The 139436-nt window shown below is 46.7% G+C and overlaps 10 protein-coding genes across 10 annotated transcripts; 4 read left to right on the top strand and 6 right to left on the bottom strand.

Moving 5' to 3' along the window:
• The first annotated feature begins 34 nt into the window (after positions 1-34).
• On the top strand, positions 35-5009 carry LOC135804796 (uncharacterized). Its single transcript, XM_065318753.1, has 5 exons — positions 35-1530; positions 1740-2276; positions 2437-2739; positions 2935-3582; positions 4034-5009. The coding sequence occupies exons 1-5, from the start codon at positions 997-999 to the stop codon at positions 4820-4822; spliced, it is 2811 nt and encodes a 936-aa protein (XP_065174825.1). The 5' UTR covers positions 35-996; the 3' UTR covers positions 4823-5009.
• A 15796-nt stretch (positions 5010-20805) lies between these two features.
• On the bottom strand, positions 20806-27051 carry LOC135806189 (uncharacterized). Its single transcript, XM_065320346.1, has one exon. The coding sequence runs from the start codon at positions 27049-27051 to the stop codon at positions 20806-20808; it is 6246 nt and encodes a 2081-aa protein (XP_065176418.1).
• A 10663-nt stretch (positions 27052-37714) lies between these two features.
• Positions 37715-50313, top strand: LOC135804795 (uncharacterized). The gene is made up of 7 exons (XM_065318752.1): positions 37715-38292; positions 42119-42549; positions 43418-43632; positions 44237-44559; positions 45787-45813; positions 47040-47578; positions 49023-50313. The coding sequence occupies exons 1-6, from the start codon at positions 38133-38135 to the stop codon at positions 47567-47569; spliced, it is 1686 nt and encodes a 561-aa protein (XP_065174824.1). The 5' UTR covers positions 37715-38132; the 3' UTR covers positions 47570-47578; positions 49023-50313.
• A 5697-nt stretch (positions 50314-56010) lies between these two features.
• On the bottom strand, positions 56011-64279 carry LOC135804794 (UDP-galactose transporter senju-like). Its single transcript, XM_065318751.1, has 7 exons — positions 64015-64279; positions 62581-62698; positions 61265-61311; positions 60952-61091; positions 59874-60071; positions 57129-57326; positions 56011-56739 (listed from the first exon to the last, which is right to left on the bottom strand). The coding sequence occupies exons 1-7, from the start codon at positions 64091-64093 to the stop codon at positions 56467-56469; spliced, it is 1053 nt and encodes a 350-aa protein (XP_065174823.1). The 5' UTR covers positions 64094-64279; the 3' UTR covers positions 56011-56466.
• Positions 64280-73029: 8750 nt separating this feature from the next.
• On the top strand, positions 73030-89922 carry LOC135804792 (unc-112-related protein-like). Its single transcript, XM_065318749.1, has 15 exons — positions 73030-73625; positions 77593-77807; positions 78209-78501; positions 79445-79478; positions 79804-79872; positions 81117-81224; positions 81651-81782; positions 82479-82531; positions 82837-82886; positions 83182-83250; positions 87216-87322; positions 87622-87762; positions 88262-88324; positions 88549-88701; positions 88942-89922. The coding sequence occupies exons 1-15, from the start codon at positions 73508-73510 to the stop codon at positions 89230-89232; spliced, it is 1896 nt and encodes a 631-aa protein (XP_065174821.1). The 5' UTR covers positions 73030-73507; the 3' UTR covers positions 89233-89922.
• Positions 89923-90765: 843 nt separating this feature from the next.
• On the bottom strand, positions 90766-98611 carry LOC135804793 (peptidyl-tRNA hydrolase-like). The gene is made up of 5 exons (XM_065318750.1): positions 98335-98611; positions 96123-96342; positions 95096-95195; positions 92875-92920; positions 90766-92359 (listed from the first exon to the last, which is right to left on the bottom strand). Exons 1-5 carry the CDS (start codon positions 98500-98502, stop codon positions 92162-92164), a joined length of 732 nt encoding a protein of 243 aa, XP_065174822.1. The 5' UTR covers positions 98503-98611; the 3' UTR covers positions 90766-92161.
• An 862-nt stretch (positions 98612-99473) lies between these two features.
• LOC135806179 (uncharacterized) lies at positions 99474-102479 on the top strand. Its single transcript, XM_065320335.1, has one exon. The coding sequence runs from the start codon at positions 99474-99476 to the stop codon at positions 102477-102479; it is 3006 nt and encodes a 1001-aa protein (XP_065176407.1).
• A 1335-nt stretch (positions 102480-103814) lies between these two features.
• On the bottom strand, positions 103815-114672 carry LOC135804791 (ubiquitin carboxyl-terminal hydrolase 12-like). Its single transcript, XM_065318748.1, has 11 exons — positions 114302-114672; positions 114140-114214; positions 113664-113874; positions 112908-112988; positions 111075-111196; positions 109640-109716; positions 108649-108732; positions 107322-107454; positions 107058-107122; positions 105243-105324; positions 103815-105026 (listed from the first exon to the last, which is right to left on the bottom strand). The coding sequence occupies exons 1-11, from the start codon at positions 114302-114304 to the stop codon at positions 104925-104927; spliced, it is 1035 nt and encodes a 344-aa protein (XP_065174820.1). The 5' UTR covers positions 114305-114672; the 3' UTR covers positions 103815-104924.
• A 1384-nt stretch (positions 114673-116056) lies between these two features.
• Positions 116057-118946, bottom strand: LOC135804790 (eukaryotic translation initiation factor 3 subunit D-like). Its single transcript, XM_065318747.1, has 2 exons — positions 117276-118946; positions 116057-116807 (listed from the first exon to the last, which is right to left on the bottom strand). Exons 1-2 carry the CDS (start codon positions 118788-118790, stop codon positions 116664-116666), a joined length of 1659 nt encoding a protein of 552 aa, XP_065174819.1. The 5' UTR covers positions 118791-118946; the 3' UTR covers positions 116057-116663.
• Positions 118947-120643: 1697 nt separating this feature from the next.
• On the bottom strand, positions 120644-122839 carry LOC135804789 (uncharacterized). Its single transcript, XM_065318746.1, has one exon. The coding sequence runs from the start codon at positions 122603-122605 to the stop codon at positions 121469-121471; it is 1137 nt and encodes a 378-aa protein (XP_065174818.1). The 5' UTR covers positions 122606-122839; the 3' UTR covers positions 120644-121468.
• Positions 122840-139436: the final 16597 nt, after the last annotated feature.

The raw sequence follows: 139436 nt of genomic DNA, 5'->3' as shown, positions 1-139436 counted from the left end.
TGAGGTGTAGAATTTTTCTAGCTTTCCTCTCGTATAATTCTTTTCGACATACAACAATTCTTTCTCGAACTTTTAGCTGCTGGAATACCGGATTCATCTTGACCTCAGATGCACAGATCATGCATCCATGCATTGACGTCACAGTACATCATTGCAGCACTGATTTCACTGTGAAGTGTGGAACATGGGTCAATGCGCGATAAAAGGATGAATGTGATTTCAGCGGGAAGTGCGCTAATTGGTCACATGTTTTCAGCGGGAAGTGCGGTAAGTGGTTAATTGTTTCCAGCGGGAGATGAGTGGATTGGTTAATTGAAAAACAACCAGTTATTCCGAATTCAACTATTACGAAAACCCTATAAAAATAGATCCTCGGTACCTTGTCAAGCCATTGTGTGGTTGTCCGCCACCACCCCTGCTCAGGATGGAACCCATTCGGAAGAAACCTCGTCAGTCTTTTGATGTAGTGAGATCATCTGATCTGTTGCAATTCTTTAGTTATTGTCCTGATCAAGAGTTTGCAGATGTACTAAAGTTTTTCTCTCATGTTCTACCGTCGCTGGAGCTGCTTCTTGAAGAGAATATTGAGCAATGGGGTCAGTACAAGTGTTCTTTGATAGTTCAGGTGGTGATGCAGAAGCTGAATCCTGCTACAGGACAAATGGTTTCCAACACATTCTTCTTCCGATCGAGTACAACGCTGGTGCTCAACACCATGGAGCTGAGGGACCTTCTCAGTAGGATGATTGCTCAGATCAACGCTCGTCTTGATGATTTCGTTCGTCATGGATCAGGTTGGGTAGTTGAACGGATTTCCTGTTTACACATCGAAATGTCACGCTACTGTGTACTTGGAGGAAGTTCGTACATCCCCTTGCCACCGGAGTTGAAGTCGAAGAAGGCCATTGTTAACGTGCAGAACACTGACAACAAGTGTTTACTGTAAGTATAGCAGTGGGGTTTCAGTGTGGTGATACGGTGTATGGATTGAACTGTATGACGCCTGTCCATGTCTTATGTCATCCGTACTTTAGATGGTCAATACTGGCTGCTAAATTTTCGGCAGACAAGTCTCATCCATGTCGTCAATCGTCGTACGCAGAACATGCGGATACTGTGGATGTGAGCGGCATCGAGTTTCCAGCAAAACTGGAAGACATACCAGTCATCGAAAGACTGAACGACGGTCTTTACATCAACGTCTTCGGATATGAAGAGAAAGTCATATATCCGTTAAGAATTTCTCAGCATCCGCAGTCCGCCATCAATGTATTGCTCATCCAAGACGAACGCAATGACGTGGAGGTGCAGCACTGGGTGTGGATAAAATCATTCAGTCGTCTTGTTGCTACTGGAGCACGTCGAGCACATTTCGTCTGCTTCAGATGTCTCTCAACACACGTCACGGAGAAGGCATTGAATAATCATATGATGTACTGCAGTGAACATCCTGAAGCCACGGTGAAGATGCCAAAGGCTGGCGATAGAGTGATGTTCAGGAATGTGAACAAGCAGCTTCAAGCCCCATTTGTAAGTAGAACATTTAATCAAGGTGAACACATTTCTTTTCTTTCCTGCACATGTTTCTTGACTCTGATTGTTCACCTTTCTGCTGTTTTACTCGGTGTTGTCTCTGCAGCTATTCCTAATTCTCTATCTGTCTTTTCCGCTGTTTTACTCGATGTTGTCCCTGCTGCTATTCCTACTTCTCTCTCTCTCTCTCTCTCTCTCAAATGCAGGTGATCTATGCCGATTGTGAGGCCTTCATAGAACCTCTGTCCGCTGACAAGAAAATCGGTCATTCGACATTCCAAAAGAACAAGCATGTAGCCTGTTCCTGTTCGTACATTGTAGTACGATCTGATGGCGTCGTCACGAACCGTTTCTTCTACCGTGGAGAAGATTCTATGTTCTGTTTTCTGCTGTCACTTGAGCAAGAGGAGGAGACTATCCGTGATGAGCTTCTAGCATGTAATGCTGGTCAAATGATCATTTCAGAAAGTCAGCAACGTGAATTTGAAACGGTAGTCTCCTGTTGGATCTGTGGTGAAGCGTTGGGTAGCGATCGTGTACGTGACCACTGTCACATCACCGGTGCTTACCGTGGTGCAGCACACAACCATTGTAACCTGAACATGCGGATTGAGCCGTTCAAGATCAAGATTCCTGTGATCTTTCATAACTTGAAGGGATACGATTCTCATCACATCATATCTGCCATTGGGAGAACGTCCATTGATGAGATTACGTATGTGAACGAGAAAGGACAAGAACGGGTACGTTACATATGCGTGGTGTGTGTGTGCGTGGATCATGATGTTTTTCTAAGAAGGAAGATCATTACTATGTTGGTACTCATATTCATGTTTATATGATTGATATTCATCTTTACAGATGCACCTTAAAACTGTGTCTCCTCTTTTTCTTTCTTCTCAGACCAAGCGTCTCGGTGCTATCAAAGTGATTCCCATCAACAGTGAAAAATATGTCACATTCGGATGGAGACAGTTCCAGTTCATCGACAGCCTGGCATTCTTGAACACCTCCCTAGACCGGTTGGTTTCGGCCACACCACCAGATGCATTCACCCTTCTATCCGCACGATTTCCAGACGAGGATGAACGCAAACTGTTGACACGAAAGGGTGTCTACCCGTATGAATATATGGGGTCGTACGACCAATTCGAAGAAACGCGTCTACCACCCAAGGATGCATTCCACTCAACGCTAACGAACACGGTGAGTAGTGTGATAGATATAGTAGATCTTTCTCTCTTTCTTTTTTCACCATCTTACTTCGAAGTACTAAAATAAGCCAAAATGTGTTTGAACGCTTCCTGCAGCTTCATACTAAATAATTGATTGTGTGGGCGAACTACTAAAATAAGTTCGTTGATTTGTTTTTCTTTTTGGTGTACATTTTCTATTCCCTAGGGTATCAGTGATGAAGACTATGCCTATGCACAAACAGTATGGACTGCGTTTGACTGTGAAGATCTAGGAGACTATCACGACCTCTACCTGGAGACTGATGTGCTGCTGTTGGCTGACGTTTTCGAAAACTTCAGAAGAACTGCTCACGCAACCTATGGATTGGATCCCGCTAATTACCTCACCTTACCGGGATTTGCCTGGGATTCGCTGCTGAAAATGACGAAGGTGTCCCTTCATCTCATTTCCGACATTGACATGTTCAACTTCATTGAGCATGGCAAAAGAGGTGGCATAAGCATGGTGTCCGCTAGACACGCCACCGCCAACAACAGATATCTATCGGAATACAATCCAGACGAGCCGTCAAGCTTCATCCAATATTTAGATGCGAACAATCTATATGGATGGGCCATGTCTCAACCCTTGCCCGTGTCGGACTTCTGCTTTGAAGCAGTGACGGATGATCTTCTGGAGACGGTACTCGATCATCCAATGGACTCTTCGACGGGATACATGGTGGAGTGCGATTTAAGGATTCCAGATGGTGTGCATGACATGATGAATGACTATCCGTTGGCTCCTGAGCAGATGAAGGTGACACGAGATATGCTTTCTCCATATCAGACCCACATGGCAGAGAAACTAATGGTAAGTCATGGTCTATCTGGTGGATATGCTTGTATTAATCTTCTAAGGTTTGTGTATATCTATACTGTACTCTTGTAGGTGAGCGGTTTGGAAGCGAAGAAACTGGTGTCAAATCTACTACCGAAAGAGCACTATGTTCTGCACTACAGAAACTTGCAGCAGTATGTGTCCTTGGGTGTGGAGATTACAGATGTGCATCGTGTGCTCTCCTTCACACAACATCCATGGATGAAGCCATACATCGACACTAATACTGACCTGAGAAAGCTATCAACTTCTGATTTCGAGAAAGACTTCTATAAGGTGGGTACTCCACATCATGTGTGTGTGTGTGTGTGTATTTAGCGATAGTGTGGGATCTAGTATGTACTGGAAGTGTGAATGACCTGAAGATAACAGTTTTCTTATTGTTGTTTTTCTTGTCTTTTCTTTGTATGCCTGTTTATCGTAGTTGATGAACAATGCTGTATATGGCAAGACCATGGAAAACGTTCGAAACAGAGTAAACATCAAGCTCATTCGTGAACAGGATGAAAAACCACGTCTCCAGAAAAGCATCAACAAACCTTCGTACATCCGCAGTGTAGCCTTTGAGAACGATCTGATAGCAATCGAGTTTGCCAGGACAAAGGTGACTCTCAATAAACCCATTTATGTGGGTACAGCCATCCTCGATCTGTCGAAGCACTTGATGTATTCCTTTTACTATGAAGTTCTCCTACCCCGCTATGGACAAAATGTACGTTTGCTCTACACTGATACTGATAGTCTGATCGTACATATTCAAACGGATGATCTGTACACCGATATGTCAAACAACATAACAGCCTATGACACATCCAACTATTCACCATCCCACCACCTGTACAGCACGGTCAACAAGAAGGTGGTAGGGAAGTTCAAGGACGAACTAGGTGGCAAACCCATCAAGGAGTTCATTGGTTTGCGGAGCAAGATGTACGCATACCGCTGTGAAGACAACGACGACAATGGCAAGCGTGCCAAAGGTGTGCAGAGAAGCGTGTTGAAAAACACCATAACCGTCGATGATTATCGAACATGTCTCGTCGAGGAGTCTCAGCTGAAGAGAACAATGAATGTTCTTCGAAGTCGACGACATTGCATTCACGGAGAGGAGCTACGCAAGATTGCCCTCAGTGGATTCGACAGTAAGCGTTACATTCTGGAGGATGGTATCAACACCCTGGCATTCGGACACAAGGATATTCCAAAGCACTGAGGGATTTCCACACATACTAGAGCATATGTCATATCTTCTCATGAAATACATTGTAAATACTATGCGATTCATAATATTCACGTTAATCCAAAGCATGAGCTACATTGTACATATGAAATGCTAATACTTTTTGAGATCATTCACATCCTTCTTTGTTAACCAGGTATGGAATTTTTCGTCTTGATAACCCTTCCATTTGACGAGCCGACTGTTCTTGTTGTATTTCAACACCTTATCGAATCTCAATCCTGTGTGTCTGGCATGTTGTAGCTCAGCTCCATAGAACTGTCCTTGAATGACTTCTCCCATCAGGTCTTGAACACGATAGGTGTGGGGTACAGTGGGTAGGACATCGTTTACCACGAACACTTCCTCTGTCCAGTTGGGCGTGTACCCTTTCTCGAAATGACGTTTAGCTACAGCCAAACGCACATCATCACCCACTTTGAATTTTGCTGGTGATTGCTTCGAGTGTGCGTCTGCATCTTTTGGTTTTCCATCAAGAGAAGCTTTCGTGGGACTCATGCCGATACTGCGATGTTTCGAGCTGTTGTACTTGACCATAAGCTGAGGAAGGACGTCAAGATACTGTGTCGTAGCTTTCTCCGTGAAATGGCGCCACATTCTGCCTTTCAGTGTTCTATTGAAGCGTTCCACCACCACGGCTTTTCCTTCGTTGTGGGTGCTGTACATGATGATGTTGTGATCCTTGACCCATTGCTTCATTGTTGCATTGTAGAACTCCTTGCCTTCGTCTACCCATAGTTTTTGTGGTACCCTGTTCGATGTTTTCAGGATCAGGTCGAATGCATCCCTGACAGCAGAGCCAGTTTTGGTTTTCAGGGGTACTGCCCAGGCATAGCGACTGTACAGATCGATGACGGTCAGCAGGAATTTGTAGTTCTTGTTGCTTCGGGCAAACCGTTGCATATCCACTAGATCGGCACTCCAGATGTGATCCACAGACCTGCTCTTCACCTTGCGTCTTTTGAAATGCACTCGTCTGGGTTTGTGCAATTCGTTAGCCAGTTGCGTGTGGAATGGTGTGGACTGCGACTTCTTCTTCTGTCTTCCATCATGAAGTGCTTTTTGCACTTTCGTATCCCACAAGGCTCCACCACCTCGCAAGACACCTAAACTGAGAACCAGTTGATCGTTTTCCAGCTTTTCATCCTCATCGAAGACTCTTCGGAAAGTTCGAAGTGCTTCATCCAGACCATATTTGGAAAATAGCTTTCCCATCAATATGGCATACCATCCACATACTGCTGTGCTTCTGTCTTGAACGGCTTGGGTGTTGGTGATGATCTTACAGTCTGCATAGGCTTCTTTAAAGAAATCGCACAGTGCAGGTTCAGTGTAATCTTGCTCCATAGTGTATAGACTGCGTCCGAAACTGTCAAAAACCAGGATCACGTTTTGCTCGCGACACACGGTCAACCAATGATGTCCACCTTCCGGTGCATCGTACACCGGTAGAACGTTGTCGGTGTTGACGATACAAAAGTCTCCATTGTTCAAGGGTGGCAAGAGGTCGTAACTCGTGCAGCCCACGAACCCTCCAACACCATTCAATCTTCCTTTGATGTCGGCACTGCTGAGAGGGTAGTCCATTCTTGATCATAGCCTGAAAATTTTCGCGCACATGATCACATTGAACGTCCACTCAGGATATCCTTGATGATACGAGTGATCCTGCTTTTATCCTTCAGAACCTCTTGAATGAATGATGCATCGTCCACCATCACCTTTTGTGCTCTGATCATGAAATGCTCGGGATGGATCAATTTTGCTTCAGTTGTTCTACCATACGTAGAAGTCATATCGTTGAGATCTTGAAACTTGAGCTGCGATCCTGGTACAGCTAGCACTAGGGTGGCTAGTTCATGAATCTTTCGTTCTGATCGAAGGAATCCATCGACATGTTTGTGGATTCCCACCGCACCCGCTATGGTTGCAAATGGGTACCTGGACATGTAGATGCGATTCGTCTCGTTGACCAGAGTAGTGTAGTCGTTCATCGTCTGCGTCTTCAGGGCATCCGCAGCCGCTTCCACCCGACTCCTGAACCTCAGTCGATCTTCATCGTAGAGTTGCAGCAGTTGTGATCGGCTTGTGAAATAGTTGCTCTTCAAAAAGGTTGCCGGTATATTTGTATGTCGGAGGAAACTGTCCAGGATTTGTAGGATCCATCGGTCAAATTCGTGGTCTTGTAATAGATTGAAAGGCACTGATGTTAAAGGTGCCTTTCTCTTCTTCCTGACATCTGCAACGGAATCGCGAACTTGATCGGTAGTGGAATCATAGTTGAGTATGTTGGATGCAATCACATTTCTCACAGACGGGTAACTGATGTGATCGGGATTGTTTTTGAAGTGGGTGTCATATAGACGCTTTACTCGCGGATCAGCTTGCAGTTCCAACAGGGTGGAGGTGCTCAAACTGTGATCTGGCACTTGGGAAAGAACTTTCTTGACGCTTTTCAAGTAGGTATTGTAGTTATTACCTCCTTTTTGCCGCATGAGTGGTGGTATACCGAGAACTTCCCACGAATTTACTCTCTTCTTGAGGATGTGTTGAGGATGTTTCGACATAAACTGCAAGGTTTGCAACCTTTTACGCTTGGGTATCGAGAAGGATCCCTTTCTGGACCCCACCCTCTGTATACTGCTCGGTAGCCCATTTGAGAATTTCACCGTAAGATGCTCCATTCTTATTCATTATTGGAATTTTTTTTCAATGTTTCGGCTAACTTTTCGGCTAACTTTTCGGCTAACTTTTCGGCTAACTTTTCGGCTAACTTTTCGGCTAACTTTTCGGCTAACTTTTCGGCTAAACACGCACATCAACGAGGTTTTTATTCAAAAGTCACCTTTAATGCAGTGTCTTCGCAATACGTGTAGTACTGATTAGAAGAGCAATCAATGGTTAGGATAGGTCTGCGACACACCGCCAATAACTTCTCATACAATCTAAAGATAATGGATGACTTCGTGCACAGACCACCAAACAGAGTATTGAGATAACGCTTGATATTGCTTTTATCAGTGAAGCGAAATAGATACATAAAGTTTGCATTGATCTTCATGTCCTTAATGTTATCAAAGCTCTGAGAGAGAAAGAACACGTTCAACTTATGATGATGACTGTACATGGTGAAGAACTTGTAGAGACACTCTCTTTGACTGCCGTGCTTCAAACCCATCACTCTGATGTCATCAATGATCACATAGGTGTTAGGCTGGAGATCCATGTCTTCGATACACTCGGGCATGGTGCTGTAATGCTTGAAGGATTTGAGGCTTGGGAGACGATACTGATCGGCCGGCGTGTTGGAGATGACAACTATACGCTCAGGTTGCACACGTTTCAGGAGCTTGATGAGAAAGTAGGATTTACCCATGTTGCTCTGTCCCAGAAACAATACGTTTTGACCCCAGGATTTCAGAGCAGGAATGATTTCCGTGAACCAATCCTTAGACTCGAACTGAAGACCAGGAATGTGCAGCCCGTGTCGAGCAGTGGCCGTGGTCGGAACATCGTTGTTCCTTACGGGACTAGTCTTTTTCTTCCTCCCGATTTCCTGTCCAAGGAGCGAGATAAAGTCCATGATCAGATGTTGTAGGATGGACCGATGTGAGCGGAACTCATAGAAGACGGTCCTGCACTGTTAATGTTCTGTCGAATTTTTTGAGCAAATGGAGTTTCAGGACGGGTTAGGGATCTACGAGGTGCAGACAGGAACGATGAAGCTTCGTCGAGGGCACGATGTCCTAGTTTTTTGAACAATACCCTTCCTTGTTTCTTTATTCCTCGTGCCCTGCGGCCTTTGGAGCGAACTTGACGAGCTGGTTTCTTGGTTTTTCGAGATGCTCGTTGACGAATCTTCTTCGGTGCATGCCGACGACGACGACTTTTAGTGCGCTTCATGGCACCTGCTGAGCTTCCCTTCCTTACTCCTCTGCCGAATATTTTATCCATTACGTTGTCACCCAGTGATGCCATGGTACCCATGGCCAAGGGAGCAGCCAGGTTCGTCAGGAGTGGTATGGCCTTGGCGGCTAATCCTGGTGGAATGGCTAGACCTCCTCGGTGCATGGCAGGGTTGTAAGCTGTTTTCATTTGCGTTTCCACAATGTCTCCGGACTCTCCTCTCCCCAAAAGCATGGGAAGAAGTGTCATTCCTGCCATGGCAGCCAGGGGTCCAAGTCCACCGCGTTGCATTGCATCTTGTTTTGTCGTGGGTTCCGCCATCTGCTTTTCCATCTCATCCGGTCCAGCACCGATTAGGTTTTTCCAGAAGCTCTTTTTCCAGAAGAATCCACCGTGTTGTCGACTCGATGTTTTCAAATCACCACCGTAGACACGATGTCTGGTCTCCAGGTCACCACCTTCCATGATGCCCTTTTACTACTAGGTCGGAATTAATTCATACAACTTCGGCTTTGATACCTTCATCTTTGCTCATGGTGTACAAGTACTTGTCCATGCAGAGAAGGTTGACTTTGATCGAGGCGCCATTTTCGCTAGGTCTCCTCACGGGGGCGTTTGTCACGTCGCTAAATTGATAGTCGATGGACAGATTTCCTCTCGATCTTGGATTGTCTGTGGTCCGATCCAGATTCAAGTTGATAGGCACCATAAAGTAGTGATTGCAGTAATCTGCAGCGGTGATGGGGATTTGCGTTCCATACGTCTTGCCGAAAAAGTCTTGAACCAGATTGTAGCCACGCAGGTAGGAGGATTTGTTGTAATCGTAGAAGTATTGCCCTTCAGTATTACGACTCACATCCCACTGGAACTTGAGCGGGTTGTCAAAGAGCGTCTGGTCGTTGACAGTGACACGAAGTTGACTGAGATTTGCATGAATCATGGCCAGTCTGTTCGAAGAATGCGATGCTTGACCTCCAGCCAATGCTGGCTGTGTACCATGAGTCAAATCTGTGAAGAACAGGATCATCCTGCGTGGAATGTCCGCATTGTGAAGCAGTTCCAGTGTACCAGCATCATCTGAAATGCTCTTTTGTATGAGACGAGGGCACCACGTGTGGAAATAGAGTTGTTTGGGAAGGCGTACACGATCGGTGAGATTGGGTTCCATGCGATAGGTAGTGTACACAAAGTCCAATTGGAGTAGATCGATTTCAATATCACCGACGCTCAGAGCACTGTTGGCACCACCGCCTTGATCGCTAAGCATGATGTATCTGGAAAGCTCGGATTGTGGCAGATCAAAGCGAAGCTTCACCTGTGTACCCGGGGGTAACCAAGCATCGTCCTGATTGAAAAACGGTAGGAAGGGTCTCAGCTTGTACTGAAACCGTCCAACAGCTGCACGAAGTGCATTTTCCTGAACCGTGTTGGAGAAGCCTTCGTTGGTGACAAGCTCGACGGTGGGTGCACGCCTGAGTGTGAAATCATCGACGAAATCCGGTGCTTGTGCTGCATTAGCGTTTGCAGCGTTTGTTTCGAAGGCATAGCCATGCTTACGCTTCACACCAAGTTGATAGGGCGATAAATCCACACCTCTCAATGCTCTTTGCGGATCCAGTTTCTGTAGACCGTAGAGATCCGAGTCCACGTACTGAAGGCGTTCGCTGCTGCTTTCCATTAGACTGAGGATATGCTGAACCATTTGCATGTCGGCAACTTTACTCGATTGCGTGACCTCTGTTCCGTTGATCTCCACTCGAATGTTCTTGAACCACGAAAAGGCTGGTGACGTGGTGCACACCCATCGCGTGTAGTCTCCAGGCTGGTTATTGAGATTGTTTTTGACACTATAGCGCATTTTCACGATGAAATAGCTCTCCCCCAGAGCAATGAAATTCGGCGACGAGATGTCTAGTTCATTGTTCAGGGATGGTGGTGATCGATCTGCTGTGGAAAAGAGTCGTACTCCGCGTCTACCCTCAAGCAACGAGAGTTTCTTCTCCGTCCTGTCGAGGATGTTCTTCTGAACGATCTTCGTGTTGGTCAGGAGTCCCGTGAAGGACTCCGGAGCTTGTGGTGAGTATATCTCCTGTGCCATTCTTGCGAGTCACATTATAATAGGGGTGAATTTTTTTCAAAGATCCGATATCCAGTGTCTTGCGAAAGTCGTTCATCATCGATATCAATCGTTGATGCTCCTCGTTAGTGAGCTTCCCATCTTCAAGAGTAATGCCCAATTCCAACATGAACGAGTCTTCAGCTCTCTCCATCTGCTGCAGTTGTTCAATACACTTGACAAGCTGACGTTTGGTGTCGAGAACGTGTTTACCAACGCATGCCATGATCACACCGATAATCGTGCTACTGATGGCGATGATTCGAATGCGATGTTCTCCAGATACAACACCACTCCCTTGAAGGATATTGAGAATGGTTTGAATGAGTATGAGAAAGGACAAGATTGCAGTGTTGTAAATCACGTACTTCTCCCGGCAACGCACCTTTTCGCTCTCCAATTTCTTTCGTTTTGCTATATCCTCCACCATGTCACGCACGTGACGGACACGAACATCTGGAAGATCCATCTAAGTCGTGTTGGTGATCCGAAGATCAAGGTAGACGGGATATCCGGAAGTAATGTGTTCACCGGTGTTGAATTTCAACCAGAACGAAATGCTAGTCACGTTTTCGTGTGGAAGCAGCAGTCGTTTGTCTTCTTTCCCGAACACGTAGTTATTCAAACCGTTGAGGGTTTGAATAAGAAAAGTCTTCAGCACCCTCGAATCAGTATTGTCTTCGTACTCCACAGCAGGTCCAATGAGGTCGGTGTAGAGCAGGACAAGTCTTCTGCCTTTCGTCAGATCCACAGCGAACGGGAACGTGTGAGATCCCTCGATCGTGTATGGCTTGAGAATAGTGCCCACACCCAGCACCAATGCGGGTGAGTCCTTCTTCAACAAGCACCGTTTATTCCTGGGTACCGAGACACTTATACGGCTGGTGTGACGAGAGTAGGAAAACACAATGTCTCCGTGTCCTGCTCGTTTCAGAGTGGCATTGATAATAGACACCAAATCGTCTACATCGCTGTATGTTCCCGTCTTGATGGAAAGTCTATCCTCTTCTTCTTCTTCTTCTACACCATGTACCACATAGAGTTTGTTCGTTGCCTCGTCTATGTTCTCAAAGTGTACTTCAAACTGAGCCGATTCAACATGCAGGACTTTATCACGCGTATCGAGCTCCTTCACATTTAGAGTAAAGTTCGGTTTGTGCAATCCCCTGCTCACGCCCGACGTGTTGTTCGCCACTGTCAATATCACAGACATTCTGGTGTTGTGATGACACTCACTATAGATAGGTTTTATTTTTCATTTTCATCTCAAGAATGTAGTGTAGCATGTGTGCTATATATTATGTACAATCAAAGTAGCACTTTCATATATCGTAGTGTGCCATGAGTTCTGTGTGGATGCGCTGGATTGTGTGAGAAGATAAACTCTCTGCAAAGTGCAAATGACAGAACAACTTTGATGAAGTGCCGTTGAAGAATTGAGTACCACCAATGCTATAATTGCAATCTTCGATTCCATTGGTTCTGGAAAATGGGACAGTGTCTAAGTTGGAATGTATCAAAATGGAGTTTACGTATAGAGTGAATAGGCCTTCTGAATTCCGAGCGTAACTTATGACACACTTTGTACCCAAGAGATCCGTCATACTCGACACAGGTTTATCCAAAGCCGCCGATAATTGGCTGACTACAGACGAAACGGGTATGTTGAATGATGAATGGCCGGGACGCGTGAAGTAGTTGCCGCTTATGTGGGTGGCAGTGAACAACACGTACAAACTATCCAAGCTGAAATTTCCGACAGTATCGATATCGAATGCCTTCAATGCCATGTTTCTAGGGTCAGGTGCGTCCACTTGAATTACTTGGAACATTGCAAAAGACATGTTGTCGTGAAACAGATTGACGAATCGTTCTCTAATGGAAACTTCGCTGGGTTGTGTAATGTTGAGGTAGAAGTGATCGTCTCGGAACATGTCGATGCTGTTCACGTTGATTCTCTTGTCCTTCATGTCAACGAGATTTATCCCTCTGTATCTGTTTCTGCTCACCCTGGTGACGGATTCAAATCTGCTAGGATGAGAGTATATGTAGAGGTAGGCGTTTCTTCGAATGAGAGGTAGTAGATGAAACGGATCGGATAGGTTCTGATTTGATTGCGGACCCATGGGGCCTCTGGTTCCTTGAGGACCTATGGGGCCGATGATTCCTTGGAGACCCACGGGACCTCTGTTTCCTGGAGGACCGGTTGGACCGATGGTTCCTTGGGGACCCATGGGACCTGTGGTTCCTTGATCACCTTGCACACCACGTTCACCTTGTGGGCCGTCTTGTCCATCTTCTCCTCTAGGTCCAATCTCACCTTCAGGCCCGACCAATCCACGTTCTCCACGTGGTCCAACTTCACCTCTGGGACCTTCTGGACCAGGTATTCCTTGATCACCTTTTTGACCGCGTTCACCGCCTTGCCCATCAGCTCCTCTAGGTCCAGTCTCACCTTCAGGACCGATCAATCCACGTTCTCCACGTGGACCAGCTTCACCTCTTGATCCATGAAGCCGACCAAACGCCTTCCATTTCGAGCTGAATTTCTTGTACACGATGAGCGTGGTTGCATCGAGATAGAAGTCACCATTTCTCCCTACAGAGTTCAGTGGCATGCCACCTCCGCTAAGCCATCCCAATCCCCGATCACCACGAGGTCCTTTCATCTTGCGCACAGTGTCCATACCAGTTTGCAATCTCGATGATGCTTGTTGGATTTCATTCTTGACCCAACCGGCAGGGACAGCACATGTCAAAGAACTATCATCGTACGCCAAATTACAGATGGAATGCTCGTTCATGTTGAGGTTAGCATCCATGGACACGGATCCATCTGTTTTCACGTGCAGCTCATCAGCTGCTATGGCTTGATCTGTGTAGCGCGTAGATCTGTTTTCCACATCTTCCACTTTGCTCTCATCGGCTTTCACCTCTTTCAGTTTCTCCACATCATGAACCAAGGTGTTTTCGGTGTCATCGTTCCCCACAACTGATTGTATTTCGGTAATATCATTCCGCATGCTTTGCATGTGCTTGAGGGAAGTCTCCTCCCCATCACTCCTATGGAAATGCGTAGCCCAGTACGCCATCTTCACACACACACACACACACACACACACACACACTGTTCTAATTATGATAGGAAATATTTTCTTTCTCAAATAAATCATTATGATACTCATGTGTGCTAGTGGTAATCTAATGAAGCGATGATATGTTAGCAAGAGAGAGAGAGAGAGAGAGAGAGAGAGAGAGAGTGAGAGAGCATGAAAAAAAAAAAAAAAAAAGGGTTAGGATATAAAGTCTTTCTGATCAATCAATGTGGTAAGATAGACTAAGCATTTAGCAGATTCAAGTCCAGTGAATTGTCCGGTAGGGTGTCAGGGAGAGACGCTGCCGCCGCCACCGTTGTGTCAAACGCAATGTCAGCAGTCACGTTGTCAGCAGTGCTCCACTTCTTGAGGAATGCAATCACCAGTCGAGTCAATTCAGCCTCGGGAAGGTCTTGCACGGTGTCGTGATCCCTTTCACAAAGCCGTGAGTCTACAAACATCAGGGGGATTGCCGAAAGCCATGCCTTGAATTCGCACTTCTCCCTGTTGAAAGATATAGTGGAAGGATGCAGATAGAGCTGACACTCTTCGTTCATCGGGAAGTTGGGCACACCCTTGGTTGGCTTGAGATACAAAGCAGTCACACTCTTCCCTTGGTACATTGCAGGGAAGATGTTACTCCGTATCCTGTTGATATGTGGAGATCTCACGGCACGTCTCAAAGGTGTTGAGGTCTTCAGGAAGAATTGAATGAGATCGTCTTGTGAAGCCTGGACGTACAGCTTAAGTTGACCAAAGCGTCCTTCACATACCGTGCCATTGACAAGCATGCCCGGTAAATCACCGCGCGTATAGTAGAAATCGGTGCCAGGAGCAACATGATAGTCGTGGGCGGTCTTGCTGTACATTGCTTGAACACACTCTGCTGCCCCATCCGTAATAATGGTGGCGACACCTGGTAGTATGGTAGGACGAGGAGATGGCATCTTGATCTTAGGCAGAGGCTCCAGATTCGGATTACGGCTAGCACGTCGCTTGTAGAGACCGGGTTTCTTTATCGTCTTGATAGCGAACGGGTCAATACCCAAACAGTCCACAACATCTTCACCAGCAACAACAGCATCAGTGGCCATCATGATATCAGTCACGAGAGATCCAGTGAGATCCAGAGGGAGAGAGAGAGAGAGAGAAGGCTTGAGCAACGAAACAACAAAGGCAGTTGTGAGTGAATGGAGGACTGTGCTTGCACATATATACCCTTTTGACCGCCGCCGAGTTTGAAATAACATCCTATGGGAGGTGACGACCTTGGAGAACACGGTGAAATTGTTCAAGAATCAACCAATCAGAGGACACGGTGAGCAGATGATAAGATTTAACCAATCACAGCACGACTTGCACTTGACCTGTCGGAACATGTCTCGGTCATGACTGAACGTGTCTCGACCATGTCTCAGAACAGGTTCCCGAGAGTGTAAATCTCCAACGCATTGCTAACATCGATGACGTACTGCAGTCTTGGTAAATTGATAGAGTATGTTGGCAAGATCAGGTGGGAGAGAGGTCACGTGATCTACTAAATAATCCAGACTGTAGTCATGCCAACAATAGGCATCTATTAGAAGATGCATCATGGACAGGTCTGCAGGTGACATCAAGGACAAATTAACTTTCAGAGTGTTCAGCTGTCTAGCGGACAGAGGACCCTTGATGTGTTCCATGAGATGTAGAAGAAACATCAGTGGAAAACATGATGGAAGAGGTTGTGTAATGCGGCTGCTTCTCAACCATGATACATTACTGCGCGGTAAAGAAGATCGCAGTGTGCGCACTGCATCATGATCCTCATGAAGTATACACGATAATGCTATTGCATAGTTCATGCTTTTATAGCTGCTGGACTTCTTCATTGCTTGCAGTGCCTCTTGAACAGGGTGAAACTGTGCATGCGGTAAAGTGAAGTCGATCTTGTTGAGAAAATGTACAAGATGACGATTCACACCTTGAATGCGATCGGAATCCGTGTAGGTCTTTATGCTAGTACAACGCTCTCTCCACTTTACCTCGGGCATGTAAATGTCAGCCATTACCAATCCACACTGAGAACAAACTCTATGACCAGCATGCTCAACTTGTTCTTCACGATGATAACACACTTCTTCACTTTCCTCTATCTCCTTCTTCTTCTTCTTCTTCTTTTCCTCCAGCACACATTGCTTCTTTGAACGTACATAAGCATACAGGATCTCAAATTCAGAATCCATTTTCACTGCACCACAACAACTTGAAACTGACTGGATCATCATTCAAGAACACACCTTTTATACTTACATAATGATGACACCATATTACTTTATTGTTTAGGGTAGAGCATAACACCCCAATACATATTTTCAATAATACCCCCTTTTTTTTGAGGTAGGGGCACCCCCTGGCACATATTTTTATCCGCAAAAAAACCGGGCCAAAAATAATTTTCACCGCAAAAATGGGGTACTATTAGTACCCCATTTTTCAATAATACCCCATTTTTTGGGACCCGGGCGCCCCCTGGCCCAGAACCCGCTCGTACATTGCTACTTCTTCGGGGTGCTGAGTCGAATGGTCTTGGTCCGAGAAAGCTGAGACGCTCCCTTCCTACTTGAATCCCAATCGAACTCGCGCACTTCCACCGAAACTGGGTGACTGCGCCCTACTAGATGGGGATTTGTATGCAAAATGTCACTAAAAGCGCCATTTCGTTCTTATAAAAGCACGGATGACCGCGATTGGCCAATATGTTGTAGTCTTTTGGACGCTGAGTCGACTGGTTTTGGTCCGAAAAGGCTGCGATGCAGCGTTCCTCCTTTATTCCCAATCGAACATGGTTGAACAAGCGGTCACGTGCTCCTGGGTGCCCAAATCACCTGGTCACAACGCCAGCAGGCGACAACTTTCACACCAAGGTTCAACTCGAGTGACAGGACTGCACCCAAAAAAGGTCAAAACAGGCTGTAAGTTGTACCCTGCAGGCACGGTGACCAGCTGACTGGTGTACGCAGGAGCACGTGACCGCTTGTTCAACCATGTTCGATTGGGAATTAGGGGCGAACGCTGTATCGCAGCCTTTTCGGACCAAAACCAGTCGACTCAGCGTCCAAAAGACTACAACATATGGGCCAATCGCGGTCATCTGTGCTTTTATAAGAACGAAATGGCGCTTTTAGTGACATTTTGCATACAAATCCCCATCTAGTAGGGCGCAGTCACCCAGTTTCGGTGGAAGTGCGCGAGTTCGATTGGGATTCAAGTAGGAAGGGAGCGTCTCAGCTTTCTCGGACCAAGACCATTCGACTCAGCACCCCGAAGACTACAACTGGTGAAATTTTAATTTTTGCCTTAACTTCCCCTTTAACAAATGTGTAAAATGGCATCACAAACTGAGATATTCGGTCATCAATGTTCTGAAGTTGATAGATATCACTTCAAGGATTACTAAATGCTAGTGGATGAAAATTAATCTGTCAACTGCATTGTATGCTGCGAAAGCTGTGTTTTTGAATTTGTAACTAGTGCGTAGTGGCTGTGTCATACGGTAGAATTGGATAGGTAGCATAGCATCTCAGCCATGTTTTCGTTCTCACAGAGTGTATTCCGTGACCTACTGTTCTTCATTATTGTCTTTAGTGATGGCAAGACGGCCTGACCTCGTCCAAAGGCCCTGCGGAAGCAATTCACTGCCCCCCTCGTCCATTCAGGGGCTTATTTTACACAAAATGGCAAAGCACCCACCACTGCACTATTTACATGTACATGTATACCGACGTGGCAGGGATAACGAGAGAGCTTGGAAGCTCGGGGCCCTACGCTATGCTTTGTTGCCTAGCTCATCGTGCATGTTGTTAGAACTGTTTGATTAGCTACATCATTGTATTGCAAAAACGTTTCAATGAGTTACTGAAGTAACGTCTTCTGCATAGCTACGGGACCGGCGCTGACTCTGCCGATCATGGGCGTTCTGGAGTCGACAGGATGTCTGTTCTGACGTTTCCTGGGACCGGCGCTGACTCTGCCGATCACGGGCGTTCTGGAGTCGACGGGATGTCTGTCCTGACGTTTCCTGGGACCGGCGCTGACTCTGCCGATCACGGGCGTTCTAGAGTCGACGGGATCTCTCTTCCGACGTTTCCTGTGACCGGCGCTAACTCGCCCGTTCACGCTTATTTTTCTGGAGTCGACGGGATCTCTCTTCCGACGTTTCCTGTGACCGGCGCTGACTCGCCCGTTCACGCTTATTTTGGAGACGACGGGATCTCTCTTCCAAAGTATGTTTTTGCTGACGCATCCTATCACCTATTCGGCAACTAACGTCCATTCTAATTGCATTTCCTCCTCGTCTCCCTATTTCTTTCCAGAAAATCTCCCTATCTCTTTGTCTGTCAAATCCTATACAGTAAAACCTGTAACTAAAGACCACCGTGACTAGCGACCAGCCTGGTACTACAGACCATTTTGCCAGGCATGGACGGTCTCACATTCATACATGGTTGGGCGGTGCAAACCTCTAACTAAGGACCACCTGCCACTAAAGACTGCTTTCTCTGGCCCCAAGGGGTGGTCGTTAGTCACAGGTTTTACTGTATATAGGATTTTTCCCAATTTTGGGAAAGAGTAGATCATACCTTACAAAGTAAAGTTCTTTCTTCAAAAACCTGTTGGAGTCTGCATTCCGTGTTTATCAGAGATGATGCCTGCCAAGTTTCACCAGCACAAGGGCTTTACTTTTTCTGTAACAGGCCTTCCCGTGCAAGAGTGTCCAGAATTTTCAAAATCCTATAATATTATATAGGATTTGGCCTCTTCAAAAATTGGTTTTGTTCTTCCCAGTTTCCCCTGCCAATAAAAACCATAGTTGGCAATATCCAAGCCTAGATATAGCCCATATGGAGCTAACAAAAACATTCTGTGCATCTATGGCTAAAGAAGAAGCACCTCCTAGGCTAGTACCAAAAGAGTATTCCACTATTAATATGTGTACATACTTGAACACAACTGATTTAGTAAATGCCCCAAACATGTAGTGTCTTTAGTTCATATTGATCTGCGAGCACTTTACAACACTACTTCAATGCTAGGATGGTGCTAATATTCATCTATTCCACTCCTTGTCTATTTCTACCACTTGTAATTGCAATTCATCAGCAATAATTGCACACAGATACCTTTCCTGGGGGTCTTAGCCAGTGAGTAACCTCTATTCGTTCATTTTAAATAAGGAGAGGCATTGTGGAAAAATCAAAATGCATCTTCAATAACATTGCTTCACACATCGACCATTTTCGAGGCTGCAAATTATTATTATGGGGGTGGCTTTATTGGTTTTGTGTTTGTATTATGCAGCATCCCGGGTCATTTAAGACCATGGGGAGTACTGCTGTTGTATGTGAAGAAAATATAATAAGGAAGACTGAGAAAAAAGAAAGAAAAAAGAGAGAAATACTGTGAACAGCAAATCTACAATGATGCATGTACAATCTATTATACAACTAATCTGCGAGAATGAGACTTAACACAAGCAGGTACAGTAATAGCAAGAGAGCTAAATCAGAAAACAAAATCCGTTGAAAAGTAACCGTCATCAAATCTGAAATCGAGCCCTTCAGCGACACAATAGCACTGAAGGCAGCAATATAATTCTTCTCATTCAACTTCAGTGAAGCACCGTCAAAACCGGTGAATGGGGGCTGATGGTATTATTGTTGTCTTTGTTATTGGCAAGTGATTAATATTACGATCATAATATTATTATTTTCTGCAAATACGTGCTTCAACTAATAGCAGCAACCATAACCATGGGCATTCGCAAACCAATGTAACTTATTAGAGTGTAATTATTATTTCATCTGAGTTATTGACCTGATGATGTCAACTGTGCCAAGGAGCGCCTCCTTTTGCAAGATCGATACACTGGCTCCGGCATCCAGTTCCCTCACAAAGTCAGCAGTCGAGGGGGTTAATCCACCTAATGCCCCCACAATTACTGGCACGATCTTGGCCCGCACCTGCCACATCTGCTCCACCTCACGCTTCAGGCCTTGATATTTCTGTATCTTTTCCACAGATTTTCGGCGGATGTTCCTATCCAGAGGGACACTTACGTCCACAAGGAACGCTTCATCTTTGCCCTTGATAATAATGTCGGGTCTGTTTGCTCCAACGGGCGCTGCTGTTGGAATTGGCACTTCCCAGTAGATTGACACATCCTATTCCGTTTCTCCCCGGAACCGGGATTATCCACACACAAAGATCTCCAGGACACAATGTTTACACTGACTCATGATCTGAAAACAGTCACAACTCTCCAAGAACTAAAACCTGAACATCTCCACAACTAGGCTAAAACCAACTCTGGCCTAACAAAAGATAGCAATAGCTAATAACAGTGCACGCACATACATGGTATAGAAAGACCCTATGGCAACACTCGACCATGTAATGTGATACAACAATAGAATGCAGACGTCTAGACACCAGAGTACTGAATAGACCTGACACATGGCCTTCTTGATGGGAATGCATGAATAGAAGCACACATGGATCATAGCTCTAACACATCCGCCTATCCATATCACGCATGAATGATTGTACTCTAACAGCCAGCATGCTGCACCAGTCTAACTGCAACATTCTCCCCCTCTCACACGAGGAGTTCCGAGGGTGAAACAAAACAAGAAACCAAAAAGGCAACCCCCTCAGAGCCTAAAAGAACAAAAGATGAACGATGGGCTCTACAAACATACGTGTAGCTAAATATGCAAAGACTAAACATATGAAAGTGACCAATCACACCACATTACACTGAGTATTCCGACCGAGTCAATAATGAATATGTCTCTTTCTCATTCGCCGTCTGCAGTCAATGGCACTAATCGCTGAATGGCACGTCGCTTCACCTTCTTGTTGCTCAGCCGTACGTCCACAACTCTCACCAGGCCATCCTGACCCGGATGTACTCCCACCACTCTTCCAAGCGGCCAATGACCACGAGATATGCCATCTTCCATAACCAGCACCAGATCGTCTGCCTTCAGATTCGGCTTCTGTTGGAGCCACTTCTTCCGCATGTTGTAGGTCACGACAAGCTCTTTCTGCCAACGCCTCCACACATGGTCCACTTGCAATTGAAGAGCCATCCAGCGTCTACGAGGGTGAACATTCTTCTCTCGGCAGGCGGCCTCCTCCAGAGCTAAGGGAAGATCCAAGCGTCCAACAATGAAGTGATTAGGAGTCAGTGGAGTCATGTCACTGGGGTCGTCTGAAATGGCTGTTAATGGCCGGCTATTCAACAAGCTCTCAGCCTCCACAATTGCCGTCATCAGTTCCTCGTCCCGTAGATTGGCCCGAGACAAGACTAAGACAAGTGCTTTCTTGGCGCACTTGACCATACTCTCAAAGACGCCTCCATGGTGCGGCGCTCTCGGGGGATTGAACCTCCACTGAATACCCCGATGGACTCCATCGCGACAAATCTTCGCCCGGTCGAGTGCCTCCACCGCTTCACGCAGCTCCCGTTCAGCGGCGACAAAGTTGGTGCCGTTATCGGACAGCATCAACGATGGAACTCCTCTGCGCTTGGTGAACCGGGAAAACGACATCAAGAAGGACTCTGTGTCCAGCCCGAATGACATTTCGAGATGGCAGGCCCGAGTTTCAAGACACGTGAACACACAGAGGTAACGTTTCTGCTGCGCTCTCCCTCGTCCTTGACTGGTATAGAACGGTCCGGCGTAATCGACTCCGCACTGCGAGAATGGCTGCTTGGTTCCAAGTGTTCGGTAACTCGGCAGTGGTCCCATGAGTTGTTGCGCTGGTTTTGCCACTATTCTCTGGCACTTCAGACACGCTCTCTTCATAGCCTTCACGACTGACAGTCCGTGGACAATCCAGAATCGCTCTCTCAGGATAGAAAGTAGCTGATGCGACCCGGCGACATGTCCGCACTTCTCATCCTGGTGGCGAACAATAAGCTGCGTGACAGGATGTTTGCTAGGCAGAACCATAGGTCTCCGCATACTGGCCGGTAGGTGTTCCGCATACTTCAGTCGTCCACAAAGTACCAGGACCGGTGGTTTTGCTGATGTATCTACACCGGGGCTTAACTTGTAGAGTGGGTCAGATGGAGGTAGCTCTCTTCCGGCCATCAATATCCTGCAAGACTCTGGGTATGCCTCTTGTTGTCCCTGAGCGATCCAGAACCGCTCAGCATGCTCGATCTCAGCTGCGATCAACTCTGGCACCTTGACGATCTTATGTCTGCGGGCACTAGGGTTAGCCTTCGCTCCTGGGGCGTTAGCACAGACGACCTCCGTGGGAGCCGAACTAGCATCCTGAGAATGCCCCCTCATGACTCTTGCATCTGCTGTCAGCTTAGCGTTGCTCACAAAACGCCAGCACCATGATGTGACGCGAATCAGACGTGTCCAACGCGAGTACCTCTCAACATCAAGACGACCCTTGTCCGGCTCTACCGCTGTGAATGCCAGCTCGATCGTCTTCTTCACCTGGCCCGGAAGCTGCGGTTTGTTGGTCAACTCAGTCTGCGGCCAGGACTCCTTGGTGTTGCGGAGAAATGCAGGCCCTTGCCACCAGCACTCGTTACCGGGTAGATCCTCGGCCTTCACCCCCCGAGTTGGCAAGTCTGCTGGGTTGATCTTTCCAGGCACGTGCCTCCACTGCGTCGGCTTTGTCGACTCCTGTATTGCCGCTATTCGATTAGCGACGTCTGAAGTAAAGTTCTTAGCCGGACTCCTCACCCAGTGTACGACGTTCATCGAATCAGTCCAGAAGTTGTGTTCGGACATGGGGATGTGGAGGGCCTCACTGATGGCGGCACTTACTTGCACACCCAGCACTGCACCGCGGAGCTCCAGCTTCGGAATCGTGACTTTCTTCAGTGGTGTGGCTCTGGCTCTAGCAAGCGCAATGCTGATGCGCACATGTCCATCGGGGTACTCCGCTCGGACATAACCCACTGCCGCTGTTGCATGGGCCGAAGCGTCGGTGAACACATGTACCGACAGTGATGCCTCATGGGCTGGGCGATCCGTTTCCTTGAGACATCTCTGTATCTTGATCTTGCTGAGGTGCTCCAGCTCGGCAAACCACCTGTACCACTTCTCGTTCAGCTCGGCCGGAATCTGGTCGTCCCACCCGATCCCAGCTGCACAAAGCTCCTGAAACATCAGCCGCGCCCGCATGGTAAAGGGCACAATGTGGCCTCTAGGGTCGAAGATGCTCGCCATCTTCGACAGCACTTGACGCTTGGTCCACTGTTGTTCTTCAGGAGCACGGTGCGTATAGCTGAAGGTGTCTGTCTTGGCGTCCCACACCACACCGAGAGTCTTCACCACCGCTGGTATTTGCTGACTGTCGTTGCTGATGCATAGCAGTGCCTCTTTGGCCAAGTCCTCGTCCGGTATAGACTCTAGCACGGCTTGACTGTTGCTCCTCCATTTGCGGACGTGGAAAGACGCCTTTCCGAGCAGACTCTGGACTTCCTGTCGAGTGTTGATGGCGGACTCCACAGTCGGTAGTGAGTCGAGCAGGTCATCAACGTAAAACGCTTCATCGACTGCTTCCCGAGCCAACTTGCTGAAGGATGCGCCGTGCTCTGCTGACGTTGCCTTCAGAGCCCGACATGCCAGGTATGGCGATGCCTTCAGCCCAAATACCAACCGAGAGAACTCATACATGGCGGCTGGCTCATCCGGTGTGTCGCGCCACAGGAAGCGCAAATACTTGCGATCTTCTGGAGCGATTTCCACCTGCAGAAACATCTCTGCAATATCGCCGACTAGCGCTATAGGCTCTAGGCAAAACTTCATCAGCACGTGTACCAGATCTCTCTGCAACTTCGGTCCAGAGTGCATCTCGTCGTTGAGTGACTTGCCCTGGCATCGGGCAGCGGCATCGAATACCACTCGTACTTTCGTCGTAGTTTTATCTGCTCGTACCACCGCCAGATGAGGAAGCAACCACTGTTGGTCTGTCTCCTGGCACGGATGGATGTAGCCCTTGGCTATATGGGACTTGATGACGTCGGAATACTGCTGGTAGACTTCCGGTCGTTTCCTCAGAGTCCTCTCCAGGTTTCTCAGTCGCTGTTCAGCCATTTCACGATTCGGTGGGAGATCTGGCTTCTTATCGGTGCTGACCCACGGTATGGCCGTCGACACTCTGCCATCCATCAATTTCATGCTTCCTTCAACCATACGTTGTGCTTCCTCCTCCGCGACCGTTTTCGTAGCCTTAGGAACCAAACCAACGCTCTCTACCTCCCAGAACTTTGCGACGAGGTCGTCGAGAACTGCGTTGCTCCTGTCGCTGACATTCGCATGCAGGGACGTCTCTGTGAACTCTGCCGCTTGCGACTTGACGGGACCGAAACATACCCATCCGAGGGGAAGTTTTCGAGCAACTGGCTCGCCCGGCTGTCCTGCCAGCTCTTCCAGTACTCTGTGCGCTTCTGGCACGTTGAGTCCTATCAGCAGGTCGACTTGGTCCCCAGTCACCTGCGGGAAGGTAACCTCTTGGAGGTGCTTGTGCATGTGTCTCCTCGAGTTCCACTCGATCATCTCCATCGGTGCTGTAACTATTGGCTGCGTCCATGCTTCCAGCTGGGTTTCATATGAGCCGTCTTCCGACGCCATTGTCACTTTTACGCGACGGTGCTTTCCTGAGACTGTCTTTCCCCCCAGAACCGACGCCGTAAATGCCGTTGGTGTTCCCTGCAGCCCGAGGTCGTTTGCCACACTGTCTTTCAGGTATGTTGTTGAAGAACCGCTGTCCATCATGGCTGTGGCCCGCACCGTCTTGTCCTGATGGCATAACACGACAGGGACTACCATAAAAGCGGTCTTCTGCGTGGTTGCCACCGACGTATTCGTGCTGTGTTGCGGAACCACATTCTCTCGTGGCTTTGTGCTCCTGCTCGTTGAGCCTTGGTTGGCCGGAGGTGCGCGCTCTTGGTGGAGGTCAGGGTGGTGTCTGCCTCGGCACTTGTTGCAACCACTGCCTCTGCATTCGGACTTCCAGTGGCCTGTCTTGAAGCAGCACACACATAGCGATGTTCCAAGCACGAAGTCCCACCGCTGCTTCACTGACAGTTGGCGGAAGACATCACAGCTGGTGAGGGAGTGCGCTTTACCACACTTGGCGCACTGCAACACTGGCTTAGTTGTGCTGGCTGGACCACCTGTGGTGTGCATAGCTGTTGCATTACTTGCTCGAGGGGCCGCTTTGGCAAACGGCCCGGCCACATTCAGCGCAGCCTCTGCTCGATTTTCTAGCCAGTCTGCGAAGACCTCCAGGTCGAGGGAATCCATCTGGATCCTTTTCTCCGCCAAGTATTCGCCCCACTGCATCTTCAGTGCAACTGGCAGCTTATTCACTAGCTCCTGTCGGAGGGTAGGGTTGGACATATGTCCACAGCTACCAAGCAGCTTCATACATAACACTACATTCTTAACCGAGGTGCTGTACGACACCAAGGTCTCTACATCGTCACTGCGTACCGGCTTAGCTGATTTCGCCTTCGATACGAGCTCCGTGACTACTAGTTCTGGCCGCCCGAACCTCCTTTCCAGCGTTGAGAGAACTTTCGGCAGGTTCTCTGGCACGATGAGGAGCATTCTTACTGCCTCTTTTGCAGGACCTTTTAGGCAGACCCGCAATCTCTGAATGTTTTCAGCCTCCGTGAAGCCACATTGCTTGGTCGTAGACTGAAACATGTGGTGGAATGCTGGCCACTCTTCTGCTGCACCCGAGAACGCTGGCAAGTCGGTGTTGATCTTGGCTTGTCGCGCGGTGAGCCTTGATAGCTGGCTTTGCAGACCCTCATCTGCTTGCCCACGTCCATCCTGCTGAAGGCCTTTGACCGTGGAACCAGCTGCTTGCCAAGCTTGGTGCGTCTTCACTATCTCCTCCGGCTCTTGATCGCTCTGAATCCGACTGCGTAGCTCCTGTTGCTGCGCACTAGAACACTGTGCGGTGTACTGGTCGTGGTCCGCACGCCTCCGCAGGCGATCATTTTCTCCGCGAAGCTGGTCCAGCTGAACTAGCAACTCCGCTCGCTGTGTTCGCTGCTCATCCGACCCTCGGCCTCCGCCTCGATCCGCCCGCTGTTGCAGGCTGGCGTTCTCCGCGCGAAGGCGTTCGAGCTTGTCGAGCAGTTCAGCTCGCTGCGCGTGTTGCTCTGCTGAAACCTGCTCGGCTCGCGTCAGCAAGCGGTCATTCTGATCGCGGAGATCTTCCAAACACATGCGCCCCTCCTGGTGTTCTCTTTCCAGGCGCTCGAGATGCGGCTGCAGCTCGCGCAGTTCCCTTTCCGATACATCCCGCTCAGCTTCGCACACCTCTTTTTCCTGCGTGACTCGCCTATTTTCCGCCTGCAGCGATGACAGGTCTGCACGAGCGCTCGCAAGATCCTTGTTCAATTTCGCTACACGTCGCTGCTCGGCGTCCGCTATTGATTGAGCTTCGCTCAGTTCCCGCTGATAGCGCTTCTCTTTCAGCACAAACTCTTGTTGCACTCGCAACCCTGACAGATTGGCCTGCTCCGTATTCGTCGACGCACGTGCGACCTCAGACTCAGTCCTCACCGCCACAGGCAAACTCCTGCTTGTGTGGGCACTGACAGTTCCGGCTACACTGGGACTCGGCACTGCGTGCGGCTCTGGATCGTGAGAAACAGCCACTGCATGTTCTGGCAGGTGCGCAACTTCTACTTCACCCATACTAGCCTCATCTCCTTGGCCAGCGTCAACGGCTGCATCAGCTTCATGGCCTTCTATGAGCTCCTCTGCGAAGACTTCGGAGGCCATCTTGGGAGAGGACGATCCTTTGGCCCCTTGGCCACTTGACGACGCTTCGTCTTGAGCTAACCTCACGAGCTCAAGCTCCTTCTCCAGGAGCCTCTTTTCTGCTTCCAGAACTCGACGCTGAGTCTCGTATGAAGATCGGGACTGTCCTCCTCCTGATCTCCTACTACTGCGCATCGAGCGCTCTTCTTCAAAACCCAAACGGGGAGGTGCTACACCTCTCGTTGACCGCGCACTTCTGCGCGTACTCCTATCTTCACCTTCCATGATGACTATTTCCAGATCCGGCTCGAAGGACCAGATATTCCGTTTCTCCCCGGAACCGGGATTATCCACACACAAAGATCTCCAGGACACAATGTTTACACTGACTCATGATCTGAAAACAGTCACAACTCTCCAAGAACTAAAACCTGAACATCTCCACAACTAGGCTAAAACCAACTCTGGCCTAACAAAAGATAGCAATAGCTAATAACAGTGCACGCACATACATGGTATAGAAAGACCCTATGGCAACACTCGACCATGTAATGTGATACAACAATAGAATGCAGACGTCTAGACACCAGAGTACTGAATAGACCTGACACATGGCCTTCTTGATGGGAATGCATGAATAGAAGCACACATGGATCATAGCTCTAACGTCCGCCTATCCATATCACGCATGAATGATTGTACTCTAACAGCCAGCATGCTGCACCAGTCTAACTGCAACACATCCGTTTCAGCACTGTACACGACGTTGGTGAGTTGGTGACTTGTGTACTTATTCGAAATGTCCGATGCACCATACTTCCTGCACAATGTCCAGTGGAGATATTTTGCTAACCTGTTGTGGCGATTGATATAGTGACTTCCTATTATTATTATTATTATTATTTTTTTTTTTTTTTTATTTTTTAATTATGCAAGCCTCTTTTACGGGCAAAAATTAACACAATGTATTAAAATGCAATACAACATACACTGGAGAAGAAATCAGGAAAATAAAATATGAGCTCAAAAATGGAACGAAAAATAGCAAATAGAATCAAAACTCACGATGGAATCAAACTCACGATGGAATCAAACTCATGATGGAAACTACAACCCAATGAGTTGGAAAACCAACCACAGAATTAGATATTGGGAATAGAGTCAGACACAACAACGACCGAAATCAGTACACCAAAAATCTGTCCTACAAAAAACAAAGGAACAAGGAAAACAAGAAAGACGAAGTACAAAGAATCCCCAAAAAAGAGGGGAGAACGGGATGAAAGAGGATTATTATTATTATTATTATTATTATTATTATTATTATACTCATAAAAAGGACACACTTCAGGCTCATTACAAACATCTTGAAAGTTTTTGTCTTCACAAGTATACTTTCAAGCCTTCTCATCAGGTGAAATACAGGCAAGAGAAAAGGAACCGGAACAGTGGATTAAATACAGTAAGAAGGTGGTAAAACAGCGCAAAAAGAAAGAAAGAAAGAAAGAAGATAGCTAAAGTAAACAGCGAAAATTGCAATAATGACACAAAGGTGCAAATGCGAGAAAACTCAATAAGCGCGACATGTAGTGCGACAACAAGAGACAACCACTGGACATACATGTAACTAACGAGGTTTTGACGACCTACCTAACAGCCTAAGTGTGAATTTGATTTGTTTCTGTTTGCAAAGGTTGGGTTTCCTTGTGTGGATGTATACAGCTTCCAAAACATTCAGCAATCTAGCACTGCGTACACGTGACACAATCGAAAAACAATCATCCGAATACACAGCACGACAATCAGGATGCTCAAACAAATGACTAGCAATGGACGACTCATAATCCAGATATAGTCATCACAAGGCCTGACAAGGGTCGAGCCGTAGTAATTTTGAAGAAAGCCGAATATATTGCTAAGACCCTTCACATTCTTTGCGATGCCTCTAAGTTTGTTAAGTTAGGTCCCGTCGAGTCACATGATCGTACCTCTATAATTGAAGATAAATTATGCGCCTTTCTTGATAGGTTGGTTGAGTCGAAGGAACTGATTGACTATGAGGCTAAGCTGCTTAAGCCTTTGGGTTCAGCTCGCCCTAGAATGTATGGCTTACCGAAGATTCATAAGAGGGATTGTCCTGTCCGGCCCATCCTTTCTATGTTAGGTTCTCCCCAGTATAAGATTTCTCGCTGGCTGTGTAGAATGTTGCAACCCGTTTTAGAATTATACAGTCGGTATGTAGTTCGCGATAGTTTTCAATTTGTCGATATTCTGCGCGACCACTCCTTCCCCGATACCTATGTTATGTGCTCTTACGATGTTGTTAGTCTGTTCACAAATGTCCCTTTGGATAAAGTCATTGATATTTGCTGCGAAACGCTATATCATCGCTCACTATGTCCGCCTGGCGAGTTACGTGAAGATTCGTTCCGCGAAATGATCCGCTTGGTAACGTCAGGTGTGGAGTTTTCCTTTGATGGTGTCATGTATCGACAGATTGATGGTGTTGCTATGGGTTCGCCCCTTGGTCCTGTTTTGGCAAATATATTTGTTGGTTATTACGAATGTCAGATTCCGGTTAGTTTGATGCCCCCATTGTATGTGAGATTTGTCGATGATTCTTTCTCGTATTTTCAGTCTGAGGCTCAGTGCCTCCAATTTCGTGATCTGCTGAGGAAGGTTGTTGATGGTATGTTGGATTTCACGTGTGAATTTGAGGAGTCAGATCGTCTACCTTTTCTTGATGTGCTCGTTGAGAAGTCAATTGATGGTGGTGTTGTCACGTCGGTCTATCGCAAGCCTACGTTCACTGGCTTGTACATTGTTTGGGATTCGTTTTGCGCGACACTGTATAAGATCAATTTGTTGCGTAATTTGGTGGATCGTGCACGTCGCCTTTGTTCGTCTTCAAGGTTGGAGCAGGAGTTGGAGAAGTTACGTGCGCTTTTTCGTCTCAATGGATACCCCGAGTCTGTTATTGTGAAGTATGTAACTGAGACCAGTCCAAAGAAGAATGCTGAAGTTTCCGCTAATCCAGTATACCTATGTTTACCGTGGAAGGGCGAGTCAGTATCACGTATGGTTCAGCGTCGGGTTAAGTCTGCCGTGGAGTCCAATTACCATAATGTTCATATTCGCTTCATCTACTCCACGGTGCGTGCGTTCACGGTGAGGAAGGACGTCCTACCTACAGGCCAATTATCCAAGTTGATTTATCACTTCGAGTGTCGGCAATGTGAGAGCCGATATGTAGGTAGGACTCTTCAACATCTGGACGCACGCATCCGACAACACGCACCGCTACACCTTATTCCACAACACGCACGATCCACTCGACCACGGAGGGGACGTCCAGCAAAGAATCATCCTGGTACAAGATGGTCCAACGCAGCGGCATCAACACCAAGGAACGTCACCTCACAATTAACTAGACCACCAGAAAAACAACCGGACAAGACACCTACGTGCGTGGCAGTGACAGGAACCACATCAACCAGAAGAATAACAAGATCGGCAACGGCGGCGATGGCAGCGACTAAAGCACAGACAGAGGCAACGGCTAGGGTCCACTCGACTAGCCATGTGAAATCGGATGTGTCCACCGCACATGCTGATTGTTCTGATGTTAGTTCTGATAAGTATGAGTCGTCCATTGCTAGTCATTTGTTTGAGCATCCTGATTGTCGTGCTGTGTATTCGGATGATTGTTTTTCGATTGTGTCACGTGTACGCAGTGCTAGATTGCTGAATGTTTTGGAAGCTGTATACATCCACACAAGGAAACCCAACCTTTGCAAACAGAAACAAATCAAATTCACACTTAGGCTGTTAGGTAGGTCGTCAAAACCTCGTTAGTTACATGTATGTCCAGTGGTTGTCTCTTGTTGTCGCACTACATGTCGCGCTTATTGAGTTTTCTCGCATTTGCACCTTTGTGTCATTATTGCAATTTTCGCTGTTTACTTTAGCTATCTTCTTTCTTTCTTTCTTTCTTTTTGCGCTGTTTTACCACCTTCTTACTGTATTTAATCCACTGTTCCGGTTCCTTTTCTCTTGCCTGTATTTCACCTGATGAGAAGGCTTGAAAGTATACTTGTGAAGACAAAAACTTTCAAGATGTTTGTAATGAGCCTGAAGTGTGTCCTTTTTATGAGTATTATCGCATTTTTGTCTCAGAGGAAACTGTTTACCTATTATTATTATTATTATTATTATTATTATTATTATTATTATTATTATTATTATTATTATTATTATTATTCTCAATTCATGGATGACATGGTGTCAACCAATATTATGAATGAGGGCTACCAGCCATGGAATAAAAGAACAAGAAGAGGCAAAAATGCACACGCAAAATATGGCAAGTTAAATGAAAATGAAAATGAAATAAAAAGTAAATCAATCCAAAACCAAAATCAATTATAAAAATCAATCCAAAACCCAAATGAATTGTACAGGTAGCATAAATGTATGTGATTTACTTTGGAGCTTGAAGTAATACACAAAGAGAATGAAAATCAATGATTAGTAAATGAAGATCGACGTACGTGTACATTTATCAAGCTTAAAAACCCATTGAGGGTGTTGCTGGACTTTAATTGCTGAGGGAAATGCGTCTTGAAGTCTATTCCTATACAGTAAAACCTGTAACTAAAGACCACCGTGACTAGCGACCAGCCTGGTACTACAGGCCACTTTGCCAGGCATGGACGGTCTCACATTCATACATGGTTGGGCGGTGCAAACCTCTAACTAAGGACCACCTGCAGTAAAACCTGTGACTAACGACCACCCCTTGGGGCCAGAGAAAGCGGTCTTTAGTGGCAGGTGGTCCTTAGTTAGAGGTTTGCACCGCCCAACCATGTATGAATGTGAGACCGTCCATGCCTGGCAAAGTGGCCTGTAGTACCAGGCTGGTCGCTAGTCACGGTGGTCTTTAGTTACAGGTTTTACTGTATATGGGATTAACTGGTGACAGACAAAGAGATACATCAGGGAGTCGTATACATATATAAGGCAACATTGCCTGTTGGGAAATCCCTAACAAAATAAGAAAAGAAAAAATAATAATAATAAGTAACGTCTTCTGCATAGCTACGGGAATTAAATTATTATAATGCACCAAATTTTCTGGTCAATGTTGATCTACGATAAATGTGCATAATCAGTAAATTGATGTTGCTTTTTTTGTTTTGTTTTTTGGTTTCCCGTTCTCGGGGCCTTCTATTCGGTACTCTTTGTAGTTCAAGAACCCACCCCTCCCCAAGCAATCATAAACTGTGATGTTGAATCCACACGCACCCATCTTTTTTCCCACTAGGAGTCTAGGACCACATCGACACCATCAGCTAACAGTGTGTCAGGGCAACTGAACCCAGATGCACCTACCTTCACTCTCCCATCACCATACGATACCTCAGCCTTCATACCAAACAAACATTCCCATCATATGCGGCTAGCCACAACCAATTCTTGCAGCTGGTACCCAAAGGCCGATGAAATTAATAACATATTTGGTACTTCAGACATGGACATATTAGACATCACCGAAACCTGGCTAACTCAGAAAATTCCTAACTCTGTATTATTGCCAACTGCCGCTTTTGACATAGTGCGAAGAGACCGCCCATCTCATGTCGCTCTGCGTGGCGGTGGTGTTGCTTTCTTACTCCGACCAGGACTTGCCTACGTCAGACGAGCAGACCTCGAGCCTGCCAACACCAACCTTGAAATCCTATGCATTCAACTTAAAAATGGCCACAAAGATGTCTATATTTTCTGCTGTTATCGGCCACCAAGGCAGGATCATTCAACCTTCCTCTCTGGCTTGCGTGAGTCCATCTCTTCCATTACGGACACTACGGCTTCCAATAGTGAGGTTTTGCATTCCGAATTTCGGTACAGCGTTCTTCGGTCATTTGTCGAACATCAAAATGTCGAATTTTCGCACCAACGTTTGTTTTGCAAGTCGAAAATGATGAGTTTTCATTTCGTGAGCCCCAGCATCGGCAACGTCCCGTCCCGTGCTCCTTTTCTTGCTGATTCCAACGAACTTTGATCGCCCAAAGAGTCGAGGGCCAAACCTGCCTCCTCAGTCGCCTCAGAAAAACCACCTCCATGGCCAAGTCAAATTTATGCGTGTCGCCATAGTCTTTTCAGCCACACAGATGAAGGTGAGGACACTCCAGGCGAAAGAGAGTAGACAGGCAGTGAAGAGGAGCAATCAGAGGTAGCTGACGATGCTATGTCGCCAAAGACGCCTGCCAAGCGATGCCGAGATAAGAAACCTCTTTGAATGAATCACGCGCTAGCGCTCTTCTACGAGAAAATGCATCCGAAAAATATTTTCGGCAAAGTGAGCTTTTTCCGAACAAACACGCCGAATCTTCGTGTGCATTTTCGACCTCGCTCCCGCGTGCCGAATCTTTTTGCCGAATTTCGGAATGCAAAACCTCGCTATTATCATCCTCGGTGACTTTAATGCCCGGCACAACGAATGGTATAGGCAGGAGGATCCGAACACTGCTGCTGGAAGATGCCTTGTCGAACTGCTGGATGATACTGGTTTTACACAACTTGTACGCGACCGCCCAACACGTTTCTCCGCCGCAGGTCAGAGCTCTTCTCTCCTGGACCTTGTTCTCTGTAACCAACCATTCCTCATCCACAACCTCACCACACTTCCCCCTGTCTCTGATCACTGTCCTGTGGTATTTGATCTCGCAATACAGACTCGTTCCCAGCAACCAGTGCACTCTGATTTGCTCGTGAACAACTATGCAGCCACAGACTGGCCCGCACTTAATAACCACCTTTGGAGCCTCCCTCTTCTCGCTGCTGTACAAGAAGCCGGTAGTACAGATGAAGCATGGGTCTCCTGGCGAACACTAGTTGACACAGCCATATCATCTTTTGTTCCGAAGGTTAGAAAGCGAACAAATCGTTATGGAAAGCCTTGGTTCACCTCTGTGCACCATCGCCTCCGTCAACGTCGAGATCGACTATTTGCTGCAGCAAAACGCGTCAATACCCCTGAGTGCTGGGCTGCTTATCGCATTTCAAGGAACTGCCTCGTCGCTGCCATCCGTAAAGCTAAACGTCACTTCTACGACCAGATGTCAGAAGGCCTTCACGCAGATCGAGGATCTTATGACTGGTGGAAGAGAGTCAAGAAAATGTGCCACATCAATTGTCCTCACACCCCTATACCTGATATCTAAGGAGTCGATACCTTAGCGGTTACCGACCCTGAGAAAGCGAACATCTTCTGTAAACAGTTCGCCAAGAATAGTCAAGCTACGCCGTCGTCGGATGCAGATTATCGTGATTTCGCCATGCCTTCTTCTTCGGAAACATTTGCCATCCGCCCTCTGTCTATCGTAGAAGTATTCAAGGCACTGTCGACCTTTTAAGTGTGCGAAAGTCTACAGCTGGCAGTCTTCCAAACAGGATCCTACGAGAGACAGCCGAAGTGCTCGCCCAATCCCTCACTGCTCTCTTTAACCGCTGCACCACTTACCGATCCCAACCCCTTGAGTGGAAAGTTGCAATCGTTACCCCAATTTACAAAGGTAAGGGAAGTCGCAATGACCCTGCTAACTACCGGCCGATATCTCTGCTGAATGGTGTGGCAAAATGCTACGAAGCGTTAATCAGCCGCCAGGTGTACGCGTTTGTAGCGAAACACAAACTACTGTCGCCGAAACAGTTCGGGTTTCGCCACCACCGAAGCACGGTTGACCAACTTGTGTATGTCACATCAACTGTCAGCTCTGCATTTGATAACCGGGCCCAGTGTGATGCCGTCTTTCTCGATTTCTCGAAGGCATTTGATCGTACCAGCCATCGCCTCCTAGCCTCATGTCTGTCCGGTTGGTGTGCACCTGACTCATTCGCGTGGCTGATGGACTTCCTGGAAGACCGATCGATGTCTGTGCGGGTCGGCACTGAATTATCAACCCATATGTCGCTCACCGCTGGTGTGCCACAAGGCTCCCACCTAGGCCCTCTATTGTTCAACCTTTCTATCAACTCCCTTCCCAGCATTCCCCAATCCAGCGATCTGACCCTGTTTGCGGATGATTCCAACATGGTCTGCGTTTCTCCGCCTACTGTCGTACCCGCCGCGCACACTGCCTCCCTGCAACTAGACCTTGATAGATGTGTGAACTGGTCCCATAAAGCTGAAGCAGTTTTCAATGCTAACAAATGTGTCCATGTTCCCTTTTGCAAACCTACTTCTTGAAGTAAATCAAACCCACCTGATCCCAGGACCGTCACCATGGCCGGTACGTCACTGACCCAGCCCTCTTCCCACCGCCATCTGGGCATCATCCTCACTCCTTCACTCAATCTGTCCCCCCATATTCAACACATTACAAGCAAATTTCGAGGTCGGGTTTTTCTTTTAAACCACATGTCCAACTTCCTTCCTTTTCCTGCTGTGAATCTTTTGTATAAAATTAATGTTATGTTCGTCCCCTCCTTGAATATGCTGTTCCCGTTTGGATGTTTTCCGTTGCAGCCACCATGTCCACAACCCTTGATAAACTGCAGGCTACTGCTGCTAGAGCATACTTAAAAAAAATAGTAAACTCAAGCGTCGGCCTGACTGGACGACTTCCAAAGAAGACCTCAATGTTCTGTCCTCTTGGGAATCTTTAGCATGGCGACGGCAGATTCTTGGCCTTGTCTATTTCCACCATGTGTTCTCCCAATATCCCTCCTTGTTGTCTCACTTCCAGCTACCCTCTTCCCAAAGCAGTCGTCACCCTTCATCCATAATTCTTCCTAAAGCTGGCACCTACTTTCGTAAATCAACCCTTTTTTCTTTGAGTGTTGCCTGGAATAAACTTCCTGAAGATATTCGTTCACTCTCTACAAGAGCGAAATTTAGTGTTGCTGTTCGTCGGTATCATTCGCAATCTATGTTTTCTTTGAAAGGTATTCCTGACTTTTGTGTCTAGGCTAACCACATCTATGATAGTTTCAATAGTTTGTGTATATGTCAGTTATAGTAGTCCACAATGCTGCTTTTCTAATTCTCACTATGATTAGCATGCAATGTACTACCCGAAGTAGTGAATTTACTTCTTTTGTACTAATGTATCTTCTACCTCTTCTCCCTTACGAACATACTTTCTCATTTTCCATACTTACTTTACTCCCTTCGATAGGCATCTATTTGCCTCTGGAGGATCCGTGAAATAAAAATCAATCAATCAATCAAAATAGTTGTACTTCTGTACTGTTAACATGCATGTTGAGCTATCCGAATTCAAATAAACACTAAAAAAACTTAAAAAAACTGGCTCTCATTTGCCACCACCCGGGTACCCATGTTTCGAAGGCGATACAGCTATCCGGAGCAGAGAAACAGCCGGCCAGAAGAAAAGCAATTAATTATTTTTACACGTTTTGTTAAAAAATGCCGAATCATCGGCGAATGTTAAAAAAAGCCAAATCACCTCGTAGACTACGGACTCGTACTGTCGTGGACATGGAAATCCTATGGGACTGCCCTATTCAAAATTTAAAAATAATCCAGTCTTGCTTGAAAGTGATGACGTCAAAACGGCCAGGGAGTAGTAAGTTGACATCAGATTTCTATTTTTGGATCCACTACACTTGTAAGCGTCTAAGGTGTGACTTTGCCTAAGTATGTGGGTGCATAGCAACCCACTCATGTCGCATGCAGGTGTGACTTTTATTTCGCCACCAGTTGTAACCCCGCCCCCAGTAGCCAAATCAGTCAGTTTCACTGGCTACATCACCATGCTGTGGGTAAGACCACTTGAAATGTGCTTCAATCCATACAAAAACTGGATCCAAGTGCATCCAGTTTTTGAATTTTTGAAATTGTTGCTATGCTGTGACGTAGCACTTTCAAGCCCGGACCGGGCCGAGACCGGCGCCCGGCCCTCAGCGCGTACAGAACAGCGCTTGATCCGATGCGACCAGCGCGCGCGCTGCAGTACTGCTTACCCACGGCTGCATGGCCACATAGTCATTGGCCAGCACCCTGGGGCCGCTAGACGTGCGACTGGATTTCCATTTCCCGTATGTCACATGACTGTCGCCTTGGAGTCGACCAATGACAGATCAAATTACGCGGGCTGGAAAGCGCGATCCTGCCTGATGAATGGTGATGGAACTAGTTCCACTGCCCGTCGTCAAGTGACGACGGGCAGTGGACGGAATCCACTGCCCGTCGTCACTTGACGACGGGCAGTGGACAGAATCTACTGCCCGTCGTCACTTGACGACGGGCAGTGGACAGAATCCACTCATGAGTCTACCATTTCAATGACAAGCTTCTGTGGTCTGAAAGTACATGCAAAAGCCGTGTACTGAGTCTATAGTCCGTGTCCGGTTGTCGAAGTCACTCTCACTCAGCTCACACTGACACAGCCTCATACAGCCATACAGGACTCGTGTCAAGTCACAGAATGGTTCATGTAAACTCAAACGTCAAAGATTGTGAGTGATCTCCTTGGCTTGGGTGCATACGGGAAACACGTTCCAGTCACTCATACTCGGTCAGCACCGCTGCTCATCCAGCCCTTGCCGCTATCGCGGCGCGGGCAGGATTCCGCGGTACTGCCCTCATACTCGTGCAGGAACCTGTACGTCCACGACAGTAGAACCTAGCTAACTCCTTCAAACACCCCCTACTTCGAGCAAAAATGCCACGAAATGCTGACTGCTAATGGCCCAATGGGTCTAGCTGGCATTTTGGAGCACGTGCGCCACCCCCATATCTACTTAACTGATCTAGATCTTTCTACTTCTAGCTACGTGAACCATGTGAACCTGAAAAGACTCTGCATCTGGACCGCCTCAACGCAAACTTACTTCAACATGCCAGCTTCCTTCCACAAACATTATTTCGAGTGAACAACGGTTGAACCCACGCTGCGCTGATGTCTAGTGATGATCGGTTTGGGTTCACAACATTGTATACAATTTTGCTGTCAAACCGTTCCAATTCCGGCATCGAACCGTCGCCTCTCTACGTTTTACCGCTGCATGAGCGTCGAGCGCGAGGCGAACGGAATTTTTATAGAGACGCATTTTGAGCACTTGACTATTGTCAGTTTCAAGATACTACTTACTAGTACAGTATCAAGACAGACTGATTAATTTATGAATTATACTGCCGCTAGTGGATCGCTTGCCTGGCATGCCATTGGGACTAGCGTAGCTAGACTAGAGTTCGTCCCGTCATCGCATTTTAATTATTAGTTTGTTGGTGTTTGTTTGGGCGTTAGACTGGAGTTCCGTGTCACTCTGCTTGTGAAGTTGTGTGATCCAGTGCCAGTGGATGATGCTCTTAGGTTTGCTGACCAGTTTGCCTGTTTGCAATGATGAGTGGTGGAGGGATCGAGGAGGACGCTTCTCATGGGGCTCATTTGGATGATCTGGATGAACACCCGCAGTGTTGCGTTTGCATGGCAGCGTACTCTTGCGAAGACGAGCACAGCGTCCCTCGGGGGCTGACATGTGGACACACATTTTGCACGGGTGAGTGAAATAAGTTTACGAAGGGGCCGATGGCGATCATGCTCTTGCAGTCTTGGCGTGAAGTGCTAAAATCGACGTTCTCTTTCAAACGGCCCATAATGCCATCTTGATTCTTGACAGCTACCGAATACGTAACCATGGTAACGTCGCTGAATTCGGAACCTGTGCATTTCAAAAGTACATGGGCTCTACGTCGTACAGTCCATTCAGAAAATGATGGACTTCTAGCTTTTGGCCATGAATGGGTCAAACGTTGAGTTTTTTCAGAATTTTTGTCTGCTATCCCCAATGGAATCCTCTTCCAATTATGTTTCTGAAGTCTATTTCTCCACAAAGCAAGCCATAGCAAGGATAGGATTTCGGCCAGGTTTTGCCCCAAGAGCACTGAATTGGGAAAATCCAGGCCGTTTGACCCTGCCTGCAACAGTGCATTGTACGGTTCGGACCCCAGTTCAGGTACCCTTTTTGGACCCTTTTTCAAATTTCAAATTTCACAGCACTGCACTGTGTACGATAAAATCTTGAAAAATCGCCTAATACGGGAGCTCGCCAGAGCCAGGGCCCATCTTTTTGTGAATGGACTGTAGACTTTTTCGAAAGCAAATATATAACTCGGATACTGAGCCAGTAATAAAATGTAAAAAAGAGAAGAAACACATGAGAACGAGTTATGCAGCAACTATCCACGAATGTAACAAGATGATAAACGGTCAGAAAGTGCGATAATAGGGCACAAAACTGACAGGCTACTGAGACATTCAGCGACCCAGTTTTGGCGGATGTTCATGCATGTCGATGACGATACTGGCAAGACCATTGGACAATACGGTCAAAGCACGATTCAAGAACGCAAAGCAACATTCCACACAACTTGTGTGGCTCAAAAGATGCGAAGATCAATAAAAGGGGAAGCTATGCGAACAAGAATCATGAAAACCGAACGCCTCAGTAAAACAGCAATGTTATCGCATGAGCTGATTGTTTAGTAACTGGTGGTGTTAGTGGACAGTATAGCGTAACTTGTAGTTCCTTGGTCTTTCTCTTTTGTATAAATTAAACCTTGGCTCTCCATCTGAGGCCATATATATTTTTATTTTTTAAATTTATTATTAACTTAAAGGGGGAGCATACCCTAAAATCAAATTTTCCCCAGTTATAGTCTTCGGGGTGCTGAGTCGAATGGTCTTGGTCCGAGGAAGCTGAGACGCTCCCTCCTTTGTTCCCAATCAAACTCGCGCACTTCCACTGGAACTGGGTGACTGCGCCCTACTAGATGGGGTTTTGTTTGCAAAAGTCACTAAAAGAGTCGTCTCATTATTATAAAAGCACGGATGACCGCGATTGGTCCACATGTTGTAGTCTTTTGGACGCTGGGTCGACTGGGTTTGGTCCGAAAAGGCTGCGATGCAGCGTTCAGCCCTTATTCCCAATCGAACACGGTTGAGTAAGCGCCTACTAAGCGGCCACGTGCTCGTGCGTACGCCAGTCGCCTGGTCACCGTACCTGCAGGCTACAATTTTCACACCAAAGTTCAACTAAAAGGTCCAAAGGTTCAACTCGAGTGACAGGAACTCGCTCAATGGCCCGTCCACTGATGTCATCCCAGCTGCGTTCCGTATTCGGTACATGATTTGATCCAGTGCTCCGCGGCTGTAGGCATTCAGTTCGGACGGCGGTGGCGTGTATGAATGGTTCCTTAGTATACCCTATGCATGTATTATTACTTATACCTGCCTCCCCCCCCCCCCCAGATCAGGTGGCCGTGGGTCCCATATCCGACACATAGCTCGTACAGGCTGCTGAAACCCGATGGGGGTGGCATAGTGTCGTGTAGCAGCCTAGTAACAGGACAGTAGGTGGTGGGCTATGCTGAACAGGATGCAGTCCCAATGGGCGACATTGCACGGTCATTGTGGCCCTGCTAATAGTATTTACAGACAAGGCCTGCGCACGGTCAAGCTGTTTATTTGCTTGTTTCCATTTCTAAAACGTTGCACTTTAACAAACGGGCAATGGGGGGGGGGGGGTCCTCAGTGTTTCAGCAATGTTATACACTACATAACAGACTGCGGAACTCCCCGTGCCTATACCATTGATCCGAGCACTGCTGATCCAGGGACTTTTGTGGACCTGGGTCTGCACTGCTGATCCACGCACTCCTGTAGACCGGGGTCTGCACTGTTGATCCGGACACTCCTGTAGACCGGGGTATGCACTGCTGATCCGGACACTCCTGTAGACCGGGGTATGCACTGCTGATCCGGACACTCCTGTAGACCGGGGTATGCACTGCTGATCCAGGGACTTTTGTGGACCTGGGTCTGCACTGCTGATCCAGGCACTCTTGTAGACCGGGGTCTGCACTGTTGATCCGGACACTCCTGTAGACCTGGGTCTGCACTGTTGATCCGGGCACTCTTGTAGACCGGAGTGTGCACTGCTGATCCAGGCACTCCTGTAGACCGGGGTCTGCACCGCCTGCATGGTTTACAGAGAACAACTAGAAGTGTAGGTTTTGAAGGCGAAAAAGGAATAGAAAATGATTGTTTTGATTGACAGTACAGTGTTGACCTGCATGCAAAGTTTCAAACAGCATGCATGGTGCAAGCTACAAGCTATTCCCGGCCACTGTAGCAAGCTGGTCCTGGCTCAACACGGTACACCGCGAAATCTCGAAAGATGTTGCCTGTGAAAAGCCTGAGGCGTGTCCTCTTTGAAAGTGTGAAAGTACTTTTGTCTCTGAGGAATGATAACGTTAGAAGCAGAAGAAGGACTACAGCGAAGCGTCAGCATAGAATACACAGGGTTCTAGCCAGGTCAAAATAGCACTGAAGTAGGGGGGGGGGGGGGGCATGGGAAACAGTTACCCTATATCCCATTTTTCCACTTTCCAATATTGTCTTGCCACGCCAAATGCAACATATATGGGGCGAATCCCTGACTTCACCCCAGACAAATGTGCCTTTATGAACCATCTATGCATGAAAAACACGAAAATCGGAAAATGAGCAGGAGCGCGCAAACAGAGTGGGGGGGGGGGGTTTCCTGTCCATAAACGATTGCGCTTAGTGTGCGATTCCGTAGATAGTCCCGTAGCCACTGCAGCATGCCACCACCAATACCGAAAGTGGCCGCTTTGTGTAGGACTCCAGGGTGCAACACGCGGTCAAACGCACCGGCGATGTCGACAGCCAGGACGTGGGCACAGCCACCAGAACCAGCTGCCAGCGACCAATCATGCCCAAGTACTGCTAGTAGGGCCGCTGTCCCAAGGCCACTGTTAAATCCGTACTGCTTGGTTGACAGGAGATGATGTTTTTCAAGGTGATTCACAATTTGACAGTTCACAATACGCTCCATCACTTTGGAGATGATGGGGAGGCGGGAGACTGGGCGGTAGTTCTTAGGGTTGGATAGGCTGCCCTTCTTGTAGACTGACACAACTCGAGCACTCTTCCAGGCCTCTGGCTGAACACCCTTACGAAAGCACGGGGCGAAGAGGGACGTGAGAGGCGATGCAAGTTCATGGGAGCACTCTTTGAGTACTCGGGCAGGGATGTCGTCCGGACCGGAGGCCTTGATAACGTCGAGCTGGTTCAGGAGGCGTTTCACTGTTTGCAGACGGAAGTGGATTCGGCTAAGTGTGCGAGAGTGAGTGTGCATGCCGGCTGCCATTCTCACTGATCTGCCGGCCTGCTATTCACAGCAGGGTGCACTGCTTCACCGGTCATGGTGTGACGCCAAGAGTCCAGGACGGAGCTTTATTCAAGTTCATTGTGTGTGTGTGTGTGTGTGTCATTGTGGCCGGTGTGCGGATTCTGCGCAGGTTGCCTCATCAGACTATGCAATCAAGAGCGTGGTGGGCTGTATTGCGTAAGATGCCCGATATGCAAACACTGTACCTACCTACACGAGCAACGGCATGCAAGTAGCGATGGCCACTGCGAGGCTAGCATGGTGCTCCAGTGCGTGCAGAAAAACTATGCTCTTATCGATGTTCTCGATGCGTTTTCACGGCAGCGGGAGCAGCTGATGACCAATGCGCTCGTGAGTGGAAGCAGGTCACGGGACGACAGCAGGAGCAGTGTGCTCCACTGTGCAATACACGATGTGGCGAAGAGAGTCTATTGCGTCGACTGCGTCCATGCTATCTGCATCTACTGTCAGGTGCACGGTGATCATTTAGGTCATCATTGTGAGCTGGTGGACGGTGCCATGGATTATCTTTGGGGAAAGATTTCCGTCACGGAAGCACACGTGAGTCCTGTGGGCATGTTCGGAATGTTTAAAAAAATCAGTGGTTTGGAAGCTTGTGTATGCAATCTGCATATTTGTTTGTTGTGGTCATTCCTTTTGTTGCGCAAACCTCGCATGAGTTCACGCGCGGTGTGAACCTGTTTGTTTCACCAGCAGCTGCTGCTGGACCAGTGCACAGGAGTGGAAGAAACCTGTGCGCTTCAGGTCAGACTTCACTCTGTCCATCAGTGCACAGCACACAGCAAGTGCTATGCAGCAGGAAATGTTCCAGCACACGCAACATTCCGTACGAGCCCAGGCCGCCGGTTAAACACAGAAGACATCTGTACCAGGGGCGTGGCACACAGTACGGTCACTACGGTATTGACCGTACCACTATTTCACCCAAGTACCCCGTGAATCAATAAAATGCACTGATTTGGGTTCTAATTTTCCAAAATTTTCGGCTCAGCCACCCCCCCCCCCCCCACGAGTAAATTGTACTTCAGATGGCTGACCGTACCACACTAAATTGCCTTCCGACGCCCCTGTGTACGATGTTGAATTCTGAACTACAGGCGGGTCACTGAGATGTGCTGCGGGCCTATTGCACTGTGTGTGCTACAGTAGGATAGTGCGGACGTTTCTTGCGGTTCTACTTTAGGACACTGGAAATATTGTATGGAACTTAAGGAAATCAACTCTGTACCAACATTACCTGTTGCACAGTAGGTCCTCCTAGCGATACTAACACAATGTACATGTAATCGTTGTTTTGTGAACAGTTCACCGTGAATGAATACCACTGCATCCAATCTCTTCTGTGTAGTCCATCACGCTCTCTGCACGCTTCAATGTGCGTGCCTTTTTCGCTTTGTTGGTTCCGCAGGTGGAACAGCTATACCGGGATTCCTTGGAGAGTATATCCTTTGTCAAGGAGGTACTGATGCGGGACGCCAGAAAGTTCCGCTACCCCATCACCGCCAAAGCCTTGCAACTCCTGTCGGTGTTGCCCGAATGGTGCCACCCGCTTATGGTTAAATGTATGAACGTAATTATGACCCTGGCCGACGCCTTGGAGTCGCTTGCTGCCACTTTTAACAGGTAGAGTCTGCTCGCAACACCGTATTTTCCCACGTACAGGCTGCAGTGCATTTAACAAACACCTGTAACTCACCCAAAACATCGGTGCAGCTTATACTAGAATAACAATGAGTAACAATGAGTAACAATGAGTAACAATGAGTAACAATGAGCCACTTGCTTTTGCAATCCAGACGGTGTGCGCACACATGTGTATACCGTACGCCTAGAAAGTCACACATTTTCTCCCCAACTTTTTTGAGAGGTGGACTGAACTTTTGATGCACATGTTTTAGATTTTTACACTCGCAGACAATTCTAGTTACTGCGAAGCAGCCCATCGCTCAGCCATAATTCTGTGCATACTGGCATTGCCACACTGATACTTGTATACCTTATGTGTTACCCTGATTGTCCAGGTAAACTTTGAAGTGATTTCATTGTTTGCTTGTTGAGTAGCCTGTCCGACCAATCCTGCACACCTACCAATAGTCAATACAGCTGAAGCAACCGCCAGCTTTATCTTTGTATTGTTTGGTGTGTGTGTGTGCGTGTGTGCGTGCGTGTGTGTGTGTGTGTGTGTGTGTGTGTGTTTGAACTTCTCACACGGGTTCACACGGTTCAGCGAGGGTCTCCAGGGCACTCCAGCCATTGTGATGAGGGAGCTCCAGTCTGCTAGTCAACGTTGCAAGGTCTTCAGAGATGAACTACACTGCAGCCGTGGTGTACAGGTACATGCTTCAACTCTGCTCAGAGATGAACTGCCTGACTTCGTGGATGGGCCAGAATATACGATAATGCTATGCGCACTGGTTGATCGCGATCTGAACGAAATCCGTACAATACAGCCCTTCTCCAACCAAGCACTACTGGAACTGGACATGGGTGTGCGCCAAATGGGCCTGACCCACCTGATAGAATGCCTCGATCGCGCTCTCCCGTTTGGCGGTAATGGACTTTCTATGTACATTCGTGCATGGGCATGTGTGTGTGTGTGTGTGTGTGTGTGTGTCGCGATGTGTGTGTGTGTGTCGCGATGTGTGTGTGTGTGTGTGTGTGTGTGTGTGTGTGTGTGTGTGTGTGCATGCGTGCGTGTGTGTGTGTGAGGTGTGTGTGTGTGTGTGTGTGTGTGTATGGGTGGGTGGGTGGGTGTGTGTGTTGCTATAGCTTCTGCTGTAGCATCGCTATCATCACCTCCGGCGATGGGCGTCAAAAGGTCAAGGTGTATGTGTGTGTGGGGGGGGGGGGGCTGCGTTGGGATCTTGGATGATCTTCGTTCATTGTTTTGGATGCCGAACAACACGCACATGCCAGTGGTCAAATCGAAAAGGTCCGTTCTTCTTGTGGTTGTCAACAGAACTGCTCTTTGAAATGTAGAAGCCCGGAATCTTCAACCCCAGCTTTGCATAGCTGCAACACATAGAACACATAGTTATTGATCATGATTTTATAAGTAACTTGACAAGCTGAAAACGATGAGGGTTTTTTGCCCTAAACAGTATTTTCCTGGCGGGCCATTGATGTGTGGGCTCCGGCCCACAGTTACCAGGCACCCGGATATTGACTCGAGAGGTTCTATGTTGTGTATGGCTGCGAAGTAGAATGTCTGGACTTACAGTCCATTCATAAAAAGATGGGTCCTGGCTCTGGCGAGCTCCCGTATTTGGCGATTTTTCGTGATTTCATCGTACACAGTGCAGTGCTGCGAACTTTGAAATTTGAAAAAGGGTCCAAAAAGGGTGCCTGAACTGGGGTTCGAACCGCAGAATGCACTGTTGCAGGCGGGGTCAAACGGCCTGGATTTTGATGGTTTTTCCCAATTCAGTGCTTTTGGGGCAAAACCTGGCCGAAATCCTATTCTTGCTATGGCTTGCTTTTTGGACAAAAAAACTTCAGAAACATAATTGGAAGAGGATTCCATATGGGATTGCAGAAAAAAATTCTAAAAAAACTCAACGTTTGACCCATTTATGGCCAAAAGCTAGAAGTTCATTTTTTTCTGAATGGACTGTAGCTACCAGTTCGGTAAAGCTGCTTCAGCCCTGATTGCTAAACATCAATGTAGTGCAGCTGAGCCGATACTACTTCAACTGAGTAGTACATGTACATGCATGTGTTCTGCTGATTTGGTCTTGTTGCATGCCGGCCGGCTGGCTTTCTTCTCTACTCTGTCAGATGCTGCATGTTTCGAGAGCTTAAAAGGTAAGATTATCTCTTTTCCTTCTTTCACATATTGTGTGTGTGTGAGGGGGGGGGGGGGGCTCTCCCTTCCTCTTTCTCTTTTTCTCCTGAGTTCCCGGTCTTCCTTTTGTCCACAATTGCTCTACGCTAAGAGCTGGCCTCTTCCTCACATCCCATGCTCGAAGAGCTTTCAGACTTCACTGAACTCACATTGGAAGCTGCACCATGTTTTCGCTCAAACCCAGGCATTGGCCCACAGTGGCAGTCACTTTCTTTTCTCCCAGTTTTACTTTCTCCGTCACTGCCTAAAATACAGTCGAGATGGTTCAGTTTTTACCCACCAGTGTATTTTGGTGCGAATTACATTCCTACTCTGAGTCGCTGTCTCCATGATTGCCACCGTCAGTATAAACTAGACTGTGTAGCAGCCATTCCTGTTGTAATGCCGGACTGGCATTGGTGAAGTGCACATACACTGCGGTGTACAGAGGACTGTCAGCTGTGGTGATGAATCCGTACATACACTGCGGTGTACAGAGGACTGTCAGCTGTGGTGATGAATCCGGAGCGGCAGGAGCATACTATAACTACAGTCAGACCTCGCTTAGCCGCACGAATCCGTTTTCCACAAAAAAATATCCGGATAGGCAAGGGAACCGGATGATCGAACACACTTACTGTATGTATGCATGACATATGCTGTAAAAAAACAAAACAATAGGAGGACAGAGAAAGTGTTTTTACTCCGAGTTTCACGCACTAAGCGATCATCAGAAAACGGTAATGAGAAATCTGGATCAGTATTGGTTTATATACTCACAAAGCAAAGTGTAAATACAGCATGGCGCAAATCTAAAAGTTGTGAATGGCGGCAGTGCAAAGTTTGACATAATTATGCTGCACAATGTAGATCGGTAACCAACGATTTTCTTCCGGATGGCGAGGGATCCGGATAAAAGAGGACCGGATAAGCGATGTCTGACTGTATTACGTTGGACTCGGTAGGCAGTTTGATCACAATACGATAAGGAGCTCAACTTATTAGTTTTTAAATGCAGATTGGTGGCCTGAGGGCTTGCAGTCATCACCCACATGGATGTGTTAGCCTGTAGGATTGAACACGAAAAGTGTTCACATGATATTTTTCTGGCAATGTTGATTTAGTTTGGAGTTGTACGTAAACGTCACGTTGCTTCCTGTACGTGCGTTCCTAATTCCTGGTCTTGATGCTGTGAATACCTGCACAGAGGAAGTGCGGGGAATCATCCTTCGTCCCTTGGAGAGCCAACCTCGTCCAGTCAGCAAGCGAGTCGCTTCAGAGAGCGGCCTGACTGTAGCGGCTGAGGCAGCCTGTGCGGAGATGTCCGCTCCTGGGCCCTGTGCCAAGCGACTGTGCACTGCTACGCACATACAGTCATCATGTCTTGTGCAGGCAGCAGGCCCAGACAATTACCTACCACCAGCAGCAGCAGCCACGCAGAGAGCTACCCCAAGCTGTGAGCTGACATCAGGAACTGCACCAGAGGGACTTGGCTGGCCGGGGCATGAACGGACGCCGGCTCTTGCCGCCGCGGAGGGACACAGTCTACGAAACACACTGTTGTTGACACCCGGCACCGGCGACCAGCCCTACGCAAGTGATGCACTGGTCGCACTGTCGTCACCTGGAAAACGACATCACCATAGCAACGAGCTGGAATCAGCACCCCTAGCAAAGCGAGTCTTTCCCCGAGTGTTCACGCCAGCCAGCTATTATCAAAGAACGACGACTTCATAACAATTGCAGGTATGCGTAATAAAAGAATTATAATCAAAATAGTACTCATTGATGCAGACAGCCAGACTATTTCGGCCAATGAGGCCTCATCAGTGCAACTCCGAGCTTAAAATAGGATTGAAATGTCAGCCATGGCTACGAGAATATATAAAAAATAGTATACATGGCAACTTTTGACCGTGCATGTCTCTTTACACGTTAGTGCGAGTGGCTTTTCAGTTACTTCTGGCTCCACGCCGGGGATAATCTTGCTTGTTCCCCGTGTGCCGTTCGGAGAGACTGGAGCAACTACCGGTCACGTTACTTCGTTGCAGGGAGTCATAGGCAAACCGTATGGGTACGATTCCCTGCTTCATTGAGTCGTGTTGCATTCTGATCATCATCCACCATGAGTGTAGTCCGTTCTGGAACTAAACCTTTGCTACTTTGTTGGTTGACATGAGGGCGAGTTTAATTTTGTTCATAGCTATTTTTAAATGGCAATACATGAGAGAGCTTGGAAGCTCAGGGCCCTACGCTACGCTTTTTTTTGCCCAGCTCATCATTCATGTTATTAGAACTGTTGGATTTTTTTTTTTTATTGACTGGCTACATCATTGTATTGCAGAAACGTTTCAGTCAGTTTGAATATGAGTTAGGCAAAAGTAAAAAAATCATTTCTCCTATTTTTTTAAGACAACCTGGGATTCGAACCCGCACTATCGCCCTGCATGCATTCCCCCGATACACTTCGCATACATACTCATTCTTCCAAGTTGCCAAGAATTTTCTGAGAAATCAAGCAAAACGTTCGAGTGCTTGCAGCTCCGTTATACTAGCTCGTATCGACCCCGGAGTGTTTCGAGCCGACAGCTGAGAATCTCGGCTACCTCGTTGGTAGTTTGATTGTTGAATTCGGTTGAGATTTGACGGAGTGATGACTCTTTGAGTGCACTTGCACACATGGCATTGGCCCCTCTCGTATACATTTGGGACAAAAAAAGTATCAGAATTTGGGGAAAAAATGGCCCGGTCGGCCGACCCGAGGTCATTATTTGTTTTGGCCTTATAGCCCTCTTCTACCATGCAGGATCGCTCCAAACATTGACCTTGCATGGAGCGGCTTTGGAGCCATAACTTACTGCATGTAACTCGGACGTGTTACTTCGGTTCTGCCTGTACAATCGACTCCACTCTTAAAGAACTGGCACGCAGCGAATTTCGTGATGTAGAGAACCACTGTCCATGTCCCTCTTTGAACCCATACAAAAATTGACCCTTTTTACACGTAGCACACTGTTTTCATTTGACTTTATAACAAACCGTATCTTGTAGGGAGACATGCAAATCAAGTGCACTCATGCAGTTGCGGAACGACTCATTGTTTTGTATAGTGCGAGTACATTTCTGTTATAAAGAAATTTATCTGTAAAGAACTCATACTCGGCTGCGTATTGGTGTTGGTTATATGCAGAGTTGACTGTAATGATTACAGTCTGTTCCACCGCCTACTAGCGACTGTGAAGCTCTTCAGGAGGCAGTACAACCTATCTCAGCATGCGCGCGCGGCCGCCGGCAAGATGTTTACCGAGTGAGCTTATGCCGAACTGTGGACGAGATTGTGCGTGCGTCCATGTTGTGCTGATGTCGCCACGATGTCACTGGGCTTGCGTACAACTACTTAGATGATTGTGTTAGCCAGCAGCTGTTCAGCCCCGTAGCTTGATCCTTGCATGGAGTCCGGACAAGAGCATCTCCCTCTCGTTTCACCCGCCGGCTCTCTTGTGAAGACCCTCATCCAGCATCGATGAACGTACTTCAAGTAGACTGTATGGCACTATGCTGTTTTGTCGTGCCAAAGTAGCTTCCTTGTATTATCAGTGTCCACCTAGCAAGTCTGGTGGTGATTGCTGTACTGTCTGTACATGGCACACTGGAGTAGAGATGCTACCCCGCCACTGGTTGTCTCCATCGTTTCTTTTTCTTCGTAGCTTACCGGTTTTATACAGATTGCTTCCGCGGAGTATTGTGCAGTCTCTTTTGTTTTACTACACTAGTATGGGTTCCCCCATGAGTTCCCCCCCCCCCCCCCCGTCTGAATTGACACTTCTTCCAATAACCAGGATTGAACAGGTTTCCACACAGGTTTGTTTGTTTGTTCAGCTTTATTTTACTTCACCATAAGCACAGGCAAAATCTGCCTTCTCGCTGGGCGTATTACCACAGTTCTCGCAAGATCACGAAGGTTTGCTCCGGATCACTCAGTTCAAAACACACACACACACACACACACACACACGCCGGCACACACACACACACACACACACACACACACACACAGGCTCCCACGTTGGTCCAGTGTCTCAACGGCCATGGGAGCCTGTCTATTATAAAATTGTGAAAAATAATTAAACAATATGAACTTAGACTTGGCTCTCAACGTCTGTTTATCACAACTCCATGAGCGACTCTGACTCACGCTGCTACCTGGAGCTTCACGAAGTGTTTGTCGCGCTGGCAACAAAGCGTCTCTGTAAGTTTGTATCCCTGGTGATGGTTTGGCCTGGAGAGCAAGCAGGATATAAGTGGTGCTTTTCAGGCACAATCTTCCTCAGCCTACTCAAGCTCAACTGATGAGGGGTGAATTTCCCGAAACACTGTGTATTGAGCAGGGAGTGATGCTTTCTTGCAGGTTTGCCACCCGTGTGCTCCGGATGACAGTCATGAGTCAGTCAAGTGTCAAGTTCGGCAAGAAGCATGTGTTCCTAGTTAAAGGGGAAGTTAAGGCAAAAATTAAAATTTCACCAGTTGTAGTCTTCGGGGTGCTGAGTCGAATGGTCGTGGTCCGAGGAAGCTGAGACGCTCCCTTCCTACTTGAATCCCAATCGAACTCGCGCACTTCCACCGAAACTGGGTGACTGCGCCCTACTAGATGGGGATTTGTATGCAAAATGTCACTAAAAGCGCCATTTCGTTCTTATAAAAGCATGGATGACCGCGATTGGCCCATATGTTGTAGTCTTTTGGACGCTGAGTCGATTGGTTTTGGTCCGAAAAGGCTGCGATGCAGCGTTCCTCCTTTATTCCCAATCGAACATGGTTGAACAAGCGGTCACGTGCTCCTGCGTACGCCAGTCACCTGGTCACCGTGCCTGCAGGGTACAACTTACTAGCCTGTTTGACCTTTTTTGGGGGCAATCCTTTCACTCGAGTTGAACTCAAGTTGAACCTTGGTGTGAAAGTTGTCGCCTGCTGGCGTGGTGACCAGGTGATTTGGGCACCCAGGAGCACGTGACCGCTTGTTCAACCATGTTCGATTGGGAATAAAGGAGGAACGCTGCATCGCAGCCTTTTCGGACCAAAACCAGTCGACTCAGCGTCCAAAAGACTACACCATAATTATGGGCCAATCGCGGTCATCCGTGCTTTTATAAGAACGAAATGGCGCTTTTAGTGACATTTTGCATACAAATCCCCATCTCGTAGGCCGCAGTCACCCAGTTTCGGTGGAAGTGCGCGAGTTTGATTGGGATTCAAGTAGGAAGGGAGCGTCTCAGCTTCCTCGGACCAAGACCATTCGACTCAGCACCCCGAAGACTACAACTGCTGAAATTTTAATTTTTGCCTTAACTTCCCCTTTAACTGAGTTGGAACAATCGACTTAATAATTAAACACTTTGTACAAGTGCATGCAGGCCTGTGGAGACTGTTGCCGAATTCCTTTTATTTTTATTTTTTTAAAGCAACTAATTCTAATGCCTGGTTATCCCAACTGCGTCTTCATAAACAACTGAACGGCTTATTATTCCACCCCAGCACAGTATGTGCCTTAACTTTGTTACTGCCTTTTCAAATTATTTTATCTCTTTCCGACTTTACAAACTGTCCTAGAATGTCATATCCTTCAGACTTCACAGACTCTCTTAAACTGTCATGTCTTTCGCCTTCGCGGCATCAATACAATTATTGTCTATCCCCAGGGCCGCCGGACCAACTCTGACCGGCTCACCCCCTAAGATTCGTATAAAATCGGGGAGAAACATTCTGGGTACATGTACATTGGGCGCTTTCGATTACTAGTACACGTTTACACAATTCTGGAACTGGGTTTTGTAATTCTCGATGGACCAAAATGTACGATTTCCGCCCATGTAAACGAACGACTGGAATTCACAACGCATTTTATTCACGGCATAACACAAACAAAATTGGTCGCAAAAAGATACCACGTACACCTTTGCGCGCACGTCGACCCAGCTTCGCGTATATGGTACCGGTCCATCCCGGTGAAGGCTCCATGTCGGCAACAATATTATTGGGCTTCAATAAAGCTGAACGCGTGTGCGAAAGGACCACCCAACATGCATGTATGTATGTATGTATAACTCATAATCACAAGGTGATCGTAGAGGCATTATAGGGGAAGTTAAGGCAAAAATTAAAATTTCACCAGTTGTAGTCTTCGGGGTGCTGAGTCGAATGGTCTTGGTCCGAGAAAGCTGAGACGCTCCCTTCCTACTTGAATCCCAATCGAACTCGCGCACTTCCACCGAAACTGGGTGACTGCGCCCTACGAGATGGGGATTTGTATGCAAAATGTCACTAAAAGCGCCATTTCGTTCTTATAAAAGCACGGATGACCGCGATTGGCCCATATGTTGTAGTCTTTTGGACGCTGAGTCGACTGCTTTTGGTCCGAAAAGGCTGCGATGCAGCGTTCGCCCCTAATTCCCAATCGAACATGGTTGAACAAGCGGTCACGTGCTCTTGCGTACACCAGTCACCTGGTCACCGTGCCTGCAGGGTACAACTTACAGCCTGTTTGACCTTTTTTGGGTGCAGTCCTGTCACTCGAGTTGAACCTTGGTGTGAAAGTTGTCGCCTGCTGGCGTGGTGACCAGGTGATTTGGGCACCCAGGAGCACGTGACCACTTGTTCAACCATGTTCGATTGGGAATAAAGGAGGAACGCTGCATCGCAGCCTTTTCGGACCAAAACCAGTCGACTCAGCGTCCAAAAGACTACACCATAATTATGGGCCAATCGCGGTCATCCGTGCTTTTATAAGAACGAAATGGCGCTTTTAGTGACATTTTGCATACAAATCCCCATCTCGTAGGGCGCAGTCACCCAGTTTCGGTGGAAGTGCGCGAGTTCGATTGGGATTCAAGTAGGAAGGGAGCGTCTCAGCTATCTCGGACCAAGACCATTCGACTCAGCACCCCGAAGACTACAACTGGTGAAATTTTAATTTTTGCCTTAACTTCCCCTTTAATCAGCGAGAAAATTGTGAATGATGTCTCTGAATCCAACTCTATCGTGTGCTGCATGAGAGAGAGCATGCAAGGGAAGATCTGTCCAACTTTTAATGTTAGAAATCCATGATGTCGCGGGCCTTCCTCTCGGTCGAGATCCAGGAGTTGATCCTTGCAGGAAGGGCTTGGAGAAAACGTCATGTCTCGTAACATGGCCAAACCACATCAACTTAAATTTCTTGACTTCGTTCCTCATCAATGAGAAGAATTTCATCCTTCGAGATGAAATGCTTCCGCCGACTCTTACTTTTACTGAGTCTTAGGAGTAACATACCACGACCGCCCGGCGTACCAACCAATCTATCCTGCAGCCTGGAAGAAATCAATGACATCATCGGAGCAAGGATGCGGCTAGCGAACCCAACATAAGCTCCCAGTGGAACCTCGACGGCAGCTTTTCGGGAAGACAAAAGTAGCAACTACATGCAGTTGTAGCCCTGCTTTCGCGCCACACCACTCACCAGCCAGGGAGGCTCTTCCTTGACTTGAGTCATGCATGACCAGACCGGTAACCTGGCAACACACCGAGTGTGCTGGCGAAATTCCGCCCTCTCTTCAGATTTGACGGAATTGGATAAAATCTAACGACGGAATTTGTCACTTTTTGTGTAATCGAACTGTGCATCAACAATAACTAATTCTAGAATTGACCGAAATGCGTGTAATCGAAAGCGCCCATTGTAGTCGTCGCCCAAAAAAATCGGGCCAATGCCATGGCATGGATGCATGTAGATCTACCAGATGCCTGTACAGTCAGTGGCACGGTGCCTGGAGCTGCATGCATGCGTCAGTAGTATAGGCCCAGCAGGGTGCACACTGCTAACGTACTGGTCCACAGTACCAGCACCATGCATGAGCACAGTACAGTGGTGAAAACAGTCCGCGCTGCTCTCTCAGTCTCTGCCTGCTGAGCGAAAAAGGCTGCAATGCAGCGTTCCTCCTTTATTCCCAATCGAACATGGTTGAACAAGCGGTCACGTGCTCCTGGGTGCCCAAATCACCTGGTCACCACGCCAGCAGGCGACAACTTTCACACCAAGGTTCAACTCCAGTGACCACACACACAGGACTGCACCCAAAAAAGGTCAAACAGGCTGTAAGTTGTACCCTGCAGGCACGGTGACCAGGTGACTGGCGTACGCAGGAGCACGTGACCGCTTGTTCAACCATGTTCGATTGGGAATAAAGGAGGAACGCTGCATCGCAGCCTTTTCGGACCAAAACCAATCGACTCAGCGTCCAAAAGACTACAACATATGGGCCAATCGCGGTCATCCATGCTTTTATAAGAACGAAATGGCGCTTTTAGTGACATTTTGCATACAAATCCCCATCTAGTAGGGCGCAGTCACCCAGTTTCGGTGGAAGTGCGCGAGTTCGATTGGGATTCAAGTAGGAAGGGAGCGTCTCAGCTTTCTCGGACCAAGACCATTCGACTCAGCACCCCGAAGACTACAACTGGTGAAATTTTGATTTTTGTTATTTTAAATAGTAAAAAATAACAAAATAAATAAAAAGGAACTGGCACAAGTGCTTAGCTGAGCGCCAACTCCCCGTCCACCAACAGCGTGGTTCAGCACAGTGTCTCAGTTGCCGCTGATGGTTCCGAAGAAGCTCGCAGTTCATCGCTGCTAGCCAGCACTCCCTGAACATGCAGATACAGCACCGAGGTGTCTCGCTAGTTGCTGCTTTCAACCAGGGAGTCGTAAAATACCGGTATTTTACGACTCCCTGCTTTCAACATTGCCAATGCTGCAATCGCTGCTTCAAGTCCCGGGCCGGTTTTAACCGCCATAACTGCAACCGTGGAAAATGTCTTGCTGCAGCCGAGAGGGAATCGCTACCGCTGATCTGCCTGCATTGCCCAAAGCGTTTCCGGCGACAGCAAGACTTGACGAGGCACCAGAAGTCCTGCCAATGACAATGCTCTCCAAACTCTGGCCCCCTCCGGGGGGTGACATTGCCCCATGGCCAGTCCTGCTATACCGGTAAAATCCCGCCAGAGCGCCCATCTCTCCCATCCGCCCCTCACTGTCTACTCCCGTTGTGCTGGCCGCAGCAGAATGCCACTTCTGATCCTCTGTTCAATTATTATTTGCCATGGCGACCCCCGTAAGTCCACATAACGGGCAGGGCAAGGTTGCAACGTTGGGCCTTTTTTCTTTTTCTACGAGACTCTTTATGTTCTGTTGCCCGTACAAGAGGCCGAGTACTGTAAAAAAATATTTAAAAAAGACTTCTTGTCAGGGAAGTGATTGGTTGTATCCTCATATGACTCTGTGATGCCGTACTGTACTGCAGAGACGTGCTCGACCCTGTTGGAAATGTACGCAACAGTGCCCACCCTCTCGACCAGGGATCGCACAAACCCTGAGTTTTGATGGGTCTGTACGACTCCTGGCTCTTGACCGTTGGTCGGTGTACGAGATGCACCAACAGTTTTCGTAGGGTGAGTACTTTTTCATGTAGTACTGAATGCGGTATGCAGGACTCGCCCATCCGCCCCTCCCCACCTGGACCTACTCGAAGGGTGGCAGAGGTAGGGGCGCTCTGGCGGGATTTTACGGTAGTAGTGGGTGTGATGTGTGTGTGTGTGTGTGTGTGTGTGTGTGTGTGTGTGTGTGTGTGTGTGTGTGTGTGACCCACCGAAGCAATTGCTGTTTGGCAAGCTGCCTGCCCCCCGTCCTCGTCACGGCCCGAAGAGGTGGCGAGATGCTATGTCGACTGACCTGGCGGACCTCGGCGTGACCACCTGGCTTGAGAGTTGCCAAGACCGTCCCGGCTGGAGACGAGTTGCGAGTAGTACTCCCCGCCACGGCCCGCTCCTGATCCTCTTCTCTGTGTCTGCGGACGCCCGTTTCGTCGACCAGGAGACCTGAAACGACATGCCAAATTCTGCGCTCGTGTTCTCACTTGAACTTTCCGACATTCGCTATCATTGCGCACGCAATGAGCAAGATCAAGGTCAAGGTCAAGGTGTGTGTGTGCATGTGTGAAAGAGAGCAGGGTGTATTGCGTTGACATGGCCACCTGGAACCACTCGTGTCTCTGACTCTTAGCCATGGGGCGATGCCTTTGCCACTCCCTGCTGCTAACATTACTGTGCTTCACTGGCACGCTGATAATAAACCACAGCCAGAGGAAATCTTCAGTCCACGGTGACAGACCGTAAATATGACAATAAAGTTGCCTGTAAAATTAAAAATGATACCATGGACAGAGTCCATCGACAGGAAAAGAGCCGAAAGGCAGCAATAGCTGTGAAATTCATGAAAGCCGAGGGAAGGCAGCAGGGAAAGACTCTTGACTCCATGACTCAGTCTTGCTGAAATACGAAAATGACAGGACATGAACGGGTGTTTGAGTGCATACGATCATTGGATGGCAGTGAAAAGTGCCAGGAGCACAGCTCCAGGTCCACGTGCAATAAACCTATGTACATGCACACAATAAAAGGCGTTTGTGAAAATAATTAAGCAAGTCTTTTGTGTACCTCAAGCAAGTGTCTGTTATGTAGGATTCAACTGTGCTGCTGCTGCTGTTGTTGTTGTTGTTGTTGTCTTCTTCGTTGTCAAGGACATGGTAATGGTGAGGTGGCAAATCTTATATCTCATCCTTAGCATGCTGAATGTTTGATTCTTTGGGAGCAGGATTGTTGACAGGACTGTGTGAGTACAGGTATATTGCAGAGGACACTATGAATATAGCCAGCCACGTAGAGACACCTACTCGAATACCAAAGAAAATCCAGGCCAGTATGGCGGTGAACACCAGCTCCAGGCCACTGGCAAACGTCTTCAGGATGGAATTGAGCGATCGTAAGAACAGACTGGTGACAATGCCAACTGACGCATTGTTCAGAATGATGGCAATCACCTGCAAAATGCACACACACACGCGCGCACACACACACACACACACACACACACACACACACACATACAACATGTGACATCAAGCAATACTCAGTCACCTGTGGGCGCACGCACACACAGACCACGTGAACTCAACACACACTTGGTCACCTGTGGGCGCACGCACACACAGACCAAGTGAACTTAACACACACACACACTTGGTCAGAGCACTTCAAATCAACACACACCCGGTCGCACAGTAACCTTTGATGCATGTGCTGCAGGGACAATCCTGGCCTCATTTTCGCTTCAGTCACAAAAACAAGAGAGTACATGTACATGTAGAAAAACACACACACTGAGTGCGCTTTCATCGGCACGACGACTACTAGCACGGAGTCCACTTACGTTCCAATCAAGCAAAGCGTGAACGTTGTGAGACGACACGGCATCGCCCAGCGACTGTGTCAACGCCAGAGCAACGATGTTTGCCACGATAGAGTCGACGTACATGAAGACGTTCTGCAGCATTAGCGGCACTGATATGCTACCGTTGCTTTTGATCAGGTATTCGTTGTATACGCCAGCAAAGCAGGATGCAAACACCTGTACAGAACAATGATTGAATGCACAGAGAGGCACTAATGTAGCATGTACACAACAGTGATTGAATGCGCAGAGAGGCACTGATGTAGCTGCTGTAGGCATCTACCGGTACCGTATTATCCGGAGTATAAGCAGCCGCACCTTGAGCACTCAAAACTCACCCAAAAGAATGGGGTGCGGCTTATACTCGGATGATCAAATGAAAAATAGGGTAGATGTCTGTATTTCGTGGAAAAAAATGGGGGTGGGGGTGCGGCTTATACCGTAAAGTCCGCTGCAAACGCCCACTTCGCAGCAAACGCCCACCCCAGCGGGTCCATACTATTTTCGTCCTTTTCAGGTCAATATAGTTGTAGAAAACTGGCATGAAGGTCGAATGCGTAGGAGAACGACGGTAATGCCTACAAACTGCCTGTCTTACCAGGAGGCTCTGCTAAAACGATTGTCATCATCTTGCTGCAAAGAAAAACTTCTGTCGAGATTTCCTTTCATTCCATAAATGAATCGTCTTTGTTATTAGTTTGCTCTCCATGTGGTAGTGCTGTAGCATCCATCTGGCTTTCAAATCATTAAATTGTTGCAGTGCCACAATGTCGCGCTTTCAGAACGGAACGGTAGTTGTTCTGACGAAGCGTCATTCAACGACTTGATCGGTCACAGTATTGCAGTTGTTCGTTGAACAGGGGGGATGCCACAGAAGCTACACCTACAAAGTCGCTGCTGACTTGTTGAAAACTCTGAAGTGTTCGAGAAAAACCCTTGCCTTTGCGGGTTGCGTGATTCGGAAATGATGGCTTGAAACACTGTCAGAAGTGTATTGGTTCCTGCAATACTCTTTTCTTCGCTACTTTGTTATTCGGAAGACGCTCTCGCTTGAATTGGCGAAACTAACAACGAACATCATACGTATAATCACTACGAACTAGCTCATAGCTAGTGCCCAAAGAGATTTCGAAACCAGGAAAGTGGTATAACGTAGCAAAGCGCTCTGCGTGCTCATTGTAAGGTGCACTTTCGTACACAGTAGGGGTGACAGTGCATGGGGTCATTGCGTACAGGCCGGCAGATCTTGCAAAAATGGGGTGGGCGTTTGCAGCGGACTTTACGGTACTCCAGTGCGGTGTATAGTATATACAGTGCTTCCAGTGCATGGCCCGATGTTGGAAAGGTTGTGTGTGTGTGTGTGTGTGTGTGTGTGTGTGTGCGTGCGTGCGTGTGTGTGTGTGTGTGTGCATCCATATGATCCAGTGATGTCCCAGTCTAGTCTCGGCATACAGTACTGTCGGTCGCTGAAGAACTGGGGGGTCAGCCTCCTAACCTAGACCGTTCTTATTTTCATGTCACAGTCTCAGCGTTGCCAACCGCCCGTGTTTGTCCGTATTTTTTTACGGAGAAACGAAGTTTTGTCCGCAGTACGGATTTCAATCGAATTATCCCGCAAAAGCGAGAAAAAAATACGGTGTCTTCGAAAGCAGTGAAAAATGGTGCAGAAGACGCCCATCCACGTGTTCACGATTGATCAATCCAAAATCGGATCGCAGAGTGCATGCAGCCTGCAGTGCACTGGACATGTGCATGTACTACAGCTTCACAAGTGAACTCTGTGGCTGGAAACGTTGTACAGTATCGGGTCTTTCCAAATTTAATTACAGTCAGTATCGCCTATAGCGTTGGCCTTTGATTTTGAGCATTTTATCACTATAAGTGATATATTACTATGACTGATACTGCATGTACTGTATGCGAGTGGGGTATCAAAAGACTCAGCGCGCCGTGCGCATACACACTGCATAGTTGGTTGCAGCGTACGTCCTGTGTCCTCCCACCTTGAGAAATGCACCCTATCATGCCTATGCAACCAAGGCTCCTGACACACGTCAGCATTTCGGACAACTAATACTACAAGTAGAACTGACGAAATAACACTGGGCAAATTGTACACAAAGAAGTAACTTCCTGTTCACCTCTGACACCACTTGATTCCACGTCAATTGCTTTAGCCGATGCAAAAATAATGTAGTAGAGGTCTTTTGAAAATTGAATTTGATCACTATAAGCGATATTATTACTATAGACGATCATTACTATACCCGGTAACCGTGTATACTATACTTAGGTATGGCAAATGAAAATGAAATTGAGAAGTTGATCACTATAGCCGCCAACCTTATAGGCGATACGTACTGTACACTAATAATCAGTCAGAATGTTGACCTGAAAAAACGAGCACGCAAAACTCTGAAAATTTCTGCAAAATGGCACTGGGCAGTACGCATGGGGATAGAGGGCACTTGGTAACACTGCAGTCGACGCACAGTCACTGTGTATACATTGGTATGCTATGCTTGGTGAAATTCTGCCCTGGTCGGTCCTCGGCGCTCCGTTCTTCGGCGCCCGACAGTACTATACTGTATGGAACTGGTGAAAGACATAGCTAGGTGATTTGTATATGTGTGTGTATGCATGTATGTGTGTGTGTGGGGGGGGGGGGGGGGAGAGAAGAGCATGGAGCAGATGCACTGATTCCGGTGTCATTTCTTTCCTTACCTGAAACAAAAGATAGAGTAAGTGCAAGTCTAGTCTTGGCACAACGGGATTGTGAGAAGCACTCGTGTTGTTGCTGAGTGCAGCCGTCGTGGGGCCCACTGCCGGCGACCAGAAGCGGACATTCTTGACGGCACACCCGATCATTAGGAGCACCAGTGATGACCACTGGATGCGAGTCAGCTGCTTGCCGAACAGCACCTGATGAACATGCAGCACACAGTACACACAGTACACACACAGTAAATACAGCACACACACACACACAGTACACACAGTACATACAGCACACACACAGTAAATACAGCACACACACACACACACACACAGTACACACAGTACACACAGCACACACAGCACACACAGTACACAGTACATACAGCACACACACAGTACATACAGGACACACACAGTACATACAGCACACACACACACGCACACACACACACACACAGTACATACAGGACACACACACACACACACACACACACACACACAGTACACAGTACAGGTATACCCTGGTTAGTAGGACATCAGTTACAAGACAAACCTCATTAGTAGACAAGGATCAATAATCCCCTGATGCCTGAAACACGTACATTCACGTCCGGATACTACGGGGGATAGTAGCTAATACTCGTTACAAGACAACAAGTTTGACCCCCCCCCCCCCCCCCCGGCCGTCTACTAACGAGGGTAGTCCTGTACACAGTACCCCCCCCCCCCCACACACACACATACACTAGCACAGTACCCCCCCCCCCCCACACACACACACACACATACATTCAACTAGCACAGTTATCATTAATATCAGAGAGGGCAGTGGTGTCCCAACGGAAACGGAAGATGGGAGTACGAGCCACAAAGTAAATTGAATTGTAATTACCGGTATGTGACGTACATACCAGAGGGAGCTATGATCAGAAGAGTACCCACCACGGACAACCACATGCTCACGATACGCATTCACCCATTCCACTGAGCTGCACTCCGCTGACATACACATAGGAGATGACAGGAGTCTCTTTAAAAATGGATCCTCGGACTATGATTAGACTTAGTCTTAACAACAACACACCTGGAAGATGATACCAGTGACCACCACCCTGAGCTGGAGAAGTATGAAGTAGGTGGTGGGATCATAGTGCTTCAAATTGACAAACACCAAGTTATTGTAGATGGTGTAGAGAGCAGCGGGTACAAAGTACAGGGCAAACACTGCAGACGAGACAACACAAGAAACAAGACGGACAAGAATCACATGGTGAGGTAATGTAATCTGTACTCTGCAGAATGCATCGCATGTACATGACTGTACTCAATGCGCCTGCGTATCACCGCAAGGCACAACGCATCGAACTAGGTAATCAACAATACTCAGAGAGTCTCACCCTGAAGATTCTGACGAATAGTAGATATCGTCTCTTTGACGGTTGCCCTGCACAAAGGCATGCCACAGACACATAGAGACCAGTGAGAACAATACGTACACCGCATGGTGCGAACCCTTCGGCCAGAAAGCACACCTGACCACTCCTAGTGTCTCAAGCCTCCTACTGCAATATGCACTCGAGCCAGCACGCAAAACACATGCACACACACACACGCACGCACACAAAACACAAGCAAATATTATGTGCATAAGCATCCAGGCACACCTGACTAAGTACTAGTTCACACACAACAAATACGCAAAGTACAAAAAAAAGACTACAGTAAAACCTGATGTAAGCGACCTCTGTGTTTAGCGACCACCTGCCTTTAACACGGACAGTTCTACACAGAAACTGCACTGGATACAGCGACCAGCGACCGACTTTTAGTGTACCAAGTGCCATATTGGACCTGCACACAGCGACCAAAACTAAGCAAAAGTGAAATCTTGGCCGTCAGGTTCGACAGCAAAAGGGTTGAAGTGCGCTCTGATTCATGTGCATGCAGTCAACAGAAGTGACAAAGGACAGTGCAGAGTGCGCTGCATGCACTTGAGTGAGGCGTGCTCTGCTGCAGAAAGTATTCTATGCTCCACACCTGTCAAGATGAGTACATGGAAGTACAATCGTGCACATGTATGTACACAATCCGATATGTCACGAATGTATGGGACCTGGTTCCAAAGACCACCTGGCTTTAACGACCGCTTTTGCTTGCACCGTGGGGTGGTGGCTTAAACCAGGTTTTACTGTACTGTATTGCTAGCAGGGCTGAAACAATCACACCCAAGATTTGAATACACCATCAATATGCGAGGAAAAAAATAATTGAATTCGGAGTAAATCCAAGTACTCGCTCATGCTCCATATGCGCTTTACTGGAGAACTCAGCAGCTTCAGAGTTTGCGAAGAGCAGGGAATGATGTGCAGGCTACAGAGTGCGTAGTGGTACAGCAGTAGAGAGAGATAGATAGATAGATAGATAGATAGATAGATAGATAGATAGATAGATAGATAGATAGATAGATAGATAGAGAGAGAGAGAGAGAGAGAGACGACAAATGACCCACCAATCCATATACAGTACTGCAGAAATTGACACCTAATTTGTAAAGCCAAGTGGGCATTACGTGAGTTTCAGGCTTCGTATGGGGTGAAGAATACTCGATTTTTAGATTGGAGAAAATCAGAGTACTCTCACTTGGGATTTTACTGTAAATTTTCACCTCTAAATTTAAGTAAATTACTAATCATATAAAATCGTGCCAACTTACTCTCTCAAATGTAAAAATATCGCCATTCCCAACTTCACGACCTCTGTCATCAAGACAACTGTAGTGGCATTGTAAGCAAAACTGCCATCCTTACGCTTTGACGCTGTTACAAGAAGACCTGTGATGCACACACACACACACACACACACACACACACACACACACACACACACACACACACACACGCACGCATGCACACACGCACACAAAACCAGCTAGCAGCACAAATCAAAACAAATCCAACTCAAACACCAGCAATCGACCATCATAGAATACAGTCATACCTTTAGTCTAGGAACCTCAATTTCTGGAAGGACTTATATAGAAACAGATGATTTATAATACCGTAGAATCCCACAGATACTCCCAAATGTGTATAATATAAATAAGCCCATGGGTACACATAAGCCCACTTGTGGATAAGCCCATGGCTGCACATAAGCTCACCCATCATACGCCCATGGCCGCACATACACGCCCAGCTGTTGCTCGGCTAGCCAGGTATGAACATACACGAAACACTCGAGCAACTGACCACCTCTCACACACGCCAGTAAACACTCAAGTTAACTGAACTACTTTTGTAGTCGTGGCCAAAGAATTCCGACCCGCGTGCCAAACGAAGCACAGAGGCTTATGCGACCACTGCGACCCCCGGATGAGTTTTTTGAACCATACATAATGTAGTGGAAATGGAAAAGCGGCGCTGTTTTGACCTGTGAGTCGGATTTCTTTGGCCACGACTGTACTTTTGTGCACAAAGACCACCATCCTCAGACTGTCTGACCCCCCCCCCCCAGACCTCGCAAACACCTACACACACGCGCGCACACACACACACACACACACACACACACACACACACACACACACACACCTCAGACCTCAGACATGCCCATCGTGGAAGCGATGATAGCGAACAGCTATGTTGGACATAGCAACTTGACACACACACACACACACACACACACGCACATACACACACACACACACACACACACACACACACACACACACACACATATGCATAATGTCATGTTTGTGCAGCATACAACATAAATCATTGATCTTGTATGCATCTATCTACTTGCAGTATTTTCGGTGGCAAAACCTTCCCTAACACCCCAACCCTCTCTCTCTCTCTTCACCTGGATATATTTTCCTGAATAAACAAAAGTGTCCAAGATGGGAGGACCAGCATTATTATACATGCACTCCAAAAATGTACAATGATGATGATGATAGTATTAGTAGTAGCGGTAAGCATGTGTGCAACACAATTGTGCAATGAATGTCATGTGCACATACAACAATACTTGGAACACAAAATATTTTTTTGTGCGGAGTCTCATGTGCAGTACGTTTTTCTTCCAAGTCAGCAACAGCTATTAGGGGTGCAGGAAAAGGTCCAAAAGCCACAATGCAAAACTATACCTTGGTTGATGAACAGTGCCATGTAGGAGATAAAAATAACGGCTGACGCCTTTGTCGGAAACAAATCTGAAATCGCCATATCGATGAATTCCTTTCAGCTCCAGCAGCCGCACCTCTTCAGACTAGCTATATATGTAAATCCCGACGGCTGATGAGGAAATCATTCCCCGAAAGCTTTTCTGCAGATACACAGGTCTTCACGGAACGGCTAGAAAGCACTCTATTCTTCTCCAATGGAACGTATTTCGAAATATCCAAGATTCAAGGTGTGAAATATTAATTTCGCTTTTTCAGTTTTGAAAAGAAACAGATCAGATCAGCTTTTGGGCGCATGACGTCACAGATTACATGTGTTGTTTAGCCGGAAGTCTTAAAATACCGGTATTTTACGACTCCCCGCTGTGTAGCACGTGCACATTTGCATGACCGACCGTCGAAGGCAGCGTTGGCGCGACCACTCCGACCAGAGCCAGGCCTTTTTTTCATGAAAGTGAACATGCCTACATACATGTAGAATGTAAGCAGGAAGAGAACATAGCCATAGGCATAGGGGATAGGGGACTACAAAAGGGCGTGTAGGTAGTATAACAGTTACTAGTAATAGTATTACTTGAAGCTGTGCCTGTGAGGTCCTGCAGAAGGAATCAAGACTACAAGTGACCACAACAAGAGCTCATCCGTGATAAAACTGATAATCCTTGTCGAAGGGGGCAAGGGTCCGGCGGATTCTGCCGGCAGAAAAATTGGCAGAATTCGGTACTTTTTCTGGTAAGTTTCATGCATGTTTGGTATGTGGATAAAAAATGGAGCAGAATTCGGCGAGGAATTGCCCGCCATAAGGTTTGTATGGTTCTGCCAGTTTCACTGCTTTTCGAGCAGAATCTGCCACCTTTTCGAGCAGAATCCGCCGGTCCCTAAAGGGGGCTACCACTGAAGGCCAAACCGGGTGGAGAAGACAAAAATTGTAATACTCGAGTGACGTGCCTATGCAAGAATGAGGTGGAAGCCCAGTCATTGCGGCAAGCACCCCAGGCCATGGCCCACCCCAGACTCGTCTTCGTGCGGTAGTTTGCTCCACTCGCGGGCTTGCAAGGTGGATGTGGCGAGCCCGGCGATCCCTTTCCCAGAAGGCCAGGGTCCAATACCTAAAATCCACTGTGATGCCCGACCTATTATAATTATTATGGAAGTGTGGCATATAGCACGTCCCTCTCAGCTTTTGCTCTAGGGAAGCTCCAGCGTCTTCAGAACCGTGTCATCCGCGCTGTGTTCAGCCTACCGATCACCTCCCCATCTTGGCTACCCTTGCCTTCGAAATGCCAAACGTGCCTGCAGCCAGTACTCAGATCTAGCCGAAACATCAGAGGAATAAATCTTCCCAAGTTCTGCCAGGACTTGGTCAACTCTCGTTTAGAAGACTTCAGCACGGCGCAATCCTTGGAAGATATGTGGCAGCTATGGTATGACAAGGTCACCTCACTCCTTGACAGGCACGCTCCTATCCAGGAGCGCCACTTATCCAGCTCTAGACATCAGATTCGTACAAGATCCCCATGGGAAACGGCCGTTTACCATGACGCAGTTCGCAGACGAAATCATGCCCACCATCGATGGCTCCGAAAACCTACGGACACGGAACTTTATGACACATTTTCAGATGCCCGCAAAGCAGCAAAGCGGCTTGCCCGTCAGCTGAAATCAACTTACTATACACAACTACTGGACACGTGTCAATCCAACCCCCGTAAAGCTTGGAAGGTCCTCAACGACGTCTGCGGTCGGAAGAAATCGTCAACTCCTACTCGGCTCATGGTGTCTGCCCTCAATGCTCAATTCAGTTCAGTTGTCAGCTATCCGCAGCGACCTGATGTCCTATCCCGACCTGAGGGACCAAGCATAGCAGATGGCTTGAACCGCTTCGAACCAGCCACATGCGAAGAAGTGCTTGATCTCCTACTGAAGGTAGACGAGAGGAAGGCCACGGGTAGCGACGGAATTCCCTGCTATGTGTTGCGACACTGCGCTCGGGTCCTGGCCCCGTCACTGACTATCTTGATGAACGCGTCACTGGCCATGGGAAAGGTTCCGATGATGCTGAAAGTGGCCCGTATTCGCCCCATTTTCAAGGCAGGGGACACCGAAACTGCTAAGAACTACCGCCCTATATCTTTGCTTCCGGTTGTTTCAAAGATCCTGGAAAGGATGGTGCATAAAAGGCTATGTGCGCTCCTAACCGAACATGACCTCATCGACCTCCACATTACTTGCACTGGCACGCCTCTTGCCCAGACCAGTACGGCTCGCTACCTCGGAGTCACTCTGGACGAAAATCTTCGCTGGTCACCGCAAGTCACCTCTATCGTCCGACGCACGGCTATGAAGCTGCGGATCCTCCGCCAGATCCGGCACTGCCTAACAGTGCGGCAGGCGATGCTGTATTACTCTGCCCTTGTCATACCGGAAATTCTATATGCGTCGAATGCATTTCTCCCAGGACTGTCCGCTGAGCAGCGGAACACAGTAGCCAAACTGGATAAACGTTGCATCCGTTGCGTGGCCGATGAGCACCCATTGGCCCACACTCTTCCCCTGTACACCAGGCTGGGTGTCTGCCCAGTGCTGGAACGAGGGGAATGCAAGCTCCGACTCCTGACATTTAGAATCCGTTCTGGAATCGTCAGTGAGCTGTTGTCGTCCCGAATTGTATTGCAAGGCCCGCCGACAAGCATGACCACTCGAGGTCAATTGGGACGCAACCTTCCCCCCCCCCCCCCCCCACTTGTAGTTCCCTGGTCCTTTTCTTTGCAATAAATTAATCCTTTGCTCTCTAGCCGCCGGCGAGTCCAACAGTGAAATTGTTAGTTCATATTTATAATGTGGGTATGTAGGGGGGGGGGGGGTGAACATATTTCTACATAAGAGACCTGCAACTGTAATGCCACAGTATAGTAGCCGGCAAATACATGTATGTAGAAAACAGAAATGCATGTTACCATCATTGTACATGGACGGGCGCAGCAGGCCGAAGCTATCAGCCAGAACAGGATTTACAATCACCTAGAGATACTTGAGCTATTTCAGTATTCTCCGTGAGCTGTCCCATTCCACAATGGTTCATGCCACCATTATTTCTGGTAGTATCCATGTGCATAATTCCAAGACCATCTCGGATTCTTCAGCAATTTGTGCCAAGGCAAAAGACAACGCTCGACTCGGTCACTGGGGCTGTCAAACTTCCCATCACAAAATAATGAACTTCAATTTCTCATCTGTTTCAAGTATATGTACTGCCATGACTTGACCATGCTTCATCCACAGCTGGGCGAAGATTGTGGCGTTGACTTCCATAGCGCACCTTCTTGCTGCCATGCAGGAGTATGTTGAGAGAAGTGAACATATTTTTACTAAAAAACAACAGCCACTGAAGAGGATAGAAATAGCCTTGGGTGAATCTCCTGCAGGTACACGTTGTTGGTAGGTCTACTGGTCCGTCTCCATATCGTCAAGTTCAGAAATCACCTGTACTACACTGCACATCTTGTAGAAGGGATCCTGATCGAATAATTTCTGGTCATAAAATTCACTATTAAAACTGAGGGCGAGACAAATAGTCAGTACTCCCCGATTCCGTCAAGCTGCTTTGAAGTCTGGATGCTCAAGTGATGCTAACAAGCTCCCCGTCGTTACTTCCAGCAGCTTCACTTTCCCTGCGACAGTGGCTATCGACCTCTCTCTCCATCGTCGACAATTATCACGGATTCAATATTCTACATTTATCAGCACTGCACTGGTTGAATATGTCTTGAGACGAATTTAGCGGATCAACAACGCTTTGCTGGAGATAAATTCTCCTCTGGAGGACCTTCAGGATACCTGGAAGGGTATAGAAGACGGGATCGCTCACGACGTTGAAAGAACATAGAAAACAACCTCCTCTTCGATTGAAAATTGGCCAAAAAGTATGTGAAATGTATGTGCGCAGATGCATTTCCACTGGCAAGCTAGTCCCTCATTACGTCATCAGCGCTCGCTCGGCGAAATTCAAAGGTCGTCTTCCTGCTCGACTCGATCGCTTCTGGAGACTCGTTCTTGTTCGAGGCGTCTTCTCTTTCACCAACCTTCGTCTTGGCATCGAAAACTCGGCGTCGAAAATGAAGCCGGAGTGCCCCTTTAAAGGGCCAAATAACGCGATCTGAACTTTCGTGTCCCGTCAGAAATAACGTGCTTCTTTGTCCTGCGTTTCGCGAATTCGAGCGGTCGCACTTGTGACTTGTGTCTGGCCAAGCCGCTGCTGGACTTGAACCTGCGGTGACAGGTGCTGCCCTGCGGCGTGACTGGGTTGCCGAGGTGCTCGGTGTTGGGAGCAGGTCCGTGATCGCACCGATGGGTAGCCAATCAACCGGGACTGCGGATCCAACGCTGGCAGAGACGACACTGGCAAACGCCAGCCTGGTTCTGCACCGGTTTCTGCCGTTCCGTCAAGCATTTGTGACGCTTCTCATCTGATGGGCGGAAGAAGTACTGATCGCATACTTGGCAATGGACAGTGGGTGTGGGCGGCTCGGACTCGGAGTTAACGGTACTTGAAGTACTACTGAAGTACATGCGGCGCCAGTCGGGGCGAGAGTCTGCCAGATCATGCGAGGCCCGGGACGACAAGTTGACCACAGGCGTCTGCCTACTCGACATGTTAAAAGCCTTTGACAAGGTCAATCACAGCCAACTGGTCCGGGACCTATTCGATCTCGGCCTGGACAATGCCTCCCTTCGCTGGTTCTGCAGCTACTTTTAAAGCGATCGAACCCAGCAAATGCGCATTGGCCCCACCTACAGTGTTGCTGCTAAGTGCTCATCTGGAGTACCTCAGGGCTCGGTCCTAGGACCGATCCTGTGAGGCTGTGTAGCATGTACACCCGTGATGTCCCTGCCATAGCCCATCCTGCTCCATCTCTGCAATTTGCCGAAGACATTACCGTTCACTGCCACAGGAAATCAGTGATAGCCACATCAGCCTGCCTATCAGGGGCCGTCACCAACGTCGCTGACTCGCTCAAGCATCGACATCTGCTTCTAAATGACAAGAAGAGCCAGGTCCTGTCAATTGTACCACAACGTAATGCGGGTCAGCATGTCGCTGTCCGCTGCAACCAGACAGAGCTAGGTACCTCGGCGTGACCCTTGACCCGCTGTGAAGTGGGACCCCCATGTTGACGCGATGGCGAAGAAAGTTGTGCAGAAGATTGGAGCACTGTGGCGGTCCCGCAGATGCCTGAGCCTCAGTAGTCGCATCCAGTATGTGAGGTCAGTCATCATGCCTGATCTCCTATCGGGTCTAACGCCTTTTCTTCCTCCCTCAAGGTTTCACAGCTTGATCGCCTTCAGGTCCTGCAGAACCGAGCGGCGAGAGCGGTCTACGGTTTGCCGCCTCACACCTCTGCCCAGCCTCTGCTCGAACGGATGTCCTTGTACAGAGTTCGTGAGTGCTACGCCCAGAAGCAGCTCGTCCTGGTGTGGCGCTGTGTCAATGGGAAAGCCAGCAGTGTCCTCCAGGACCTATTCGCACCATCTGCTGGTAGCACCGCCCGGCACCAGGTTTCCAGGGGCCTCACTGTCCCCTCGGCACAATCAGAAACCGGCAGATCTCGCCTGGCCTTTCAGGCAGCCTTGGCCTGGAACGCACTCCCAAGGAGTGTAAGGGAGATCAAGGCTGCCCAGCAATTTAAGCTTGCCTCCATCGCCTACACCTTCCAATGAATGCTCTGTCTGACTTTTCCCGTCCACACATCACGTCATTTACTCTTCTCTGCGTGCTTGTGCACCTATGAACTCTTTGTGTTCCCTCTGTTGACGCTTCAAAATCGCTTATCAGACTAAATTACATAACAATTTGTTCTTCGCTGCTACCCCCAACCACACGTTGATGCGCTCACCACCCTCCGATGCCCCTAACCTCACAGCTTCCCTCTCTGTGTCTCGCTATCTCTCTCCCCCTTTCTCTCTCTTTCTCCCTCCTCTCTCCCTCTCTCTCTCTCTCTCTCTCTCTCTCTCTCTCTCTCTCTCTCTCTCTCTCTCTCTCTCTCTCTCTCCCCACGCAAACGCTGGAAGGACTGCATTAATGCAGACCTGAAGGCCCTGAATGCTGTGTAGGGATGGTTGTTGTTGTTTGTTGTTGTTGATTTTTATTTTACTTCGCAAGGCCAAACGGGTAATGGTGCCCAATTCTATGGAAGCGAATTTCAAAGGGGAGAGAGCTACGGGGAGAGAGCTACGGGGAGAGAGCTACGGGGGAGAGAGAGAGAGAGTGAGACAGACAGACAGACAGACAGACAGACAGACAGACAGACAGACAGACAGACAGACAGACAGACAGAGAAAGAAAGAAAGAGAGAGAGAGAGAGAGAGAGAGAGAGAGAGAGAGAGAGAGAGAGAGAGAGAGAGAGAGAGAGAGAGAGAGAGAGAGAGAGAGAGAGAGAGAGAGAGAGAGAGAGAGAGAGAGAGAAGACACAAACACACACACACACACACACACACACACACACACACATACAAACACACACACACACACACATCACACACACACACACACACACCACACACACACACACACACACACACACACCTCAGACCTCAGACCTGTCCATCGCGGAAGCGATGATAGCGAACAGCTATGTTAGACATAGCTGTAGCAACTTGTGCTTGGATTACATCATTCAACAGCTTGCAAGGCTGATGAATTGACCGCCACTAATTTTAGTCTGGTACCCACCACACAGCTGATTGAAGTGGCTTTTCTGGCCAAGGAATCCCTATTTTTCATTTTTCTTCTTTTTTTTACATTCTTCCTTCATTGTTTTGACAAACACACACCACACCACATAGTAGTAGTAGTTTATATTATTTTACTAGAGGAGTCCCAACAGGCTACTGCCTTTTTACTGGGAACCCTAGGTGAAGTTTAACCATATTAATGAGCAGAGCAAGAGTGTGGGCCTGTCGACAGTCAGCTGGAAGAGAGTTCCACCTGCCTGCCGCCAGAAAAGAAATAGAGCGCATGCCATACTGCGTATAAACGAGTGGGAGAACTAAGGCTCTTTGTGCCTTACCCCGGGTGCATGCCTGGTGACCAGGTGCAGTTGCCCGAAGCTGGTACAAAGACTGAAGAAGAGGACTAGCAAGATGCTGGGCCAAGCAGCGGTACACAAAAACATAGAGCTTGAGGCTAATACGCTGTTCCAAAGAATAGAGGTGATATAAGCGAAGAACTAGTTCAGTGGGCGTGGTACGATCGAGTCCAAACACTCTCTTCATTGCTATGTGACTAACGGTCACAATCCTATTGTACATACTCCGGCATGCACCGGCATGCACTGGTGGTAACCACCCAGGAGAATGAAAGAAGAGCTAGGAGAATGAGAAGAGAAGAAAGACGTGTGTGACCATAATCGTCGGGAACCCGCAACCTCTCGATTAGAAATCGACTGCACATACCACTGCACCATCATGTGACACACACACACACACACACACACACACACACACACACGCACACACACACACGCACACACACACATACACACACACACACACACTTGTACTTGCTCACTGCCATAACTGGTCACGTGGGTCTCCCCTTGGGAGAGGGGAAAGAGACTCGAAAGGAATCTTAGAAGGATGACTCAATTGGCTATTGAACCGCCCAACGGCCGACATACCCTGAAATCCCCAAACTATGGGTGGACTTGGAAATGACCCCACTTATGGGCTCACCACACCTCAGTAAGTGGGCGAGGACAAGGTCCAAAAAATGGATATTGAGATTATTGACGGCATCAGGGTATCCGTCCCGGGATCCAACTGCAGTTACCCCTGCCCCAGTGAAGGTACATGTACTACCTGCTACTGTAGTACTACTACTAGTGTGGGTGGCTAAATCAGAGTGGATCTGACTACATGCAGATCTACATTGTACATGTACATGTAGCTGGCACACACACTGTAGCCTGTGTAGGCTTTCTACATGTATTCCACCAGTTGGATTGGGTGGGGAAAACCTGTACTGGCCAAAGCCAAGGGCACGTGGCCACACCAAATGGCAAATCAGCAAAGCATAGCGCTAGCGGGCCACTGGCACTACTGCCCGGGCCGGTCCTGACCCGGATCGAGAGTAGACCGACCGGGGCCCGGGGAGTAAGTATCTGGCCCTATGGAGTTAAAAAAATCGAGTAGTCTCTGCATATGCATACATCAATACATGCCATACGATATACAGTGGTCCCTCTATAATCCGGCACCATTTATGCCACGAAAATCTGCTGGATTAGGGAGGGTGCTGGATTAACAAATCTGATTTACTGCTGCAATGTGCATGAAGAGGACATTTTGGCTACTGAAAATTGTGCTGGTTTATCGAGGGTGCTGGATTATAAAGTGCCGGATTAGAGAGGGACGACTGTACCAGTAACTATGGGCGCGTTCGAATTGTCTTCATCAACTGTTCTAACAAATTTTATAAAGAGATTAGTTGAAAAGAAGAAGGACAAAATGTTACGACACCATCATCCACCATCCGAGTTAGATTAGTTGAAGTGTCCCATTAGAAAGGTTTCTATCATTTTAGAGTTTTTCAGTGGAATTGTCATGGCGATGCTGACGTCCGATCAGATCGACCATCTCCACGTACTGCGTGACGTAGCTATTCCAAACTCTTCGAAACTACCTTCCCATCGGATGAGTTTCGAGGAGTTTCGAGCAGCTTCGTTTTTCTGAAGAGGCCAATAAGGCCACCTCTTCAGAAAAACGAAGCTCCTCGAAAAGTCAAAGAGTGACAATTCGAACGCGCCCTAAGTAGTGTTACTTACACACAGACGTGTCAGTTACAGAGTCAGTCTGTCTTTGATATGAAAAGTCATGCATGTGCATGATGTGGAACACAGCATGCTAGCAAGTATACACCGTCTACCATGGTCCACAGTCCACACTACTACTAGTCTATGGAGTAGATCTACTACTTAGTACAGCAGGATGGGCAGAGTGGACGGTTGTGGCATTATGCTGTGCAAGCAAGCAGCAAGGGCTTGTTTCTAGTTCCGAACGCATGCGGCATTGCAGGAAGACGGAGAAGCCGCGAGTGTGACGCTTTCTCCGCGCAGGACGGCCTAGATACTAAGTTGGTGTCAGTCGCGTCTGCTGCTACTGTGCCAGTGGCGTCCAAGTTTTCCTCTTGACCTGTCCGCCATTAGTGCACGTGTAGTTTTCTGCTGCTCGTGCAAAGAGTATCGTCGTCACCCGCTTGACCTCTGCGCGCAGTCAGGGTATTTTCGATTTTGATCGAAACGCTCAGTACTACAGTAGACTCTACGAGTAGATCTACTACACCAGTACACGGCGCCACTGGGACTGTAGCCTTGTAGGAGCTTGGAACTGTGTTGTCGGCGTAGAACGGTCGGTGTAGTTCATGCAGTAGAGCAGCAGTGGCAGTGTTTGCGCGCCCAAGATGCCTCGCGAATGGGAGTTGTCGGTGGAGGCACCAGAGATTGGTGTCACCAAAACTCTACTGGTCACCGGAGACATGATGATTGGTGAAATTATCGTCAAGCTCGCTACCGCATTCGGTAAGGACCTTTTCTTTCTTTTTTTCTTAGTCTGTCCGCTTTATCCCTAGCCACTTCAGATTGCCAACAAGAATGGTGTTTTTAGGTGGGGATGGACACAGGTCAATCCTAGATCATGCGTCGGTCGCTGTGTGTGCGTGTAGAGGGGCGGGTATTTATTATTGATGTCGAAAGTATTGTTGCGAACCTTCAGCGCCGTGGCGCGGAGGTTGAACACGATCTGCAGGGCGGTTACTGGCGTTCATGATCTTGAAATGCTGCTTGTAAGAAATTATTCAACACGTTGCCACAGTGCAGTGTTGTAGACAGATAGTCACTGGCTGTCACCGTTCTCTCTGCCAGTGTTCAACGGTTGAACCGGAGCATTCTTTCTGTTGGTGAAATCAACGGCAGCTTGGACTCAGGCTTTGGAGGTTTTGTATTATTGGCGCAAGTAACATCGTTTCTGTATTTCGCACAAAAAATCCATCACTGGTGAGAGGAGGCGCACAGCTGGACCGGTACTACTTGCGCGTGACGAGTGACGAGGGCGTGTGACATTCTGTGTTTATCCTTTCGACAAGTCACTTTGGCGAGTCGTGAAGCTCTCCTCTGCTGATCTGCTGGTTACTGCCGCTGCATGTACATGACGAGTGTACTAGTAAATGCTGCTGCTGCAGGGAAGTAACGTTAGTTGGGTTCAACGAGTAGTACTTGGTTGTCGCTTTGGTTCTTGAGTACGGGTAATGATAGTGCTCGTGGCACCCAATGCCGATCAAGGTTGATGATGGAGATTATTACTAGCACTGCGTTGGCACAGTGATCCCGGGACGGGCCGCCATCGGTGGCGATAGCGCTAGCTCCGTTGGCTTTGCGTTGTATATCATCACAGGTTTGATCGTGGCAGCGCGACTGGGTGTATCGCTTCCTCAGTTCTTGTACAGCTTCGCCTGTCGTGTTTCGGGGTATTTCAGGAAGGTGTTTTCCTCGACCGAGGCACGTAGATCTAATACTGGTATCATAATAATTATGGGGTTTCACGTGCACCTTCGCTGGCTTGTTCGCCTCGTACTGATTATTTCTATTTTTATTGGAAACAGCGCAGCACTTAGTTGTAACCTGGGCTCGACGTCATGTAGGCTGAAGAGCACTAAGCAAGTAACAGTTTGTAGGTACTACTCTGAGTAGATCTCATGACTTGGTAGTAACCCCTTCCCCACAACTAAGGCAACATGCCACTACATGGACTGCAGTCACCGTCACCAACAGGCAACGCTAACACTAGTAACAGCAGCTAACAGCCAGCGGTGTAGTGCTACTGCTAGCACTACTACTAGTACTACTACTACTACACAGGTTGTACTAGTAGCAGTCATGAGTCAAGCCCCAGAGGCCAGAGTTACCTGCCAGGACCACAACTATCATGACTATTGCTGGCATGACAGCCATGGCTACACCCTACTCCCTAATGTTATGACTTATGACGATGTTTACATTATGTACTACACATTGGCCGTGTTCGATTTCACATGGTTCTGGACTCGGGTTTTATATTTCTCGAATGACTTTAATGAACGGGTTGTGGCCATGTAAAAGAACGACTGGAATTCACCACGCATGGCTTATTTTGCCATACCACATTGAAATCGTAAAGGGGGATCACATGGGATCCCGTACGAGTACATCCTCATGATATAACCTAACACTGGTTAAAAACCAGTATTGCCGGGACCGGGGCTCTGCCAACCGCGGAAGGTTGTAGTAAGGTCACTGTTTCCGAACACAGTGTCCTCCACCTTGTTTCATGCTGTCAATCTAACAATTGGGTACATCCTCGCGTGTGCACGCATCAGGCGCGTGCCCCGTATGGGTTCCTGGGTGCCCGGAACACCCCCCCCCCCCCTTTTCGCTCAAAATGCAGGATTTTGCTTTATTTTTGAAAATGTTCCGGGGGGCCGACCCCCCCCCCCCCTTTGAAGGGCACCGGCGCACGGGCCTGCGCATGGTGTGTACGTCGAGTGCATAAATTCTGGCGGAAGAAGTACAAATTCCACTTTTTTCTGAATCGACGGAATGGGATTCCGTCGATCCAGCGACGGAATTTGTGTAATCGAATGGTGCATGCACCGTAGCGAATTCTATATAATTGTAGAATGGGCGGAATTGTTTTTAAGCGAACGTGCCCATTTGTGTAAACTGGACTTTGCTCTACTCAAACTACATCTGTGAAAATTGAATTAGCAAAAATGTGTTAGTGCCTACTCCGGAAACTGGGGCGAAGAATCGAAAGACGAACTGGGCAGTTTCTCATCCTGATGCCCGTTTCATACGCGGCAGTGATCACGGTGTTTGTATTGTGCTGTGTGGTTGTTCGTTCTGTGGATAGTGCACACGTGCTTGTAGTACGGGAGCGCGTGTACATACCAGGGATGTCGGAAGGTCATCGACGTTGGTGCGGCCGCATGAATAGGTGGTGGTCCGGGGTCCCCCCTCCGGGAAAAGTTTAGGGAAATTGGGCCCAAATAGCCCATATTTCATTGCTTCAAATGTCGCAAGATGAAATTATTGGTGCGGCTTTGGCCGGACCTGCCGCACCGGTTCCGACGCCCCTGCATACACATGAGAAAGAGGGAGGGAGCGTGTGTGTGTGTGTGTGTGTGGTGGGGGTGGGCTGTGCGCGTGCGTGCGTGCATCTGTGTATGATGTACATGCTAGGGTGTTGGGTGGACTGGGAGACGGTGTCAAGATGGCAAACAGGACTGCCGCAGCGCTGAGTGTGTCCGCTTTGCCCCTGTGATCTTCACATCACCTGACCATGCCAGTACTAGCCAGATTTTCAGGGTGTGTGTTGATGACTGTGTGTGACTTGATCACTTACTAGCATGTGATGAAACTTACTAGTAGCTGTCAAGGCAGTTCAGACGCGTAGTTTTTTTGGGGTTGGTCCTCACACCACACTGTGCCAAGCATGGTGCATGATGATGAGCGAGGCGTGCATGGAGGAGGTTATGTTATAATAGAACGCTGGTATTGGTGGCCTCTGGGCGGACAGCGAAACGCTTACTTTCTAATTGCCTTATGGCCCGGAGTGAGGCACGGGAATAGGCCTAGACTTTGATAACAATGCAATTGCACTATATTATTGCTATTACAATGATATCCTTATTCATTGGGCACTGGTTGCCGAATGGAGTCTCAGGCTGGACATGCAATGTTTGTCAAGTACAACGTTACAGTGCAATCATTGTAGGAGCTTGCGCAGCATGATGCACCGGTCTTGGGTAGCACTGAAACAGTATCCAGTTGCCATACTTCCGTTAGCGCTACTGCATGCAAGCGCGTGCGCCGGTGCCCTTCAAGGGGGGGGGGGTTCCGGTGGGCCTTCCCCGGGAATGTTTTCAAAAAATGAAGCAAAATCCTGCATTTTGAGCGAAAAAGGGGGGTTCCGGGCACCCATGAACTCATACGGGGCACGTGCCTGGCATGTACCGTATTGGGTGTCGTCCCTGAATTCCGCTTAAGTTGCGAGCAGCGGCCGATAGGTTTACACTGAAGTACAAAAAGGTTTACTCGGAGTAGGGTAAGCGTTCTGTGTACCTCACCAGGTGCAAACAATAGCCTCTTGTAATTGTATGGACAAAGCAAGGGCTCGGCCGCAGCTAACGCCCCTTTCGATGCCATTCTAGCAAAATGCTAGTGCATGCATAGTCCATTCCTCGCGTAGTTGTGCATACATATCTACTTAAGACTCACCATTGTGATTGGGTGCTTGGGCAGCGATTGTAGACTCTTTGTAGTGTGCACATGTGCTTATGATGTCAGCTGCATGCATACTAAATCGGGATTGTGTCGATCACAACACCAAGACTTGAAGTACATGGCTACTGGCCTGGTTTCTTCTCTGGCGAAAAATTCCGATGATTGTGCTTGCTAATTTCTCCCTAGCCATGCAACCTGCTGTTGTCCCGGGCTTTCTTGACGTGCACAGGACCTCAAGACTGGTCGGACCATGGCCTGTGGTGGCCGGAGCGTAGTGTGTGGCTGCGCCGGCCGCGGATAACACTGCAGGCGTACGGCATTGAGTCGGACAGCAAGGTTCAGTTCACTGCGCAGAACAAGCCGCTGTGCGTCAAGCTGCCGGATAGAACGGTTGTACGCATGAAGGTCAATCTAGCGTCCGAGTGTTTCCATGCAGTCGAGCAGGTAGGTTACTAGTGTAATATTTTTGAACAGACGACACTGTATACTGTAGTGTGCATGTTGGTCAGACCTGCAGTTCTTATCGTGTTGTCACCGCGCTGTCATCCTGGTCCCTTTACAGAGGGACGAATTGTGATATGGTCTGGGTGACTGGCAGACTGGTGAAAGACTGCAGAGTGGTTTTAGGATAGCCTCGGGATATTTACGATGTGGTATGGGTGTTTGGCATACTGTGCATGCAGGCTTTGTTGCACTGAACAGACATCCACGTACAGACATTCACTTACAACCAACCTGGCAGTTATGTTATTCACGAGGTTGACTGTGCATGCCTTAGCTATTATCCTCTGCTGGGTTTTTCTGAGGGCAGTCTTCTTTTCCGTGCACCGACCATGTCCTTGCAGGTGTGCAAAAGCATAGGAATCCGGCGCTTCGAGGAGTTATCGTTCATGCGCTGCGCCAATCCCGGCGGCCCCCCGAACATTGCACTGCAATACTACAGCTCTAAGAAGACGGCAGTGCACAGCCATTTAGAGCCGGGCAGAGACCACACGAGCGATGGCTGCATCCAGGGCGCCGAGTATGTTGTATCCGGTGGCAGTGCTGGTCTAATAGTGCGCTCCGATAGCGTTCCCGACCACACGTTCATGGACCAGATGGTGTCGACCACGCACGATCGTGCGTTCTTGAATGGCCTGTAAGTCAAGGGATAACATGATGACCTTTGTTTGTTATTACAGGGTGCGACAGAGCTCTCGGCCATTGAAGAAAATGTTGAGTCACCTCCACCATTACACTGCGCCCCTTAGTCCTCCTAGACCCTCCTCCATATCGTCTACGGAAGTGTCCTCGCAATGGTGATGGGTGTGTGCAGGAGGGTCTAGTCGGCTAAAGAGAGCAGTGTAATGGTGGAGGTGACTCAACACCTTCGTTTGTTGTCAGAAATTGCGGTCGAGTTTGCTGCATGTAGGTATTCAGTTGGCTATACAGTCAAACCTCCCTTAACCGAACACATCTGTTTTCCACAAAAAAATACCCGGATAGGCGAGGGAACCGGACAATCGAACACACATACTGTATGTATGCATGACATATGCTGTAAATCGGTGACCAACGATTTTCTTCCGGATGGCGAGGGATCCGGATAAAAGAGGACCGGATAAACGAGGTCTGACTGTACCGGTGTATGTAGTGCATACTAGCAGATACTAGTGGTGTGCATTGTGTAGATCTGTGCATTGTGTAGATCTGAGCATTGTGTAGATCTGTGCATTGTGTAGATCTGTGCATTGTGTAGATCTGTGCATTGTGTAGATCTGTGCATTGTGTAGATCTGTGCATTGTGTAGATCTGAGCATTGTGTAGATCTGTGCATTGTGTAGATCTGTGCATTGTGTAGATCTGTGCATTGTGTAGATCTGTGCATTGTGTAGATCTGTGCATTGTGTAGATCTGTGCATTGTGTAGATCTGTGCATTGTGTAGATCTGTGCATTGTGTAGATCTGTGCATTGTGTAGATCTGTGCATTGTGTAGATCTGAGCTAGTTATCTGAGAATGATGCATGATGTGCAAATGTGTGTGTTTTTTTGTGTGTGTGTTTTCATTTGTTTGTTTTTTGTGGCGTGTGTGCTGTTGCAGATGGTTTGACTCTTCAAAGTCCCTCTACTCCCAGGTAAGCCACTGACAGAGAAATTGGAAATGGACACTAGCCCAAACTACACGTACCTGTAGTTCTTGTACCGGCATAAGCAGTCCTTCTAATGCAGCACCTCTAGGGCAAGTTTGACAGGGACTATCTACCATTGTCATCATTCTCCAATACTATGTTTTAGGAACTTAGGCCACCTGCCTATTGTTCTTTTCTCTTCCAAACTTCTTTCTGAAAGGTTTCATCATTCTTGTGAAATGTAAAGGTAGTCGATGATTCTGCATGTGTACAGCATTTGCAACCCATAGAAAGAGGATTGCTGTCACGATTTGATTTTTGTGTTTTTCAGGGTGTGAAGGAGGGGGATTTCATTCAGCTCAAGTTCAAGTACTTCACCTTCCTCGACCTTGACCCGCAGGTTAGTGAATGTCGCTGAGCATGCACCGTGTGTAATGGCCGTACTGTATGTCACTCTCCACAGGATGCTCTAATGCGCTTTCTTACAGATGTATGATAGTTACTTCCTCCGTTAAGCAAAACTTCGTTGCGTTTTTACAGTTCAGTCCAAATCATTCTATGGCTACGAACACGCTTTGCAAAGCGGAAAACAAGGCAGCATATGAAAGATATTTATTTACAGATGTCACACAGCTCGTTTCAAAGCAGTCCAGCTTCACTCTTCGTCTGAATTTGATGACGACTCACTCCCTGATGACATCGAGTCTGCATCCTCGCTGACTGTCGCCGCCAGCGCTGCCAGGTTTTGTTCCGCAGCCTTTTCAAGTTTCCAAGACACGATTATTTTGATCGTGGAGATCTCCAAGGTCTTCGCTCGAACTGTGCCCTTGACGACCTCCACGGTGGTGCTGCTAGTTGTGGCCACTCTCCGGACCGCCATGGAAGGAGGCATACAGACCCAAACAAACGCTCGCCATTTTCGCTGCGGTGTGTCGTGCCAGCACGTTTCCACACCCTGCAGAAGCTCCTTTCTGGTTTCCTTCGCCACGAGTGACACGTCTGTCTACAGGCTGTGGAAGAACGCCAAGTCGTCGACGTTGAGATCAGGATTTTGCGCCGACTGAACGACAACCTGAATGTCGAACGCTTCTGATTTCCCCTGCGCTGCAAACACAAGTGCATTGATTTTGGCTGTGTGCGGATGCGCACCATCGACTCGTGCTAGTACCATGAGTACAGCAGTGCCTGAGCGCTGGCCGGCTCCTGGACACTTCTTCGAGCCACGCGGTCTTTCAAACTGTTTCTCATTTTCGCACTTTGGCGTCATGCGCGCGCGCCTCGGGTTGTGTTCTGGTGACATCCTGTCGAGAAACGGTTCTGCTTCGCCGATTTTTTCAAAGGACTCCACGCTTCTCGGAGGTTCAAAAGCCTGTCAGAACAATGGACGACAACTCAGCTACTCTATGTAGGGGATAGATCACTGACATGTATGTCTAATGCCGACAGAAATACCATGACAAGAACACTAAAAATGCAACGAAGTTTTGCTTAACGGAGGAAGTATAATGATTGTGTTAATGGGTTGTCGTGAAAAGGCAAGCCCCTCAACTCGGACTCGTTCCAAGAAATGCTGTATGGCTCGGTGGTAGTATAGCAGGGGGAGAAGTATTTATATAAATCTATCTTTCCCTGTCAAACACCCAGGTCGATCGGCTACGAATTGGTCACCTGTTCGAACAGGCCCATTGGTCTGTTGTGCTGGAAGATGTCGACTGTACGGAAGAAGAAGCTATCTCATTTGCAGCACTCCAGGTAAGTTGGGCTTGGCAATCAACATACACACATTGGGCTGGCAGAGGACTTGAAAATAACAAATCTGTGCCACCACCTACGTATGTTCTGTAAGGTGCATTGAACACCAGCAAGCCACCCCATGCTACGCCCTCTTGGGTTGTGGATGGGGCAGTTTGAACAAGACATGATTGTAATTATGTCTAGCTTCTACGTGGAACGCACGCTTCCTGCCGAACTTGACACTTGGCTGACTTGTACTAGTAGGAGCAACCAATCATCATCAATACCGCTGAAGTCGCTACTTCTAAGTTCGTATGCCTAGCTTGTTTGGCATTTTGCCCGGAAAGGAGGCTGTTGAAACAAGTAGTAAGTTTATACCTAGCTTGTTTGGCTCTGGCTGAATTTATTTGGTTTGATGTGGTGTCCTAACACTTGTGTGTTCAGCTGCAAACCATTTTAGCCAGGAAACGTCCTGACCTAGGCCAGCAGGCACAGCCAGCAGAAGACTCCTCTGATCTGGAGGCAGCACTCAATGATCTCCAGGTGTCACTGGGGACGCAGTCAGCTGCGGCAGCGGTAAGGCTTTGGGAGGTCGTGGCTGTAACTGTTATACAATCATGTAACAACGATATAATTATTGTTCTTTCATTCGGCGAATAGTTGTAAGTGCATTCCGCAGTGTGCTGCCTCCTGCTGCTGCTGCTCGTGAGTGCATGCATGAGCAAGCATCTTTTGTAAGAGGATGTGTACACGCAGAGGGGGAACAATATGGGCAGCAGGACTGGGGTGGGGATACCGAGCATGGGGGGGGGGGGGCTACATGGCGTACTTGGGGACAAACACTACTGGCATCATCAACACAGCCATCGGCACGAGATGGAGAGCTGGTGGGAAACTATACCGAACTGTCAGCAGGGTTGAGAATGCAGCTATGGGTCCTGAAAAATGTCAACTCCCAACCGAACATCAGGCTGAACATCACCAACCAGAACGTTGCGGGAAACTTTCTGACCATCAACGGAAAGGGACAAACATGCAGATACATACAAAAGGATAGGTGAATGACCCATCAACAGCTACAGCTGCATCCAGCGGGTCAGGCTGAAGGCTGATCTCCCTTAGAAGCCGTATCTTGTGTGACTTGAAATCACGGTTTGATGGTATATGTATTCCTCCAGAACGCTCTGGTGCTCTCGTTTGGAAATAGAAAAGTGTTCCGTCTCACATTGCGTGTTCCTCTCTGTTTTGTGATTTGCTGTTCATTGTTGTCAGGCACCATCAGTTATGGTGGCACGAAAGGTCGATGGCCATCTGAAAATTGCAAAGTAAGCCAAAACCGTGTGTTATTGCCTCTCCCCCCCCCCCCCATCTGCACACATGCCCCTCTGCATACATATACGCACAGGTACATGTATGTGTGTGTGTGTGTGTTCCCAAGGTTTCCAGTGAACCAGGGAATGTTTTCCCTGTTGCCAGAATTCTGTGTTGGCATAAATGTGTCCAGTATAAGTCCTTCTTTTTGGTCTGAAATTTCTTTCATTTTGCCACTTCGGAATCTTGTACTTTTGAAGTTTTGTTGAGTATAATGATGTGTGTGTGTGTGTGTGCGTGTCTTGCTATACTGCCGTAGAGGATCGAGGTTACTGGGCAAACAGAAAGTTGGGTACTTTGTATTCCAAGGTAAGCCCACCACTGTCGGCTTAGCAAACCCAGGAACATCTTGCTGCAGCACCTAACATAACGTCAATAGGAATGTGAAGTGAAATGATTCAAATGAACTACTTGTACAAGAGACCGTCTCAAGTCTACTTCTTATGTAATGTTGTGAGTACATATGCAGCAAAAGCAACACCTGTCTCTGGCTTGCATAAGTGTGTATGCATCTAATTATATATGTATCCGCATGTGTGTGTGCACTTGTGTGTGTGCGTGCGTGCGTGTGTGTGTGTGCATGCGCACCGATGACCCGTTGCAGAATGTTCACTTCTACAGTACAGCAATCCCAGTATGGGTGGTGGCCAGATTGGACGGTACAATTTCCGTGGTAAGAAGAGGCAAGCGGGGTATTTGGCAGGCAAATACTGATGTGTGCGCGTGCATGTTACAATGGCATAATTATGTACTTGTACACACATGCAGACTGCAGGACTAAAGGTTGTATCAATACAGATCTCTCCAACGTTTCCATGGCCATGACTGACGGCTGGTTTCTCGAAACTGAACTTGGATTTGATCAAACTGTCAGGGACGATTCGTCATAACAGCAATACCAGTATAGACGTGATGATGTTGCTATCAGTGAAGTATCAACAACTAAAAGGGTTGTTACTGTCGTGAGTTGTCGTGAATTTGCCAGCGTATAATTATTGCCTTACTTCAGAAATGCAAAATAGTCGTGTACTTCCGGGACTGCCCCTGGTTCGAGTGCTCACGGCTGTCTCAGTGTCTGCGCGTAACCACTTTACAATAATGGCGTTGATTATTGCGGCTCACGCGGAAAATTCTTAACACTCACCGTATTTTGAAATTCAACTACTATAGTATGTTTTAGACAGACTGTCTCCGAAACTCATGCAAAAGGGGCAACTACGATAAGAAAACCCGAAATTTATTGAGTGATCGATCGCGAGGAGAAAATAGTTTGAAACTAATTTGAAAGTAACGACTCATTATTGACTCTCTCTCTCTCTCTCTCTCAATCTCTCTCTCTTTTTTCTTTTTTTCTTCGACAATATTCTTACCGGAGCTAGTCAGAGCCTCCTTGAGCATCTACTTTTCGTTTGCGCGACTGTGGCACCAAGGTGCTTGCTTCCTTCGTTCTTGTTAGGAGGCGCTGGCCGGCTACTGTCTTCAAGCGAGCCAGAGCACTTGGGATGTTCTTGAACAGAGAGTCCAACGTCTTCAGAGAAGAGTGTAGACTCTCTGCTCCCCGCTCCGCCAGTAAGCCAAGACCAACACCCAAACGCTGCATGAGTGGAGCAGTATGCTCCTCGGTCAAGTGAAGTTTAGGCGTGATGTGCCCCTGCCCTCTGCCGACTACCTCTTCTCTGCACAGCTGAAGAAAACGAAGAATTTCATCTTCAAATCGTTGCGATTCGTGCTCGTCTACGGCTTTACAATCACGGGCTGAAAATCGACCTTCAGGAAGCATAACTATCAATCAGCTTCTGATACCGAGTGGCAACTCGAAATGTGTCAGGAACAAGTTATGGAAATCTGACCTCGACAATGGGGATGTGTGCATGTGTGATGGCAGGGACCACGGTAGGCTTCATGGCCTGGTGGACATTATTGCCAATGAAAGCTCCGCCGTGGTATACCTGGCGCTCTATCTTGTGTTGTTGCAGAACTGGCTCGACTGAAAGGAACATGGGCCGTTGAAATCTTTGCTGCCACTAACCTTCAGAATTTCACGTTGCAGTTCACCATGACGCTTGCTATGCTGCTGATGGACAGCAGCAGCAGTTTGATGAGCCTGCTGAAGACCTTGCACTTACTTGCCAACCATACCGTAGTTTCCCGGTATTATACCGGGAAACTACGGTCACTACTTGTCTTTGATGGAAAAACTACCGTGGGTATTGGCACTATTGGCACTGAACCATGAGTGTTCATAAAAAGGTTGTTTAGTGGTGTGACAAGGGCACATGCGTACCCTGCATTTCACAGAATCACACATGTAGGGGCAATCTGACAATAAAGAAGCTCAGGTTTTGGTCCCCCCAATGAGCAATGGGTTAGAAATGAATAAATAGAAAGAAAAAATTGCCAAATATTGCGGGAAAATAGGCAAAAAATAATCTAAAATGACCCCCAAAAAAGAGAAAATGACCGAAATTGGCGAAAGCAGGGAAATTAGGGAAATGAGAGAAAATTAAGCGAAACTGGGTATGTGACTAAGGGATTTGCTTTGGCTGGGTTGGCAAGTATGCTTGCAGAATACCCAGTGCATCCTGCTGACCATGTTGTTGTACATGGAGTGCTACAAACTGAAGTTGTTGTTGAACTGTCTCCAGTTGATTGGCCGAGTCGGTCAAGTCTAGCGATGCTTTGCACAGGTCTGTGTAAAGACTGCACAGAGTTGTGAATGCTTCAGCATCACTGCTCATCGCGGGGCACTTAGCAGCAAGTTGAACGTCGAGCTGCCTAAGTTAAGGTCTTTCTGAAAAGCGTCAAACAACCGGCTGAATATTCCGACCAAGTGTAGCACTGGAACAATGGCATTGCTGACCGGGACGGGGAATATCGTCGGACGAATTACGTTGTTATAATTCTTGGCCTGCGGCAGCGGAAACCCGGCAGCAACGAACTTGTCGTGATCTGCTAACGGCTACGTACCTTGGAAATGCCGACAAGGTACGCCGCCGTGCCACCGCCGTGATCTCCGCCGATCTTCAGCTAGATGTCCTCTTCCGGGATCAAGGCGTACATACCAAGTCAGGCGGTCACTTTCACTCAGAATATCCAAGAAATGCATCACGGTCGCTATCAGATCCGGAAAGAACACAGCTGCTGCCATGGACACATCGCCGTTTTTCCTGGACATGGGCAACTCAACGGCTGTGTAGCTGGGTAGCTTCTTCCCAATGAAGTCTCGCATACAGTTCTCAGACTCGAGATGGACGCCGTAGACTCCTGCTGACCCGCCGCAAACTGACTCTGAAATCCGAGTGAGCTCCGCTTCTCGTCGCTTGAGCGTTGACACTGACCCTTAGGATGACGGAACTATGCAACTGGGTGTGAGCTGATAGACCTGGGCTTCTCCTACATTCTTCACTCGTCTTTACCTCAAGTTTGTCACCCTCTGCCCTGGCTGTGACGAGACACGCAGTGAGGCTGGTTGCAACGTTGCCCTGCAACTTCGATGGCGACGCCGGCAATAGTACAGTGGCAGATGTATTGTCTCAATACATCTGCCACTGTTGACGACGCCGGGACGGATCGAATTGGAGGACACCGTGTTGACACATCGGGATTGAAGATGCAGGTCTGCACGTGCTCTCAGCTGATACGGTGGCGGGGCTCCCATTTTACTGCAGGACCACACAAAACTTGGCCTTGCCACTAGTTCTTTTCAGCTTTTTCTCACACAGAGCATATATATTATATTGTGGGTGCACGTCTGGTTTGTCCTCAGAAATATCAACATTTAGGACAGACTGGAGAGTTTCAGCATGTTTCTCTGCACTGTAATTTCTGCCGCCTATGCGACAGAGCTCTTGCAAATACTGCAAGTGCTCGTCCATGTTTCACAACCACTACAACGAAAACGAAGCAAAATTGACGATTTGTTTAGACGCACGGTTTTCGGACTCGATGCACAGATTACCATGAGATTTTTTCCGTGTCCTTTGAAGATACGTACCTATTAGAAACTCAATGGATCTAGTCTATCCGTAAACGAGAACAAGGTTGTAAACGAGAACAAGGTTGTAAACGAGAACAAGGTCGTAAACGAGAACAAGGTCGTAAACGAGAACAAGGTCGTAAACGAGAACAAGGTCGTAAACGAGAACAAGGTCGTAAACGAGAACAAGGTCGTAAACGAGAACAAGGTTGTAAACGAGAACAAGGTTGGGAAGGGCAGATGCTTTGAGTAAAATACCCACGCGACGCACAAGAGGAAAGAGAGCTCGATCGACAAGGAAAATTAAACAAAGTGGCCTGTGTTTGGCATGCACGCAAAGCTGAGGACCCACCCAAGCCAGAAATTGCTACTTCACTTTAAACCTGGGCGAACGAAGCCCATTAGGAGCAAAGCCCTTGACATACCCATCCAATTTCCTTGAACCAAAACACAAAGATCAAGACTATGATTTTTGAGCTTTACGCGACGCCATTTTAGATGGGCCAAAATCGCGCAAAAAAAAACAGCCGTGCCCTGGTACCATGGTGGTGGTAATCAATTTGTTGCAGACGTTTTCCATTTCAACTCTGTTCAACTTATGAATAACTGTGTACAAGCCAGTACTTGTGTGTTCTGCTGTGTGTGTGTTGCCTTGCCACCAGGTGCCGTTATCACACCAGATGTTGATCCTGACAAAGGCAAGTACACTATCCGTGCCGAGGTAGATGATTCCGGCAGTTCAACGGAGATACGCTTGACGGCTGAGTCCGTAAGTTTGAACGAGGCACTCATCATGTTTGGCGTGTGGATGCGTGCATGCCTGCCTGTGTGCGTACATGTATGTGTATGCATGTGTGTGTTTCTTTGCGCATGGACATGAATGTGTGCATGCAAGCGCTTGGCACTCGAATATGTGGCATGCATCAGTCAACTACTGAGTAGATCTCTTGGCATGTTGTGGTTCTCACATTCCCCCGTTCTCTCTCATGCTTTTTTCCAAGCATAAGCGTTGCTTCGTCTTAAAAGTGCCTAATCAGTTTATGCTTGAACAATGTTCATCATTTTCAGGAAGAAGAGTTTGCAATGTGGCTAGCAGCATGCAGAATGGCATCAAGAGGCAAGGCTGCCGGCTCGGCCGGTTTTGAGTCGGAGAAAGAAGCGTGTGGAGTGTTCGTCAGCATGTTGACACCGCTGAAGAAAGCTGAGGAGGTAGGTCCTGTCCTGTCCTGTCCTGCCCTGCCCTGTCCTGCTTTTTCCAACACACACTGGCCAAGGTATCAGTTCACAATGCATGACGAATTGGGAATTCCGCTAGGACGTGAAAGGTCTGAGGTGGAATTCAGGTTACACTAGGAGGTGAAGGCAGAGAATGTGACAGTGTCTTACAGCAGTTCTGCTCGTACACATGTCATATATGCCATGATGCGGCCAGGGGTGGCTGTGTAGTGTAGAATTCGTGAAGTTTGCAATGATGTAATGATTGTCATCGGTTTGTTGAGCTACGGCATGATAGCAGTGCTTCTAGTAGAAGCCGTCTACTGTTCTAACAATTCAGAAATACTCTGAAGTAAACATGTGGGTGTTGACGTTGACCAGACAGAGTGACTTTCCGCATCTGTCTGCTGCTTATTGCGCGCCGTGGTGTGGCCCGTGGCTACACGTAGAGACAGATTGGAGTGTGTATGTTGTGTGATGTATGCACGCCCAGGGAAAACGCACTCTGGCCAGCTTCTTGCCACAGGCCCTGATCAAGAAGAGAAACATCAAGCAGGTACGTCCATCTACCTCTTCTCAGAGGCTCTACTACTGTACAATGGTATAGAACTCCGGTAGTACACTTGAGACTAGCTGGTCCTCAATTGCACCATTCCTGCACTACCAAGAACTGCTCAAGCTACTCACTCACAGAAAAAATAATGATGCTCAACATGTGCCTTTTGTTAGTTGTTGACGAAATTATGGATTTCATTTGCCCGGAATACCATTTTGCTCCAGCTGGCTTCATCTATCCTTGATGCACACGCCAGTGTAGCTGGCCAAGCACTGCTGGAGTCCAAGCTCAATTACGTGCGCGCTTGGGAGGCTCTCCAAGACTTTGGTGTCAGCTATTTCCTTGTCAACTTCACTATTCCGGGACGGTCGAAGGAGGTAAGAAAGGCAACCGTAAACGCTTTGCACATTTTCCTTTCATGCACTGTTCTCCAGCGAAAGGGCTGAGGGTTGTAACTATCAGGCTTGCGTGCGTATTGGCCCCATACGCATAACATGTGTAACGTTAGTAACATCTGCAGAGATCATACGTAGTCTTGTTTTGGCCGATACTGTGTTATTGTCCGTGTAGCTAGTAACTACTCTCTGTATGCTCTCTTTCTTTTCCTCCGCTTGAAGGAACTGCTCGGCGTGGCGTACAACCGGCTGATCCGCCTGGACGCCAACACGCACGCACACCTGCAGACGTGGCGCTACTCGACCATGCGCTCTTGGAACATCAACTGGGAGATCAAGGAGCTGAAGATCGAGCACGAGGACGGGCCCATAGCGTTCACGTGCCGCAGCGCCGACCTGAAAATCCTGCACGAGTTCATCGGCGGGTACATTTTCATGAGCATGAGAAAGGACGTGCACGAAACGGTCAACTCTGAGATGTTCTATAAGCTGACCGGCGGCTGGGAAGGCTAGAACTGCACGGCTGCTGCCACTGCACTTGTTAGTAAGGTACACACGGAGAGAGAGAATCCTGTTAGGAGAGCAGTGCATGCCGCGAATGTCTCTCGCCGGCCCCCAGTGCAAGCCAAACGTTTTGAGTATCGGAGAAAAAAACTGTACACCCTTCGCACTCCTCCTGTTCGCCACCACTGGATCAGGAGTGTGTGAACAGGACTAGGGACATGTCTTATTCTTCTTCTACACGTAGTGACTGTTCTACTAGGGTTTTTGTCCTGTTTATATCTGTTCATATCCGTTATGTGTATGTTTCTATGGCTGGCTCAATTGGCCCTGCACTATCCAATGCCGCAAGTACTTGTAACTAATTACTACTAGGTGTTCATTGGTGCTTTCTCATGTACCGTGGCAGCCGCTCCATGTACAAGTACATGTATTTCCAAGTTTGGTTCTCCCAGAGGATAGCCCTATATATATATAGGTCATTGCTGTACTTCAAAAAAAAAAGTAGCTACTCCATCAGTGCATGCACGGTGTCCTAACTAGAATACGTCGACCGAGCTCGGACGGAGGAGTTTGGAGTGGTTATTTTCAGTCATGCCTGGTATTGTTTAGCGGCAATGATGTTTCACAAAGTTATTTTTCAACAATGCTAGAACTGAAGAGGGTGACGGCAGTGTGTGGAGGCTACACGCTATGAACAGATGTGAGTGCTCTACACAACGCACAAGGGCCGGCTAAGGTCTGCAGTACAAGGTCATGGACATTGTGCCCTGCCCTGCGCATAGACGAGTTATTGAGCTATACTGCTGGATACAGTCCTGGCTTAGTGTGCATGCATTGATAAGCCAGCAGCATACTCGGACTGGGTTGCTTGTTTCAAAACTAACTCTGCAGCTGCTGAGTGCTGTATGGATATCTCCATGCAGTGTGGCAAGCCAACAATGCATGAAACATGAGGGCTGCTAGGAAGTGCATTGATGGTATAATATAATAGGTACACTCATTGTTGTGAATAACAAAAAAAGGTGTGCACGTTTCGCCATTTCTGTCAAAGTTTTCTACTTCGAACTAGTGTTAACATTTTCCTCTACACCATTGAGCCCTCTGTTCACCTCACTGCTCTTGTACTTCATATCCGCTAGGAACACTTGCTAGGTTTCAACAATCTCTTAGGTTTTGTCGGCTTAGATTATTTTATTAAAACACTGTTAAGTCTGTATTCACCGCTACTATTCGGGGAATTCTAGACGTCTGTGCTGTGCAAAGTGCTCACTCGTGCAATTGTGCTGCACTGCCAGAGTTCCTTCAAGGTTGGGGGGGGGGGGGGGGGGGTTGTACAGTCAAATCTCGGCTCATGAGTAGAACATAATTCAGGAAATCTTGTGCCGGTTCATACATGTGCATTTTTGACACACACTACAACTCGATGATGCACAGAAATGTGTTCCCCGCAGCAGTCCCGCTTATCCAGGGTCACAGAAGTCGGTGACACACGACACCCTCCGGCCTTGGCTTGTATAGAGCCTCTGACTGAGACAAGTGGTGTGGAGTGCCAGGATGGACCCAGTATAACTTTATCCTATTCAAAAATAATTGACTGTAAATCAAGATTTTTGAAAAATGAATTTGGTGACTATATACAATGTAAGGCCGAGTAAAAAAAATTACTAGATGATCGTCCTTTTTTTTGGAAAAATCGGGGAGGGCGGGAGGATTTTATTTTTATTTTTTTACTTTTTACCCTCTCATGCACACAGTGTACACAACAACATCAAGGTTTTTTTTTCTCTTTTTTTCTTTTTTTTTCTTTTTTTCTTTTTCTTTCTTCAGCAGATCGATACTGACGTTGTGATATACTAGTAGTATGTGGTCCATATAGTAAAGAAAGTATTAAACAAAGCGTGCACATGTTTCCTGCATCCGCGATCGGTAAAAAACCAACGATTTCGGCAAAAACTCACGATTTAAAAAATAAAATATTTCTTGGGGCGCTGACAAAAACTGGGGCGGACGGGGACGATCATCTAGCTTTTTTTTTTACTTGGCCTAATACTATAGAGTAAAGAGGGCTACAGTATTACTGTATACGCGATCACTGCGCAATAAAGTGTGCATGCTTTACTAGATGTAGCAAATGAAAATTAATTCGAAAAATTGATCACTATAGCCGCCAACCCTATAGGCAATACGCACTGTACTCGTGTGTTTGATTGTACGGGGTCATCATGCAACTGCAAGTAAAGGTGGATAAGCACACAGTCCTGGCTATACGTGTGCAGGAGGGAGGGGGTCATGAGGCCATGTGTGCATACTGGGGATTTCTCCCCAAGGAACTGTTTCCTTGGGGGGGGAGATACCAACACGAAGATTTACATGCACGTACCGTAGTGTACTTGATTTCCAAATCTATGCCTTTGTTCAGAAAATGCTTCTCAGTGAAGGCCTGGCTTTGGTCCACTGACAGAAACTAGCGATACGGGGTTGGGACGTGATGACGTCAGAAGTCAGTAGATGACGACGCTTGGGTCAATCCGATCTCCGCTCTGATCCTGGCGAAGTAGAGCGTCCAGTTGGCATGAACCTCATGTCACATGCTGGTGTGACTTGTATTTCGGTTAAACAGCAGCGGACCGGGGCCCTCTCGACCGGCCGGGAGGGCCATGCAGTGCAGAGACACTACCAGCAGGGGTGCGTTACCCTAGTATAAAGGAACTCACCAAGATGACATGTATGGATCCATACGATGTCGGCATTGTCACGACTGTGAGCACGCCGTGACGTAGCCCTTACAAGCCCTGTAGCGGTTACCGGTGTGCGAATGACGCAACGGTGGTGGAGGCGAGTCAGCAGATTCGCTTGCGGGTGCTAGCGGCATGCCCCATTTCTCCGCCGACACAAAGCACACAGCCTGAGAAGCAGGCAATTAGGCCGTGCTGAACGCCTAGAACATCGGTCCCTTTGGTTTTAACTTGGGTGCACTGTTGCCAGCGATGCGGTCCAGCAACATCTGAGTGGCCAGAAATATCGACTTGGTCAGCAGTCTTCTCTCCTCGCTCTCTACAGCCTTACTCATCACATACTCGCGTACCTCTTTCTCTGAGTGAGGCCTGCCGATTCCCACACGTACCCGAGCAAATTGCTGAAAGAAACACAACGACACACGCGTATGCAGCGACAAAGCCACACAAAAACACTCGCTGCATTCAAATGCACTCATCGCTATGGGTGGTGACAGTTGCTACGCATATTCACCGTGGTATGCAAAAACACCTAGAACGAAATCTTGTCGAAAGGCTCAGCTGCGCACTGGCAAATCCACGAGAACGTCTGGCAACAACGGCACTGTGGATAGGGCATGTTGTCAGACGCGTACCCACAAACACAATTCTTCATATACCTAATGTAGCTACCCTTTAGGAGCTGCCTCTGCGCCTTAGATCTTTGCAGGGTGGCGGCGTTCCTACGGATACTGAGAACTCAGTCTAACTGAGTCTCAAGTGAACCGGGAGTTTTCTAAATCTACCCACACAGCATACACCATGGTACACGGCAGCAGCAACAGCAGTGAGTGCGACAAAATTAAAATATTTCCCTGAAACCAGGAGACATCGAAACTACAAACAGCAGAGGAGAAGGATACAAGGTTTGACTTACATCACTTCCCAAAGAGGCCATGACAGATCGCAAACCATTGTGCCCTCTGGAAAACGAAAACAAGAATGGCCGGTAGGAATCAAACACCGCATTAATTAAAGCCAAACTGGTTTGCAGGTCCGTGGAGGTAAAGTGAGTGCACATGAGTGAGTGCACATGTGCGTGCATGTGCGAGTACATGTGCAAATATGAGAGAGAGTGAGAGAGAGAGAGAGAGAGAGAGAGAGAGAGAGAGAGAGAGAGAGAGAGAGAGAGAGAGAGAGTGAGTGAGAGAGAGAGTGAGTGAGTGAGAGAGAGAGAGAGAGAGAGAGAGAGTGAGTGAGTGAGAGAGAGAGAGTGAGTGAGTGAGAGAGAGAAGTGATTGAGAATGCCTAAGAACAATGGACCTTATGCCATTTGTACAGATCCACGAAATCCTGTAGAATCCCGTAGACCCGGTAGGGTGTTGAATGTGCAGGACCCTATTGTGTTTTCTGCTATTTCCACTAAGAAATGGGGCCTGGAGGCATTTCATACGAAAACCTGACAAAGATCTAGGTAGTCATTAGTTCTAACCAAAGTGAAGAAGCTGGAAAAGCGATTGCTGGTCATTTAAAGGGGAAGTCCGGTGAAAAATTTAAATTTCAGGGTTGGTAGAGTTTCGGGCGCTGAGTCGAATGGTGTTGGTCCCACGTGTCTCCGACAAAGCGTTCTCGAGATATTTCCGTTTGAAAAACTGAGTTTCGGGGGCTGCGCCATGACGTCATGCGGCCGCGCCACACCCTCTGCAACGTCATAGCGTGCAGCTAGGTCAAAAGGAGTGCGTGAAAGCAATAGTGTCAGTGCTATTTCAAATGATTTGGCGACTGATACTAGGTGGTGCAAGCGACCCCGAAGACCTGTAACTCCTTGTGAGAGTGAGGATGCAGCCATGGCTGACCTTCATGAGTTCGGTCTGGGGCTGAGAACCTCGGTATTCAGCTGAAGAAATGGCCGCGCGGGCCCGTCAAGAGTGAGCGTTACTGAGTTTCCGACTGATGAAGAAGCAGCAGCTATTGCAGACGAGGCTGATGAATTATCAGATCGCTGGAGAGCAGGGTCGCCAAAATGGAGAAGAGTGATGCGAGTGCTCTAAATGTTGTTCCATACCGATTAGATTCGCTTAGACTCCAGTGGCCTGCCTCATGGTGATGTTTTGGTGCGAACTTGGAATATTTCGGACTACTCATTTGGAGAACAGTGCAGGCTCTTTGAACCACGGGCACGACTCTTCGCTCGCAGAGTCGCAACGCTATGGAATCTGACAGTTCTACATGTAGGTCCGGGAGCTGTTCCCTGTTTTGTCACTTGTCACGGTTGTGCACTCATCGCTGTAGCATAAAATAATGAGGCGGGAGCGGAAAACTAAAATTTTCTTTCTCAAAGCACAACCACCGGCACCGGCAAGGAGAAACGCACGTTCTCTGACTACATGACTGTACAATACGACTGATACGAGTGTAGTACATGACAAGTCCGTGTGTTGACTAGTTTTCTGAGTCTTGTGTCAGTTGTGACTCGAGTCTTGTTGTAGATACTACCCCAGCACGGCAGTGCGGGAGTAGTTCCGTCTGTGATGAGTTTGTTGACTGCACCACAGCTAGATAACACACTGCACGCACTGCATGCACGCAGCGCACAGCGCGTAGAGGCTGACGGAAAAAGTCCAACTCGGAAACGGCTAAAATACGGTATAACCTCGAGGTTTACCGAGCTGAAAATCACAGGGTATGTAGTGTTTGTAACACTGAATCGAATGGTCTTGGTCCGAAGAAGCTGCGACAAACAGTTCCCCAATCGAACGCGCTCCGAATATGGCCATTTTTGTACACAACTAGATGGTGTGGCTACCTGGCTGCACGCTGTGACGTCATCACCTGGATCTGGGTGATGCGCGCTCAAATTCGCACATGTTCGATTGGGCGTATCTGACGAACCATAAGCCGCAGCCTCCTCGGACAAAGACCATTCGCCTCAGCGACTCGAACTCTACGGACTGTGAAATTTAAATTTTTCACCGGACTTCCCCTTTAATTATGACGCTAAAAAGGTCAAATGCGCATGCATAGCACACAATGAACACCCTACCGGGTCTACGGGATTCTACGGGATTTCGTGGATCTGTACAAATGGCATAAGGTCGATTGCACAACTAGGAAAACAACAGATAGCACACAAACATCGAGAAAGCAATGAAACTCACTCTGAGCCCCCACCGGCCTTCCACTGAACTTCCCCGGGTTCTAGCTCCATATCATCATATACAATAATGACTTCATATGGTGATAGAAGATGCTTATCAACTAGTGCAAATACATACCATATACACATGCATGTACGTACGCACGCGCACACACACACACACACGCACACGCACACACACACACACACACACACACACACACACACACAAGCGCACACACAAGCGCATGCATACACCCGCACACCCGCACGCACACATACACGCACGCATACCCACAGTAGCCAATACAGGGGGTAAAGATACAATCACGGTTGCAAGACTGGAAATGGCATGTTGCAGTGAACACGTGCAGGCTACATTGCTTATTTGGGAAAGATATCATGCCGAAAACACTCTGGAAAAAGAATTTTATGACTAGAGTACAGGCGATCATACCCCCAGAGTAGACAGCTCAAGTGACTGAATCTGACTGGATTGGCAGAATTCGTGGACTTTGTCATTCTAAAGCAGGATTCACAGAAGTTTTTTTGCGATGCGATGGGCGATGTGACACGATCTGCGACGGCGGCGTGCGATGCGAACTCGCAGCACTGCCCTTATAAATGATGTTTAACAGTACCGTAAAATCCCGCCAGAGCGCCCCATCTCTCCCATCTCTCCCATGACTTCTTGTCAGGGACGTGATTGATTGTATCCTCGTATGACTCTGTCGCAGTCTGTGATGCCGTACTGTACTGCAGACGCGTGCTGGACCCCGTTGGAAATGTACGCAACAGTGCCCACCCTCTTGACCAGGGATCGCACACACCCTGCATTTTGTCGGGTCTGTACGACTCCTGGCTCTTGACCTTTGGTCGGTGTAGATCTACGAGATGCACGAACAGTTTTCGTAGGGTGAGTACTTTTTCATGTAGCACTGAATGCGGCAAGTAGGACTCGCCCATCCGCCCCTCCCCACCTGAAGCGTCGAGGAGGTAGGGGCGCTCTGGCGGGATTTTACGGTACTGTCCAATCAATGAATGCTTACCAGCCTTCCTCAGGCTCTTTCCGCTTGCATTCATGGCCAGGTTCGACTTCAACAGCAAGATTTGGTCGCTGTTCGGCAGCTGTACAGTGGAGACCTGCGCGAGCAGTGGCCGATCCCTGATGAACCGGGTGCCTTTCAGCTCATGGGCCATGAATTTCGCCACGCGCATGCCAATGCTGTGTCTGGCTTGCATGAAGTCCACATTTCCCAGGCCCATGATCTGAACAGGAACACACAGGACAAAACACAGCAATGCACAATCATTAGATTATGTGTTCATACCTTGGAGGAAGCCATGAAATTCACCAAAGAAGTCAGTGTAGCGAGTGCCCCCCCCCCCCCCGGACAGGTACGCATGCGCGCGCACACGCGCACACACACACACACACACACACACACACACACACACACACACACACACACACACACGCATGCAATGTTCTACTAATCCAACCATTCGAGCATCCGTACATCACAGAGCACTGACCAACATACACACTGTGCAGTGCCTTCCATGCTCGTCAACAATGCACACCGACCAAACTGTCTGTCCTAATCCTATTTAGTATTTACATGTACCAGTTTTGATTTCATTCCGGCTGGTCATTATTAGGCGCACATACCAAGGGATGAGCAGTCTTGTGCTTACGTCAGTCAAGGACTTGGTCTTGAAACTCAATTCGGCTCAAACTTCACAGTGTCATTTAACTGAAATTTAACCCTTTACCGACGGCACATACTTTTATCGATCACCGGTGATCGATAAATTCTACACTTTTCAAATATTTTCAACTATCGTAACGTGGTAAATTCTCAGTTGTTTGGAGAGAACGAAATATGAAGGAAGAAGAGAAAACCCTCAGCTGTCGTCTCGAACAATTCCCGACGCGATGGGATGAACGGTGAATGAGTTACGACGTGCGCGCACGTAACTTTCGTCACGGTCAATTGGCGCTCAGGGCCGCGATGCGTGACTGAACGGCTGGGATTTTCCATGAACTCGTCGGCTGTTGGCAAGGGTACAATCATTCAAATTCAAACAGAGGTTCCGGGAATTTCCGCGAGTGCCTACAAAAAAATCAGCTTCATACTAGCAAGGAGAGTGAAATGGCGGATGGAAACCAATCTAGAGCGCGAGCCCCGCGCTGAAACGCCTTCGCTGGCTTGAAGCGCTGGTCAAGCGCATCTCGTGGACTCGAGTTTGGGCTCATCGTGTTCCTCTCGTCAGGGGCTTTCCAGGATGCCCAAGATAATGACAATTGTCCCATTGAAACTAAAGTTACGTCCAATTCAATGTAAAGAATTTGAGGGCACAATTCTCCATATACATTGAGTTCAGTCCATAAAGGGTTAAAGTTCATGCCAATCAGAGTGTTTAGTCCGCCCTTCTGCATCTGTTTCAGTGCAAAGCCATCCCCGCGTGCTCACTACCGATTTATCAGAGGGGGGGGGGGGGGGGGGGGAGGGGAGGGGGAGGGGAGGGGGAAGGCAAGGCCACCGCCGGTCCATATGCAACCTTTCCCCAGGGTAGCCCAGTGCTGCCAACCTTCTGTATTTTTCCATATTTGTACGGAAATTCACTACTTTGTCCGCAGTACGGAAATTGACCGAAATTGTACGGAAAACTGAGAAGTATGGATCAGCTGACTATGAACCAGTGTTTCTACATGTACATGTACATGACATGGTACTACATGTACTAGTATACTTCAAAAAAAAGAAGTACATACATGCAGAGTACATAAAACTGCGGAGTAGACCTACTATACAAGCTAAAAACAGTGTTCCTGACTGCAACCTCGACCCTCAGGAAGTGAGAAGGCTTTCACATGTCGCAAAAAATACATTACAAATCATGGGATTAAAAAAAATTGGTAGTACGGAAAAACCCTGGAAAATACGGAAATAATTCAGCAGTCCGAGTACGCAAATCAGACCGAGCAGGTTGGCAGCACTGGTTGGCAGGTAGCCACATAACTCAGGATTCCCTGAGGATTTGATCATCGTCCTTCCCCTCCCCCCCCCTGTCAGTATGTGGTAATGTATGCTCTGATTTTGAACGTTGCATTTTTTGAAAATCTGAGATGTGTTCTCAAAGTCAACATTGTCTGTAGCTGTGCAGATCATTGCAGGCTTTGACACAGAATTTAATTTCATAATGCGTGTCTGCTTTTCTCAGCAAGTTCATGCCAGGAGATCAGATGAAACTTACAATGTACTTATAGTCAATGCTCTGCACAACATTCACTGCTGAGGGGTCCACTTCTGTCGTCGAGTCATCGTGAACACTCCTCACTGACTGGAAGAGAGAATTCTTCTGCTGGCCAGCTCGACTTGAGAAGGGACTCAGAAAGGGCCTGAGCGAACAGCGGCGAATCATGTCGGACACTGAACTAGTCTACAATTTTACAGCAAGCAGGTTCGCACACAATAAAAATCCCACATCCATCGATCGAGCAGGCCAGGCCATGCATGCATATGCCATGGGGGCCAGGAAGAGTAACTTTTGAAATAATTATTTCCTTGAGCAGTTTTAATTTTCTGTGTGCCCGGGCGCGGGGCGCCGGGCGGGCGGGCCTCGGCCTCTCCGCATGCGCCAGCCTCCAGGGCAAGGGGACTGTCCCCGCAAGCTTCAGTCATGATCATGATTGTCATGACTGTTATGATGATCACGTGCATGCGTTGTCAATGTCCGTAGCTAAGGATACGACAGCACTTCGCATCATGGACAAAACAACTAAGTACTTCTCGCAAAAAAGTGCAAGCCAGAATGGAAGCCGAGACGCTCGGATCCAGGGAGCCCTGCTCGGATCGAGATGTCAAACAGAATGGAGCAGAGGAGTTGGAGAAAGCTGAAACGAAAGAGTGGTGAAGAGATGCTACAATAATAATTGTAGATGGGTACAAGTGCAATGTACAATCTTGATAGTCAGTATTTTGGACGACGCGCACCACAGAGGTCTTCTCTTGCATGGTCTACTCCATCATGTTGCACCGAATGAGACCATCCAGAGTTTGAGCACAGTCATACACTCCCCGTGAGTCATCGCGGGTTCTGTCCGAGTGCTGATGCGGGGAGCTGAAGGCCGATAGCAGCTAATGTCAACGTTTTCCTTCGAACTGGTCGTTCTTTCGGTGGAAGATCTTCTTCTCCAGTGCGTGTCTCCGGCTGTGCTGGTGAAGTTTCTCAGTTATCCTCACCTATCCATTCGACCAGTGATTCCCAGTCCGCTGCGTGGAGCAGATGATGCGGCTGTGCCAGGTCAGAAACTGCAAGCGCGGGACCATGCAGCTCAGAGGACAGCAAAGCCGACGATCCCATTCGATAGTGGAAAATCATGTCTGTTCAAAATGGCCGCTGGGCAGCTGCAAGAGAAACTGTCGAGCACGCCAGTGTACTGCGCACTCCTGGACGAATCCAGCGACCCGTGCACGCTGCTAGGAAGCTGCAACATTGACCTGGGCAGAGCCTGCTCGAGACTGCGCACAGGCAGTACTAGCAGTGGGTCGATTGCAGTGCAGGAACGATGCACACTGGCAAACGTGCTAGGCAGCCGACTGGGAACGATGACCGTCCGATATCGTATAGCGGAGATCTCGTTCTCGGTCGACTGCCATTTGGAGATAGCACAGGCAACGCCGCAATCGGCGTCTGCGCCAGCAGCGGCATCAGCATTGCCCAGAACCAGTAGACCTGTGCTGCGGCAACAGAATGCACTTAGTGACCCTGGTATACCGGGGAGTCTGGTCAATTCAGCTGCACAAGTTGACCCGTTACATGCGGCACACACAGGCTCAAGACAAGATGCACCGCTCCACACACCGCCACCCGACGGCAGCACCACTGACACCTCGTGCATCAGTACCAGTGCCAAAGCAACGGCGTATTCTGACCAGCACCAGCGGGGCTTGAATCACGCTGCTGCCGAGCCAGCACCACCCAGTAGCCCGTGTGAACAGGCCTCGCTGGACACGGCAACAGCAAAACAGGTATCCAGGTCTACTCGGACAGCGCAACACGACCAGTCACAGGTGGCCGATGAAGCCAGCACCAGCATCATGATGACCGAAGAAGTTGCAGGCATGGCAGCAAGTGCACCTGATGATTGTACCTCTACAAGCAACAGCCCAGCTGCAAGCACAGTCGCATCTCACAATCCACAGCAGCTGTCGCGTGGCCGCCAAGTGGGCGAGGAACAAGAGGAGCGATACGAAACGAACACCCTGTGTCCACCACCGATGATTTACACAGCACCACCACGGTCAGCAAAGCCGCAAAGCCAGCAGTATCAACCGAACATGCAAGAAAGCCAGACGAGTAGTCACTGTAGGGCAGAAAGCCGTGCACCCGACTCCTTTGCCACTGAACAATCTGAGCAAAACTGGCAGTTGCTGGCGAGAAGAATTGCGAACAACCACCCGATTAACACCCGGCTCACAGTCACGGAGGATGAAAGACACGATTCGAAGATGGAGCCTGAGCCTCATCTATCTGTCTTGATGCCACAGCCAATCCAGCCTGTCTCAGTGTCAGAAACTCAAGAGAGCAGCATTGTCGCACATCGCACTCATGCTCCTCTTAGTGCTGTCGCACTCATGGCCGATACGCCTACACCGTTACTGCAAGCTCTGCTTGGTGAGCTGGAAGCTGTGCTTGGCAGAAGTGACCTGCCCGCTGGAATCCCAGCACAAGTGCCTACAAACATAGGGCACTCCATGAAGCACAGCTCAGCTGTGCGGCATGCACCTGCGGGATCCACAGGACCGGCATGGTTTCGCCGGCCGGCAGGGAAAGACCGATCACAGCCTGATCGTGATGTGCCTTTGACAAACACAATCGCAGAAGAGCAGAATACCGCAGATCTTGCACAGGCTATTCTCAATCACTTGTTGGAAAACAAGCAGGAGAGATCGCCTGATTCAGCCGCTGAGAACGAGGCACCGGCACTCATCACGCCTGAGGTGCCGCCGGATGCACCTGGTGACCCGGTGACCCAGCGCCAAGAATCGTCCAGCAATAGCTCCTCTTCATCCCTGTCGAGTACTACGTTCATTCCAGTCGGCAGCACGCACAGCTCGCCTCGACATCCCATCATCAAGCACCTCAGCAGTCGCAGCAGGACAATGCCAAGCCTAACGACCGACCCAGACCCGGAGCAGAGCAGTCCAGAAGAGGTCAGTGCACGGCGCAAGAAGGTGCTGCGCAAACGCTCCAGTGGCAGGCTATCATCTATGCTGGCGCCAGCACTGGCCAAGGATGGGAAGGTGCAGGTAGCAAAGGCTACCATGGAGGCAACTACAGAGGACTCGGCTGATCTTTGCCATGCGCCCGTGAACAGGAAGCAGAGCCGCTCTGAACAGCAAGACATTCCGTCCGCAGTGCCGCCGGCATTGCGTAGCATTGCCAACGCCGACCTGACCAATGTGTCAGACAGCAGTACGTGTCTGCCTAAAGTGCTGGTGTTCCTGCCATCGCACACCGAGACAGGTGGCAGTGGAGCCAGTGGAGAAGGCAATGCTCGGAAGCCATCATCTTCACAACCAGCAACGGCAGCAGCGGGCAAGGATTCGCAAAGCCAAAGAAAGGCCAAGATGAAGCGTCGGAAGAGCTTGCTTGCCCAGTGGCCAATCATAGCCAGTGCAATGTCTGCCGACAGTGATATATCGGCAGTAATTGCCACCAAAAAACCACCGCGGTCTCCTCTAGGTGATGATGCTAGCGCGAAGCCCGCCGAACTAAATACGGACGCCGCTAGTTGCAAGTCCAGCCATGGCACACATACTTCAAGCATGTCTGATCTTGCTACCAGCGAGCTGTCCTCGATGCAAGCAAACACGGATGGGAGAAGGGTCTCCTCGCCAAGAAAAAGTGGACGACTTAGCCAGCCGCACATCGAATCCGGTCTCCGGGGGCAGTCCGACCACTTGGACTCCGAACAAGGCAAGAGTGCTCACCGTGCAACACACAACACTGGGAGCTCAGATGCTGAAATCAGCTCCCTGCCACTCTCTTCCAGGCAGGCATCAAGGGCATCTTCCCCAAGGAAATCCGGCAGCGATTCATTCGCTGCATCGAACACGCGCTACACAGATGACGCATTCGAGGATGGCGCGGACACATCTGAGGACACCGCTAGGCGCACAGCGATCACCAGTAACCATGGTAACAGCAGTCGTTCATCATCGGCTGGCTCGTGTAGATCCCCGCCCCAGCCTGTTCAGATTATGACTGTAGATGCTTTGGAGCAGGCCTGCTCTAGTCCTGACCAACGTCGAACTAGCGTGCAGCAACAGTACTCAACAAGCTATGACGTGGACACTGATGACATAATTTTCACCGAGTCGGATGAAGACTAGCTCCACTGTTATCACTAACAACCAGTTGATTGAAGGGATTTAGTCGGGATCAATAGAGGGGGCTAGACTGACAACAACTTGGCTATGGGGATGCGCAGTCTACTTCAAAGTAGATTTGTATCATGCACTCATGAGAGAACATTGAGCCTATGAATGAGTGACGGCGAACGAACGCCATTCACGCTCATTTGTTCATTTCGAGAAGAAGATTTTCCTGTTCTTCTTCCTGTCCCATTGCTCGAGAATACCTTCAAAAAACGATACAAACCCAGTATAGAAAATGGTCCACGTGTGCACAGTTGTGATCAGGGAGCACACATGCTTCACACAGTTGTGATCAGGGAGCACACATGCTTCACACAGTTGTGATCAGGGAGCACACATGCTTCACACAGTTGTGATCAGGGAGCACACATGCTTCACACAGTTGTGATCAGGGAGCACACATGCTTCACTCTAACACATACAGTAAAACCTGTAACTAAAGACCACCGTGACCAGCGACGTGCCTGGTACTAAAGACCACCGTGACCAGCGACCTGCCTGGTACTAAAGACCACTTGGCGAATTCGCCAGGCACGGGCGGTCTCACTTCATATATGGTAGTGAGGTCCAAACCTCTAACTAAAGACCGCTTTTTCTGGCCCAAGGGGTGGTCGTCAGTCACAGGTTATACAGTACAGTGAAATCGAAGTAGCCTGGATTGACTCTACACATTGCCTTTCTCTTTGCATTTGGATAATACAAGACTATTTTTCTTTCGACCACACTGCATATCCCTTACTAGATACTGACTTGCCTTTAGTTTAGTCATTCGACCCCAGAGTACATGTACTTCAGTTATAAAGTGGGGATGTGTACGTCCCGTGGAGGTACGCTATACCGAAGTTTCAAAATAGGCTGGTGTGTGGTTTTTGAAGGAGGGCAAAGCAAACCAAAAAGAGCTACACGCCCAGATTGACTTCTGTGACGTCATGTCCTATTAGAAATACCCAGCATATTGATTCCACGTGTATCAAGAGTCCATATGGACTCTTGCTCGTACATGCAGGAGAGACAAGTATCCTGCGTCACATAGACAACGAACGGATCACGTAGAACTTCCAAATCCTGGGGGCAAAACTCACATCGTTTCAGGTACTAAGGTCTCGTGTTATCTCTCTCTCTCTCTCTCTCTCTCTCTCTCTCTCTCTCTCTCTCTCTCTCTCTCTCTCTCTCTCTCTCTCTCTCTCTCTCTCTCTCTCTCTCTCTCTCTCTCTCTCACACACACACACACACACACACACACACACACACACACACACACACACACACACACACACACACACAAACAAATGATTGGGCAGGAAAGAGCTGCTTCTTTCCAATTCCAGATTTCCAAAGTGATTCGCAGCAGTCACTACATGACTACATCCAGCTAAAGTTCTGTCCAAAACAAGAAGCCGGAGACAAAATTTAAAACCAGCCTAACACTAAAATGGGCTAAAAATAAAGATGGACGCAAGAATAAGCTTGCAGGACAGGACAGTAGAACAAGAAACAACAAAAGAGGGAAACGAGAAAGGCGCAACAAAGGAGGAGGGACAGAGAGACCAGTAAACAAAGAGAACAAAGGGAACACCAACAATAACGTTAGTTCTCCGTATCCAAATCAAAGATAAAGTCAATAGTGGCATGTGGCAGCCAGGCTCTCTAGATACACACTGTTGTACATTGTAGTAACAGAAAGGCAACGCGGGGAATTACGTGTGTCAAGTGAAAGAGCTACGGCCAGTCGGTTTTTTTGCAGGACGGGAATCGGTTAGGTTTCGTGAATTCAAAACGGGTCGGAAAATATTCGGCGTGTAGGTGCATAGATCGGGTATAGTCCCTGGCCAGTGCCCGTGCCTGTGGTGTGCAGCACAACACGCTCTGATGACGAAACTGGGCAAGGCCAGAGCCAGTCACACAAACACACATGCCGGCGGTAACATGCAGGGGGTAAGGGAAAGGCTCGCGACGGCTCCTACTGACAAATACATGATGCCATCTAAAGTGCTGGTACGCACGGCATTGCTGAAGCGGCGCATGTCCAGCGGGGAGGCAGAACTGCGTGGGCTCGCTTGAACTCATTCCATGCGCTACCATGCAGAATTTCCGAGCTGCTGCTGATGCCGCTGCTGCCGAATACGAGCAGCGGATGAGCATGACGGGGGCGTCATGCAGTACAGACACAGTGCCACCAACCTGCCCACCAGACAGCCATTTAACTGCCATGCATCGTCACTCACTAATCAATAACGGACGCCGGGTACGGCCAGAGCAGCACGAGATACAGCACTAGGACAGCACGCGACCAAGGCTGGCTGGCTGTGACGTCCAGAAGGAAGACACAATGCGGCGAAGACTGTGCAATTTCAGAACTCGACACGGCAAGGCAGGCAGCCTGAACGACCGTGGCCTCACTCACTCCGCCACTGCCTCATAGAAGAGAATATAACCGGATTCCTGTCGTTTGGTGTCGGCCACACTGCCAAAAAACAACTCTAAGCTCCTCGCATCAATATGCTGCAGCGAACGAAAACAGAGAAGAGAAGGCATCATACAAAATGGTCAATAATGCCTTTGTCTTTTCAATGGCAGCTACATTTGCTGCAGTACACAGGTAGGATGGGCATCACTATCATTTACTGGACTGTTGTTCAACTGTAATGCTGTACCAGGTACACTTAGGCATGGTCTGGCGACAAATAGCCAGCGTGACAGTCTTAGTTTCAAACTCACATCAACGACGTCATCGTCGAACAAGTACCATGTGTTGCCTTGGGTTCGGGCAACGGTGATGTAGTGACCTCTGTTGGGGCCACTGCAGTTGGCAAAACACACAAACAAACACATTAGATATGAGGGCAAACGACCAGGGTAGGTGAACAGAATTTTAGGCACAGAGAAGCAGTTCCCTTCAAATTCGTAGGTTAGAAATAACACGAGACCTGGTGGATTAACGTGCTAAGACATACTCAGATGGCAGAAAAGTGATACATTACAGCGCTGTTGTGAAGGTAATCCAACCTACCCGTACTCACTCGATTAGAAGCCGGGGGCTTCTATTTTTTTAATACCAATTTTGACGAGGCTTCTATTCAAGAGGGGCTTCTATTCGAGAGGGGCTTCTATTCGAGAGGGGCTTTATTGTTTCATTCTATACCAGAATTCCAATCGAATCTCTAAAACTCCCTTATCCACAGCAACTCGGCCCCGAGTTAGTTGGCACACACTACGTCGACCAGGACATCTACCAATATGTGCACGCACGAGATGTTGTTGCACACTTGACCGTAACATACACGGCACTACCTGGTCACCCCATGCTTCGCGAATGGTAGTCCGGGCTTCTATTCGAGAGGGGCTTGCATTTTTCAAACAGGGGGCTATTATTCAAGAGGGGCTTCTAATCGAGTGAGTACGGTATATCAGCAGTAATGGGGTGATGACAAGGAGAGCTATCACACTATGGAGAATAACAACAGCTTTGGAAGACACGCATGTTTTCGAAGTTCATCACGGGCGAATGTGGACACTAGGGGATAATTCGTCTGCTCGTTGAATCGGTATTCGAGCGAATGATCATCCGTGGAAATCATGGTTTGCTACATGATGACATCACTAGCGAGCAATGAGCACAGAAAATACTTCAAATGGTATCAATCTTGGCTCAGTGAGCCCAACTGAAGAGAAACATGGTTCATATTTAGCACTACACGTAGTCATATTCGTAATACGCCATAGTGTACTTCAGAGTAAGGGACGATTCTGACATATGGGCGCCCATTGGTTGCAAAGCACCCCGATATGAGATGTTCTACCGAATGGCACTATTCGACGATATTGTCTAGTACAGAAAACCGTGTGTGCAACTGCATGCTACAAAACTGCATGCTACAATCCAGGACGGGTTTCAGCCCCACATGACACACACATCAAGTTGGCTGATAACCCAAACCCCAGACTGCGCATTCGGGTTTAGGTAGAAGTGCCACGAAACCTGCTCACTGGTATGAATCGCACATGGAATACGCGTAGGATTCCCGACGATAATAATTCAAAGCTTCCAATTTGCGTACAAATGCTCAACGTCTACTGTACACTGTACACTGTACTGGGCAATTCAGAGTGCACGGAATCCATGTCTGCACGATGTGTGCATGATGTGTGCATGATGTGTGCATGATGTCTGCATGATGTGTGCAACTGCATGATGTGTGCAACTGCATGCTACAATCTAAGCATTCTGGCACACTTCTATGATGTTGTAGGTGCCAAATTGGACAATTACTGCCATGGACCTGTGTAACTATTTCCTGCTGTGGTTATGCAGGTTTCCATATTCCACGATACGGAGAGATGGACCGACAAGAAAGAAAGCAGAGAGACATGGGAGAGAGAGAGAGAGGGATGGAGAGACTATTATCTAAAAAGAAAGCCAGAACCAATTAGAATATTCGGCACATTTCACTCTTGCGATGACAGCCGACGGCACACGACACACTTGTGATCATGGCATAAAGAAAGACATGGCATACAAAACTGAAGACTCACGTTCCACAGTGGATGACGACCGCCATGAGCTGATAGAGTCTTTCCGCTTGCTCAGCATCATGTGCCTGAACAGAGACAACAAGAACAACCAGGTATATTTTAAACAGTAAAAGAATTGTAAAAGAATGGCAGCATACTAGTATGTACGGTTTTTGGATGGAACAAAGATTGACGGTTACCAATACTAATACAGAAGAAGCTAAATATTTAAGACAGCTTGCAGCGACACACCGAATGCAGGTACAATTGTACATCACACCTTACCGTATTGAACACCCGAAGTTCACACGGGAACGCCACACGATAGTTGAGCTTGGTGAAGCGCCCCAGCTGCTCATGGTACTTGAACCGCTTGAGATGCAGCACTAGCACAGGTGGCAGCTTTTTGATTAACATCCTGCAAGAACATAATGGCACAGCGTACAAGTGAGTAAGCGAGTGAATGTGTGGGTGTGTGGGTGCATGTGTGCGTGTGTGTGCGCGTGTGCGCATGCGTGCGCGTGTGCGCATGCGTGCGTGTGTGTGTGTGTGTGTGCGTGTGTGTGTGTGTGTGTGAGCATGTGTGTGTGTGTGTGAAAGAGGGGGGGGGGGAGAGAGAGAGAGAGAGAGCGAGAGAGAGAGAGAGAGAGAGAGAGAGAGAGAGAGAGAGAGAGAGAGAGAGAGAGAGAGAGAGAGAGAGAGAGAGAGAGAGAGAGAGAGAGAGAGAGAGAGAGAGAGAGAGACAGTGCAGTCCTACAGTGTTGCACATCTCTGACAATTCAACCGGCTACTTGTGAGTTTGCTGACCACTGTATCAGTGACAGCTTGGACAGTGAGGGTACAATGAACATAGTATGAGGTCGTCTATACACTCTCAAGCTGAATAATATGTGACCATGTGATCACCTGAGAAATCACGTAATGGTATCTGCACAGCCATACAAACAGTTTCATGTCTGCGAACCCAGGCTCCAAAGCAAGCATGGGTGCATGAGCTTACACTCTCTTCCCCTGCAATTAGAATGTTGCCTACTCTTTTCGTCGCAAAGTGTTACCGTAAAAGTACGTAAATAAGTACCTGCCCGAAAGAAATACCCCCTTCATTCTTTTGGCTCTGTCTGTTGAAGTCAAGTCAAGCCCGATAAACATACTGCCCGAAATAAGTACTGGTACGGTGCGCACATGCAGCACGTAGCATGTACATCGACATGAAAATGACTTCTCCACTACACACAAGTCAGGTCCGAAAGTTAGTTCGTGCCCGAAAGTCAGTACCCGCCCGAAAGTTAGTACGGGTGTGGTCACTAAATTCGAAAGTAAATACGTACTTATTTACGGACTTTTACGGTAGTGTCACAATCATTAAGGTGTTTCAAAACAGAGCATTGTGCCTACAGTGCCATGGGTGGTTAATTCAGCGTATACAGTGCCACCGGAATGACAATCATGCACTGTAAACTAGGCAACTAGGAAGACTGACCTGTGTGTGTATGTGTGTGTGTGTGTGTGTGCGTGCGCGCGCGTGTGTGTTTGTGATACAGTGGAACATACATGTCTCGTCTTAAATCTGAGAAGAAAAGTACACATATCCAGTTAGTAGCTATGTGCATACCTTTTCTGGGCTTCCTGCTTGCTCCGACAGGTGTCACAATAGTACTTATACTCTGAGCTAAGCGTCTCCGTCAGTGAAAACCCACTGAGAACACAGGCAGAAAAGGAGAAAGGGAGATGATGTACAAATGGAGATTAAAATTGTGACAAAAGAGGCTTCACATTTAATATTCAGTGGAAAAATTGGCAACTAAATGACTACTATGCAGACAAGTAGAAAGGAATGGGGACGCATGGATAGGAGTTGAGCAACTCTCGACCATTGTAACTACAGTCCAATCAGCAGAAGATGAGCGCTGGCTCTGGAGAGCTCCAGTATTTGGCGATTTTGTGGTGTACTGTGCAGTGCCGCGAGATTCGAAACTTGAAAAAGGGTCCAAAAATGGTAGCTCAACTGGGGTTCGAACCACAAATGTACTGCTCTGCAAGTGGAGTGAACAGCCTGGATTTTCATGGTTTTTCCCCAATTCAGTGCTTTGGGGGCAAAACCTGGCCGAAATCCTATTCTTGTTATGGCTTGCTCTTTGGAGAAATAGACTTCAAAAACACAATTAGAAGAGCATTCCATGGGGGATTGCCAAAAAAATTGTGACGAAAACTCAAAATTTGACCCGTTTATGGGCAAAAGCTAGGATATCACCTTTTTCTGAATAGACTGTAGATATAAATATACCGTCACTACTAAGTCTTATTAATATTGGCTCAGTATCTGAGTGTAAAAATTAGATCGGTTTGTGAGTAAGTGAGGTGGGGTGGGGGATTTACGGGCATGTTGTTACATGTACCGGATAATGGCCAATATGCAGCCAGATAGAAGTTCACTGTTTCCTGTGTTTTCTGATGATCGCTTTAATAGTGCGTGAAACTCGGAGTGAAAGCACTTTTGTCATCCTCTTATTATTGTTAGAAATTCACTAACTAGTAACAACTCAGAACGGTCCACGATTACATTCCCTTCTTCACGAAACACCTGACCTTACACTACAGCTTACCGCAGACACGCCGAAATACTAGTGTTATCCAAGATGTCCACGGACAAGTCAAGAAAAGACTCGTCCTTGTACTTGACCTAGTTATGGACATACACGTGCATAGGAACACCCACATGGGCATGTGCACGTGCACACACACACACACACACACACACACACACACACACACACACACACACACACACAAACACACAAACACACACACACATGTCAATACAGTTCAAAACAGCACAATAATAAAAGTCATGAACTTGTCACAAAATAACTACAGTAAAACCTGTAACGAACGACCACCCCTTGGTGCCCGGAAAAGTGGTCTTTAGTGGCAGGTGGTCTTTAGTTAGAGGTTTGCACCGCGCGACCATATATGGATCCCAATATATGATATGTATGTCAAAATGCAGATAATACAATCCCCCGCCACTTGCACACTGACATTCTTCTTTCAGATCATACAACACTTGGAGAGAGAGAAAATCAAGTTTTTTATACACCGGAAGCGATACGACCTTTTGACCCGTATGTCGACTCACTGGGTTTCCAGAGCAGCGCTGGCCTGGCCAGGCAGTGGACTAGTCACTATCGACTCCATCCTCATCTGTGTGCGACTACACTTTGTACTGGTATCAGTGTGTAGATCTACACTACAGTGGAAACTCAGTCGCTCTGACTTACTTGGATGTAGTGCAGTGTAGCGTAAACTGTACTGGTGTGTACCAGTACGTGATGCGGCGATGTTGCGAGTTTTCGCACCTTCACTGTAGACTATTATCCGCCATCGTATCCTGGCCTGTGTTCCGTACAGGTGAGTACATGTACCGTAGCATGCTAGCTAGCCAGTACAGACTGTCAGTGTCACCTGGTGACTGAGCTGGGTGATTGCACTTCGACAGAGAGCCGCTCAGTCTTAGTTTCTCCTTCGAGTAGTAACATCGATCAAAGAGCGCTTTGGATGCGCTCTCCAAGACGTTTCCTATCATGTTATTGTTTGTTCTTGACAGCACTTGAAATTATGACAGGTGTAGTGCAGTCCACACTGATTCCACAGTAAAAATGAGACTGCGTTCATTTGTCCAGCTGTAGTATCGAAACGACCATGGAAAATCATCAAAATTTCGAGAAGGAGCTTCGAGCAATGTTTGATTTGCTACATCGCGGTCGCTAGTTACGGGTCAAAATTCGACATTGGGACAAGAAAAGGTGGTCGCTGGTCGCGTTCAGCAGGTAGTCGCTAGTCACAGTGCATTTTGCATGTGAGACCGTCCGTGCCTGACGAAGTGGTCGGTAGTACCAGGCCGGTCGCTAGTCACGGTGGTCATTAGTTACAGGTTTTACTGTAGTTGCATGAGCTGAGAATTTACCGAGATCAACCGACACCAACGACTGACGAACACCAATGGGTGGGGTGCTTTGCGTACTAAACATTTCAACTTACCATTTCACAAGTCATGCACTTCGTCTCGTTGGTAAGGGTACCTTGAAAGATCTCATGCACCCAGTTGACTTCGGAGCCTGCACCACAGCTTGGGTCCTCTTCTAGGCGAGCTTTCTTCTCTCCTATGGAGGAGAGGGAGCAAAGGAAAAGAAGTCACTGGACACTTACAGTACATCTATACTCAGAAGACACATATAGTCTTGATCCAGCGGGAAAGCAGGTACCTGGGCTGATACTATATACTCAGAAGACACATATAGTCTTGATCCAGCGGGAAAGCAGTAACCTGGGCTGATACTATATACTCAGAAGACACATATAGTCTTGATCCAGCGGGAAAGCAGGTACCTGGGCTGATACTATATACTCAGAAGACACATATAGTCTTGATCCAGCGGGAAAGCAGTAACCTGGGCTGATACTATATACTCAGAAGACACATATAGTCTTGATCCAGCGGGAAAGCAGGTACCTGGGCTGATACTATATACTCAGAAGACACATATAGTCTTGATCCAGCGGGAAAGCAGGTACCTGGGCTGATACTGTATACTCAGAAGACACATATAGTCCCGATCCAGCGGGAAAGCAGTAACCTGGGCTGGTGCTAGTATCTTGTTCAAAGCCCTCCCAGTACAATAACACCCATGCACATGCTTTCCACTAGCTAATGAGAAGAGTGACACACACGTGTGCACACATACACACACACACACACACACACACACACACTTGTACTTGCTCACTGCCATAACTGGTCACGTGGGTCCTCCCTTGGGAGAGGGAAGGGAGACTCAAAAGGAATCTTGGAAAGAGGGCTCAGTTGGCTATTGAACCGCCCAGCGGCCGACACCCCCTGAAATCCCCAAACTATGGGTGGACTTGGAAATGATCCCACTTATGGGCTCACTACACCTCAGTAAGTGGGTGAGGACAAGGTGCAGAAAAAGGATTGACGGCGTCAGGGTGTCCGTCCCAGGATCCAACTGCAGTTACCCCTGCCCCCGGTGAAGGTGATACTTGCTACTAGTATGGGTGGCTAAATCAGAGTGGATCTGATATAGGCTTCACTAGCACCATTGATTACACAAGAGTTAATCTAGCCAGAAGTAGTCCATGGTTAACAGGTATGTATACTTCAAATTGAAAGCATGAACCCTGAAACCAACAAAGGTGGCAGGTACGACATCACACCTTCAACTTCAAGCAGCCGAGCCCGTTGGCAGTAGACCCAACACTATCTGGCATAAGTGTACCCACCAACCGAACACACACATACACACACAGGTGGGCAACGATACATACAAATGCATGCATGTCACGGTACCTACAAAATAACACCACCCACAAACACCCTGAGTGCATCCTAGCTGAAGCTCTCGCCACATTCAAAGATGTCAACAGTTGTCAAAGCACTACGATGTGACGTTTACATTTTAACTAATGCACACCATTAGAGAAGAAGCGTAAACAAATTTTGTAATAAGATCTTGAGAGTCTGGGTTCGAGTAACGAAAGTTCATGCAAACTTTCGTCACAACTCGCCCCGGAACTTGCCTGGCAGCACACCAGTAACTTGTTTTCGGAAAAGGTTCAGAAGTCGAAGCCTTGCACCCCATGCACTCTACTGAACATGAGTTTTACAGAAAACTCTTCAATATTAACAGTTTCTCACTCTGTGAAGCTTCGCAAGCAAACGTGTTACTCAGTCTTTCGCTGCTCATTTATCACAAGGACTTTTTCACTCTGCGCAACCCTCCTTTACTTTGGTAATGTCCCGTGTGACAAGGATGTAGTCAAGTAAGTCAACACATGTCATGTGCATGCTCTAACCTTCAAGTAGATCCGCAAAGGTATTGATCAAGTAGTTGAACAACTCCTGTGCATCTTGCTGTGTATAACTCTCAAATTGCACTGCGAAAAACAACAATGCACGCAAACGCACACAAACAACAACAACAACAACAACAACAACAACAACAACAACAACAACAGCAACAGCAACAGCAACAGCAACAGCAACAGCAACAGCAACAGCAACAACAACAACAACAACAACAACAACAACAACAACAACAACAACAACAACAACAACAGCAACAGCAACAGCAACAGCAACAGCAACACAGGAATGGATTCGTGCTGACACAATTGCTGCATGCACGCCTGCCATGATTCACAGCAGAAAAGGCTAACCCTACAGAGCTAAAGGAAGTACCGGAATTCAGGGAAATCGTCCGTTTCCCATTTTCACTCACAAAATCGGGGAAGGTTTTGCACAATCTTCTTCGACTTGTGTTGGGATTAAAATTTTGTGAACTAAAAAACCCGCTACTGTGTATCATAAAGTACCAATGAAGTTCCACTATATCTATCAGGGCAGGTTTGGGCCAGGCTTTGGCATAGCAATGTATAGAAAAATGGTATCCTTGTGGTTGCGCTACATGGTTCAAGTGTCCAAATATTATCAGAGGCTATCCACTTAGATTAATACATGGTCCATTTGATCTGGTCACATACTGTCTGGTAAGCAAATAAATACATACAACCAGGAGAGAGGAAAACATGCATATGGCTAGGAAAACATACCATTTTCTTTTCTGAGCTTGGCAATGAATTTCTTCGGCGTCACCACACTGTTCTTTCGGCGGTTGGTGTGAATGCACGTAAAGACTTCCGCCAGGCATGTCAGCAATGTATCCGCACGGCTCGGTGGCTTGTACGCCAGCACACGTTCCCGAAACGGTCGACAGAAGTAGAGCGCCTGGATGATCGAGTTGCAGTAGCACGTGTTGCCGAACTACATGGACGTAAGAAAAAATATCAGAATGAAGGAAAGATAACCGCTATACTCTACACATTTCGCAGAGCTGAATGTGTTGCTGATGATGATCTGCAAATGTGAACACATGATCATGATGTACTGGTAGTCTGGTACATGTATTGTAATGCTATGCAGTCGAATTTTAAACACGCTTCTCCCGTGTGGTCAATTAAAAGTCAAAGTCGATTGTTAGTGGTAGTCGACTACATGTATTTGCACCATTGCACAGTAGAACACCTACATTGTACAGTCCAAACAGTCGATCTGATGTTGTCCCATCCACGGGATGTTCTGCGTTCGAGCTGGTGCCGTTCCCCTACGGTCAATATCAGAAAACAAACAGAGAAAACGAACTTGGAAAAATTCGCCCATCGCTGTGTTCATAGAAGCCAAGCAGTACTACCATCGTGATTCTCTTAGCTGATTGGAGACAATCTGAAAAAATATCCAGTCACACCATGTCTTTTCGGATGTTATGTGCGACAGCTAGCTGTGGACACTCGATACGACTAAACAGAGATGTCTTCCAATTGCAATTTCGAAATTTCAACCAATTTCAAACAAAATGTCACACGCACAAGTATGTAAGTCACAACTTTCTAAAGAGCTTGCTTCTTTTGTGCAGAGCACGGAGGAGAGTTTTACAGCCAACGTTCGTCCACAATGACCACATTGGTGAGACAAGGCCCAGTGTCAGTGACAATAGCAAGACTAGGCGAAGAGCCTTGCAAGAGTGGTCAATTTTGTTGTGGGTGCTACTACAAGAATGACTTTGAAAGTGGCATCATCGTTCGTCATCATGAGGCCCCAATGACATCATGCTTCGTATACAGACTACAAAAATAAATAATTTTAATTGTAGACTGCCGACAGTGCTAGTGCCGACTGCACTAGCTGCACTGCAGTGGCTGACGAGATCTCGAGACTGCACAATAGTCAATAGTCAATACAATGATTATGTGCAGTGTGCATGGTGTGTGTACAGTTGGGTTATCTGGCCTGGTTATATTATGGACTCTTGTCTTGATGCAGTCCTAATTTTTGCAGATCAAGCTTCTTTGACTTTTAATTTTATTTGGATGTGGAAAAAAAACAAAGCAGAAGACTAGAGTAGAGCTAGAGGTCTGTTCCAGGCTAGGGTATGAAACCCTCTTGCAGTTCTACTTCTGTATTACCAAGACTTGGCAAGAGTACATAACCCTACTCTTGGGTACCGTCAGGCTACATAATCATTGTACATGTAGTTCTCTGGCATCAAGAGTACATACTCTTGCTGGCATGCATAGACTCCAGACAACATGATGCATGTACATGTATTTGGGGGTTATGTGCTCTTGCCCATACAAATTATTATATCTGGGCTTTCTGCATGCCAGAGCACAATAATTATTATTATCATCACTGTACACGTGTAGACAATACTACACTGTAAAGCGACAAACTTTCGCGGCGTGCAAATTTAGCGTTTCCTTAAACCGGGCCGGTTGACGATGAGAAACGTTTGCGATTCTATCCCTTCAGTCGGATCTTGTACTGTCTACAATCAATGTACGGAGAGGTTTGCGGCGATTTGTATTCGCGAATGTGTGATGGTCGCGAAGATAGCGAAATTTAATCTCTAGCGAAAGTTTCTCACTTTACAGCAAGTCCTGGCTTTACGCCCTGACAAACCCTGCACTGCGGTGCAGCCTGGTGGTCTCTGAAAACAAGGGTACTACATGTACCAGGATTACATACCCCCCCCCCCCTTCTATACTGTAACCGGACAACCACACCTACGGAGCAGGCGGCGGATGAAACCAGGTCTCTGTATCTTGAATAGTCGTTACGTGCATTATCAAGCGCAAATCTTGGTGTTGGGGGTAGAAAACTGCTTACTTGCGGCTAGCTGGCATCTTGCAGGCCCTTGTTTGTAAGTCCAGGGCAGAGTGACAGGTTTTAACAACAGTGAACAAACTGAAAACCCTCAACACTATACTAGCAGGGGGTAATGCAACGGTGAACTTTTTTCTTTTTGCACTGAAAGCCAAAAATCAGATTTCATTACATTCATTAGATGTCCAGGCTGCCACAAGACAAAGAATCACAGATTCCACCAACAACAAAGACGACGAGAACAACAACAAACCACCACCACCACCAAAAACAAACAGCATCGTACCAAGCACCGAGTGGGCATAGCAAAATATTTAGAGGCCAATACAGGTAACAACATGGGCAACATTAGGAAACATTATAATGAAACACCCACACATGGTCACACGGACTAAAGTAAGAATCAGCTAAAAACGGGAGAAAGCATGAAAAAGAGCAGTCCATGTGATGTGGAAGGTACATACATGTTCATTATGTTAGGATACTGACCGGCACAGGGCAAAGCCTGCAGTGAAAAAAAAAGACTACCGATATATAAAAACAACCTGTACAGCCTGCATGGGTGAAAAGAAACGGAGAGAGCAGTAGTTCTCACAGGCAACACGGCCACAGAGTGCGTGCGGAATGCGCAGTCGAGCCCGCCAGAGTGCCCGCTATCGACGGGATCCCATGCCAGTTCTCCCCAGCGCTGCTACACATACACGGGACATGTATGTACATGTATGTACATGGTGCATACAGTGGTGACACCGTACTAAACAAAGCAACAGCAGAGCATCCGGGAGCTGCACTGGGCGTACAGCATGAGCACACAACTAATTCTGTAGCACACAAATCTCACGCCATTAAGAGTGGGTGTCCTCCATGTGCAGAAACGGAAGATGATCTCATCAAGCCTCTTCTTCCTTTTCCTCCTCGTCGTCGTCTTCCTCTTCACTATCCTCCTCCTCATCATCATCGTCACTTTCAAACGTGTTCTGCGGGATGCTGTAGATACGCATGACCGGCTTGTTAGGGTCCTTGACGATCAGGTACTGCAGAAATAACACAAACAAGCACATTTGGAGTACATTAGCTGAACTGTAGACGTGTCCAGTAAGAAGCATTAATCCAAAAGGACATCTTATCATCAAGAAACTAAAGCCACTAAAGCACAAAAGTTACTTTGGTGATGTTCATAGCTGCAGCAGCAACCCCAAAGCAACCAAATCCAGTGAAGGTTCAGATCGTGTAGACCCAGAGGGAAAACTAGTAGTTTTATTTATTTTGTTGTGCTGCGCTGATAAGTCCACATAGGACGAAACAGTTCTGTAAGCCGAGTGAGTATTACAAAAGCACATTTTTTTACGTGCACTGCACAGACATATAGACTGATCGTGGAAGTGGTTGTGTCCACAAGCACACGCACCCACACTCGTGAATTAACACCGACACAGCAACCATCAAGCAAATAGCCCCTACACCACACAAAAGCAAACACAGTCCAGAGCTGGGATTCTTACCTTGCCACTCTGCATACCCATGAGAGCGTCGATGATGACTCGCAGCACACCCCAGCAGTTGGACATGTCCAGGGTGATCTGAGCAGCGAACTCATTTGGGTTGAACTGCTGTGTGCCAAGGATGGCATGCTTGGAGGAATCACGCGGGCTGACACGGGACACATAGCCAAACTTGATGATGTCCGAGCCGGCGAGCAGTGCGGACAGCGTCCACTTGGCAAGCTTGCACGAGTTGTTCTTCAGCTCAGTTGCAAGGACAGCACCGCGCTGGTTGTCCAGCTTCTGGCGCCAGTCAACACCGGCCACCTTGGGATCCCATTCGTTGAGTGTCTTGATGCTCATGTACTGCAGCTCACCACCGGGTTTCGTTGTAGACACAGCATCGTGCTCACAGCGGGCTACCAGCGTAATGTCCTCTCCAAGATTCCACTTCCTGTAGCGATACCCGACCGAAGCAACCTCTCCCTCGTCATCTTCCGTGACAAACGGATTCGATTCGGCAAACTGGTGACGTTCACTGCCACGCTTAAGCACTTGCTGCGAGAAGTTCTGGTTGATGAAGGTAGCCTCCAGAGCAAGGTTGGCCGGTGCATTGATACTGGCACCTTCATCTTGTGGAGGTTCCGTGGCAGTTTCTGAAACACTGAGAAGATCGAACTGCGAGTTGTCACGCTTGTCCAAGAAGAGCTTGTTGCCAACACGCTGAGCAATGATATCCCAACTGTACACGGAGCGTGAACAACTCATCAAACATGCTAGGATGGCATCCGTAGCGAACACATTTCCTTCGCTGCTTAACTTCCTTATAACAGGGTCATCAGTGGAGGTGACCTTGTGGAACACTCTCGTCACACCGGCAAGCGGTCGCTGGTGCTTTGTAGTGACACGGTCATAAGACTTGTCGTAGTACTCCAGACTGCCGCAGGTCTTCAAATCTTCAGCTGGCTCAACCTCGAAATGAAGCTTGGACAACTGTGCGAATTCGATTTCGTGTACACATCTCCATTCCGGGTGAATCTCCACACTTGCTTGACGAGGTTTCAGCTGCGTTTTCGGCTGATCGTTCCACCGTCGTCCATACCATTGCTTCTGCCATTTGCGCTGCAATCTCAAACGATCCCGGTCACGACCCTTCTGTACCTTTGACAATGTCTCCATCTTCCTTTCCTCGCGACGTTCTCTGTCTCTGCGAGCATTGTTGTTGCGCTGGAACCGGGTTCTGTTACGCAGGTATCCAGGACGCTGCGGGCGAGTAGTATCAACAAGCTGGAAGGACGATTCGTCCTCTTCATGAATATACTGGAACAGGGTAGCTCCGGAGGCGAATTGCGAGTTGTACCGGTTCATGTAACGACGATCCTGGTAAGCTGAGTCTGTCCAATTTGCAGCCTTTCCCAACTTATCTGCCTTGCTGTACTGCTGGTAGGGTACTTTGAAGCCCTCTGCAGGCTCGCAAGGTCCCCATCCTTTATCATTCGACTGAATCGCTGGGAGCTTGAAGGAGCTAGTAGCCATGATGAACCTTGATCAAACACCCATACACGGAGAAAATTATTGTAACCTCACTACAGGATCAAAAAGGAAAACAGATCCCACGAACAATTCTTCAGACGCTTCTTTGTTGAGCTACTTATCTTCCAAAGGTTGCAATCTTTTTCAGTTCAAACATGCACAAAATCATCCCAAGAACAGTTTTTTTCTCCGCGATGCATCCACCATTTTGCCACCAACAATAATTAATTTTTGTAGATCGAACATGATACATTCGACGTCATCACATGCCTGCGCATGCCCATCATCGAGATTCTGATATCACTATGACGTACAATGATTGTTATAATACTCATAAAAAGGACACACTTCAGATTATCATGCTCATTACAAACATCTTGAAAGTTTTTAGTGCTAGATTGCTGAATGTTTTGGAAGCCGTACATCCACACAAAGAAACCCAACCTTTGCAAGCAGAAACAAATTAAATTCACACTTAGGCTGTTAGGTAGGTCGTCAAAACCTCGTTAGTTACATGTATGTCCAGTGGTTGTCTCTTGTTGTCGCACTACATGTCACGCTTATTGAGTTTTCTCGCACTTGCACCTTTGTGTCATTATTGCAATTTTCGCTGTCACTTTAGCTATCTTCTTTTTTGCGCTGTTTTACCACCTTCTTACTGTATTTAATCCACTGTTCCTGTTCCTTTTCCCTTGCCTGTATTTCACCTGACGAGAAGGCTTGAAAGTGTACTTGTGAAGACAAAAACTTTCAAGATGTTTGTATTAAATGAGCCTGAAGTGTGTCCTTTTTATGAGTATTATTGCATTTTTGTCTCAGAGGAAACTGTTTACGTACAATGTTCCTCCCCATATTTCTGCATTGTTTACTATGAAATACCAAGAGTACAGTCATGATTATGTTATGTACTCTTGCTATTAGTAGTATTACTATGTTCACCATCGTACTGTATGGCTGGCGTTGAACTTGAATGAACCATAGCGGCACAGTACTCATGGTACTTGGCACAACAATAGTACAATGTCATGTATAATTGTAGTAGTATGCGCACTTGTATGCGACTCATGACCAGTCAGTAACCTTACCGGTATGTGTAGTCACTGTAGATTTGCACACCGGCACCATACTATAATAATAAATTTTTAATATTTTTAAATGATCAAGAGTACAGAACCCCCCCCCCCCCCCACGGGGGCCCCCAGGTTATCATGTACTCTTGATACTGTACATGTATTTTGTAGTAGAATAGATTTATCTCAAGTAGGGTTAAAGGGTGCAAAGGTGAATGCCTAGTGAAATACAACTTTGCATTGTATGATGCCGGGAGTAGTGCAGTGAACCAGGCAGTACTGTACTACCAAGAGTAGTACAATACTATAGAATACTATTACTGCTTGGTGTGGACCATAGTGATCTGGTGATCATTGTGATCAAAATGCCCTGCTACATTGAATTACCAGTAGCATGAGTATAGCCACTATCTGCCACACATAATAATCTTACATAAGCTGTAGCAAGAACAAAGTACACTGGCAGAGAACACTCATATCTTCTCTTATCTGGGCAGTCCAAGACCGGGCACTGGCCATGCATGTAACTGGGAAATGAACGTAACTCTGGATCGTGTACACTTCATAGGGAAGGGCCGGAGATATGGCGTATGCCGTCACCAATCCACAAAATTGACAAAACAGTAGTAATTGTTCCACTAACACTCTCCCACAGGGTGCCAGGTAGACCGAGGTGCCAGCAACTTTGATGTCCGGATAAGAGAGATATACAAGCGTATAACCAAATCCCATTCCCCGTTTGATATTAGACTAATATTTTGCTTGATGATCACGTAAGCGTCAAGGTCGGAATTACAAAATTCTGTTCCACCTTACTTGTAAGACTGAGAGATACGAGTGTATAGCCAATCCATACACAGTATACGGCTGGCATACTAGTAATGTCACACACCTAAACGCATATGCACTGCAAAGATCAGTTATTAGTAGGCTTCAATGCTTGTTTTCCTCGCAAATAAAAATGCAACCGTGACATACCAGTGACTCATCGCGTACAATGGAGAGGGGGGTGGGGGTTAGTATAGATAATAGTGGCAAGTGAAGTCTAACACATATATCACAACAAAAAAACAGTGCCGGAAATCTATCATTGAGACGCAGTGTGAACAGTGACCAAACACGGCAATCTATGCCAGTGTCAATTATCCATAGTGATATGTCCGTGGAGGAAAAAAAGAAGAGGCTCAGCAACAGCCAGTGTCCAGTGAAATTGGTGAGCACTGCTCTATGGCAGTGAGAGCGAAGCCTGGGTCTACGATAACACCGACCGACAACACACTAGGCGGTCGTGCACGGTGCACCCTGCATTCTGAGAAGGCCGAGCACTCAACCGCAGATACGCAAGAGAATAATAAAACAAATGGATACCAGCCCCTGTGGTTAAAACTAGTTCTTGGACAACAAAGTGATTGCAACAAACTACAACAGAACAATGCCTGCTGTCAGCCAATGGTGCACTGACAAAGCGATGCGTGGAATCCAGGAAGGTGGATTTCACTTTTTCACAAAGAGAGGGAGAGAGGAGGCAGAAAATAAGGATACCAGCGCGCCCTAGATGGAGAGTAAAAACAGACCGCGACGATTCCAGCTGGAGATAAGTCACCTACCTGATCATGATACGGTATCAATGAACGACGTTGCTGTGCGGGGCCGTGGCAGCTCGCCGAACAGCAAAGTGCTCTGGTCCTGCACACTCTGCGCTATTGCCTTGATGGAATTGCCAATGTCTTCAAAGGACGGGGTGAGGCCGTCATCGCGAACTGCTCCACCACTGGTAAAGCGTGCCGGTCGACCGGGCATTTGAACTGGTGCCGACTTGCCAAGAATCCACGTACCATCATTATCTGTGTGCTGTGGTATAGTAGATCTACTGGCAGCACCAGCCATGGCCAGTCCTACCTGAGAACCTTGGAAACTGTTGTCAGTACTCGGATCGTCATCTTCATCGTCATCGTCCGATAAGAACGCTGACCGATCACCGTGCGTCATCATGTCAAGGTCGTCCATACAGAACACACCAGTGTCGTGAGTAGCTGGCCGACTGAATGAGTGCTCGCCTGAATACACAGTGGACATATTCTCTGGCCTATCCGCACTCACGGTATATTTGGTCGACACCGCCTCAGTTTTGGATTCCCTGTGCTGCGTAGCTGGAATGCTGGACATAACGTTGTACAAGCTGCGCAGATCTTGTTGAGCCTTTTGCTTGATTCTTGTCAAGACCAGGTTCTGCTGGTCAATAAATGCCTGAATCCTTGCCTGAACTGATGCCTCCTCAGCCATCACGTAGGAGTCTAGAACTTGTTGGGCCTGAGCAACTGCAGATGGACCAAGGTTCTTCTGCAAGTGCACTACATCAGGGAAACTAGAGTCGAAATCTGGCGGAAGAACCACGCTAAAGACCTGGGAGAAACTCGATGATTGACGTAACTCACTGATTTTCGAGGGATCACTGAGCAATTCAGAATTGACTAACAATCTTCCAGGTTTGTGCTGATGTGAACAATGTGTCACCATTGCACAACCATGACATTTGAACACCTGCAGATCGCCATACAGGCGTTCACTAACTAAACTGCTTTGTTCCATCGATATTCCAGGTACGTCAAGATCCATTTCTTTGAGGCAGCAGCCGTTGAAGGGATCATCCTGATTCTCCTGCCTGAGAGATTCTAAATCAATGGTACGACCGAAAGTCGATTGCTGAACGCATATCGTAACATTGAGGCATTGGCATTTCAACTCCATATTTACCTAGTGACAGCACAACAATGCCGGAACAGCTAAAATATTACAAGCGGGCAGTTTTTGAAGCGGCAAGGTGCCTAATGCTTGTACCTGTCTGCCCCAGTCCTTGCATCGAAAGACGAACAATTCCTCCAAACTGATTTTGACGAACAAACGACTGTTGTCGTAGATCTGCCAACTCGAACAAGTCACCAGTCACAGATCGGAACTGTACTGGATCATGGAGTAGAGCCTTCAATCCACTCTTCACAGCATAGGCCGTGTCAGGCGAAGCGCCAGCACCCCAAATCAAGACTTTTTTATTTTCCGTGGCGGGAAATCGAGCTTTTCCAGGTATCTACAGCCTGTAGAAATTCAACGCTGAGAATTTCCAACTATTGTCCGGCTTTGGCCCTCTGCCACCGACCTATCCTTTGAAGGAGAATGCTGATACCAGTTGGCTGCTCTTCAGTAGTTCTTTCTCTATCGTACACATATTTTTGTATGTCGACACATGCTGTGTGCGACGACGTAGACACTTCTCAACACTTGAGTGACTTGAATTTGGCCATGATGACCGAATGTCATTGGACCGTGGAGTCGAGTAGAGGGCTCAGGCTCGATCGGCACAACGGGTACGTATAGCACAAGGGTAGGGCTAATGATATATCAAGTTGTTTGCTGTGCACAACCTTGGGGCGGAATTCGGCACGAAATTCTCTGCTCGCCAACTGTTGAGTATACCATGCAAACTCATGTTGCAGTGCTATCACGGTTGCAACCCTCTTTCAAATGTTGACATAGCCAACAACCACATAATCCAGATCAAATCTTGCCCCTTGTTTTCTTTCTAAGTGTGAAAAATAGAAATAATACCAGTCCTAATCATTGGAAAATGCAAATCACGGTCTATTATCGACACATCGTACTGTCGCGGACATGGAAATCCAGTCGATTGACCGGGGCCGGCACCCTCAGCACGTACAGAACGTTGCATGCAGTGCACATGTTGATCCAATGCGACCATCAGCAGCGCATGATAAACCGTGCTACGGCTGCATGGCCAGCGCCCTGGGGCCGCTATACGTGCGACCGGATTTCCATGTCCACGACAGTAGTACCATGCAGCCTGGTAGTGCATTTGGAGCAGGAAAGTGAATGGTAGCACTGCGGTGGTGAACACATGAGCTGATGATAACCATCGTCGTCTTGTTGGTTTGTGTTGTCTCCAGTTCATTGCAGGTTGAACGAGGAATGAACGTCTACTCTTTCTTTCCAAAACTGGCTGGGCGCACGCCAATGAGACGGAAGCTAGTGCCAAACCAGTCCTTGGAAGTTTTGTTGTGCTGCTGGACTTTCAATCATCATGTAAAGTATATTCCGGTTTCTGAGTCTTCGTGTGCGCCTGAAGAGCTACACTGTGTAGAGATGTTGGAAGTTTATCCTGCTCACGACACTGCACCAAGTACAAGCACTTCCTCGGCACTGCCTGAGCCCTGTTCTGTGTTTACTGTGACCAGGAGAAGCAACTAGAAATTTGGAGCTTGAGCTGGAACGCTGGTGCTCTCTCTCTCTCTCTCTCTCTCTCTCTCTCTCTCTCTCTCTCTCTCTCTCTCTCTCTCTCTCTCTCCGTCACGTTCTGCCACTGTCCGAAACCGGTGCATGTGCTAGCATGTTGAAGCGCATTGTGTCTGAGTCAATCACTCACTCTCCTGCTCCTCCCTCATATGCCCAAGACAGTATGACCAACTGTGAATACAGTTCGCGCCCACATGTGAACTTGTGTGGTTCTCTTGTAGTAAGCTGCCACGTGTGTACTTGCACGTGTTGTGTACATGTGTGTGTGTGTGTGTGCGTGTGTATCTATGGGACTGCGTTCTCCTATTCTCTCTCCGGTGCCTTCGAGGCCCACGCAACCCTTGTGGCAGTGGCTCGACAGCACAGGGCAGGAGTGTACACGCGTGCATGTGTATATGTGGGTGTGTGTGCGCGCGCGCGCGCGTGTGCATGCGCATGTGGGTGTGCGCGCGTGCATGCAGATGTGTGTGTGGGTGTGTGCGCACGCTGATGCTCAGCTCTCCAGAATGATGTCCGTGTGCGTAGCCAGTGTATGGTGGCAACATAGCCTTCCTTCATGTATATGTGTATGCGCATACTATTTGGGATGCTTTACTGTTTTTGGTGGGATCCAGTTACATAGTTTTCTGTTCAATTATTTATGTTTATACAGCTGCTGTATGCATGTATTTGTAGTGCAACTTTCTGTCTTTCTGCTGGTCAATTTGTCGTCTTGGTGGTGTTCTAATACTGATATACATAGAAAATATTACCCTCAGAAAGTGTGCTCGTTGTGAAGTTGTCCTTCTTTGGGCTCAAACCATTGCTCGTGTATAGGTAGATACATATCAGTGGGTTCGATTGGTGGCGAGAGGTCAGCCTAAATTGTTTGGGGCGGAATTCGGCACGAAATCCACGCTGAGTACTTTTTGACGACGAGTTGCGTCGGTCTTGAAAACTCTGGCGAGAAAGCGAGGAAAATGATGTCGCTTGGAGCTTTCCGCGAAACTTAGGGCAGCTAATGCCCGCACCTTCCCAAACATTGCCTCGGAACAAGACGATACCACCAGGGAAGCTCTTGTGAGCAAGGGATAAAATAGTCTCTTTTTGGCGATATTGAGCTGAGTTTCAAATTTCCCGGGCCTGGGGTCGGATTTGGAAAATAAAAGTGCAACTTTTAGGGCTCTTTTTCGGTGCTGGCGCTTCGCCTGGTGTATAGCGCTCTTTGACCGGATCACACACTTGAAGCTTGGCTACGTCAAAATCTCGTGGGTCGAGCGCGCGCGCGCGCGCCGCGCGGTACGCGGGTGCCAGGTATACGTCGTTGACTCGTTGACCTACATGTACGCTCGTAGCTACGTCGATGATCGATGCATGGTGAATCGCATGTGTGCGAGATGCGCGTGCAGACTGCAGAGCTACTGATCTGACCTTATAGCAGTACGACTCGAGTGCCCGCGCGCGTGAGCCGTTCCGGAGTCTACAAAAAGTAGTCCGGACTCCTTCGTCAGGATTTTTTGCACCTCTGACACCATGGACACTGGCCCTGGCCTGGCCTGCTGCAGTGCTGCTGGACCAGGGCCTACAAATAGGGAGTCAACTCCCTGGGCCATGGGGCGGGGTGGACCATGGACTGGTCGACGGTCTAGACCAGGGAGTAGTACAATACCATATTATTGGTATTGTACTACTCCCTGGTCTAGACGACAAATGCATGTTACTTCATTATTTTTTGTACTCCAAGAGTGTGCACCTGTTACATAGTAGTAGTAGTAGCAAGAGTACATAACCAGGGTTATGTACTCTTGGTAGTAGTAGTAGTAGTAGTAGTTCAAAGTTTTATATTTCAATTGAGTGTTCTATTTTATTCCGAAATTGGGTTGTCTTTTTGCTTTGACTCTTACTTCATGGTGTTGTGAATAAAACCGTTCTCAAGTAGTACAATGTAGTAGTACAGTCGTCCCTCTCTAATCCGGCACTTTATAATCCAGTACCCTCGATAAACCAGCACAATTTTCAGTAGCCAAATGTCCTCTTCATGCACATTGCAGCAGTGGATCAGATTTGTTAATCCAGCACCCTCCCTAATCCAGCAGATTTCCGTGGCACAAATGGTGCCGGATTATAAAGGGACCACTGTAGTAGTAGTAGTAGTAGTAGTAGTAGTAGTAGTAGTAGTAGTAGTAGTAGTAGTAGTAGTAGTAGTAGTAGTAGTAGTAGTAGTAGTAGTAGTAGTAGTAGTAGTAGTAGTAGTAGTAGTAGTAGTAGTAGTAGTAGTAGTAGTAGTAGTAGTAGTAGTAGTAGTAGTAGTAGTAGTAGTAGTAGTAGTAGTAGTAGTAGTAGTAGTAGTAGTAGTAGTAGTAGTAGTAGTAGTAGTAGTAGTAGTAGTAGTAGTAGTAGTAGTAGTAGTAGTAGTAGTAGTAGTAGTAGTAGTAGTAGTAGTAGTAGTAGTAGTAGTAGTAGTAGTAGTAGTAGTAGTAGTAGTAGTAGTAGTAGTAGTAGTAGTAGTAGTAGTAGTAGTAGTAGTAGTAGTAGTAGTAGTAGTAGTAGTAGTAGTAGTAGTAGTAGTAGTAGTAGTAGTAGTAGTAGTAGTAGTAGTAGTAGTAGTAGTAGTAGTAGTAGTAGTAGTAGTAGTAGTAGTAGTAGTAGTAGTAGTAGTAGTAGTAGTAGTAGTAGTAGTAGTAGTAGTAGTAGTAGTAGTAGTAGTAGTAGTAGTAGTAGTAGTAGTAGTAGTAGTAGTAGTAGTAGTAGTAGTAGTAGTAGTAGTAGTAGTAGTAGTAGTAGTAGTAGTAGTAGTAGTAGTAGTAGTAGTAGTAGTAGTAGTAGTAGTAGTAGTAGTAGTAGTAGTAGTAGTAGTAGTAGTAGTAGTAGTAGTAGTAGTAGTAGTAGTAGTAGTAGTAGTAGTAGTAGTAGTAGTAGTAGTAGTAGTAGTAGTAGTAGTAGTAGTAGTAGTAGTAGTAGTAGTAGTAGTAGTAGTAGTAGTAGTAGTAGTAGTAGTAGTAGTAGTAGTAGTAGTAGTAGTAGTAGTAGTAGTAGTAGTAGTAGTAGTAGTAGTAGTAGTAGTAGTAGTAGTAGTAGTAGTAGTAGTAGTAGTAGTAGTAGTAGTAGTAGTAGTAGTAGTAGTAGTAGTAGTAGTAGTAGTAGTAGTAGTAGTAGTAGTAGTAGTAGTAGTAGTAGTAGTAGTAGTAGTAGTAGTAGTAGTAGTAGTAGTAGTAGTAGTAGTAGTAGTAGTAGTAGTAGTAGTAGTAGTAGTAGTAGTAGTAGTAGTAGTAGTAGTAGTAGTAGTAGTAGTAGTAGTAGTAGTAGTAGTAGTAGTAGTAGTAGTAGTAGTAGTAGTAGTAGTAGTAGTAGTAGTAGTAGTAGTAGTAGTAGTAGTAGTAGTAGTAGTAGTAGTAGTAGTAGTAGTAGTAGTAGTAGTAGTAGTAGTAGTAGTAGTAGTAGTAGTAGTAGTAGTAGTAGTAGTAGTAGTAGTAGTAGTAGTAGTAGTAGTAGTAGTAGTAGTAGTAGTAGTAGTAGTAGTAGTAGTAGTAGTAGTAGTAGTAGTAGTAGTAGTAGTAGTAGTAGTAGTAGTAGTAGTAGTAGTAGTAGTAGTAGTAGTAGTAGTAGTAGTAGTAGTAGTAGTAGTAGTAGTAGTAGTAGTAGTAGTAGTAGTAGTAGTAGTAGTAGTAGTAGTAGTAGTAGTAGTAGTAGTAGTAGTAGTAGTAGTAGTAGTAGTAGTAGTAGTAGTAGTAGTAGTAGTAGTAGTAGTAGTAGTAGTAGTAGTAGTAGTAGTAGTAGTAGTAGTAGTAGTAGTAGTAGTAGTAGTAGTAGTAGTAGTAGTAGTAGTAGTAGTAGTAGTAGTAGTAGTAGTAGTAGTAGTAGTAGTAGTAGTAGTAGTAGTAGTAGTAGTAGTAGTAGTAGTAGTAGTAGTAGTAGTAGTAGTAGTAGTAGTAGTAGTAGTAGTAGTAGTAGTAGTAGTAGTAGTAGTAGTAGTAGTAGTAGTAGTAGTAGTAGTAGTAGTAGTAGTAGTAGTAGTAGTAGTAGTAGTAGTAGTAGTAGTAGTAGTAGTAGTAGTAGTAGTAGTAGTAGTAGTAGTAGTAGTAGTAGTAGTAGTAGTAGTAGTAGTAGTAGTAGTAGTAGTAGTAGTAGTAGTAGTAGTAGTAGTAGTAGTAGTAGTAGTAGTAGTAGTAGTAGTAGTAGTAGTAGTAGTAGTAGTAGTAGTAGTAGTAGTAGTAGTAGTAGTAGTAGTAGTAGTAGTAGTAGTAGTAGTAGTAGTAGTAGTAGTAGTAGTAGTAGTAGTAGTAGTAGTAGTAGTAGTAGTAGTAGTAGTAGTAGTAGTAGTAGTAGTAGTAGTAGTAGTAGTAGTAGTAGTAGTAGTAGTAGTAGTAGTAGTAGTAGTAGTAGTAGTAGTAGTAGTAGTAGTAGTAGTAGTAGTAGTAGTAGTAGTAGTAGTAGTAGTAGTAGTAGTAGTAGTAGTAGTAGTAGTAGTAGTAGTAGTAGTAGTAGTAGTAGTAGTAGTAGTAGTAGTAGTAGTAGTAGTAGTAGTAGTAGTAGTAGTAGTAGTAGTAGTAGTAGTAGTAGTAGTAGTAGTAGTAGTAGTAGTAGTAGTAGTAGTAGTAGTAGTAGTAGTAGTAGTAGTAGTAGTAGTAGTAGTAGTAGTAGTAGTAGTAGTAGTAGTAGTAGTAGTAGTAGTAGTAGTAGTAGTAGTAGTAGTAGTAGTAGTAGTAGTAGTAGTAGTAGTAGTAGTAGTAGTAGTAGTAGTAGTAGTAGTAGTAGTAGTAGTAGTAGTAGTAGTAGTAGTAGTAGTAGTAGTAGTAGTAGTAGTAGTAGTAGTAGTAGTAGTAGTAGTAGTAGTAGTAGTAGTAGTAGTAGTAGTAGTAGTAGTAGTAGTAGTAGTAGTAGTAGTAGTAGTAGTAGTAGTAGTAGTAGTAGTAGTAGTAGTAGTAGTAGTAGTAGTAGTAGTAGTAGTAGTAGTAGTAGTAGTAGTAGTAGTAGTAGTAGTAGTAGTAGTAGTAGTAGTAGTAGTAGTAGTAGTAGTAGTAGTAGTAGTAGTAGTAGTAGTAGTAGTAGTAGTAGTAGTAGTAGTAGTAGTAGTAGTAGTAGTAGTAGTAGTAGTAGTAGTAGTAGTAGTAGTAGTAGTAGTAGTAGTAGTAGTAGTAGTAGTAGTAGTAGTAGTAGTAGTAGTAGTAGTAGTAGTAGTAGTAGTAGTAGTAGTAGTAGTAGTAGTAGTAGTAGTAGTAGTAGTAGTAGTAGTAGTAGTAGTAGTAGTAGTAGTAGTAGTAGTAGTAGTAGTAGTAGTAGTAGTAGTAGTAGTAGTAGTAGTAGTAGTAGTAGTAGTAGTAGTAGTAGTAGTAGTAGTAGTAGTAGTAGTAGTAGTAGTAGTAGTAGTAGTAGTAGTAGTAGTAGTAGTAGTAGTAGTAGTAGTAGTAGTAGTAGTAGTAGTAGTAGTAGTAGTAGTAGTAGTAGTAGTAGTAGTAGTAGTAGTAGTAGTAGTAGTAGTAGTAGTAGTAGTAGTAGTAGTAGTAGTAGTAGTAGTAGTAGTAGTAGTAGTAGTAGTAGTAGTAGTAGTAGTAGTAGTAGTAGTAGTAGTAGTAGTAGTAGTAGTAGTAGTAGTAGTAGTAGTAGTAGTAGTAGTAGTAGTAGTAGTAGTAGTAGTAGTAGTAGTAGTAGTAGTAGTAGTAGTAGTAGTAGTAGTAGTAGTAGTAGTAGTAGTAGTAGTAGTAGTAGTAGTAGTAGTAGTAGTAGTAGTAGTAGTAGTAGTAGTAGTAGTAGTAGTAGTAGTAGTAGTAGTAGTAGTAGTAGTAGTAGTAGTAGTAGTAGTAGTAGTAGTAGTAGTAGTAGTAGTAGTAGTAGTAGTAGTAGTAGTAGTAGTAGTAGTAGTAGTAGTAGTAGTAGTAGTAGTAGTAGTAGTAGTAGTAGTAGTAGTAGTAGTAGTAGTAGTAGTAGTAGTAGTAGTAGTAGTAGTAGTAGTAGTAGTAGTAGTAGTAGTAGTAGTAGTAGTAGTAGTAGTAGTAGTAGTAGTAGTAGTAGTAGTAGTAGTAGTAGTAGTAGTAGTAGTAGTAGTAGTAGTAGTAGTAGTAGTAGTAGTAGTAGTAGTAGTAGTAGTAGTAGTAGTAGTAGTAGTAGTAGTAGTAGTAGTAGTAGTAGTAGTAGTAGTAGTAGTAGTAGTAGTAGTAGTAGTAGTAGTAGTAGTAGTAGTAGTAGTAGTAGTAGTAGTAGTAGTAGTAGTAGTAGTAGTAGTAGTAGTAGTAGTAGTAGTAGTAGTAGTAGTAGTAGTAGTAGTAGTAGTAGTAGTAGTAGTAGTAGTAGTAGTAGTAGTAGTAGTAGTAGTAGTAGTAGTAGTAGTAGTAGTAGTAGTAGTAGTAGTAGTAGTAGTAGTAGTAGTAGTAGTAGTAGTAGTAGTAGTAGTAGTAGTAGTAGTAGTAGTAGTAGTAGTAGTAGTAGTAGTAGTAGTAGTAGTAGTAGTAGTAGTAGTAGTAGTAGTAGTAGTAGTAGTAGTAGTAGTAGTAGTAGTAGTAGTAGTAGTAGTAGTAGTAGTAGTAGTAGTAGTAGTAGTAGTAGTAGTAGTAGTAGTAGTAGTAGTAGTAGTAGTAGTAGTAGTAGTAGTAGTAGTAGTAGTAGTAGTAGTAGTAGTAGTAGTAGTAGTAGTAGTAGTAGTAGTAGTAGTAGTAGTAGTAGTAGTAGTAGTAGTAGTAGTAGTAGTAGTAGTAGTAGTAGTAGTAGTAGTAGTAGTAGTAGTAGTAGTAGTAGTAGTAGTAGTAGTAGTAGTAGTAGTAGTAGTAGTAGTAGTAGTAGTAGTAGTAGTAGTAGTAGTAGTAGTAGTAGTAGTAGTAGTAGTAGTAGTAGTAGTAGTAGTAGTAGTAGTAGTAGTAGTAGTAGTAGTAGTAGTAGTAGTAGTAGTAGTAGTAGTAGTAGTAGTAGTAGTAGTAGTAGTAGTAGTAGTAGTAGTAGTAGTAGTAGTAGTAGTAGTAGTAGTAGTAGTAGTAGTAGTAGTAGTAGTAGTAGTAGTAGTAGTAGTAGTAGTAGTAGTAGTAGTAGTAGTAGTAGTAGTAGTAGTAGTAGTAGTAGTAGTAGTAGTAGTAGTAGTAGTAGTAGTAGTAGTAGTAGTAGTAGTAGTAGTAGTAGTAGTAGTAGTAGTAGTAGTAGTAGTAGTAGTAGTAGTAGTAGTAGTAGTAGTAGTAGTAGTAGTAGTAGTAGTAGTAGTAGTAGTAGTAGTAGTAGTAGTAGTAGTAGTAGTAGTAGTAGTAGTAGTAGTAGTAGTAGTAGTAGTAGTAGTAGTAGTAGTAGTAGTAGTAGTAGTAGTAGTAGTAGTAGTAGTAGTAGTAGTAGTAGTAGTAGTAGTAGTAGTAGTAGTAGTAGTAGTAGTAGTAGTAGTAGTAGTAGTAGTAGTAGTAGTAGTAGTAGTAGTAGTAGTAGTAGTAGTAGTAGTAGTAGTAGTAGTAGTAGTAGTAGTAGTAGTAGTAGTAGTAGTAGTAGTAGTAGTAGTAGTAGTAGTAGTAGTAGTAGTAGTAGTAGTAGTAGTAGTAGTAGTAGTAGTAGTAGTAGTAGTAGTAGTAGTAGTAGTAGTAGTAGTAGTAGTAGTAGTAGTAGTAGTAGTAGTAGTAGTAGTAGTAGTAGTAGTAGTAGTAGTAGTAGTAGTAGTAGTAGTAGTAGTAGTAGTAGTAGTAGTAGTAGTAGTAGTAGTAGTAGTAGTAGTAGTAGTAGTAGTAGTAGTAGTAGTAGTAGTAGTAGTAGTAGTAGTAGTAGTAGTAGTAGTAGTAGTAGTAGTAGTAGTAGTAGTAGTAGTAGTAGTAGTAGTAGTAGTAGTAGTAGTAGTAGTAGTAGTAGTAGTAGTAGTAGTAGTAGTAGTAGTAGTAGTAGTAGTAGTAGTAGTAGTAGTAGTAGTAGTAGTAGTAGTAGTAGTAGTAGTAGTAGTAGTAGTAGTAGTAGTAGTAGTAGTAGTAGTAGTAGTAGTAGTAGTAGTAGTAGTAGTAGTAGTAGTAGTAGTAGTAGTAGTAGTAGTAGTAGTAGTAGTAGTAGTAGTAGTAGTAGTAGTAGTAGTAGTAGTAGTAGTAGTAGTAGTAGTAGTAGTAGTAGTAGTAGTAGTAGTAGTAGTAGTAGTAGTAGTAGTAGTAGTAGTAGTAGTAGTAGTAGTAGTAGTAGTAGTAGTAGTAGTAGTAGTAGTAGTAGTAGTAGTAGTAGTAGTAGTAGTAGTAGTAGTAGTAGTAGTAGTAGTAGTAGTAGTAGTAGTAGTAGTAGTAGTAGTAGTAGTAGTAGTAGTAGTAGTAGTAGTAGTAGTAGTAGTAGTAGTAGTAGTAGTAGTAGTAGTAGTAGTAGTAGTAGTAGTAGTAGTAGTAGTAGTAGTAGTAGTAGTAGTAGTAGTAGTAGTAGTAGTAGTAGTAGTAGTAGTAGTAGTAGTAGTAGTAGTAGTAGTAGTAGTAGTAGTAGTAGTAGTAGTAGTAGTAGTAGTAGTAGTAGTAGTAGTAGTAGTAGTAGTAGTAGTAGTAGTAGTAGTAGTAGTAGTAGTAGTAGTAGTAGTAGTAGTAGTAGTAGTAGTAGTAGTAGTAGTAGTAGTAGTAGTAGTAGTAGTAGTAGTAGTAGTAGTAGTAGTAGTAGTAGTAGTAGTAGTAGTAGTAGTAGTAGTAGTAGTAGTAGTAGTAGTAGTAGTAGTAGTAGTAGTAGTAGTAGTAGTAGTAGTAGTAGTAGTAGTAGTAGTAGTAGTAGTAGTAGTAGTAGTAGTAGTAGTAGTAGTAGTAGTAGTAGTAGTAGTAGTAGTAGTAGTAGTAGTAGTAGTAGTAGTAGTAGTAGTAGTAGTAGTAGTAGTAGTAGTAGTAGTAGTAGTAGTAGTAGTAGTAGTAGTGTAGTAGTAGTAGTAGTAGTAGTAGTAGTAGTAGAGTAGTAGTAGTAGTAGTAGTAGTAGTAGTAGTAGTAGTAGTAGTAGTAGTAGTAGTAGTAGTAGTAGTAGTAGTAGTAGTAGTAGTAGTAGTAGTAGTAGTAGTAGTAGTAGTAGTAGTAGTAGTAGTAGTAGTAGTAGTAGTAGTAGTAGTAGTAGTAGTAGTAGTAGTAGTAGTAGTAGTAGTAGTAGTAGTAGTAGTAGTAGTAGTAGTAGTAGTAGTAGTAGTAGTAGTAGTAGTAGTAGTAGTAGTAGTAGTAGTAGTAGTAGTAGTAGTAGTAGTAGTAGTAGTAGTAGTAGTAGTAGTAGTAGTAGTAGTAGTAGTAGTAGTAGTAGTAGTAGTAGTAGTAGTAGTAGTAGTAGTAGTAGTAGTAGTAGTAGTAGTAGTAGTAGTAGTAGTAGTAGTAGTAGTAGTAGTAGTAGTAGTAGTAGTAGTAGTAGTAGTAGTAGTAGTAGTAGTAGTAGTAGTAGTAGTAGTAGTAGTAGTAGTAGTAGTAGTAGTAGTAGTAGTAGTAGTAGTAGTAGTAGTAGTAGTAGTAGTAGTAGTAGTAGTAGTAGTAGTAGTAGTAGTAGTAGTAGTAGTAGTAGTAGTAGTAGTAGTAGTAGTAGTAGTAGTAGTAGTAGTAGTAGTAGTAGTAGTAGTAGTAGTAGTAGTAGTAGTAGTAGTAGTAGTAGTAGTAGTAGTAGTAGTAGTAGTAGTAGTAGTAGTAGTAGTAGTAGTAGTAGTAGTAGTAGTAGTAGTAGTAGTAGTAGTAGTAGTAGTAGTAGTAGTAGTAGTAGTAGTAGTAGTAGTAGTAGTAGTAGTAGTAGTAGTAGTAGTAGTAGTAGTAGTAGTAGTAGTAGTAGTAGTAGTAGTAGTAGTAGTAGTAGTAGTAGTAGTAGTAGTAGTAGTAGTAGTAGTAGTAGTAGTAGTAGTAGTAGTAGTAGTAGTAGTAGTAGTAGTAGTAGTAGTAGTAGTAGTAGTAGTAGTAGTAGTAGTAGTAGTAGTAGTAGTAGTAGTAGTAGTAGTAGTAGTAGTAGTAGTAGTAGTAGTAGTAGTAGTAGTAGTAGTAGTAGTAGTAGTAGTAGTAGTAGTAGTAGTAGTAGTAGTAGTAGTAGTAGTAGTAGTAGTAGTAGTAGTAGTAGTAGTAGTAGTAGTAGTAGTAGTAGTAGTAGTAGTAGTAGTAGTAGTAGTAGGTAGTAGTAGTAGTAGTAGTAGTAGTAGTAGTAGTAGTAGTAGTAGTAGTAGTAGTAGTAGTAGTAGTAGTAGTAGTAGTAGTAGTAGTAGTAGTAGTAGTAGTAGTAGTAGTAGTAGTAGTAGTAGTAGTAGTAGTAGTAGTAGTAGTAGTAGTAGTAGTAGTAGTAGTAGTAGTAGTAGTAGTAGTAGTAGTAGTAGTAGTAGTAGTAGTAGTAGTAGTAGTAGTAGTAGTAGTAGTAGTAGTAGTAGTAGTAGTAGTAGTAGTAGTAGTAGTAGTAGTAGTAGTAGTAGTAGTAGTAGTAGTAGTAGTAGTAGTAGTAGTAGTAGTAGTAGTAGTAGTAGTAGTAGTAGTAGTAGTAGTAGTAGTAGTAGTAGTAGTAGTAGTAGTAGTAGTAGTAGTAGTAGTAGTAGTAGTAGTAGTAGTAGTAGTAGTAGTAGTAGTAGTAGTAGTAGTAGTAGTAGTAGTAGTAGTAGTAGTAGTAGTAGTAGTAGTAGTAGTAGTAGTAGTAGTAGTAGTAGTAGTAGTAGTAGTAGTAGTAGTAGTAGTAGTAGTAGTAGTAGTAGTAGTAGTAGTAGTAGTAGTAGTAGTAGTAGTAGTAGTAGTAGTAGTAGTAGTAGTAGTAGTAGTAGTAGTAGTAGTAGTAGTAGTAGTAGTAGTAGTAGTAGTAGTAGTAGTAGTAGTAGTAGTAGTAGTAGTAGTAGTAGTAGTAGTAGTAGTAGTAGTAGTAGTAGTAGTAGTAGTAGTAGTAGTAGTAGTAGTAGTAGTAGTAGTAGTAGTAGTAGTAGTAGTAGTAGTAGTAGTAGTAGTAGTAGTAGTAGTAGTAGTAGTAGTAGTAGTAGTAGTAGTAGTAGTAGTAGTAGTAGTAGTAGTAGTAGTAGTAGTAGTAGTAGTAGTAGTAGTAGTAGTAGTAGTAGTAGTAGTAGTAGTAGTAGTAGTAGTAGTAGTAGTAGTAGTAGTAGTAGTAGTAGTAGTAGTAGTAGTAGTAGTAGTAGTAGTAGTAGTAGTAGTAGTAGTAGTAGTAGTAGTAGTAGTAGTAGTAGTAGTAGTAGTAGTAGTAGTAGTAGTAGTAGTAGTAGTAGTAGTAGTAGTAGTAGTAGTAGTAGTAGTAGTAGTAGTAGTAGTAGTAGTAGTAGTAGTAGTAGTAGTAGTAGTAGTAGTAGTAGTAGTAGTAGTAGTAGTAGTAGTAGTAGTAGTAGTAGTAGTAGTAGTAGTAGTAGTAGTAGTAGTAGTAGTAGTAGTAGTAGTAGTAGTAGTAGTAGTAGTAGTAGTAGTAGTAGTAGTAGTAGTAGTAGTAGTAGTAGTAGTAGTAGTAGTAGTAGTAGTAGTAGTAGTAGTAGTAGTAGTAGTAGTAGTAGTAGTAGTAGTAGTAGTAGTAGTAGTAGTAGTAGTAGTAGTAGTAGTAGTAGTAGTAGTAGTAGTAGTAGTAGTAGTAGTAGTAGTAGTAGTAGTAGTAGTAGTAGTAGTAGTAGTAGTAGTAGTAGTAGTAGTAGTAGTAGTAGTAGTAGTAGTAGTAGTAGTAGTAGTAGTAGTAGTAGTAGTAGTAGTAGTAGTAGTAGTAGTAGTAGTAGTAGTAGTAGTAGTAGTAGTAGTAGTAGTAGTAGTAGTAGTAGTAGTAGTAGTAGTAGTAGTAGTAGTAGTAGTAGTAGTAGTAGTAGTAGTAGTAGTAGTAGTAGTAGTAGTAGTAGTAGTAGTAGTAGTAGTAGTAGTAGTAGTAGTAGTAGTAGTAGTAGTAGTAGTAGTAGTAGTAGTAGTAGTAGTAGTAGTAGTAGTAGTAGTAGTAGTAGTAGTAGTAGTAGTAGTAGTAGTAGTAGTAGTAGTAGTAGTAGTAGTAGTAGTAGTAGTAGTAGTAGTAGTAGTAGTAGTAGTAGTAGTAGTAGTAGTAGTAGTAGTAGTAGTAGTAGTAGTAGTAGTAGTAGTAGTAGTAGTAGTAGTAGTAGTAGTAGTAGTAGTAGTAGTAGTAGTAGTAGTAGTAGTAGTAGTAGTAGTAGTAGTAGTAGTAGTAGTAGTAGTAGTAGTAGTAGTAGTAGTAGTAGTAGTAGTAGTAGTAGTAGTAGTAGTAGTAGTAGTAGTAGTAGTAGTAGTAGTAGTAGTAGTAGTAGTAGTAGTAGTAGTAGTAGTAGTAGTAGTAGTAGTAGTAGTAGTAGTAGTAGTAGTAGTAGTAGTAGTAGTAGTAGTAGTAGTAGTAGTAGTAGTAGTAGTAGTAGTAGTAGTAGTAGTAGTAGTAGTAGTAGTAGTAGTAGTAGTAGTAGTAGTAGTAGTAGTAGTAGTAGTAGTAGTAGTAGTAGTAGTAGTAGTAGTAGTAGTAGTAGTAGTAGTAGTAGTAGTAGTAGTAGTAGTAGTAGTAGTAGTAGTAGTAGTAGTAGTAGTAGTAGTAGTAGTAGTAGTAGTAGTAGTAGTAGTAGTAGTAGTAGTAGTAGTAGTAGTAGTAGTAGTAGTAGTAGTAGTAGTAGTAGTAGTAGTAGTAGTAGTAGTAGTAGTAGTAGTAGTAGTAGTAGTAGTAGTAGTAGTAGTAGTAGTAGTAGTAGTAGTAGTAGTAGTAGTAGTAGTAGTAGTAGTAGTAGTAGTAGTAGTAGTAGTAGTAGTAGTAGTAGTAGTAGTAGTAGTAGTAGTAGTAGTAGTAGTAGTAGTAGTAGTAGTAGTAGTAGTAGTAGTAGTAGTAGTAGTAGTAGTAGTAGTAGTAGTAGTAGTAGTAGTAGTAGTAGTAGTAGTAGTAGTAGTAGTAGTAGTAGTAGTAGTAGTAGTAGTAGTAGTAGTAGTAGTAGTAGTAGTAGTAGTAGTAGTAGTAGTAGTAGTAGTAGTAGTAGTAGTAGTAGTAGTAGTAGTAGTAGTAGTAGTAGTAGTAGTAGTAGTAGTAGTAGTAGTAGTAGTAGTAGTAGTAGTAGTAGTAGTAGTAGTAGTAGTAGTAGTAGTAGTAGTAGTAGTAGTAGTAGTAGTAGTAGTAGTAGTAGTAGTAGTAGTAGTAGTAGTAGTAGTAGTAGTAGTAGTAGTAGTAGTAGTAGTAGTAGTAGTAGTAGTAGTAGTAGTAGTAGTAGTAGTAGTAGTAGTAGTAGTAGTAGTAGTAGTAGTAGTAGTAGTAGTAGTAGTAGTAGTAGTAGTAGTAGTAGTAGTAGTAGTAGTAGTAGTAGTAGTAGTAGTAGTAGTAGTAGTAGTAGTAGTAGTAGTAGTAGTAGTAGTAGTAGTAGTAGTAGTAGTAGTAGTAGTAGTAGTAGTAGTAGTAGTAGTAGTAGTAGTAGTAGTAGTAGTAGTAGTAGTAGTAGTAGTAGTAGTAGTAGTAGTAGTAGTAGTAGTAGTAGTAGTAGTAGTAGTAGTAGTAGTAGTAGTAGTAGTAGTAGTAGTAGTAGTAGTAGTAGTAGTAGTAGTAGTAGTAGTAGTAGTAGTAGTAGTAGTAGTAGTAGTAGTAGTAGTAGTAGTAGTAGTAGTAGTAGTAGTAGTAGTAGTAGTAGTAGTAGTAGTAGTAGTAGTAGTAGTAGTAGTAGTAGTAGTAGTAGTAGTAGTAGTAGTAGTAGTAGTAGTAGTAGTAGTAGTAGTAGTAGTAGTAGTAGTAGTAGTAGTAGTAGTAGTAGTAGTAGTAGTAGTAGTAGTAGTAGTAGTAGTAGTAGTAGTAGTAGTAGTAGTAGTAGTAGTAGTAGTAGTAGTAGTAGTAGTAGTAGTAGTAGTAGTAGTAGTAGTAGTAGTAGTAGTAGTAGTAGTAGTAGTAGTAGTAGTAGTAGTAGTAGTAGTAGTAGTAGTAGTAGTAGTAGTAGTAGTAGTAGTAGTAGTAGTAGTAGTAGTAGTAGTAGTAGTAGTAGTAGTAGTAGTAGTAGTAGTAGTAGTAGTAGTAGTAGTAGTAGTAGTAGTAGTAGTAGTAGTAGTAGTAGTAGTAGTAGTAGTAGTAGTAGTAGTAGTAGTAGTAGTAGTAGTAGTAGTAGTAGTAGTAGTAGTAGTAGTAGTAGTAGTAGTAGTAGTAGTAGTAGTAGTAGTAGTAGTAGTAGTAGTAGTAGTAGTAGTAGTAGTAGTAGTAGTAGTAGTAGTAGTAGTAGTAGTAGTAGTAGTAGTAGTAGTAGTAGTAGTAGTAGTAGTAGTAGTAGTAGTAGTAGTAGTAGTAGTAGTAGTAGTAGTAGTAGTAGTAGTAGTGAGGAGTATATCACAGATTTGATCGACAAGTGGACGCTGCAGGTTGATCGCCTGGCGGAGGTGGCCACCACTCAGCCACATGCTGCGTACGAGGTGTTTGTAAAGGGCCTCGTGTCCAAGTGGCGGTACCACTTGCGCGTCCTATCTTGCCCTGCGCATCTTCTGGCCCGTCTCGACGCCGCCATTACGGACAAGCTGCTGCCAGCGCTCAGCGGCCATTCGTGTTCGGAGGAGTCGGCACTGAGAAAGTTGCTATCGCTACCAGCGCGGTTTGGTGGCATGGCAATCCCTGTGCCCTCGGTGGAGGCCGAGAAAGAGTTTTCTGCATCCAGACAGATTGTGGCTCCTGTGGCGGCCTGCATAAGACCACCAGAACATCCAACCAGCACCAACGAAACTACTCAAACAGACCAGCTGAACGAGGCAATAGCCCTCAGCCGGCAGGAGGCCGGGCGTATTCGCAGAGAGAAAGCTGCCCAAGCCACGGGTCTCGTTAGCGAATTGCGCCCGGATTTGACAGCAACACAGGCTCTGTTGGTGGAGAATGCCGCGGAAAAGGGCGTATCATCTTGGGTAACGGCGGAACCATCGTCCCAAATGCAGATGGTGCTGAACAAATCGGATTTCCGAGATGCGTTCTGCATCCGCTACGGCCTGCAGCCTGACGGACTCCCCCTGACTTGTGTATGTGGTGCTGCAAACACAATAGACCATGCGATGATGTGTCCGGCAGGGGGCTACCCCATGGCACGCCACAATGAGATCCGGGACTTGTTGGCTGACGTGATGCGTGAGGCGGTCCGGGATGTGGAGGTAGAACCGCCTCTACTACCATATGATGGTGAGCGGCTCCAAGGGAGGACAGCCAACCGCTCGGCAGGTGCCCGCCTGGACATCCGGGCTTGTGGCTTCTGGACGAGACAGCAAGATGCCTTTTTCGACATCCGGGTTACACACCCAAAGGCAAGCTTGCTGTCGCGTCAGGAAGTCATCAGCCAGCTCCGAACGCATGAACGGATGAAGAAGCGCCAGTACGGAGAGCGGGTGACAGCAGTTGACAGAGGTACGTTTACACCGCTAGTTTTTTCTACCTCGGGCATGATTGGCAGAGAATGTTCAATGGCACTGAAGACACTGGCATGCCTGATTGCTG

Source organism: Sycon ciliatum, chromosome 1 (assembly GCF_964019385.1).
Source record: "Sycon ciliatum chromosome 1, ocSycCili1.1, whole genome shotgun sequence".
NCBI lineage: Eukaryota > Metazoa > Porifera > Calcarea > Leucosolenida > Sycettidae > Sycon > Sycon ciliatum.
Note: the sequence above shows the minus strand (reverse complement) of the source record. Positions and strands in the feature narration are given on the sequence as shown.

Coding starts and splice junctions, on each gene's coding strand:
- LOC135804796 (XM_065318753.1), top strand. CDS start 997: ATGACGCCTGTCCATGTCTTATGTCATCCGTACTTTAGATGGTCAATA. Junction 2,740..2,934: donor ACTCAACGCTAACGAACACG/GTGAGTAGTGTG, acceptor TCTATTCCCTAG/GGTATCAGTGATGAAGACTA. Junction 3,583..4,033: donor ACATGGCAGAGAAACTAATG/GTAAGTCATGGT, acceptor TGTTTATCGTAG/TTGATGAACAATGCTGTATA.
- LOC135806189 (XM_065320346.1), bottom strand. CDS start 27,051: ATGGAAGGTGAAGATAGGAGTACGCGCAGAAGTGCGCGGTCAACGAGA.
- LOC135804795 (XM_065318752.1), top strand. CDS start 38,133: ATGATGAGTGGTGGAGGGATCGAGGAGGACGCTTCTCATGGGGCTCAT. Junction 42,550..43,417: donor TTTCCGTCACGGAAGCACAC/GTGAGTCCTGTG, acceptor TTGGTTCCGCAG/GTGGAACAGCTATACCGGGA. Junction 45,814..47,039: donor ATGTTTCGAGAGCTTAAAAG/GTAAGATTATCT, acceptor ATACCTGCACAG/AGGAAGTGCGGGGAATCATC.
- LOC135804794 (XM_065318751.1), bottom strand. CDS start 64,093: ATGGCGATTTCAGATTTGTTTCCGACAAAGGCGTCAGCCGTTATTTTT. Junction 61,312..62,580: donor ATATTTTTACATTTGAGAGA/GTAAGTTGGCAC, acceptor GCCTTTGTGCAG/GGCAACCGTCAAAGAGACGA. Junction 56,740..57,128: donor ACGCTTTGCTTGATTGGAAC/GTAAGTGGACTC, acceptor TGCATTTTGCAG/GTGATTGCCATCATTCTGAA.
- LOC135804792 (XM_065318749.1), top strand. CDS start 73,508: ATGCCTCGCGAATGGGAGTTGTCGGTGGAGGCACCAGAGATTGGTGTC. Junction 83,251..87,215: donor TGGACGGTACAATTTCCGTG/GTAAGAAGAGGC, acceptor CCTTGCCACCAG/GTGCCGTTATCACACCAGAT. Junction 88,702..88,941: donor TTCCGGGACGGTCGAAGGAG/GTAAGAAAGGCA, acceptor CTCCGCTTGAAG/GAACTGCTCGGCGTGGCGTA.
- LOC135804793 (XM_065318750.1), bottom strand. CDS start 98,502: ATGATTCGCCGCTGTTCGCTCAGGCCCTTTCTGAGTCCCTTCTCAAGT. Junction 96,343..98,334: donor GCATTGACTATAAGTACATT/GTAAGTTTCATC, acceptor GTTCCTGTTCAG/ATCATGGGCCTGGGAAATGT. Junction 95,196..96,122: donor AAAGAGCCTGAGGAAGGCTG/GTAAGCATTCAT, acceptor TATTTGCACTAG/TTGATAAGCATCTTCTATCA.
- LOC135806179 (XM_065320335.1), top strand. CDS start 99,474: ATGGCCGCTGGGCAGCTGCAAGAGAAACTGTCGAGCACGCCAGTGTAC.
- LOC135804791 (XM_065318748.1), bottom strand. Junction 107,123..107,321: donor AACTTCGGGTGTTCAATACG/GTAAGGTGTGAT, acceptor GTCTCTGTTCAG/GCACATGATGCTGAGCAAGC. Junction 105,325..107,057: donor GTCGTCATCCACTGTGGAAC/GTGAGTCTTCAG, acceptor TGCCAACTGCAG/TGGCCCCAACAGAGGTCACT.
- LOC135804790 (XM_065318747.1), bottom strand. CDS start 118,790: ATGGCTACTAGCTCCTTCAAGCTCCCAGCGATTCAGTCGAATGATAAA. Junction 116,808..117,275: donor TGGGTATGCAGAGTGGCAAG/GTAAGAATCCCA, acceptor TTATTTCTGCAG/TACCTGATCGTCAAGGACCC.
- LOC135804789 (XM_065318746.1), bottom strand. CDS start 122,605: ATGGAGTTGAAATGCCAATGCCTCAATGTTACGATATGCGTTCAGCAA.